The sequence below is a fragment of the Panthera pardus genome, unplaced genomic scaffold (assembly GCF_024362965.1).
Source record: "Panthera pardus isolate Hobbes unplaced genomic scaffold, ASM2436296v1 HiC_scaffold_181, whole genome shotgun sequence".
Lineage (NCBI taxonomy): Eukaryota > Metazoa > Chordata > Mammalia > Carnivora > Felidae > Panthera > Panthera pardus.
In genome coordinates this window covers 159,193-303,371 of record NW_026526745.1, presented here as the reverse complement: position 1 = coordinate 303,371, position 144,179 = coordinate 159,193, and the positions used below count along the sequence as shown (strand labels likewise).

Sequence of the window (144,179 nt, the reverse complement as noted above, 5' to 3'; positions counted from 1 at the left end):
TTTTTGCTTTCCCCTGGAAGTGGGAACATAGCTTGTTTGACTCATTCAGAGGCAAAATACAGAAGATGAGTAAATGTTGCTTTAGAGAAAAACAGCACAAGATGGAGCCTTTCTAAAATAAAGTCGCTTCTTTCCCTACTACATCTCCCTGCTATGGGATTTTTATCCTCCTCATTCTTATAGGGGGTGTTGGAGAGTGAAGGCCTCATCTTTTGTAACTTCTATAAGCTGAAAAGGATTGAGGACCATGTTTATTAGGAGGCATAAAAATCCCAACCTATCTGATTAAATGAAAGGCTCCTAATTGTACATTGTCAAGAGTAGATGAAGCTTCATTAAATGGATAGGATATTTAAATTTGGAAACCATGCAGCAAATCTGCAACCACAAAAAAAATTCCTATTGTAATGATTATTACTTGTAAAAAATAACAGTGTGGAGTAGGAGCAGAACCAAAGAAACAATATTTCCAGAAGGCTAATGGTCATGGATTAAGAAACAATATTTAAAATCAGTATATATGTTGAATGTTAACTCTTTAACTAATAGTAGTGCTAAAGTTAAAGCAGTTAGTTCAGCCACTTGTGCCAAAATATGGGGAGACATTTTTACCTGGAGCACATCCTACAGACCGACAACAGCATATCAAGCCTTTCTTATTCTTTCATGCATACAACTACTTCTATCTGTAAACCATTCAGCCTCTGGATTAGGCAGAGGTTCATCTTTAAATCAGGCCTCCTTGAATATACTTGTTTTATAGTGTCTTTACAAGAGTGAATTGGAAGAGCTTTATTGTCTTTATCACTCAGTAGAGTAACTGGGTTTAAGCCTCAACACACCCTGAGGGTTACATTAGGGGTGTCAAGGAGGAGGGCTTGTTAACTTTCGATTTTTTTTTTGAAAGAGAGAGTGAGAGTGTGAGTGGAGGAGGGCCAGAGAGAGGGAGAGAGAATTCCAGGCAGTCTACATGCTGTAAGTGCCCTATGTGGGGCTCAAACTCACAAACCATGAGATTGTGACCTGAGCCAAGATCAAGAGTTGGATGCTCAACCAACTGAGCTACCCAGGCACACTGAGGGTCTGTTACTTTAATAATCTCCCATCTGTTAGCCATTGATGTCCTTTAGCTTCTAAAACTCCTTGAACCCAATTTGAACCACATCAATGTGGAGTCATAACATCCAGATGCTGTCCCAGACCTTCGAAATGGGAGAAGATATTTGAAAATGACATGTCTGTTAGGGGTTAGTGTCCAAACTATGTAAAGAATTTATAAAACAAAACACCCAAAAAACAAATAATCCAGTTAAAAAATGGGCGATAGACATGAATAGATTTTTTTTCTAAACTCTACAGATGACTAAGGGACACATGATAAGATGCTCAACATCACTCATTATCATGGAAATAGAAATCAAAACTACACCAGTCAGAATGACTAAAATTAGCATCACAGGAAGCAACACATATTGGCAAGGATGTGGAGAAAGGAGAGCACTCTTACACTGTTGGTTGGAATAAAAAGTGTGGACACTTTTTACTGTGGACAACAGTATGGAGGTTCATGAGAAAGTTAAAAATAGAACTACCATATGATCCAGCTATTGCAATACTAGGTATTTACTCAAAGGAGACAAAAATATTGATTTGAAGGATACATGCACCCCCCCTAATGCAAAATTACCAACAATAGCCAATCTATGGAAAGATCCCTAATGTCCATTGACTGATGATGGGTAAAGAAGATGTGGTATATACATAAAATGGAATATTATGCAGCCATAAAAAAGAATGAAATCTTTCCATTTGCAAGGATGTAAATGGAGCTCGAGAGCATAATGCTAATTAATTTCAGGCATACAACATAGTCATTCAACATTTCCGTGTATCACCCAGGGCTGAATGAGTTTAGACTCTAGGATGGTATGAAACTGAAAAAAAACATGTCTGTTCTTGTGTAAGCATTAATGTGTAATGCATTAATAGGAGGGTAGCAGCTTTTAAGATCAATAACATGAGTATATATAGAGGGAATTTAAACAGACCATAGAATATTTATCCTTTATGGTCATTCTATTTAGGTGACAAACTGACTGGATGGAATGCGGATCCCTGAAAGAGAGGACACCAAAGAGTATCTGAAGAGCCAACCCCACCACCTATCTCTCTGTGATATAGTGGTATGAAAAACTTGCAAGTAGTGGCCCATATGAGGGGAATAATGACAAGATATGTTGATTGGTAGTTGAATGTGTATTATATTTGTGTCAAGCATATGATAATTGAATTTGGGAAAGTGTCTAATCCTTCAATGTAAATCTATTCACTACTTACAGATATGAATGTCTTCCCTCCCCTTATCATTGTTCACACCACAACTATTATAAATCCATTTTATAAGAAACAACGCAAATATCTAAAAGACTCCAAAACTAGTGCCAGTGAAGTAGAAGCAACTCTGGCCTTTGTATTAGCGATTTACAGCCTTAAGAGTATCATGAGTGGACAGCAAGCAAAACCATCTTTGTTTTCTGAAGTTATTCAGAAAAAGAGACTTTAAACCATACTCAACAACATTGAGTAACACTGATCTGGTTGAAGCACTTAGCATCCATTTTTTTGTGTGGTAAAATCATCAAGGCTTTTCACCAGTCTGTTAGATGATATACTGGTCAGCATCAGCCTAATCCCTCCCTCTTAATGAGTTATGGATTCTGGCAACTCTGCTAATTGGTGAATCATTAAATCTCTTCATGGAAAACTTAGTCTTGAACTGTGCTTTCTCCATGAGCAACAACACAATTATTCTTCCCACTGACATTGATATCAGAAGTTAACTCTTCATTTTAATGAACTCCTACTGAAGAGTAGTTTCAATCTTGATTGGGGGTGAAAGTTTTTTCTATTCTCTTTTTAGGTTCTTTGGCTGATATAATAATTAAATTATATTTTTGTTACCTGCATCTTTTACCCATATCTCTGGATTTTGCATTACTTCATATTTTTGTTCCATAAGGATGCTTTAGAAAACATATGGATAAACACAATATAAGGCAAACTCAATTAAAGCATTACATGAACATTTCCTAGTTGAGGTATAACCAGGAAAAGTGATCAAAAATATTACAGATGCAAGAATAAGTTCACTGATTGTACTGTCACAAACTCCAAAGATCTATGTGCCAAGAAGCAAAGAGATGCATTCTTAGATTCCAGGAGAACAGAGAACATGGGTTTCAATATTCACATGTTAGCCCATTATTTATGTTACAACAGATAGTGAGTATACTACCTCAGGTAGTTCACAGTATTTGTCGTTCAGAAACATAACATCAGGGAGCAAAGGTAAGCATTGTATGATTATATATGAAAATGAATCAATCACACACTTCCAGGACTATAGGGTGCCAGATGTGTGTTGTGATTTTCTGTAATCCCTGAAACGCTGCTGCTACACTGTCTCGTGAACTTTTTCTGGGGTGAGCTGGCACCTGGCTGCAGTGCAGGGCACCCGCAGCAGCAGGGTCCAGCAAGTGTTCCTGGGTGCAGCCAACATTTGGCCATTGCTCAGTGAGACCCTCCCACAGAGGGGAGAAATGGGTCAAAGCCACAGTCCTTCAGAAGTAAGGGGCCAGGGAAAACAGCCACATCTGAAACAAAACTCAGGAGAGAGGTACTACCTGGGGCTTGGTCACGGACAGTGAAAAGGCGGGGAGTGGACAAAAGCTGAAGACAGAGGACCAGTGCATGATTGTTGATTGGGGAGAACAGAGTTCTGATACTAGAGACTGGGTAGCTGGGTGACGCCATTTTCACCACTCCCTTGAATGCGCATATGCACCTACAGCGCCACAACAATCCACCCCAGTAGACTAGCGGCGCCATCTAGTGGAGAACTGAGCCTTTACACTAAGCTCCACCCAACTGGGCCAACCTGGCTCTTCAAGAGCACAAGTCTCACCGCCTGCTTACTTTATGGACTATAAAGCGCTTCATAGTCTGACTTCTAGGGGAAATGAAGTAATTTCAGTCATATTTCAATCGTTAGCAGATCCATCTATTCAATTTTCTTTTTTTTCTCTTTTTCACTTCTTTTTTTTCTTGAATACAGAAAGAGAAAAAATTCAGTTTTATTTTCAATTTTTATTAAAAATATTTTTCTTTAACTTTTTTACTATATTTTTTACTTTTGTGTAAATTTTTTCAAATTCTATTTTACTTCCATCATTTACTTCCATCCACCCCCCCCCCCCCCACCCAGGGGTTCGATGCAATCCCTATCAAAATAACACCAGCATTCTTCACAGAGCTAGAACAAGCAATCCTAAAATTCCTATGGAACCAGAAAAGACCCCGAATAGCCAAAGCAATCTTGAAAAACAAAACCAAAGCAGGAGGCATCACAATCCTAGACTTCAAGTTGTATTACAAAGCTGTAGTCATCAAGGCAGTATGGTCCTGGCACAAAAACAGACACTTAGATCAATGGAACAGAATAGAGAGCCCAGAAATGGTCCCAGACGTATGGCCAACTAATCTTTGACAAAGCAGGAAAGAATATCCAATGGAATAAAAACAGTCTCTCCAGCAAGTGGTGCTGGGAAAACTGGACAGCGACATGCAAAAGAATGAACGTGGACCACTTTCCTACACCAGACACAAAAATAAACTCAAAATGGATGAAAGACCTCAATGTAAGACAAGAAGCCATCCAAATCCTCAAGGAGAAAGCAGGAAAAAACCTCTTTGATCTTGCCCACAGCAACTTCTTACTCAACACGTCTCTGGAGGCAAGGGAAACAAAAGCAAAATGAACTACTGGGACCTCATCAAAATAAAACGCTTCTGCACAGCGAAGGAAACAATCAGCAAAACTAAAAGGCAACCGACAGAATGGGAGAAGATCTTTGCAAACGACATATCAGATAAAGGGTTAGTATCCAAGATCTATAAAGAACTTACCAAACTCAGCACCCAAAAAATAAATAATCCAGTGAAGAGATGGGAAAAAGACATGAATAGACACTTCTCCAAAGAAGACATCCAGATGGCCAACCGACACATGAAAAATGCTCAACTTCACTCATCATCAGGGAAATACAGATCAAAACCACAATGAGATACCACCTCACACCAGTCAGAATGGCTAACGTTAACAACTCAAGCAACAACAGATGTTGGCGAGGATGTGGAGAAAGAGGATCTCTTTGGCACTGCTGGTGGGAATGCAAACTGGTGCAGCCACACTGGAAAGCAGTATGGAGGTTCCTCAAAAAACAAAAAATAGAACTACCCTATGACCCAGCAATTGCACTACTAGGTATCTATCCAAACAATACAGGTGTGCTGTTTTGAAGGGGCACACGCACCCCAATGTTTATAGCAGCGCTATTAGCAACAGCCAAAGTGTGGAAAGAGCCCAAATGTCCACCAACAGATGAATGGATAAAGAAGATGTGGTATATATATATACATACAATGGAGTATTCCTCGGTAATCAAAAAGAATGAAATCTGGCCATTTGCAACTATGTGGATGGAACTAGAGGTTAGTACGTTAGGTGAAGTTAGAGAAAGACAAATATCATATGACTTCACTCATATGAGGAATTTAAGATACAAAAGAGATGAACTTAAGGGAAGGGAAGCAAAAATAATATAAAAACAGGGAGGGGGACAAAACATAAGAGACTCTTAAATATAGAAAACAAGCAGAGGGTGGCCGGAGGGGTTGTGGGAGTGCGGGATGGGCTAAATGGGTAAGGGGCATGAGGGAATTTACTCCTGAAATCATTGTTGCACTATATGCTAACTAACTTGGATGTAAATTAAAAAATTAATAATAACATATGTAATTTAGAAAATGAAAGTTTGACTCATTTGATTACCTAAAAATTAAAATCTTAAATGTGAAGACAAAACTCGTGTAGTTTTTTATAATTACCGGGCTTCTAATTTTTTTAATGTTCATTTATATTTGAGAGAGAGATGGGGGGAGGGGCAGAGAGAGAAGGGACAGACATTCCAAAGCAGGCTCTGTGCTGACAGCAGCAACCTCATGCAGGGTTCAAACACACTATCATGACCTGAACCAAAGTCGGACACTTCACCAACTGAGCCACAAGTTTCTATTTTAAGATGCAAAATTAATCACATCTTAAGACCTCCTTTGTTGCTCAAGACTTTCGAATTTCTGAAGGTGAAATAAAAACTATTCCATAATTATATTGCAAAACAAAAAAGGAATCCCCTTTTGCTAAGAAACTGAGGAATTCCAGCAAATGGAAAACAGATGACATGGCAAATGATGTAAAAGAGGCATATTAATATTTATTAATCACTGAGGTTTTTCAATAATGAGCTAATGACAATGAAAGATGAAAGTGTACAATTTAGTATATTTTCTTCTGAAAGTGCTTTCCTAAAATAGCTTGCGTTGCTGATAATTCTATTCTTCATTCATATCCCAGATGAACTTCAAGGGAAAATCTTTCATCTGCCTTTGGAAAATCTTGTCAAAGCTTTCATTCTGTTCAGCAGTCATATGATTTTTTTTCCAGTCTCCAGTGGTACCTGGGAGGAACAGCAGAGAAATTGCTTCACTGAATATTCAAGAAAGTGGGGGCGTCAAGCTCTAGTGTTGGGAAAAGCACCAGTTTTTGGACTTTTATTTTCCTCCCCTCTAAGACCGGGTTGCTCCTGCACATGACCATGAATCTTAACTCTCCCACTTTATAGCAAGGGGGAAAAACAAACTTATAGCAATTATGATGGAATTTAAGTAATTAGCCCTACAACTCAGCTGTCAGCCACCTGGAAAAGAAGAAAACTCCTGCAACTTGTGTACTGTCCTGTTGTAGGCTAGCATGGGCTATTGTAGTTTACAGAAGTCCTTTAAAAATTCCCCAAATCAGATATCGTTGGGCAAATATTTACTGATGAGGACATGGCTGCTCAGAGAGATTCTTTTAAATATAGCATGTTTTCATACAGTTTGGAACGGCATACGTGTAATGATTCAATCTTTAGCCTCTTTAGGTTTACAAGTCTTATTTTAAAATTATAGATGCAGAGCTGGGATGACAAATAGATATTGGTAGAAGGAAAAGCAAAGAACCCTGATTGTAAAATCACTCTGAAGTATAAAAAAATAACTAAACCAAACTGAAATACTAATGAAACTGAAAACGCAAACACAAACTGCAGGAATGGTAAAGCCAGTGTAAATTATTTTCCACTTCATAACATCTCTAAGAAAAAAGTGTGTTTATGTGCAGAAGAAACATATGGGAACGTGCTTCACTTTCACAAGGAAATTTGACTACTCCTCTGTGTCTCCTTAGCCATTTCATCTCTCATTTTCAGGTGTGTAAAAAAATGCATAAACACATAAAATTTCCTTTGTTCAAAGAAAAACCACTCTCAATAAATGAGGAAAAACTGGGCAGAACACAAGGATGGCAGTAGCGACTAATTGGCCAGTTACTGCAATATCCTCAGATGATCTGATCTTGTCAGTAGGTAAGAATTGAATCTTTTGTTCGTTTCTTTTTTCCCAATGTGTAAGAACAACCTGGGCACTGGGGCATTCTCTGGATCTTATTTAACCCAATGTGATGTTTAGTTTCCCACCAGAATGTCTCGAATCCCAAGTACAGCTTGTCTCACTCAGGAACTCATGAAAGCGAACAGTGGAGAATGGACTTGCTCCGTTCCCTGAAAGGCAGGCAGAAAACCCTGGTGCAGAAATGCCACAGACCCTGGCAGCAGAGATGGACAGAGAGTTTCAGGATTTTACTGCTGAACCTCCAGTATATGAGAAAAATCCACCTTTGTCGCTCTACATGTTCTCTCTTGTCTTTAAAATTAATTTGATTATTTTCAAGTGAAATAAATTATCCATGTTCATGAACAATATATGTACATCACAATTAATCTATAAGGCAGTTGCCCTTGCAACCATTAATATTTAACAACAATAATTTTTGGCGTTCTGGATTTTCAATGTTGATTTATTTCACCTAGAGAATCCCACTGATTTCTTTTAAAACTGTATATATTTAGCTACTGTTCAGATACTAAGATGCACATTATATTTAAACACAAATTTTTTATGGCCAGAAATCTAATCAGATTCTGGAAATCAGTATAAATATACAGAACACATATGCCATAGAAACAACCCACTGTTAAATTAAACCTAGTAACAGTCTTCCGTTTTTCGAGCTATCAAAAATGATTTCAGATTATCCAAGATAAAAAGATCAGAAAATTCTAGTGAAGTTAATTTGAAAAGCTGTTGACAGATCATTGGTTAAGTTTTTAAAAGTTAACTGTAACAATGATTTAATAGAAAGATAGAGACAAGCGACACACACAGACACACGTACACACAAACGCACACCACATTAGTACCAGGATCAATACATGGAAGCCATCATTGGACATCGCTTAAAGTTTGGTTACAGACCACCTACAAATCTCAGACTTCTGGACCTTCCTGAAAATCCTCAAAATCTGAATTTCAATGGAGTGAGGACTTGAAATTTTTATTTTCCCACACAAACCAGGATACGTCTATCTACTGATGATCGGAAACCACTGTCACAGGGAGTGTGTGTTCTTTTTCAAGTAAATCCTTTGCCTTACCTCATTTGGGGAAGGTAAAATGAGATGGGTCGATGTAAAAAGCAGTATAAATGTGTTATTCATGTAGGCAGAAGCATGTATGTATATTGTGAAATTATTAGCCCTATTAATGATCATTGTTTGCAGATTACCTATCAGAAATCTAAGTTTTCCCACTGATGAATTGAGGTTGGTACATTCATCCTCTCCCTAGTACATGATAGTTCAATAACAAGATGTGTAAAGAGGTTTTATGTTAATAAGAGAATTGAACATACTCAGGAGAATTGGTTCAGAGGAACGGTTTATAAGCCATAGTACATCCTGGCATCAGGAATCACTGGTACAAAACCTGTGCCATGAATGAGGACTTATAGTAGAATAACTCAATTTACTTCAGACCCTTGTGTCCTCTTAGATGCATTTGAGGGTAGAGTACAAACAGTGAAATTCCTACCACAAAGTGTCGACTGACTTTTCTGCTAACACTGAAAGACTAGAAAACCTGCGTAATTGTCAGGAGGTCGGCAAAACTGGTCAAATCATTGTGAATTCTTCTCCTAAGAATTCTCCTGAGTAGGCAGAATGGAGTAGGTTAGGAGAGGCCAATGCACAATGGCTAAAATTAGTTAAAAAACACAACTAAAATACATAAGTTTTATTGTTAAAGACCATAGATCTCTGGAAACAGAAAGAACTAGCTCAACTAAAATTCCAGAGTGGGAAGAGCCTTTTTTAGGTATCCTCGTGTCCTTTCCTCAGAGCATTTGCCAAGTATGGGCTCAGGTCACATTTTGAAACTAGAACAGGAGAATAAAGAACTAAAATCCACACCACTGAAGAGAAGAGCTAAAGAGAAGAGGTAAATACTCTCATTTCTAAGGGCTAAGGAGAAACACACCCCCTGGTCTCTCAGTGGAATGGGGATGAATCAGACAGATTTGAATCTTGTTACATTGAAAACTCATTTCACCCAACTCAATCCATAATTGGACACTGAATGCTAAAAGAAGAATATTAAGGATTTTTTATTTCTAGAGTAAGACAGAGCAAGTTTGAATGAGAGTACTAACACTATATATTTTCTCAAGGTAAATTTCATTTCCTCTCTTCACCTCTTGTTTTCTGTTATGAAACACCACCTACCCCATAAGCATTTTTTTTAAATAAAGGAAATAATGCATATGTAATTCTAAAGTTGGTATCTTGTTCACAGAAGGTGCCTATATACAAAACTATTTTTTTAAACAATATTTCCTTTCTGCTACCACACATAAACCTTTTTTGAGAAGATAAAAGAAGGGAGCAGAAAAGATATGTTTCTCTAAAGGCGTACATCACCTAAGCCACAGCTGTGGAATTTACGAACTCTTGGAAGAAAGGAGTTCAGAAAAGCAGGAGACAATGTAGCAGTAGTGGGCTCCTGGGGATGTGAAATCCTTTCCTAATAGAAGGATCAGGGACCTTTATAACTTTTCTTAAAAGTGCAGCATAGGAAAGAAATTATGTATGTTACTTAAGAAAGATGAACAGAGCAATGAGCAAATGGAAATAAAGGCACTGATGCAGCCAGCAACCCCGAGTTGGGCACAGACACACAAAGATACAAGTGGGTCTACAGAATCTGATGGACGGCAGCATCCACACCCCTACAGGCCTAGACTGACCGTACTATTTGCAATGAGCCAGCCTGACCACAAGAAACCCAGTGTATGCCTGAGCAGGCAAAAGTCCATGAGAAAAGGAGAGCAGTTAGAACACTTGACTCAAAAATATTCTCCTCCCAATATCTACAGATACTTTCTATGCTGGCATAGGATAATCTTCACAGGAAATGAGCAAGTTTAATGTAAGGACCAGGTGTCCTTACCAAATGACTGGAAAGAAAACACAAATAAGTGTGAGTATAAATACCTCTGAATGGGAACACTCAACTAGTGGTGATGTCAATTTTTATGTGACATTTTAGGAGTAAAGCAACACTTAGCAGAATTCCAACACAATACATCATGATTTATTGGTTTCTTAATCTATGTTAGAAATTAGGGCATAGTTATAAAAAAGAAAATTATATCGACAGAAAATATGTCATTTTACATAAGAAAATTTATGTACATACAATATTGTAGAACAAGATAATGTCTGTTTTAATCAGTAGGAAAATGATGTGAATTCAGTAAATGATTTTGGGCCATTTGGCTATCTGTTAGGAAAAAAATTGACAGGTATCTAACAACAAAAGATAGATATTAAGATTAAATAAAGAAATGACTTATGAATACATGGAAATACTTGTGATAGCAACACTCCTAGTTGGACACAAATCCTAGAAGCCATAAAATGAAAGGCTGACTCGTTTGATTACCTAAGAATTAAAATCTTAAATATGAAAAAAGACCATAAGTAGTTTTTTATAAATGACAAGGCTTCTATTTTAAGATGTCAAATCAATCACATGTTATGATCTCCTTTGTGGTTCAAGGCTTTGGAACTTCTGAACTTAAGGTAAACTATTCCATAATTATACTGCAACACAAAGAGAGGAAACCTCTTCTGATCAGAAAGTGAGGACTCCTAGCAAATTGAAACAGGCCACAGATGGCAAATGATGTAGTGTGGGCATATTAATATTTATTCATCAATGAGTTTTTTCAATAATAAGCCAGTGACAATCAAAGATGAAAGTGTACAATTCAATATATTTCCTTCTGAAAGAAGTTTCGTAAAAATATTTGTGCATTGTTAAGAAATCTATTCTTCATTCATATCCCAGATGAACTTCAAGGGAATATCTTTCATCTTCGTTTGGAAAATCATGTCAAACTTTTCATTCTGCTCAGCAGTCATGTGATTTTTCCAGTCTCCAATCGTACCTGGGAGGAACAGCAAAGAAATTGCTTCAAGGCAGATTCTGGGAGGAGGGGGCATGATGCCTTAGTGCTGGGAGAAACACCATTTTTTGGACATTCATTTTCCTCCCTAGTAAGGCCCCTGTTGCTCCTGCACATGGCAATGGCCCTTTTCTCTCCCACTTTATGGCAAGGGGAAAAGAAAACTCATCATCACAATTATGAGGTAATTTAAGGTAATTAGCTCAAGCCCTGAGCTGTCAGCTACCTGACAAAGGAGAAAACTCTTGCAACTTGTTGACTATTTTGTTTCAGGCTAACATGGGCTATTGTAGTTTACAGAAGTCCTTAAAAATTCCAAAAATCAGATATCATTAGACAAATATTTACTGATGAGGACATGGATGCTCAGAGAGATTTTTAAAATATAGCCCAAGCTCATACAGTTTGGAATGGCCCACCTGTAATTATTCCATCTGTACCCAGTGTAGGTTTACAACAATCTTACTTTAAACTTACAGACACAGAGTTGGGACGGCAAGTAGAGGTCGATAGAAGGAGAGGCAAGAAACACTGAATGTAAAATCACGCTAAAGTGTAAACAAATAAATAAACCAGCTTCAATGCTAATGAAACTGAAAACACAAACACAATTTGTGCAGGAGTGGTAGAGCCAGTACAAATGACATTACACTTCATAACATCTAAGAGAAAAGTATGTGCAGAAGAAACAAGGGAATGTGCATCATTTCCGTAAGGAAATTTGGCTTCTCCATTTTTTGTTGTCTTGGCCATTTCAGTCTCTCGTTTTTCAGGTGTGTTAAAGATGTGTAACCACAGAAAATTTTCTTTTTTCAAAGAAAACAAATGCAAGTGCCATGATGATGGCATTGGAGAAGGATTGTAGCATCTACAACATGACAGGATGCGCTGAGGGTAAAGGGAAGGGCATGTCCCCACTTCAGGTTGGCTCCAAGTTACCAGTGTTTCACATTTTTTAATTGAATGGGTGAAGATGTACAAAGTAGTTAAGTGAAGGAAATACTAATGTATTTAAGCCACTATTTATTGCGATTGGCGTAGAGGCATAAAACATTCTGATTAAGTGTAAAATTTATGTCAATTCTGTATTATCGATTTTCCAGGTACTAAGAAGATCATACATTTTAACTTAGAATAATTTATAAAATAATAAAAATATTCTAACATGTTCACATTTATCATTTATATGAAGGAATCATTCATTTAAAAATGCACTCACCAGAGGTATCATATTGAGATAAAGGAGATATTCCTATACATTTTTATGATGGAAGATTATTTTGTTACTGGGAAGGACTATTATGTATACTATACTATTATGTGTGTGTGTGTGTGTGTGTGTATGTGTGTGCGTGTGTGTGTATACTATTATATGTATACATAATAGTCCTCCCCAGTAACAAAAGAATAGTGAATATGTGTTGTTAATTCAGTCCTGGACGAGGTTCAGACTAAATCACAGAGATGGAAGAACAGCCAGTGATGGCCAACTGTGCCACCATTAATTCATCATCATGTGCCTAACCCATTGTACTGGGGGAAAATAGTCTAACACTAAATGAACATCCCTTTTGTGGTAGACATGGTGATAGGCATTGGTAGATTTCCAGGGGCCAAGGAGAAGGCCTTGCAACTTTAGGTTATTCATCCAGACACATTCTGGGACCAAATAATATAGTCTCTCGAAGAGCACCAAGAAGAAATCATGGAAAATCAACTGTGTAGGGAAGGGAACAGGGCCATAGCAGCTCCACATCGGGACAGCTTAGAAGCTACACTTCGTTATGTTTGTATCACAGTGCAAGATAGCCAAGCATTTATTGTTCAACATCACCTTTGCGAAGGAAATGACCTTTTTTTTGTATCCCAAAATAGGCCTTGAGTTTATTGTCATAATTGGCTCGTGGGTCATTCTTCATGTTTTCAAACGTGGCCTGTCTCACAACGGCATCCACGTCCTCTTCACTCAATTCTTTCCCCAAAAATTTGCATATTTTTAACACAGAGCCTCTGAGATCCTGAAACAAATCATAATATGATAAATGATGCACATTATAAGAAAGAAGACACACACAAAAGTCACAGCTAAATATCATTATGGGAGTGAAAAATGTAGGTGCTTAGGATACTTAGAAAAGTGGAGCAGGACCATGAGAAGGTTCTTGCTTATTCCTTCTTGATAAATTAATTCCTCCCTTGTCCACTGTTTTAGAGTGCATATTAGGAACACTCATATTTCATTCTATTTGTGTTAAGTGGGCAAGTATTTGGTGAATAGCTACTATATGTCAGATGCTGCCCTAAATGATGGTGCACGTGAACAGAGGCACAACAGGGAATCAGTTCTGGGAATTCAGTACAAGCACTTACTGGCAAAGAGTAATTATGTAACACAATTCAGAGAAAGTTCCTCAAAGATGAGAAATTTGTTCTGGGAATTAAACCAAAACCAGGACTTTTTTGATAGACAAACTGAAGATACAGTGTTTAAATCAAAAAAAGAGTATCTGCAAAATTGTGGTTGCATGGAAGGTGTGGGATCTCAGGTCACAGGAGTATGAGAATTTGAGTTTCTCTGGGGCTATATGGGAACAGGTCTGGAATGAGAAAGATGGGAGGTGAGCCTGTAAGCAATAGAAGGACAATCAACAAAACTAAAAGGCAACCAACAGAATGGGAAAAGATATTTGCAAATGACATATCAGACAAAGGGCTAGTATCCAAAATCTATAAAGAATTCACCAAACTCCACACCCGAAAAACAAATAATCCAGTGAAGAAATGGGCAGAAGACATGAATAGACACTTCTCTAAAGAAGACATCCAGATGGCCAACAGGCACATGAAAAGATGCTCAATACCACTCCTCATCAGGGAAATACAAATCAAAACCACACTCAGATATCACCTCACGCCAGTCAGAGTGGCCAAAATGAACAAATCAGGACACTATAGATGCTGGAGAGGATGTGGAGAAACGGGAACCCTCTTGCACTGTTGGTGGGAATGCAAACTGGTGCAGTCGCTCTGGAAAACAGTTTGGAGGTTCCTCAAAAAATTAAAAATAGACCTACCCTATGACCCAACAATAGCACTGCTAGGAATTTACCCAAGGGATACAGGAGTGCTGATACATAGGGCCACATGTACCCCAATGTTTATAGCAGCAGTTTCAACAATAGCCAAATTATGGAAAGAGCCTAAATGTCCATCAACTGACTAATGGATAAAGAAGATGTGGTTAATATATACAATGGAATACTACTTGGCAATGAGAAAGAATGAAATCTGGCCTTTTGTAGCAACGTGGATGGAACTGGCGAGTGTTACGCTAAGTGAAATAAATCATACAGAGAAAGCCAGATACCATAGGTTTTCACTCTTATGTGGATCCTGAGAAACTTAACAGAAGACCATGGGGGAGGGGAAGGGGGAAAAATTACAGAGAGGGAAGGAGGCAAACCATAAGAGACTCTTAAAAACTGAGAATAAACTGATGGGGGATGGGAGGGAGGGGAAAGTGGGTGATGGGCATTGAGGAGGGCACCTGTTGGGATGAGCACTGGGTGTTGTATGGAAACCAATTTGCCCATAAATTTCATATAAAAAGAAAAAAAGAAGGGCCATATTGTGAAGAAGATTACAAGGCCAGCCAGACACTTGAATCTCTATTTCGTAGGTGATATGCACTCAGCCAGAGAGTCTAGATTTGGTATATGCCCTATGGCAGGGGTAACAGAAGCTAGTGACAAACACGCAGCAGGTGGCAGCCTTTAGGGTCGCCAGCCTTTCAGCTCTTTCTCTTCTTTCCTGCTAAGAGATCCTGGTGGTGTCCTGGCAGCAGTGCCCAGCCACATTCCATAATGATCATTATTAATCCAACTTCCTCGTGGCAATCCCACTGTCTGCTACAAGAGATTAGTTTAGGGTGGTCACATGGCCCAATTTGGGTATTGGGTCTGAAAGAGGAAGTCAAACAGAAGTTTCTGAGAGTGAGTTTCCTCACGGAGCAAAAGTGGGAACAAAGCAAGGCAAGAATGCCACTTTTCTCCCCGTTAACACTCTGTCTGCCATGTAAGCTATCATGTGAAGACATGACTTTGGAGCTACAACTGTCCTGCTACCATGAGGGAAACATCGTCATCACACCAAATATGGTACAAAAGAAACACAGAAAACCCTGGGATATTCTTGACATGCATGAGCCAAACACCCAGCATCAGGGTAGCCTGGCTCTGGGTTTTAGTCAGTAAGCAATAAAAGTTTTCTTTTCAGGCACATGTAGTTGACTGTACTGGGAGCTGAATTCTTTCTAATCATACACAGGTATTTTCATTTAATTTTTCCTGCATGGTTTAATCATACACAATACAGACAAGATTAAAGTTCCCAAGAAATGTACCTGCAAGTGAGGAACACACATCTACAACGTTAGTGTAATTAAAAATGGAAGGAAATAGATATAACAATTCACGAAAGAGAAACCAATAATCTGACTCAAAATAATCAAATCATTCACACCAACATACATAAACAGACATCTATTGACACACAGATAAATTTTGAAAAGAAACCTCCAGTGGTAGTTCTAAATGGAAACCTGGTAAAGAAAGCATAGAAGTGATATAGGAAAAATGTCTCCTGGTACACAATCTGGGTTCTCAAATTTGATATCATCCTTTGGGTGTTCTGGGCATAAACAATCAATTCATTCAGCCAGGCTGGCTTACAGCTTCAGTGAAGTCAGTAATGTCACATTTCTCACCTTCTTCATCTCCTCATACATCAAGAAATGAATGTTGAACAGGTTTTTGTGCTCATACCAACCTTTGATGTGGTCAAACCAAAGACTTCCTGCCACTGTGGGGAGAACAGATACATCATTAAGTAAATATGTTGAACACATTGAAAAGAATCTACAGTCCTAGGAGATGCAGGAACCTTTAGTAACAAAGGAGGAAAAGGAAGTGTGCTGCTAGATTCCAGATTTCCCCTAGCATCTGGTTGTGGGAGAACCATCCAACTTCCACCAGGAAACAAACATACAGTCAAGGAGAAATTAGTCTCTTAAAAATGCATTTCATATAAATAGAAAATAATCTTGCCATGGGGTAAGAAAAACTGAAAAGGGAAAGGAGGAATGAATCCTCTCCTTACTTCTCGACTATCCCCAAAGGCACATGGAGGTATTTCTACTCTGCAAGGAGCACGAGAGGTCTCTGAAGAGTCACTTCAGCTCTGCCACAATGCATTGGACACAATCGTAAGTCTGTTCCAGATCATCACGTTTACTTCTGCAAGCTTTGTTCCTGGTCAAATAGCTGCACTGGCTCCTCAGATAAGAATGTGGTGAGCACCTGTTTTGCTCGATGGATAGAACATGCAACTCTTGACCTCAGAGTTGTGAGCCCCATTCTGGGTGTATAAATTACTTAAACAATGAATAAAAATTTACTAAAATATTTTTTAAAGGACCCTTGGGAGGAGCCCCTTGAAATATGAAGTGCAAAGCTCCAAACGTACGCTCTCACTGAGCTACTTCTCACTAAGCTAGGACAGAAATCTGTGTGCCAGTGAAATAATCTCTCCATGGTTAGATGTAATTATTCTCTGTTGGTATGACTGTAATCTTGACAATCTGTTGAGAAGGAGAGAGAGTTAGCAATATTTGTACAATGGCTGGACATGGTCACCTAAGACGACACTACCAACTGGCTTGATACGTTGATTACTGATCCCCATTCTACTCTATTTAAGCAAACTCTTTCTCTCTGCTAGAGCTTAAAAACTCACCACAGGACACCAAACTTAGTATTTTATGAAATTTTAGTTACCTTCTCCTTCTAGAAATAGATTCATGAATTCCACAAAGTTATCTGTAGCGGATGCTGTCAGTTTCTTTGAAAAGTGAAAATATGAGCACATAACATCCTTAGGGTTTCTGTATATGTAAATAACCTGGAAAGAAAGGAAGTATTCATTATATCTGATGCTTTCATAATGTCATATTTGTACCCTAATGCCCTCCAACTGAATGAAGCCTGTTAGCTTAACTTTACAGTTTCTAACCATGTCTTGTATATATTCAGCCCTCTTTGTATTTTGCATTTCTCCTCTGCAATGGCTCTCCCTTAATGATTGGGAGACTTAATTATTGGTGACTATCAATTACCTCACATGGTACCTCTTCTTACTCCCCTAGACAGAAACCAACAATATTCTCCTGTCCCTACCTCAACAAGCTAACATATGTGAAAATATCTCATAGCTATACAATTATGGCAATAGGAAAAACTTACTAAGATATTTTCAAATCATCTGTGAAAGTTTAGATTGTATTTCTCTCATCCTTCAGTGTATGGTTCACATAATTCTTATATATCTTCACAGTATAAAGCACAAGTACTTGACCCATAGTAGTTACTTCTTCAATATTTTTTGCATTGAAGGACTATGAGATTTAACTTTAAAAATGTATATTGTAACCAATCAGAAGCCATAATTTCATAAAGCAGTGAAGCAACCCAAAGACATTAAAAATACAAAGGATTGGGGTGCCTGGGTGGCTCAGTGGGTTAAGCGTCCAACTTCAGCTTAGGTATGATTTCATGGTCCATGGGTTTGAGCCCTGCATCAGGCTCTGTGCTGACAGCTTAAAGCCTGGAGTCTGCTTTGGATTCTGTGACTCCCTCTCTCTCTGCCCCTCCCCTGACTATGCTCTCTCTATACATAATAAATAGAACAAAATATATAAGGAAACTGGGAAAAGGAGTGGTTTGAAGATAAAATCAAAACTCCTTTTGGTATTGGCGCCCATATTTGGATAATACCTATATAGAGATATATTTGACATCTCTATAGATGTAGAGTTTTTAAATACTTTACATCAATCTAGAATTAAAGGGAGAAATCAACTATACATACATTGTATTTAACTTACGTGATTAGATAATCTAACTGAGGGATTAACTATAGAGGGAGAATAGGAGAAGGCCAGGCCAAAAATCTGGGAATCATCAGCTCTCAGAGGTTAGACAGAGAAGGAGAAGCCAGTAAAGAGGAAGGAGCAGCGTCTCAAAATATAATTGTATAAGTTAGAAAAGATCTCACATAACATTTCCTAAATAGTGAAAGTATCAACTTTTCTCACAAAAAGCCAAAGCCCAAGATGAGAGTGCAACAGGTTAGGTTAACTCATCATCTCGATGTAGTCATAGACTGAGTCTCCTACTTTTCCACTATGACATGCTAACCCTTCTTTATGTCCCACACAGCTGCCACTTTTCATCCCCATGGTCAATTAAAATAATGAAGAAACCTTCTTTCAGAGGACACGAAAGAAACTTCTTCTTTACTTGTGTTGTTGTTCATAAGCTTGTCACTTACCTGTGCCTTAAAAATTAATGGCAAGATGCCTGGTACCAAGCCCTGGTTTTGCACCAACCAAATTTTACCACTCTAACCATCAGACCAGAAGCATATACAGGATACAAGTCCAAACAAAATGAGAGCTCTGCTGAAATGAAATATGAAGAGAGGGAAAGGTTTTTGGGTAGAATCTCCTCTAAGTGTCCACTGAGACATTATGATACCACGAATGTGGTGTCTGGAACAGCAGGAAAAGAAAATGTTTAAAGACATAGAAAGTGATCAACTATGTCAGATGCCAGTGATAGGCCAAGTAAAGTGATCAAGAAATGATCCCCCCTTTTCAAAAACTATAATAACAAGGGACGTTGACATTCAGGATTCAGGGAAAGCGCGGAGAATGAGGCTAAACGCTTTTAAGAAGTTTATCTCAAACAGAAAATGAAAGGCAGAAAATGAAAATTGAAATGGAGCAAGACAAGTTTTATTTTACTGTTAAAAAATGCCACATGAAAACTTCATTATGGGCCAAACAGAATGATCCAATCAGCATAAGGAAATTGGTAATGAATGAAAAAAAGCAAATTATATTGCTTAAGGAAAGTCTTTGAGAGTAGAACAAGTTTCTCAACAGTGGCACCATGGACATTTCGCCAGATAACGGTCTGTGGTTGGGACTACCGTAAGCATCATGGGACATTTAACAGCATCCCAGGCCTCAACCCACTATAACTAGCAGCACCACCACCATAACCAAAAATGCCTCAAATATGCTAAATATCCTGTGGGGAATACGCAGAGCTGAGAGCTGATGATTCCCAGATGTTGGCCTGGCCTGACTCCCATTTGCGAAACAGTGGTACAGACAAAAGGGATCCAAAAAGGGATCCAGACCATGAATGGAGGGGCAGATATGTAATGAGAACAAAACTGTGTACACATCCCACCTTTTCCTCTTAAGGAGGGACAGCAGTGAGGGGAGGTTTTGCATGTGGAGGGCATCTACTATTAATGGTTTACTTGGAGTCTTTTACTGGGATAGGTAGAGCAGAATGCTGCTGAGGTTTGAGAAGATAAAGAAAGTATGAAAAGTCAGTATGGAAAGGGGGGGAAGCAAAACATTTTTAAAAAGTAAAGTGTGAGAATTGTGGCCATAAATGTAAAGAAAGACACAATTTTTAACTGTTTTGATTTTTTCTGACCACACTACCAGATTCATGAATATAGGTACTAATATAACACAATTGTGTTTCAGCAGAATTAAGGGTTGGCAACAAATCATAACAGTTGAATTAGCAAAAGAATTTAGACAAAAAGGATTTGAATTTAAAATGTAGAGTCATTGGTGGGCAAGAAGCAATTGGGGACACGCATATATATGAGAGTGAGTGTGGGGAATAGGAGTGGGGAGGGGGCTGGAGAAATGAATGTGCTGACACATCATTGAACGGAACACCTGAAAAGAGCAGGAGGAAAAGGAGACAGCACTCAGATAATAAGGTGCTTGAAGCAAAGATCCGCATTAGGGCAATTACTGGCGATCCCTTTTGTCATTCATTCAACTCTAATGCCTTCTGGACAGGGTTCTATGCACTGCAAACTCCATCTGTCTCAAGGGTTTTACACTGTGGCCAGAAACATAGACAATAAATAAACAGGTAAGTATGTATTACATCAGAAAGCAAAAACAGTCATAGACAAAGGCAGGTGCATAACACGTGGGTTGCAGAAGAGGGTTACTGAGGTTGGTGGAGGAAAAGTGGCTGGAGTTTAAATCAACCGGAGAGGCCTGGCAGGGCTAGGGTCTGGGAGGCCAGTGCAGAGCCTGATGGGTCAACCTGAAGGAGGCAATCCCACACTTGTGTGGCCCTGACAGGAAGTGCCTCCTTCATGTTGATCCTTTGAGCGCAGTTGGCCTCACTCCTATCTGGCCAGCCAGAGACAATGTACATCAACTTTGAAATAATCCCGTGAGTCAGAGGAGTGGAGGTAGAGAGGGAGAAAATGAGTCAAGAGTTGAAATTATCAGTGGGTGGAGGTGACTGATACTGGGAGAGACAGAAAAATCACTCAGTAGGTACAAATGATTCTCTCTGAGCTTCCCTCAGATTTCCAATGAACTCGGTACATTCACAGAGAAAGCGGGCAAAACAGGTTGGAAGCGTCAGAAGGAAGCGAGGAGAGCATACAGAAAAAAGAAAAAGGAATTGTTGGCAGTTTATATACACATGGTAATATAGCTAACAAATGAGAGGGTATATAATATATAATGTATATGATATTATAATATACTCTATGAAGTAAATTAAATGCACTCCTATATAGTCTCATTTTCCAATGGTTGTGTTCCATATGTGATCAGAAAACAAAGGGTGAAAGATAAAATCAGATACTGGAAGATAAGAACACAAAAGTCTGTTGAAAATTAATGCATGACAAATACCACATTTGCTAACACCTGGACGAGTGCAGCATCAATGTAATGAATAGAAATGAAATAATGAAAAAGCAGTTGTCTTTCAGCAGCCATAGTCTATTTTCCTACTTTGGCTTTTTTGTTCTTTAGCCCCCTGGGAACCAAGTAGTATGGGATGTGGGTAGTGAAGAGACGAGGAGATGGTCTTTCAGCAAAATCCACTTCTCGAGAGAAGTACTCAAGGAAGGGGATGCGTTCAACTGTTTCCAGATTCCCAATGCCTTTGCGATGTTCTTCAAAATAAATCAAGCACAATATCTGCTGAAACCAGACAGTCCCTGTAAAAGAAATAATTTTGTTTTAATGATGCGAAAATTTATCCAAAAAGTATATAGATGTGTCATCAGTTTTTTAATCAGAGGTTGTTATTATAATACGTACAAAGGTAATTTTGTCTCAATGGAATTTTTAATATATAAAGGGTGCAGTGTGGGTAAAGACAAACATACGTTGCCTTTGCTTTTCGTTATAAGGAGATTCTACATGTGAAACTCCATGGGCATTTGTCCCACAAATTTTTCTTGAGTCTTCTGTACTTTCTTCTGCTTCATATATGGGAATTTTAAACTATCTTCTATGCCTGCCTCAAGATTTCCTTCCCCAACCCCACTCCTAGGACGTTAGCTAATAGAAAAAAAAAATGGCATTTTACTGATAGAGTCACTTTCCATCTTTCCCCCGTTCCCTATGTTTCTTACTGTGCCCATGATGTCACTTCGGGAAATAGTGTTCATTATAAATCCCTAAAGGAGGCCCTGTGATCCACATGGAGACAGGAAGGAAAAGATTAGACCTTTTGCTGTAAGTGGGATGTGACAAATTCTAAGGATGACTATTTCTCCCAATTCCAATTAGAGTGGACATATGTCACAGAATACACGGGTGTACTGCCTACTCTAGATTCCTTCCACTTCATTTTGCATGCTTCATATATGGGAATATTAAGAGTTAAAACACACCTTCTGTAAGGTCATGCTTCTCATATATACAGGCAATGCTTCAAAAACCTACCCCAACAAGAAGTCACATGTCCCAGAAAGGTTCAAATCAACATCTTAAATGAGAAAGTACATTGGCCCCTCATCAATTCCCATCCTATAATTCCTTCCTGAGACCACCCTATCACCCTGCCTGTGAAGCAGCAGCATCTGGTAAGCAAGATCATTGTTAAGAATACATGCCTTGCTGTCAGGTGGTATGCACCTTGTCTGGAGCATGATGGGCATAAATCCTCCAGTGTTGCCCAGGGAAGACCAAGATCATGTGTGCTTACATGTTACCACAGCTGATGTTCAAACACAAAGAAAATTCATTGTTATGAAGCTCTAAAAGGGTTTCTTACATTCTCCAACCTTTCCCAGATAAGAAGTACTGCTTCTGCATCAGGTATCACAGCTTCAGGGGTGCCGAGGAATTACCAAACATGACCTTAATGGGTTACAAATCTGCAGAAATTTAAGACTATGAGGACTGGAAGAACGCGTTCCCCAGGCAAAATAGGCTGCATTTTTCCTGTCTTTGTCCTCTCTCCTGCTTCTGCTTCCATATCCACTCCCCTATCACAACCTATCTTTCTCGTTTTCTCTTTTCTTTCTTTCTTTCCTCCTTCCTTCCTTCCCTCCCTTCCTCCTTCCTTCCCTCCTTCCTTCCCTCCTTTCTTTCTTCTTTCTTTCTTTCTTTCTTTCTTTCTTTCTTTCTTTCTTCCATTCTTTCTTCTTCTTTCTTTCTTTCTTTCTTTCTTTCTTTCTTTCTTTCTTTCTTTCTTTCTTTCTTTCTTTCTTTCTCCTTCTTGCCTTTTTGGATGTCAGAGGTTAATGTAAGTTGATATTTATCATTTTCTGCAGTCATGCTATACTAACATCACTGATTCACTGCAGGCACTCCAAGATCTATTAATTCCTTATATTCACATTTCCTGCTTCCATTCCTACCCCTACTTCCACCACAGACAAGAAGACTTTAGGGTTTAAAGTATATTCTTTCTTGGAAGATGTTCTTTTGAAATATGTATTGTTGTATGTGCTTGATTTTTAATCCATGCACGTCATTTCTTACTGTTTGTCACTGTGAGCTGTGGTTTAACATTCCTTTACATGCTACTGCTGATCCATTGCACCTAACAGATGCTGTCTGTGTTTCAGGGTGTGCATTCATGCACTGACCTGTCTAATTTCCCCCAATGGACAGCACACCCCAAACAACACTGCCACATACACCCTCACTCATGTTGCCTATGAACCCATATGAGATATTCTTGGAGACATATACTCAGGAGCAAAATTGCCTGGTATGTCTGTATTTCAGTTGATCAGATAGTGCCAGACTGCTCCCCAGAGAATGGCTGCTTCAGTCTACTCTCCCAGCAGTATTATGCTAAAGCATGCAGATGTGTGTGTACTCCTTGGCAGCATTCAGGGTTTCTGACCTTTCTAATTGCTGTCAGTGTACTAGATATAAAGCAAGTGACTATTGTGTACCAGCTTTGTGGTTTTTTGTTGGCATTGGTGGAGAGTGGTTTCCTTCGGTAAATTTTCAGCTTATCTCTTTGGCTCTTTTTATAAGTAGATCACTGTTCTCTTCCAGTTGATCTGTATATACACCTAATATATTCTAGGTATTAATTATTTTTAATTATAGTCATTGCCAGTAGTTCCTCTCTTTTTTTTTATTTTTTATTTTATTTTTTATTTTTTAATATATGAAATTTACTGTCAAATTGGTTTCCATACAACACCCAGTGCTCATCCCAAAAGGTGCCCTCCTCAATACCCATCACCCACCCTGCCCTCCCTCCCACCCCCCATCAACCCTCAGTTTGTTCTCAGTTTTTAACAGTCTCTTATGCTTTGGCTCTCTCCCACTCTAACCTCTTTTCTTTTTTTTTTTTTCCTTCCCCTCCCCCATGGGTTTCTGTTACGTTTCTCAGGATCCACATAAGAGTGAAACCATATGGTATCTGTCTTTCTCTATATGGCTTATTTCACTTAGCATCACACTCTCCAGTTCCATCCACGTTGCTACAAAAGGCCATATTTCATTTTTTCTCATTGCCACGTAGTATTCCATTGTGTATATAAACCACAATTTCTTTATCCATTCGTCAGTTGATGGGCATTTAGGCTCTTTCCATAATTTGGCTATTGTTGAGAGTGCTGCTATAAACATTGGGGTACAAGTGCCCCTATGCATCAGTACTCCTGTATCCCTTGGATAAATTTCTAGCAGTGCTATTGCTGGGTCATAGGGTAGGTCTATTTTTAATTTTCTGAGGAACCTCCACACTGCTTTCCAGAGTGGCTGCACGAATTTGCATTCCCACCAACAGTGCAAGAGGGTTCCTGTTTCTCCACATCCTCTCCAGCATCTATAGTCTCCTGATTTCTTCATTTTGGCCACTCTGACTGGGGTGAGGTGGTATCTGAGTGTGGTTTTGATTTGTATTTCCCTGATAAGGAGCGACGTTGAACATCTTTTCATGTGCCTGTTGGCCATCCGGATGTCTTCTTTAGAGAAGTGTCTATTCATGTTTTCTGCCCATTTCTTCACTGGGTTATTTGTTTTTCGGGTGTGGAGTTTGATGAGCTCTTTATAGATTTTGGATACTAGCCCTTTGTCCGATATGTCATTTGCAAATATCTTTTCCCATTCCGTTGGTTGCCTTTTAGTTTTGTTGGTTGTTTCCTTTGCTGTGCAGAAGCTTTTTATCTTCATAAGGTCCCAGTAATTCACTTTTGCTTTTAATTCCCTGGCCTTTGGGGATGTGCCGAGTAAGAGATTGCTACTGCTGAGGGCAGAGAGGTCTTTTCCTGCTTTCTCCTCTAAGGTTTTGATGGTTTCCTGTCTCACATTCAGGTCCTTTATCCATTTTGAGTTTATTTTTGTGAATGGTGTGAGAAAGTGGTCTAGTTTCAACCTTCTGCATGTGGCTGTCCAGTTCTCCCAGCACCATTTGTTAAAGAGACTGTCTTTTTTTCCATTGGATGTTCTTTCCTGCTTTGTCAAAGATGAGTTGGCCATACGTTTGTGGGTCTAGTTCTGGGGTTTCTATTCTATTCCACTGGTCTATGTGTCTGTCTTTATGCCAATACCATGCTGTCTTGATGATTACAGCTTTGTAGTAGAGGCTAAAGTCTGGGATTGTGATGCCTCCTGCTTTGGTCTTCTTCTTCAAAATTACTTTGGCTATTCGGGGCCTTTTGTGGTTCCATATGAATTTTAGGATTGCTTGTTCTAGTTTCGAGAAGAATGCTGGTGCAATTTTGATTGGGATTGCATTGAATGTGTAGATAGCTTTGGGTAGTATTGACATTTTGACAATATTTATTCTTCCAATCCATGAGCAGGGAATGTCTTTCCATTTCTTTAAATCTTCGTCAATTATCTTCATAAGCTTTCTATAGTTTTCAGCATACAGATCTTTTACATCTTTGGTTAGATTTATTCCTAGGTATTTTATGCTTCTTGGTGCAATTGTGAATGGGATCAGTTTCTTTATTTGTCTTTCTGTTGCTTCATTGTTAGTGTATAAGAATGCAACTGATTTCTGTACATTGATTTTGTATCCTGCAACTTTGCTGAATTCATGTATCAGTTCTAGCAGACTTTTGGTGGAGTCTATCGGATTTTCCATGTATAATATCATGTCATCTGCAAAAAGGGAAAGCTTGACTTCATCTTTGCCAATTTGGATGCCTTTGATTTCCTTTTGTTGTCTGATTGCTGATGCTAGAACTTCCAGCACTATGTTAAACAACAGCGGTGAGAGTGGGCATCCCTGTCGTGTTCCTGATCTCAGGGGAAAAGCTCTCAGTTTTTCCCCGTTGAGGATGATGTTAGCTGTGGGCTTTTCATAAATGGCTTTTATGATCTTTAAGTATGTTCCTTCTATCCCGACTTTCTCAAGGGTTTTTATTAAGAAAGGGTGCTGGATTTTGTCAAAGGCCTTTTCTGCATCGATTGACAGGATCATATGGTTCTTACCTTTTCTTTTATTAATGTGATGTATCACGTTGATCGATATGCGAATGTTGAACCAGCCCTGCATCCCAGGAATGAATCCCACTTGATCATAGTGAAGAATTCTTTTTATATGCTGTTGAATTCGATTTGCTAGTATCTTATTGAGAATTTTTGCATCCATATTCATCAGGGATATTGGCCTGTAGTTCTCTTTTTTTACTGGGTCTCTGTCTGGTTTAGGAATCAAAGGAATACTGGCTTCATAGAATGAGTCTGGAAGTTTTCCTTCCCTTTCTATTTCTTGGAATAGCTTGAGAAGGATAGGTATTATCTCTGCTTTAAACGTCTGGTAGAACTCCCCTGGGAAGCCATCTGGTCCTGGACTCTTATTTGTGGGGAGATTTTTGAAAACTGATTCAATTTCTTCGTGGTTATGGGTCTGTTCAAGCTTTCTATTTCCTCCTGATTGAGTTTTGGAAGCGTGTGGGTGTTTAGGAATTTGTCCATTTCTTCCAGGTTGTCCAATTTGTTGGCATATAATTTTTCATAGTATTCCCTGATAATTGTTTGTATCTCTGAGGGATTGGTTGTAATCATTCCATTTTCATTCATGATTTTGTGTATTTGGGTCATCTCCCTTTTCTTTTTGAGAAGCCTGGCTAGAGGTTTGTCAATTTTGTTTATTTTTTCAAAAAACCAACTCTTGGTTTCGTTGATCTGCTCTACAGTTTTTTTAGATTCTATATTGTTTATTTCTGCTCTGATCTTTATGATTTCTCTTCTTCTGCTGGGTTTAGCCTGCCTTTGCTGTTCTGCTTCTATTTCCCTTAGGTGTGCTGTTAGATTTTGTATTTGGGATTTTTCTTGTTTCTTGAGATAGGCCTCGATTGCAATGTATTTTCCTCTCAGGACTGCCTTCGCTGTGTCCCAAAGCGTTTGGATTGTTGTATTTTCATTTTCGTTTGTTTCCATATATTTTTTAATTTCTTCTCTAATTGCCTGGTTGACCCAGTCATTCGTTAGTAGGGTGTTCTTTAACCTCCATGCTTTTGGAGGTTTTCCAGACTTTTTCCTGTGGTTGATTTCAAGCTTCATAGCATTGTGGTCTGAAAGTATGCATGGTATAATTTCAATTCTTGTAAACTTATGAAGGGCTGTTTTGTGACCCGGTATGTGATCTATCTTGGAGAATGTTCCATGTGCACTCGAGAAGAAAGTATATTCTGTTGTTTTGGGATGCAGAGCTCTAAATATATCTGTCAAGTCCATCTGATCCAATGTGTCATTCAGGGCCCTTGTTTCTTTATTGACCGTGTGTCTAGATGATCTATCCATTTCTGTAAGTGGGGTGTTAAAGTCCCCTGCAATGACCACATTCTTATCAATAAGGTTGCTTATGTTTATGAGTAATTGTTTTATATATTTGGGGGCTCCGGTATTCGGCGCATAGACATTTATAATTGTTAGCTCTTCCTGATGGATAGACCCTGTAATTATTAGATAATGCCCTTCTTCATCTCTTGTTACAGCCTTTAATTTAAAGTCTAGTTTGTCTGATATAAGTATGGCTACTCCAGCTTTCTTTTGGCTTCCAGTAGCATGATAAATAGTTCTCCATCCCCTCACTCTCAATCAAAAGGTGTCCTCAGATCTAAAATGAGTCTCTTGTAGACAGCAAATAGATGGGTCTTGTTTTTTTATCCATTCTGATACCCTATGTCTTTTGGTTGGCGCATTTAATCCATTTACATTCAGTGTTATTATAGAAAGATACGGGTTTAGAGTCATTGTGATGTCTGTATGTTTTATGCTTGTAGTGATGTCTCTGGTACTTTGTCTCACAGGATCCCCCTTAGGATCTCTTGTAGGGCTGGTTTAGTGGTGATGAATTCCTTCAGTTTTTGTTTGTTTGGGAAGACCTTTATCTCTCCTTCTATTCTAAATGACAGACTTGCTGGATAAAGGATTCTTGGCTGCATATTTTTTCTGTTTAGCACACTGAAGATATGGTGCCAAGCCTTTCTGGCCTGCCAAGTTTCAAAGGAGAGATCAGTCACGAGTCTTATAGGTCTCCCTTTATATGTGAGGGCACGTTTATCCCTTGCTGCTTTCAGAATTTTCTCTTTATCCTTGTATTTTGCCAGTTTCACTATGATATGTCGTGCAGAAGATCGATTCGAGTTACGTCTGAAGGGAGTTCTCTGTGCCTCTTGGATTTCAATGCCTTTTTCCTTCCCCAGTTCAGGGAAGTTCTCAGCTATAATTTGTTCAAGTACCCCTTCAGCACCTTTCCCTCTCTCTTCCTCCTCTGGGATACCAATTATGCGTATATTATTTCTTTTTAGTGTATCACTTAGTTCTCTAATTTTCCCCTCATACTCCTAGATTTTTTTATCTCTCTTTTTCTCAGCTTCCTCTTTCTCCATAACTTTATCTTCTAGTTCACCTATTCTCTCCTCTGCCTTTTCAATCCGAGCCGTCGTGGTTTCCATTTTGTTTTGCATTTCGTTTAAAGCGTTTTTCAGCTCCTCGTGACTGTTCCTTAGTCCCTTGATCTCTGTGGCAAGAGATTCTCTGCTGTCCTCTATACTGTTTTCAAGCCCAGCGATTAATTTTATGACTATTATTCTAAATTCTCTTTCTGTTATATTATTTAAATCCTTTTTGATCAGTTCATTAGCTGTTGTTATTTCCTGGAGATTCTTCTGAGGGAAATTCTTCCGTTTGGTCGTTTTGGATAGTCCCTGGAGTGGTGAGGACCTGCAGGGCACTTCCCCTGTGCTGTGGTGTATAACTGGAGTTGGTGGGCGGGGCGGCAGTCCGACCTGATGTCTGCCCCCAGCCCACTTCTGGGGCCACAGTCAGACTGGTGTGTGCCTTCTCTTCCCCTCTCCTAGGGGCAGGATTCACTGTGGGGTGGCGTGGCCCGTCTGGGCTACTTGCACACTGCCAGGCTTGTGGTGCTGGGGATCTGGCATATTAGCTGGGGTGGGTAGGCAAGGTGCACGGGGGCGGGAGGGGCAGGCTTAGCTCGCTTCTCCTTAGGTGATCCACTTCAGGAGGGCCCTGTGGCAGCGGGAGGGAGTCAGATCCGCTGCCGGAGGTTTGGCTCCGCAGAAGCACAGAGTTGGGTGTTTGCGAGGAGCGAGCAAGCAATTTCCCTGGCAGGAACTGGTTCTCTTTGGGATTTTGGCTGGGGGATGGGCGGGGGAGATGGCGCTGGCGAGCGCCTTTGTTCCCCGCCAAGCTGAGCTCTGCTATCTGGGGGCTCAGCAGTTCTCCCTCCCTTTGTCCTCCAGCCTTCCCGCTTTCTGAGCAGAGCTGTTAACTTATGACCTCCCAGACGCTAAGTCGCGCTTGCTGTCGGCACACAGTTCATCCGGCCCCTCCACTTTTGCCAGCCAGACTCGGGGGCTCTTCTTGGTCGGCGAGCCGCCCCTCCGCCCCGGCTCCCTCCTGCCAGTCCGTGGAGGGCGCACCGCCTCGCCGCCCTTCCTACCCTCTTCCGTGGGCCTCTCGTCTGCGCTTGGCTCTGGAGACTCTGTTCTGCTAATCCTCTGGCTGTTTTCTGGGTTCTTTAGGCAGGTGTAAGTGGAATCTAAGTGATCAGCAGGACGCGCGGTGAGCCTTGCGTCCTCCTACGCCGCCATCTTCAAAAGCCCAGTAGTTCCTCTCTTTCAGACCCTATTAACTTTGCCTAGGGAACTCACTGTTAAGCAAAGCCCAAACATCTTAATTTTGATGTAACTGAATTTATCAAACTTTTACCTGTATATTTTTCTTTGGACATTTGTGTAGACGCTCTTGACCACTCCTTAGTTTCAATGATTTTTCTACAATATTTTTAATAGAAATAGTTGTATAATTTTACCTTTAATATTAGTGTCTTGAATACACTTAGAGTTTACTCTTTTATGTGCTGTTCGATTCCAGGTGAACTTCCTGCATATAGTGACACAGATTTCCTGGGACCAAATATACTATCTTTTCCCCATTAATAAATGCACCTTACTTAAATTTATATTGAGTTCTTTTATACACATGGAATTGTTTTTTAGGTCTTTCCTGTTCTTCTGGGTTATTTGTTCTTGTCTAAATGCTATGATGTGCTTCCTAAGGATGGCTTTGTAAAGAATGAACAAATTAAGTATGTAGATATATGGTATAGTATAAGGTGATATGTGTTATATTATGGAGGGAAAATAAAGCAGCAAAGAAGAGTGTGAGAATTTTGAGTGAGGCTGCATTTTTAAATATGACCATCCAGAATGCCTTAATGATAATATAAGTTTAAAATAAGGACCCAAAGGAAGGGAGTAAACCATGCACATATCAGGTAGAAGAGCATCAAGGGAAAAAGATTCTGTGAGTGCAAAGAGCCAGAGATAGGAACATGTCTGTTAAATTGAGGTAGAGCAAGAGAATCAGTGTTTTCTGGGGGAAAAAAAATATTAAAAACATTTCTTTCTAACAAATATTTTAAGAATTAGTAACAATCCTTCACAGACTCTTCCAAAAATAAAAAAAGTGGGGACACTTCCCAATTCATTTTACAAGGCTAACATTACCCAGCTAAGTACCAGAAAAGGCACTAGAAGAAAAGAATGTCACAGGCCATCAGTCTTGATGAATATAGATGCAAAAAATCCCCAATAAAATATTAGCAAACTGAATTCAACAACACATTAAAAGGATCATACACCATGATCAAATACAATTCATTCCAGGGATGCAAGGATGGTTCAACATCCACAAATAGAATAGTTTGATAATGCATTAAAAAATGAAGCATAAAAACCATATTATCGTCTCCATAAATACAGAAAAAATTCAACAGAATTGAATATTGTTCATCATAAAAATTCTCAACAAAATGTAGAAGGAACATAACTCAATAGGTTAAATGCCATTTATGACAAGATCATAACTGACATCTTTCTCAATAGTAAGAATTTCAGTTTTCCATCTAAGATCATAACCAGGGCATCTAAAGTAATGACCAAGATCAGACGCTTCTCACTAGTTTTACTGGAAATCCTAGCCAGAGCACTTAGACAAGAAAGAGAAACAAAAGGCATCTAAGTTGCAGAGGAAGAAGTAAAAGTGTCTTTATTCGTAGATGATATTATATATCAAAAACCCTAAACATTTCACCAAAAATTCTGTTAGAACTAATCATTTGAATTCAGTGAACTTGCAAGATAGGAATCAGCATACAAATATAACTTGTATTTCTATAAGCTAACAATAAACTATCAGAAAGAGAAATTAAGAAAACAATCCCATTTATGATAGCATCAAAAAGGAGAAAATATATAGGAATAAATTTACCTATGGAGGTAGAAGACTTACACGTTGGATATTGTAAAGTACTGATAGAAGGAACTGAAAAAAAAAATACAAATATATAGAAAGACATTCCTGTTCATGGGTTGGAAGAACTAATATTGTTAAAATCCCATACTACACAAAGCAGTCAGCAGGTTCAATGCAACCTTTATCAAAATTATCATGACATTTTTCGCAGAAATAAAACAAATAACCATAAAATTTTTTTGCACCATATAAGACCCTGTGTAGCCAAAGCAATCTTTAGAAAATACAGCTGAGCTAAAGGCATCACATTTATTAGTTTCAAATAATATTAAAAATTTATAGTAATCAAAACATTATGGTATTGGCATAAAAACAGATGCATAGATCAGCAGAGCAAGAGAGTGAGCCCCAAATTAAACATGTATAATCAACTAATTTCTGACAAAGGAGCAAAAAATATAGGGTGGACTCTTCAATAAATGGTATTGGGAAAACTGGACTGGCATAGGAAAAGAAGACTATGAACCACTCCCTTAAACCATACACAAAGTTAACTCAAAATGGATTAAATCCTGAATGTAAGACCCGAAACAACAAAACTCCAATAAGAAAACAAGGGCAGTAGTGCCCCAAAATTCATGCTGGCAATGATATTTTGGGACATGACACCAAAAGCAAATGCAGCAAAAACAAAATAAGTAAGTGGGAGTATATCAGACTGAAAAGTTTCTGTACACCAAAGAGCCCAAACAAAATGAAAAGGCATATTGAATGGAATAAAATATTTGGAAATCATATTTCTCATAATAGGTAATATCAAACCATATAGAGAACTCATACAACACAGCAGCAAAAAACATTCCCCCCAATCCCATTAAAACACAGGTAGAGAATACCCCACATCATGGTACTAGGCACCTTCAACCCATGGTGTTTGAAGGTGAGAATGAAAGGGTCCAGGCAAGGTGTAGAGAAACTTATTAATCCAGTGATTTCCCTCTTCATTCTCAGCAGTATATCTTCTATCTATACCTGGCTATGGAAGGGACCCCCCTACTGTGGGATCAATGGGATATACCTGTGGCTCGGCCTCCCTAATGTCATTCACATTGAATGGGGATGAGGCCGGACAGTGGCTCATAGAGCTGAGTATGAGCCCTAGCTGTGGGCTAGAAATGTCCTTAATAAACATCCTTATTTTTCAAAAAATAAAAATAAAAAAATAAAACACAGGTAGAGAATGTAAATAGATGTATGTGTAGGCCCACACACACAAAATGTATGTATATATTCTACACATATATATGAGTGGTATCAAAAATAAGACCCAAAGTATTTGGGGAATGATCGTAATTAGTATAAGTTTAATTTCCTCTTTCTCAGGTACTTGGTCATTAAATACAGCTTCAAGTATGTCCCAAGAAGCTGCCTAAATGGCAAATATTCCTGTGTCCTTTCCCAGCCCACTTCAGCAACTCAGTGTTTGATAGGGTTTCGTCAATCTCTCTCCTTCTTCATTATGCCCATTTCCCTTGCCCACATGAGAAATTACTTATATCCAGTAGATTGACTATATATGCAAATAGAATATGCTCCTAAAAAAAACAGTGCTCCCATATTACAGAAATATCATTTTATTAATTGTATTAGCTGTTGGAATACAGGACTCACCAGATTTGGGGTATGTGATTATGAAGACATCATCATCTCTGATTTCAAAATCATCTAAATTTTCTAAAAATTCAAGATTAAGTTGAGTATTTGCAAAATAACATCCTTTAAGTTTGGTTAAAAATTTGTTTGTATCTTCCATATTTCTGTTGCCTGCAAAATACAGATAAATTATTTGAGAGAAATTTAGTAGAATGTTATAGTTTTCCCTTCTGTATCTTTCCTTTTTAACAAACACAAACACTGAAAACCTGTTGGCTCTGAAAGCCTGGATTCTGGGTGTGTGGAATTTGGGGAATGCCCAAGAGACTTCTATTTATGGGCTAGCTCTTGGTTTTATTTGTGCGTGCTCCATTCATGTAGGTATGGGGAAAGTAGCTTACGAGTAATTATTGTAATATTTCTAAAAACTGATGCTCTTAATCAGAAATCTTATGTATATTTGAACAGAAAATGTATATACAAATAGGATTTAAGTGGGCTTCAAAAACACTTGGCTATCAGACCAACCACATAGTCCTTTATCAGCTGGCCTTTTTTCCCCCCTGTAAATGAACTACATTCACTTGCTTAGGTCTTAGTAGGTTCATAAAAGATTTCTTTTATATAATTTCTCGGTAGTCATTATCTGTTTATAGTAATCTTGGTACCTTTGAATTTAACTTTCTTTTTTTTCTTTTTTTTAACTTGTGACATCTTTAAAGTTATTGGGGTAGTACCAGCATGAATGGTCACAGGCATGAGTCTATTCCGGGAAGCCTGAGACATTGCGTGTGAGCAATTAAATTGCCCATAATGATAATATGGACAATGGCACAAAGGAAAAGCATGAAAGAAAACATTTAAATAATGGATCGCATGTAGAAAGTACAAACCAAGACTTGTGAGTCGTCATTTAGGTACATATTTTGCCTTTCATTATTATCTGTCCCTAACTATATGGAAAAACGCATTTTGATATGAGAACTCTGGGTTTCAGTTTTCTTGGAGGTGTTGCATCCACACGACTCCTGAAACAGAATGCTACGGGCACCGGTGACAGTCACAACAAAGTTTATTACAATGAGAGGCAAGGCCGACCGATCGGGACCAACACTCTTGATAAGAGTGCGGCCCCGAACAGCCGGGATACAGAGTTTTTATAACCGATCACATCGTTTTATCATCACCTGGGAACAGAACAGAGAAACAGTTCCCAGGTGAGTTAGAAACAGTTGTCTAATGAGGTGTTTACTTTAGACTTTCTGCCTCTAAGTTGCAACCAGTGGATCTCCTTGACCCTGCCTCTGATGCTCTTTTCTTTGAACTTTTGTTTCCTTAATTGGTGAAGCCTAATTTACAAGGGTATGAGGCATAGTTTACCAGAGCAAAGCAAGGCTGTTATCTCTTAACCTTCAGTGTCAACACAAAGCTGTTATTTTTCAAGCGAAGCATTAGCTCTACACTACAATTTAACCCTTACAGAGGTACTTCCAGATGACTCGGAAGTGTCCTATTCCTAGTTCTCAAAATAGTTGATCATAGCAGTAGCTGACAAAATAAGAGCTTAGAATTGCATAATTTGAAAACAATTCCAGAAAGCCAGAGCCAAGGGTCATTATAGAAAAATGGAAATAAGCATGTTTTTTATTTTGTTAAAGTTTATTTATTTTGGAGAGAGAGAGAAAGAGAGACAGAGCGCGAGCACAGAAGGGGCAGAGAAAGACGGAGACACAGTATCCAAAGCAGGCTCCAGGCTATGATATGTCCGCACAGAGCCAATGCGGGGCTCAACTCAGGAACTGTGAGGTCATGACCTGAGCTGAAGTCTGATGCTTAACCAACTGAATCACCCAGATGCCCCCAAATAAACAACTTTAAATATATTTTCACAGTCACACTGTTACTGGAAAACCTAGGATTGGTAGCCTCTCTTTACAAAAGAGATTTACGAAAAAAACCAAATTACTTGGAATCATCAACATGAATTCATAGGCAAGAAAGAAAGTGGGGGACCAGACAGCAAAGGATGGAGAAAGACAGGAAAGATGAGTTTTCGGTCACTGGAGATATTTAAAGAGTCTCTTTGCCATCTGCAGTGTCCAAGATGAAGAACATAATTTACATCTCGATCCCCACATTGGGCTGTAATAGTAACTTGCATTATAAAGAAGCAGTGGCTCCTTAGTGCAGCCAGTTCCACATCTTGGGATTAGAAAACAACAATAAGCCTGTAACATTTTGATCTTTTCATAAAGCAAACAAGATTTTGTTGCTATCAGAGGTGGTACTCAGGGGTCAAAAGGACCAACATGAGGACTGCCAGGGCAAAGATCAGAACAAGTAAAAAAGTTTTGTACAAACGTGACTTCATGATGATGCTATTAAAATGTGGCCACACAAACCGGCAACAAATTTTTAAAGCCTTAATAGGATTCATAAGATTAAATCATGAAAATCTAATAAGCAACCAGGTAAGAATTATCCATTGTTAGTAAAAGTAGGAAGGTCGTGTTTAGAGAACATTTAAAAATATATATGCCTGACCATAAGAGACTCTTTTTTTAATTTTTTTTTAACGTTTATTTATTTTTGAGACAGAGAGAGACAGAGCATGAATGGGGGAGGGTCAGAGAGAGGGAGACACAGAATCTGAAACAGGCTCCAGGCTCTGAGCTGTCAGCACAGAGCCCGACTCGGGGCTCAAACTCACGGACCATGAAATCATGACCCGAGCCAAAGTCGGCTGCTTAACTGACTGAGCCACCCAGGTGCCCCAAGAGACTCTTAAATACAGAGAACAAACTGAGGGTTGATGGGGGTGAGGGAGAGGGGAAACTGGGTGATGGACATTGAGGAGGGCACTTGTTGGGATGAGCACTGGGTGTTGTGTGGAAGCCAATTTGACAATAAATTATGTTTTAAAAAACATTAAACCAGCATAGAATCACAAAGATAAAAAAAAATACAGGGGCGCCTGGGTGGCTCAGTAGGTTGGGCGTCCGACTTCGGCTCAGGTCATGATCTCACAGTCCGTAAGTTTGAGCCCCGCATCAGGCTCTGTGCTGACAGCTCAGGGCCTGGAGCCTGTTTCAGATTCTGTGTCTCCCTCTCTCTCTGACCCTCCCCCGTTCATGCTCTGTCTCTCTCTGTCTCAAAAATAAATACACGTAAAAAAAAATTTTTTTAAATATGCCCGGTTTGTAAATTAACATGGGGGAATAATGAGAATTACTAACAAGAATATGGAAAATACAGAGTGACTTCTAACAGTGAGATAAAAAGTTAGAAAAACTTATGTAAAAGATACAGGAATGTTGGGGAGTGAAAATTGGTCCCTTTTATCTTTTCACAAAAGTAGAATAATGGTATCTTATAATACTGGAGCCTAGGCAGGGACATTGTAAACAATGCATCTGTGTCAGAGATTGACATGGTCTGGCTATCCAACGGGTCCCCTATATCAAAGGGCTTATATGTTCCTCAGGGTCCAAATGTGTAGAGTAGGCTTTAGGGGAAGGCATATGCCCCCATCTGAGCCCAACGTGATTGCAAATTGGATGGGAAGAAAACCTGGCATGTGACATATGTAATATTACCCAGGGTAGAAAGTTGAAGCTCTTGTACAATAGATGTGGAATTATAATTAGAATGAAGGTGATTCACAGTCAGTTGAGGTTAGTTGGAACACCTGTCAATATCTAATTTTTGATGTTCAGGAGCACCAGGAAATGCACTGAAAGTAAGGGATTTGCCTTTAGCACCGGTGGCCAAACAGCAAGAAACGTTCATACCTAAAGGAAGTGGTGTAGCAATTAAAATCCTTGGGAAGTGGCAGGGAGGATGTGAATATACCTTTAAAAGTGGGGAAAACAGAGCAAAAATATCTTTTGTGGCCAAAAGATATTGCTTCTGAGGGAGCTCAAGGAAAAGGCCATAGGACACATAGGACACATGCCTTTTCCTCGAATTGGCTGTGTTAACAGGAAATAAAGTAACAAGATAAGTAGACAAAAGGGGACATATCATCGATGGACTCCTTTTCTAGGGAAGTAAACTATTTGAAAACATATGAAAAAACTTAGTGTGATCCGAAAAGGGGGTAAAAAAGAAGATAAACTAGAATGAATCTGGTATTCTGCTATCATACATACTATACATTCTACCCTCTTCTATTCTCCGTGTATTAGAATCTAGTATAAAACACTACTGTTATGGTCCATTATATCTTTGTTTTAGTGTAAAATGTTCTTGAATCTCTATATAAATATTTTGGAACCAAAACAGCTAAGTTGATTGAAAATCAATGCAAAACAATTACATAATATTTTTGCTTCAAATATATGAGCTGATATCTTATATTTATCTAGCCCAGTGTTTAGAAAGATCACCTGAGGGGCTCCTGGGTGGTTCAGTCTTGGTTTCGGGTCAGGTCATGATCTCATGGTTCGTGGTTTCAAGCCCTCCACCAGGGCTCTGCACTGACAGCCCAGCCCCTGCCTGGGATTCTCTCTTTCCCTCTTTCCCTCTTTCTCTGCCTCTCTTCTGCTCTCTCCGTCTCTCAAAATAAATAAACTTAAAAATTTTTTTTAAAAAAGAAGGAAAAAAGTCTCACCTGAGACTGTATAATTAGTACAGTTCAGACAAGTTAAGGGGAGCAGAGTTTGTGCCCAGAAATATACTGCATTAGCAGGTGGATTTTTTTGCGACAGAAGCAATACAGATCCAGCAGACCCAAATAGCTTTTTACTTTTCCTTAACTGCCTAAAAGAATTTCCACAGGTGGCCTGTACCAGGAAGAAAACTTATACCAGAGATAACTTTGTACATCATAAAGACTCAATCACATGGTTGAGGTTGAGTAAACACAAAGAATATGTGCTCTTCACATGTTCCTGTCAATCGTCTTTGTCTTCTTTGAATTCCCAATGCTTTCACCCTCTTCTCTTTAGCTCAGGATAATATATAAACCTCAGTTGTGGGACTGTATTTGACTCTTCCTGTTATATGGGGCTGCCATATGTAGGTAATTACATTTGTTTTTTTCTCCCGTTAACCTGTCTTATTTCAACTTAATTACTATATCAGCCAAAGAACATAGAAAGAAAATGGAAAAGGTTTTCACCCTCGATCAAAAATGCAACTACTCACCAATAAGAGCTTGTTGAAATGAAGACTGAACTTCTGACATCAATGCCAATGGGAAGAATAATCGTGCTGCCACTGGTTGAAAAAGACTTAGCTCAAGACTGTGTTTTCTATGAAGAGATTTAATGATTCACCAATTAGCAGATCTCCCAGAATCAACAGCTTAATCATGAGGTGGGATTAGGCTGGTAATGATGGTAAATCATCTAACAGACTGGTGAAGAGCCTTGATAACTTTACCACACAAAAAAGTGAAGGTCAAATAATTCAGCTAGCTCACTGGCACTCAGTGCTCCTGGGCAGGGTTCAAAGTATGCTTTGGAGTAACATTAAAAAACAAGGATGGATTTGTTTGCTGTCCCACTCCACAATACTCTTAAGGCTGTAGGTTACTAATACCATGGTTTCAGTTGCTTCTATTTCCCTAGTACTACTCTTAGTGTCTTTAAATCTTTGCGTTGTCTCTTATGAAATGGTATTGAGAATAGGTGTAGTGTGAACAATTAAGAAGTGGAGGGAAGAAATCCACATCTGTAAGTAGCAAATACTTTGAAGGATAAAGTGCCTTCCCAAATCCGACTATCATATGCTTGACACAAATCTAATACACGTCCAACTACCAATCAACATTTCCTGTCATTATTCCCTTCAAAGGGCCACCGTTTGCAAACTTCTCCATGCTAGTGATACCACAGAAGGAGAGATAAGTTATGGGATTGGCTCTTCGGGTAGCGTTTTATGTCTTCTTTTTCACACTCTATTCAATCGGTTTGTGGTCCAAATAGAATGGCCATAAAGGATTCTAAGGCCTATTCAAAATCCCTCTATACGTACTTGGGTTATGGACCTTAAATGCTGTTACTCTCTACTGATAATGCTTCCTCAATAACAGACATGGTTGTTCCAAGTTCCATAAAACCATAGAGTCTACACTGTCATTCAGCACCGGGACATGTATGGAAGTGTTGAATCACTGAAGTGTAAACTGGCAACTTGAATTACAACAAAAACTTAAAAATGTAAACATAACTAAACATTGAAAAAATTAAAAAAATCAACTGTCATTAGAGTTCCAGTTTCAGTATGGTGGTATTAACCACCTTTCGCCATCTTTGAAGCATCTATAAACAACACTGGATGAAAAAAAAGAAAAGCCTCAAAACTAGCTGAGGATACTAGAGAGTAAGCAAAGGCAAGCATTTGGTGGAGGAGAGACAAAATTTGAAGAAGTGGCCAGGCAGAGTGGGGATAAATTTTTCTGGGTTTTGTTTGTTGTTTTTGCCCCCTTCGTCCCTGGAAATGGCCACAATTGCAGAACAGTACAGGTGGCTCAAAATGAAGTGGATTCTTTCATCCCCAGATGGTACTGGTAAACACAGCATTTTCAGCATAATTTACTCCATTTGGCTGGAAGATGGCCATGGTGTCCTTTCATGATCAAAAGACGTATTTAAATTTAACAAAATTTACGTATTCACCAGAACAGGCAGTCTGAGGAATTTACCATGTGCTTGGCAAAGGGGACTCCATTATAAACAAAAAATTCGCATGAAATGGTAATAATATATTTGCATCATATGGTAATTCAGAATGAAATTCACATCAATCTCACTCCTCCTTTTCACAACCCTTTCAGATAAGCCTCGGCATGTGCTTCTTTTCCCCGATTTGTCATCATAAAAAATATGGAACAATTTTCAAAAAAAGAAATTCCTCTTGAAGTGGTGAGGAAGCCGAAGGGACTCGTTTAGAAAGACTCCATCATGAGCAAAGAACCATCCCCATTTGGGGCATGGTAGGCTATCACTGCATCTGGATCCCTGGGTTTAGCCTCACATCCAGACCTCTTTCTGGAGCCATTCAGAGGAACAATTTGGGTGGATTGGAATGGGGTAACTGTTACCACCAGGATGTTAAAGAACTAAAAGAAAAATTAAGTAATCCCCCTGCCCTAGAAATTCCCTTTCCTCTTTCTCCACCTTCTCCTCGTGTTCTTTCCGAATTTTAGCCATTCTGAAGGGTGTGAGGTGATATCTCATCGTAGCTTTGATTCGTAGTCCCCAATGATGAGTGATGTTGAACATCTTTCCATGTGTCCTATAGTCATTTATAGGATCAGAAAGAAAGTCTACTCATGCTTTCTGCCCATTTTTTAACAGATTATTTGGTTTTGGGATGTTTTGCTTCATAAATTCTTTACTTATTTTGGATATGACCCTTTACCCCATGTGTCATTTCCAAATATTTTCTCCCATTCTAAAGGTTACCTTTAAATTTTGTTGATTGTTTCCTTGGATGTTCAGAAGCTTTTTATCTTGATGAAGTCCCAATAATTTATTTTTGCTTTTCTTTCCCTTGCCTCAGACAACATATCTAATAAGAAGTTGCTACAGTCAATGTCATTTACAAGAGCCTTTTATCCTATACGTAGGGGAAAGAAGAGGAATCACTTTGGGTGTCCTAACCCAAAAACTGTGGCCTGTTCTCACACAGGCAATCTCTCTCTCCAAACAGATAGACCCAGTAGCAGAGGGTGGCCAGGATGTTTTCGAGTAATAGTTGCAACTGCCTTGCTAGTTGAAGAAGCTAATAAACTTACTCTGGGACGGCATCTGGATGTTATGACCCCACATCAAGTTCAAGGAGTTTTAGAGCCCTAAGGACATCAGCGGCTAAGTGGAAGGAGATTAATAAAATAACAAGCCCTTCTTCTTGGCACCCCCGATATAACCCTCAAGGTGTGTCAAGACTTCAACCCAGATACTCTATTGCCTGACAAAGACAATAAAGAACTTCTAATCCACTCTTGTAAGAACAGTATACAAGTATAGTCAAGTAGGCCTGTCTTAAAGAATAAATCTCTGTCTAATCCAGAGGCTGACTGGTTTATAGATAGAAGCAGTTGTATGCATACAGGAATAAGGAAAGCTTGATATAAAATTTATCATTGTGCAGGATGTAATCAAGGGCAAACCACCTCCTCATATTTTAGGACAAGAGGCTAAACTAACTGCTTTAATTTAAGCACTACAATTAGGCAGTTAACATTCAATATATATACTGATTCTAAATATGGTTTCTTGGGGGTGCCTGGGTGGCTCAGTCTGTTGAGCCTCTGAGTTTGGTTCAGATCACGATCTCGCAGTTTGTGGGTTCGAGCCCCACATGGGCTCTGTGCTGACAGCTTAGAGCTTGGAGCCTGCTTTGGATTCTGTGTCTCCCTCTTTCTCAGCCCCTCTCCTGCTCATGCTCTATCTCTCTCTCTCTCTCTCTCTGTCAAAAATAAATAAACATTAGGGGAGTTGGAGGGAATATGGCAGCGTAGGAGGACGCTGGGCTCACCTCGCATGCTGCTGATCACTTAGATTCCACCTACACCTGCCTAAGAACCCAGAAAACCGCCAGAGGATTACCAGAACGGAGTCTCAAGAGCCAAGCGCAGACGAGAGGCCCACGGAAGAGGGTAGGAAGGGCAGCGAGGAGGTGTGCGCTCCACGGACTGGTGGGAGGGAGCCGGGGCGGAGGGGCAGCTCGCCGGCCAAGCAGAGCCCCTGAGTCTGGCTGGCAAAAGCGGAGGTGCCTGACGGACTGTGTTCCGACAGCAAGCGCAACTTAGCATCTGGGAGGTCATAAGTTAACAGCTCTGCTCAGAAAGCGGGAAGGCTGGAGGACAAAGGGAGGGAGAGCTGCTGAGCCCCCGGACGGCAGAGCTTAGCTTGGCGGGGAACAAAGGCGCTCGCCAGCACCATCTCCCCCACCCATCCCCCAGCCAAAATCCCAAAGAGAACCAGTTCCTGCCTGGGAACTTACTTGCTCCCCACAAACACCCAACTCTGTGCTTCTGCGGAGCCAAACCTCCGGCAGCGGATCTGACTCCCTCCCGCTGCCACAGGGCCCCTCCTGAAGTGGATCACCTAAGGAGAAGCGAGCTAAGCCTGCCCCTCCTGCCCCCGTGCACCTTGCCTACCCACCCCAGCTAATACGCCAGATCCCCAGCACCACAAGCCTGGCAGTGTGCAAGTAGCCCAGACGGGCCACGCCACCCCACAGTGAATCCTGCCCCTAGGAGAGGGGAAGAGAAGGCACACACCAGTCTGACTGTGGCCCCAGAAGTGGGCTGGGGGCAGACATCAGGTCGGACTGCGGTCCCGCCCACCAACTCCAGTTATACACCACAGCACAGGGGAAGTGCCTCAGGTCCTCACCACTCCAGGGACTATCCAAAATGACCAAACGGAAGAATTTCCCTCAGAAGAATCTCCAGGAAATAACAACAGCTAATGAACTGATCAAAAAGGATTTAAATAATATAACAGAAAGAGAATTTAGAATAATAGTCATAAAATTAATCGCTGGGCTTGAAAACAGTATACAGGACAGCAGAGAATTTCTTGCCACAGAGATCAAGGGACTAAGGAACAGTCACGAGGAGCTGAAAAGCACTTTAAACGAAATGCAAAACAAAATGGAAACGATGACAGCTCGGATTGAAAAGGCAGAGGAGAGAATAGGTGAACTAGAAGATAAAGTTATGGAGAAAGAGGAAGCTGAGAGAAAGAGAGATAAAAAAATCCAGGAGTATGAGGGGAAAATTAGAGAACTAAGTGATACACTAAAAAGAAATAATATACGCATAATTGGTATCTCAGAGGAGGAAGAGAGAAGGAAAGGTGCTGAAGGGGTACTTGAAGAAATTATAGCTGAGAACTTCCCTGAACTGGGGAAGGAAAAAGGGATTGAAATCCAAGAGGCACAGAGAACTCCCTTCAGACGTAACTTGAATTGATCTTCTGCACGACATATCAAGTGAAACTGGCAAAATACAAGGATAAAGAGAAAATTCTGAAAGCAGCAAGGGATAAACGTGCCCTCACATATAAAGGGAGACCTATAAGACTCGTGACTGATCTCTCCTTTGAAACTTGGCAGGCCAGAAAGGCTTGGCATGATATCTTCAGTGTGCTAAACAGAAAAAATATGCAGCCGAGAATCCTTTATCCAGCAAGTCTGTCATTTAGAATAGAAGGAGAGATAAAGGTCTTCCCAAACAAACAAAAACTGAAGGAATTCATCACCACTAAACCAGCCCTACAAGAGATCCTAAGGGGGATCCTGTGAGACAAAGTACCAGAGACATCACTACAAGCATAAAACATACAGATATCACAATGACTCTAAACTCGTATCTTTCTATAATAACACTGAATGTAAATGGATTAAATGCGCCAACCAAAAGACATAGGGTATCAGAATGGATAAAAAAACAAGACCCATCTATTTGCTGTCTACAAGAGACTCATTTTAGATCTGAGGACACCTTTAGATTGAGAGTGTGGGGATGGAGAACTATTTATCATGCTACTGGAAGCCAAAAGAAAGCTGGAGTAGCCATACTTATATCAGACAAACTAGACTTTAAATTAAAGGCTGTAACAAGAGATGAAGAAGGGCATTATCTAATAATTACAGGGTCTATCCATCAGGAAGAGCTAACAATTATAAATGTCTATGCACCGAATACCGGAGCCCCCAAATATATAAAACAATTACTCATAAACATAAGCAACCTTATTGATAAGAATGTGGTCATTGCAGGGGACTTTAACACCCCACTTACAGAAATGGATAGATCATCTAGACACACAGTCAATAAAGAAACAAGGGCCCCGAATGACACATTGGATCAGACGGACTTGACAGATATATTTAGAACTCTGCATCTCAAAGCAACAGAATATACTTTCTTCTCGAGTGCACATGGAACATTCTCCAAGATAGATCATATACTGGGTCACAAAACAGCCCTTCATAAGTTTACAAGAATTGAAATTATACCATGAATACTTTCAGACCACAATGCTATGAAGCTTGAAATCAACCACAGGAAAAAGTCTGGAAAACCTCCAAAAGCATGGAGGTTAAAGAACACCCTACTAACGAATGAGTGGGTCAACCAGGCAATTAGAGAAGAAATTAAAAAATATATGGAAACAAACGAAAATGAAAATACAACAATCCAAACGCTTTGGGACGCAGCGAAGGCAGTCCTGAGAGGAAAATACATTGCAATCGAGGCCTATCTCAAGAAACAAGAAAAATCCCAAATACAAAATCTAACAGCACACCTAAAGGAAATGGAAGCAGAACAGCAAAGGCAGCCTAAACCCAGCAGAAGAAGAGAAATAATAAAGATCAGAGCAGAAATAAACAATAAAGAATCTAAGAAAACTGTAGAGCAGATCAACGAAACCAAGAGTTGGTTTTTTGAAAAAATAAACAAAATTGACAAACCTCTAGCCAGGCTTTTCAAAAACAAAAGGGAGATGACCCAAATAGATAAAATCATGAATGAAAATGGAATGATTACAACCAATCCCTCAGAGATACAAACAATTATCAGGGAATACTATGAAAAATTATATGCCAACAAATTGGACAACCTGGAAGAAATGGACAAATTCCTAAACACCCACATGCTTCCAAAACTCAATCAGGAGGAAATAGAAAGCTTGAACAGACCCATAACCACGAAGAAATTGAATCAGTTTTCAAAAATCTCCCCACAAATAAGAGTCCAGGACCAGATGGCTTCCCAGGGGAGTTCTACCAGACGTTTAAAGCAGAGATAATACCTATCCTTCTCAAGCTATTCCAAGAAATAGAAAGGGAAGGAAAACTTCCAGACTCATTCTACGAAGCCAGTATTATTTTGATTCCTAAACCAGACAGAGACCCAGTAAAAAAAGAGAACTACAGGCCAATATCCCTGATGAATATGGATGCAAAAATTCTCAATAAGATACTAGCAAATCGAATTCAATGGCATATAAAAAGAATTATTCACCATGATCAAGTGGGATTCATTCCTGGGATGCAGGGCTGGTTCAACATTCGCGAATCAATCAACGTGATACATCACATTAATAAAAGAAAAGGTAAGAACCATATGATCCTGTCAATCGATGCAGAAAAGGCCTTTGACAAAATCCAGCACCCTTTCTTAATAAAAACCCTTGAGAAAGTCGGGATAGAAGGAACATACTTAAAGATCATAAAAGCCATTTATGAAAAGCCCACAGCTAACATCATCCTCAACGGGGAAAAACTGAGAGCTTTTCCCCTGAGATCAGGAACACGACAGGGATGCCCACTCTCACCGCTGTTGTTTAACATAGTGCTGGAAGTTCTAGCATCAGCAATCAGACAACAAAAGGAAATCAAAGGCATCCAAATTGGCAAAGATGAAGTCAAGCTTTCCCTTTTTGCAGATGACATGATATTATACATGGAAAATCCGATAGACTCCACCAAAAGTCTGCTAGAACTGATACATGAATTCAGCAAAGTTGCAGGATACAAAATCAATGTACAGAAATCAGTTGCATTCTTATACACTAACAATGAAGCAACAGAAAGACAAATAAAGAAACTGATCCCATTCACAATTGCACCAAGAAGCATAAAATACCTAGGAATAAATCTAACCAAAGATGTAAAAGATCTGTATGCTGAAAACTATAGAAAGCTTATGAAGATAATTGACGAAGATTTAAAGAAATGGAAAGACATTCCCTGCTCATGGATTGGAAGAATAAATATTGTCAAAATGTCAATACTACCCAAAGCTATCTACACATTCAATGCAATCCCAATCAAAATTGCACCAGCATTCTTCTCGAAACTAGAACAAGCAATCCTAAAATTCATATGGAACCACAAAAGTCCCCGAATAGCCAAAGTAATTTTGAAGAAGAAGACCAAAGCAGGAGGCATCACAATCCCAGACTTTAGCCTCTACTACAAAGCTAATCATCAAGAGAGCATGGTATTGGCACAAAAACAGACACATAGACCAATGGAATAGAATAGAAACCCCAAAAATAGACCCACAAAAGTATGGCCAACTCATCTTTGACAAAGCAGGAAAGAATATCCAATGGAAAAAAGACAGTCTCTTTAACAAATGGTGCTGGGAGAACGGGACAGCAACATGCAGAAGGTTGAAACTAGACCACTTTCTCACACCATTCACAAAAATAAACTCAAAATGGATAAAGGACCTGAATGTGAGACAGGAAACCATCAAAACCTTAGAGGAGAAAGCAGGAAAAGACCTCTCTGACCTCAGCCGTAGCAATCTCTTACTCGACACATCCCCAAAGGCAAGGGAATTAAAAGCAAAAGTGAATTACTGGGACCTTATGAAGATAAAAAGCTTCTGCACAGCAAAGGAAACAACCAACAAAACTAAAAGGCAACCAACGGAATGGGAAAAGATATTTGCAAATGACATATTGGACAAAGGGCTAGTATCCAAAATTGTACAAGCATGACTTCATCATGATGCTATTAAAATGTAACCAGAAATATGATGTGAGGTGCAACAAATTTTTAAATGCCTAAGAGAATTTTTGTGATTCCCACATGAAAATTTAATCAACAACCAGGTAGTTAAGTATCAACTGTTAGTAAAGATAGGGAGGTCAGTTTAGAATACATTTAAAAATACATATGCCGGGGTTGCCTGGGTGGCTGGGCCGGTTAAGCATGGGACTCTAGATTTCAGCTCAGATCATGTTCTCACTGTTCATGAGATCCGGTGTCAAGCTGGGCTGTAAACTGACAGTGTGAGTTGGGATTCTCTCTCTCCCTGTCTCTATCTGCCCCATCCACTGCTCATGCTCTCTCTGTCTAAATATAAATAAGTCAACTTTAAAAAATAAGAAATAAAAATACGTATTTGGTTCTTAAGTTTAGATGGAGGAATGATCATTGCTAATAAAAATGTGGAAAATACAGAATGACTTCTAATGGTGAGATAAAAAGTTATGAAAGACTTGTATGAAAGATACAGGAATGTTGGGGAGTGAATGTTGGTTCCTTATCATCTTTTCACAAAGGTAGAAAAAACCAGTATCTTCTATTTTGTGTTCCTGGGGAGAAATATTGTAAAAAATGCATCTGGGTTGGAGATTCATCATGGTCTTGCTGCCCAGCGGCTCCCCTGAATCAAATGGCATACATGTTCCTTGGTGTAGACAAATGGGTAGAGAAGGCTTCAGGGGGGATGCATATGCCCTGATCTGAGCCCTACCTGACTGCACATTGGATGGGAAGCAACCGTGGCATGTGACATATGTAACATTACCCAGTGTAGAATGTTGAAGCTATTACACAACAGGTGTGCAATTAGAATGAAGGTGATACACACTCAGTCGAAGTTGACTGAAACATCTGTCAGCGTCTAATTCTTGATATGCAGGAGTACCAGGAAATACACTGCAAATAAGGGAATTTGCCTTTCTGACCAGGTGGCCAAGGAGAAAGGACTCTCATGTCTAAAGGAAGTGACATTGCAATTACAATCCCTTGGGAAATGGGGCGGAGGATGTGTATATACTTTAAAGTGGGGAAAATACATCAAAATAATCTTGTGGCCAAAAGATTTCGCTTACAAGGGAGACCAGGGAAGAAGGAGATGTGATGAAGAAGAGTCTCCGGCTGCTGGATCTTCTGTGGAGATGTGTGAACATAGTAATAACAGGACACGCTTTCTCCTCTAATTTTGCTGTGTTACCAGGAAATAAAGTAACAAAACAAGAAGACAAAAAGGGACATACCATCAATGGTCTCTTTCTAGGGAAGTAAAGTGTTTAGACCTTATGGAAAAATTTAGTGTGATCAGAAAAACTGGTACAAGGGAACCCAAACTGAACTAATCTGTCATTCAGATATTACAATACTATAAATTCTAAGCTTTTACATTCCTCTTATATTAGAACCTAGTATAAACACTAGAGTCATGATTCATTATGTGTCATTATGTTCTTAAACCTCTAAATAAATATTTTGGAACCATATAATGGCTAAGTTGATTGACAATCATAGAAAGAGAGACACAGAATATTTTTGTTGCATGTATATGAGCTGATATCTTTATATATCTAGCGTAGTGTTTAGAAAAATCACCAAAACCTGAGACTGCATAATGAATACAGTTCAGAGACGTGAAGGGGAGCAGAGTATATCACCCCTAAATGTATGGCTCTAGCAGGTAGTTGTTTTGAGCAGGAAGTAACACAGACATAGGAAACTCAGAAAGCTCTTTATCTTTTCCTTAACAGCTTAAAACAATTTTCATAGGGAGTCTGTACCAGGAAGAACGTTATTACCAGAGATATATTTTTATGTCAGTAAGACTCAACTGCATGGCAGGACACACATCTGTTTACCCAGTATGTGCTCCTCACATGTTCCTGTGAATTGTCTTCCTCCTCTTTGAATTCCTAACCCTTGTATCCCTTCTCTTTAGGGGTATACAAGCCTCAATTGTATTCCCCTTGCAGGACTGTCTCTGACTTTACCTGTCTTATGGTGCTGCCATACACAGGTAATTAAACTTGTTTTTCACCTATTAATCTGTTTTATGCCAATTTAATTACCATATCAGCCAAAGAACCTAGAAAGAGAATCCAAAAAATGTCCACCCCCAATCAAGATTGAGACCACTCACCAAAAGGAGTTCGTTAAAAAGAAGAGTTAACTTCTGGTATCAATGTCAGTGAGAAGAATAATTGTTGCTGCTGGATGGAGAGAGAAAGAGTTCAAAGGTAAGTTTCCATGAAGAGATCCAATGATTCACCAATTAGCAGAGTTGCAATAATCAGTAACTCACTCAGAATCAGTAACTGACCAGTATATCATACAACAACCTGGTGATAAGCCCTGAGGTTTTTACCACAAAAAATGGGTGTTAGATTTTAAAGAGTTACAGTGCTACTCAGTGCTGCTGAGTAGAGTTCAACGTCTACAGTAACATCAGAAAACAAAGATGAATTTGCTTGCTGCCCTACTCATGATACTCTTAAGGCTATAGATCACTAACACAATGGCCTCAGTTGCTTCTACTTCATTAGTACTACTCTTGGGGTCTTTAAATATTGCCGTTGTTTCTTAAGAAATGGTATTGAGAATAGGTTTAGTGTGAACAGTTGAGAAGTGGAGGGAAGAAATCCACATCTGTATGTAGTTAATAGATTTACTTTGCAACATTAGACACTTTCCCAAATTCTACCATCATATGCTTGACACAAATCTGATACATATCCAAATATCATTCAACACTTCCTGTTATTATTCTCCTGAAATAGGCCACCATTTGCAAACTTTTCATACCACTATATCACAGGGAGAGAGCGAGGTCCTGGGGTTGGCTCTTCAGAATCAGTTTTGTGTTCTCTTTTTCAGGGGTTCACACTCTATCCAGTCAGTTTGTGGTTAAATAGAATGGCCATAAAGGATAAATATCTAAGTTCTATTCAAATTCCCTCTATATATACTTGTGTTATTGGTCTTAAATGCTGCTACTCTTCTATTGTTAATGCTTCCTCAATAACAGAAATGATTGCTGGAAGTTCCATAATATCTTAGAGTCTAAACTCTCATTTATCACCAGATGATGTATGGAAGTGTTGAATTATTATATTGTACACCTGAAACTAATATAGCACTATATGTTATCTAACTGGAATTAAAACAAAAACTTAAAAAAATAAGTAAAAATTTAAAAGATAAATAAATCAACTCTCATTCATTTTGTGGTTCCAGTATGGTGGCATTAAACACTTTAAACCCATATTTAAAGCATTTAAAACACTGGACCAAAAAAAAGCCTCAAAACTAGCTGAGGATACCAAAGAGTAAGCAAATCAGGCATTTTGTGTAGGGGAGACAAAAGTTGAGGAAGTGGTCAGGAAGAGAGGGGATAAATTTTTATGTTTTTTGTTTGCTTTTGTTTTTGCCCCATTTGTCCCCGGAGACGGCCACAATTGCAGAACAGTAATGTTGGCTAAAAGTGCAGTAGATTTTTCATTTCCAGATGGCACTAGTAAGCGCAGCTTAATTTACTCAGTTAGGTTGAAAGAGGGCTGTAGTGTTGTTTCATGATCAAAAGAAATATTTAAATGTAACATAATGCATACTCACTTGAACAGACAGTCTGAGGAATACACACTGTGCTTGACAAAAGGGACTACATTTAAAAAAATGGTAATAATATATGTGTATCGTATGATAATACAGAATAAAATTCATATCAATATCACTCCTCCCTTTCACAACCCTTTCAGATAAGTAGGGAATGTACTTCTTTTCCCTTGTTTTTCATCATAAAATATATGGAACAATTTAAATAAAAGAAATTCCTCTTGATGTGAGGAAGCTGAAGGGATTCCATAAAGAAAGGTGCCATCATGAAGAAGGATCCATACATGCTTCTAGAATGGTATGCCATCACTGGATCTGGATCCCTGGGTTTAGCCTCACAGCTAGGCTCCTTTATAAAGACATGCAGGGGAACAATTTGGCTCCATTAGAATGGGATGACAGCTGCCACCAAGCCTTCAAAGAAATCAAAGAAAAATTAAGTACTGCTCTTGTTCTAGAACTTTGTTTTTTCCAAGTTTTTATATAAATTCCAGTTGGTTCACATACAGTGTATGTGAGTTTCACATGTAAAATTTAGTGTTTCATCAGTCACATACAACACCCTGTGCTCTCACTACTAGTGCACCCTTTAATACCCATCACCCATTTAACACATTCCCTTGCACACCTCCCCTCCAGTAAACATCAGTTTGTTCTCTATACTTAAAAGTCTGTGTCCCAGTTGGCCTCTCTCTTTTCATCCCTCTATTTTCATCTATTTTGTTTCTTAAATTCTACATATGTAGGGCACTTGGGTGGTTCAGTCAGTTAGGTGCCCAACTCTTGTTTTCAGCTCAGATCATGATCTCACTGTTTGTGAGTTCAAGCCCCATGTCTGGCTCTGCACTGAGAGTGCAGAAAAATAACTAAACACAAAAAATTAAGCTGTAAATATGTGTGAAATCATTTGGTATTTGTCTTTCTCTGATTGACTTATGTGGCTTAGCATTATGCTCTTTAGCTGTATTTACATGGTTGCAAATGGCAAAATTTCATTCGTTATTATGGCTGAGTAGTATTCTATTGTATGTCTATACATACATTCTTTATCCATTCATCAGTCAATGGACAATTGGACTATTTTCATAGATGGTTATTGTTGATAATGCTGCTATAAATAGCAGGGTGCATTTGTCCCTTCCAATCAGTACTTTTGTCTCCTTTGCATAAATACCTAGTAGTGTGATAGATCTATCATAGGGTAGTACTATTTTTAACTTTCTCCTGAACCTCCGCACTGATTTCCACAGTGGCTTTGCCACTTTTCATTCCAACCAACAGTGGAAAAGGGTTTCCCTCTCTCCTCATCCTCACAACATGTGTTGATTCCTGTGTTGTTATTTTTAGCCATTCTGACTGATGTGAGGTGACACGTCATTGTAGTTTTGATCTGCATTACCCTGATGATGAGTGATGTTGAACAACTCTTCATGTGTCAGTAGGTCATCTGTGAGGTTTAGAAAAAAGTCTATGCCTGTCTTCTGCCCTTTTTCTAACTGGATTATTTGTGTTTTTGAGTGTTGAGTTGTGTAAGTTCTTTACACATTTTGGATACTAACCATTTATCAGGTATGTCATTTGCAAATATCTTCTCTCATTGTGAAGGTTACCTTTGAATTTTGTTGATTATTTCCTTGGCTGTTCAGAAGAATTTTATCTTGATGAAGTCCCAATAGTTTATTTTTGCTCTCTTTTTTTCCTTGCCTCAGGAAAAAATAACATATCTAGCAAGAAGTTGCCTCGGTCAATGTTACTTTACCCTATACATAGGGCATAGAACAGGAATCACTTGGGTGTCCTAGCCCAAAAGCTGGGCTCTGTTCTCAGTCAAGTAGTCTCCTTCTCCAAACAGCTAGACCCAGTAGCAGAGGGTGGGTGGCCAGGATGTTTGCAAGAAAAAGCTACAACTGCCTTGCTAGTTGAAGAAGCTAATACACTTATTCTAGGACAGCATCTGGATATAATGACCCCACATGAAGTTCAATGAGTTTTAGAGGCCAAAGGACATCAATGGCTAACTGGAGGGAGATTGTGAAAATATCAGGCCATCCTCCTTGACACCCCTGATGTAACTCTTGGGGTGTGGCAAGACTTGAACCAAGCTACTCTACTGCTTGATAAAGACAATAAAGACCTTTTAGTTCACTCTTTAAGGACATTATAAAACAAGTCTACTCAAGTAGGCCTCTTTGAAAGAATAAACCTCTGTATAATCCAGAGGCTGAATGATTTACAGATAGAAGCAGTTGTATGCATGAAGAAATAAGGAAAGCTTGATATGCTCTTGTCAGTCTGTAGGATGTGATCAAGGTCAAACTGCCTCCCCATACTTTGTCACAAGAGGCTGGGCTGCTTTAATTTAACCACTATAATTAGGTAAAGAGTTAATGTTCAATATATATATATATATACTGATTCTAAATATGGCCTATTAATACTCTATGCCCATTAGCCTTCTGGAAATATTGTCTTTGTTTCTGTTCCTACTCCAACTGGCTTGTTTTTTACAAATAATAATTACAACAGGAATCTTCCTTTGCTGTAGATGCTATTGTTGCTGCGCGGCTTCCAAATCTAAATATCCTATTCCTGTGAGGAGGCCTCATATATTCTTCTAAGACCGACAACTTATAAATAGGAGACTTTCATTTAATCAGATGGGTTGGGATTTTTATGCCTCCAATAGACAGAGTCTACAACCCCTTTCAGCTTGAAGAAGTTACAGAAGATGATGCCTTCACCTCCAACCCCCTCTATAAGAATGAGGAGGATAAAAATCTCATAGCAGGGAGATGAAGTAGGGAAATGAAGGGTCTTCAGTTTAGAAAGCCTCCATCTCTATTTTTTTTCTGTTAGACCCCATTTACTCATCTTCTGTATTTTGCTCTGAATATGCCAAACGAGCCATGTTCCCACTTCCAGGGGGAAGCGAAAAAGTTTATCATTCTCTGAGTTTTGTACTAGGCCCCAAACACCTAATAACACCCAAGAAGAGCCACATCTTGAACACGTTCCAGTACATCAATTTCAAACAAACCTCAGCTGACACTGGCCGCAACATTCCTGCCTTTGGTACTTTATGCAACAATACCTACGGTTCACCTGACACTCGCCTTCGATTGATTGAATTCCTGAAAGAACGTGAGCCCTATGTCCTTTTCTAATATAAACTCCTAACCCCAAAGAAAGAGGAGACTCATTCTCCTCTCCTTTCTGAGTCTCCCAGGCACTCCAACTGTTTTCTCCGTCTGTAACTTATGCTACTCAGGAAATTCTGTTTCCACATTCTCTAGTTCAGATTGGAATTCAATCCTGCATGAAGGCAAGGGCTGGTTCTGTGGGACCTTCCACTGGGTTCTCTGACCCTGCCTGCGTCAATCTCACTTATTCCAGCACAGACCCTGATGTTCGTTGGATATTGCTAACATTTAATATTTCTAAAGTATGATTGTAGGAAAAGTCATTAATTACATTATCATACTTTATTCTCCTACCACTCAGTAAAAGGCTTCCACTCCATGACCCTGCCGTATGTGCCAAAAAGAAAAAAAAGGATTATTTTCTGTTTTCTATAACCAGTCTCTTCTTATCCTTCAATCCTCCTTTTCACTATCAAAATACATAAATAAATAAACATATGGATTAAAATTCACTTGTCTCCTCCAGTGTGAAATCACTAACTTGAGGTAAAAATAATTTTAAAATCACTGTTAGAGCTATTACTTTCCTCCCACAGATCTTCCCTCTTATTCCTCTTTCTCAAAAGGGCGTCTGACAAAGAAGCTAAGTGTCCACATGTCAGTGGAGGAAGATTCTCCCAGTCTAGCCCATGATCGGCCTTCTTGGGCATTGCAGGCCTCCACTAACACGTCTCTCATAACAGTGTAGTGTGCAGTACAGGTGTCTGTTGTCTGACATTGGCCACTCCTGCTCGTGACCATGAATCTCCTTCTGCCTAAGGTCTCAGGTTTCTGTGACCCAGAAGCCTCCTTATTGTCACCCCGGGTCTCTTCTTGTCAGTAGATTCCTTTAGTGCTTCTTCATCCTTTACAGGACGTTGCGGAGCTTCCTTTATCTTAGGAAAACAGTTCTCAGCTCCATAATTTCCCTCCCCTGTTTGGTTGTTTATTTCCCCTCTTTTTTCACAACACTCCTTCTTCAAATTGAGGAGTAATTTGCATACTAAAGATTCATGCATGTTAAGTGTGTAGATGATGGATTTTGTGAAATTTATATATGTTCCTCAATCCAGAAAGTTTACAAGTTACCTGTCAAGTAAATCTCCCATCCGTCAGAGGCAAGTATTGCTTTGATTTTCTTACTCAAATTATCTATAGTTAAACATAGTAGGTTGAGGTTCATTCATATTTTCTGTGTACCAGTGGTTCATTCCTTTTGATTACTGACTAGTATTTTTTTTTTCTATAAGCATAATACAATTTGTCCTTTTACCAGTTGATGGACACTTAAGTGGTTTCCTATTTGGGACAATTACAAATAAAGATGCTATGAGTATTCTTGTACAAGATTATTTTTGGATATACATGTTTTTAATCTCTTGCATAATATCTAGGAATAAAAGAACTAGGTCATAGAGTAAATGTATCATTCACTTCATTGTTTACATTTCTTGAATCTTACTTTACAAGAAATTTGAGTTCTCCGAAGTACTCAGACCATTTTACACTCCCAGGAGCAGTGTGAAAGATTTCCATTTGCTCCACATGCTTACCAACACTGAGACATTTTGGTGCATTTTTTAAAAAAATTTAGACATTCTAGTGCATTTAAGGTACTGCCTTGTGATTTCCTTTTTACTTAAGATAATTGTAATACCTTTATATTCCTGAGATAAAAATCTTAGACAACATGAAAAAAAACTACACGTGATTAAAAAAAACTAATATATTTCCCTAATTATAAAGAATTATATGTAACAAAATAAAATAATGTGTATGTAAATATGAAACAAACAGGTATTATACCACTACAAAGCATAATAAGTAGCCAAATCTTGCCTCTATGAGCAGAATCACCACAAATGCAACTACTACGTATGCATACAGGAGACACATTGCCTTTGTAATTCATGTATATAAAGCATTGTTATCAGCAATGTTATTTTTTTTTAATTGTAAGTGTCTTGATAAATTTCTGAACACAACAAAATAGGATAGAATCATTTTTCAAGTACATGGTAAATGCATGTAAGTGGTTATGAAAATGGCTAAAAAATTTTGAGTTGTTACACCAATTGGAATCAAGGAAACAATAAGATACTTATCCCAAATTTTCAGAGCTATGAATATCTACAGTAACATCAGAAATCTGTGCAGGATTCAGAAATGTTCTCGGGTTGGGGAACGATCATTACAACAGAAAATGTCTAGGACCCTTGGTGCCTTCCTACCCTGATGTATTGTGACAAAGAAAAATGTTCCTGCATATTTCCAGACACCACCCAGAACCAGTTCCCTGGCACCACTTGGGGTAGGTGGGCAGCCAGGGGCCCCAGCTGCACACATATTCCACCAAACTCTGCCCTCAGCCAGTTCTGCCCTAGTGCTGTTCTTTCATTGGGTCCCCAAGCTGCTTTAATTGAAATCATTTCATAAATATTTTACTTTGGGTTCTGCCAGGACACAGACTAAGATTGGCATGCGGGCTGAGAACTGCCCTCAGAAACAATGCCTGTGAGAGAGTGAAAACAGATGCTCTGGGCAGAGGGAGAAGTTGAACTGCAATGCAATAGCAACAAAACCCACAAGCGATCACACAGGGAGCTAAGGAGCTGGGCTGCCCTTCAAATTGTTTTAACTTGAAGCAGTTTTGCCGCTACAGATGCAAATGCAAATAAAATTTGTGCAACTGCAGATGAAGGAGGTGTAATCTGCACTGAAAACTGCTTTGTTTTTTTCATGGGCCAATATTTTTGATGAAATAATGGCAGAAGGAAGATGGAGGAGTATTTGTCTTCGTCCAATCAGGCTGTTAACACAAGGCTGCACAGACTGGGTGGGTTATAAACAGCAGACACTTATTTCTCATAGTTCTGAGGCTGAGAAGTCCAAGATAATGACACCAGCAGATCCGTGTCTGGAAAGAATCCCTTTCCTTCATGGTCTTCTCACTTTGACTTCATGTGGCCGAAGTGGCAAGGGAGCTCAAGGCCATTTTTGCAAGGGCACTAATCCCAATTATCACCTCTCAAAAGCCCACCTCCTAGCATCATCACCTTGGGGGTTAGGAAATCAATGTATAAGTTTCTGGGGGGAGACAAACATTCAGGCCATGGAATACACTTGCTCCTATAATTTCATAGTGTGGCAGGGGAAAAGGTAGAGTAGGAAACATGGGGAGATTAGTTGACAAAGCCCTGTGAACAACTTCAGTGGTAACGCACCAATTTGACCATGTTTATTGTCCTTTTTGAATACATTTGTCATGTTCACAAAGTTTTGTATTCCCTACCATATAGATGAGGAAATTCACAATCAGAGATTAACTGAATGATTGGAAACATTTAGTAAGAGAGCCTGTTATTCCAAGTCTCACCCTGCCAGAACCTTCTCATATATTTTCATATTACACAAGATATTAATATTCAGTGGTAAACCAGAATATTAAGTACCGATTATTAAATGTTCACTTTTCCACTTGTGTTCAAGCTCTGAGGCTGCCTCCACATGTGCTGTTTCATTATCAAAGGAGCAGCAATGTCAGAGAGAAATCCCAAGCTCCTTTCATAAAAACCACATGGGAATAGGGATACTTTCTATCTCAAAAGAATCTCATGAGATTAGTTGATGACAGCAAGGGAAAGGATGGAAAGTAATGTATATCTTTGAGAATGTGCCTAACACTTTCCTTGAATGTTATGTTCAGGGCCTTAGCATCAATATTTACCTTTTAAAGCAAACACCTTTTGTAGTAGATCCTAATGTTTTCAGGGTCTTTACACAAATAGAGATGGATTTATCTGACCTTTGAAAACAAAATTTAAATGTCAGAAGATACTTCCAAATTCATATCAAAAAGTTCTTTCAAAAACATTATCCCAAGTGTATAGGTGGAAAATATCCCAGATCCATACTTTCTAAAGAGTCAGAGTAACACAAGAATCAATCTATTAAAGATACCACCAAATCTGGATATTAATCATTTTATTTTAGTGATTATATAGCATTCAGATATGTTTGGGTTGGTATTGTCCAACCGATTGCCTATTATTTAACATCTTGGACATGTGGCACTAGGTCACATCCTAGTAATTTCCAGGCCTTTAATTGCTTTAGTGTAACTATGTGCTGGGGCCATAATATGACTTCTTTCTCTTTGTTCCCTGAGCACCTTCATATACACAAAGAAGCCTTCCCTTACCTAAAACTCCACATGGTTCCACTTCAAGGCCTTTCTCCCCAATATTCTTAGGATGGAGGCAGTGAACCATGAGAGCCTTTTGAAACTCAGGGACTATGGTAAGCGAGTGAGGCATTAAGCTTCGGTGCATAATTTAAGGAGGCAGCCAATTCAGTTATTAAGAAAAATAATATTTTAGGGGCATCTGAATGACTGAGTTAAGCCTCTGATTCTTGGTTTAGGCTCAGGTCATGATCTTGCGGTTCTTGAGTTAGAGCCCCACATCAGGCTCTGTGCTGACATCCTGCTTGGGATTCTGTCTCCCTCTCTCTTTGCTCCTCCCTCACTCTCTCTGTCTCTCTCTCAAAAATAAATAAACATTTTTAAAAATGCCATAAGAAAAAGATAAATAATATTTTAAAACCAGAAGTGAAAAATTATATTAAGGTAAAATCTATGATAAGTGAAATATCCAAAACGAAAAAAGATGTTTTTAACGTTTATTTATTTTTGAGAGAGAGAGACAGGGTTAGCAGGGGAGGAGCAGAGAGAAGGAGACACAGAATTGGAAGCAGGCTCCAGGCTCTGAGTTGTCAGCACAGAGCCCAGCGTGGGGCTGAAACCCACGAACCGTGAGATCATGACCCAAGCTCAAACTGATAGCTTACTGGACTGAGCCACCTGAAATATCCAAATTTTAAGATACAACTGATTTTTCCTTTTTCTTCAGGTGTCAAATGGATCAGTACAGCACTGTTATTTAAAATTTTAATTTCAAGTTCCTCTACAATATCCTTGAAACTTTTCCAGCATTTCTCCATTTTTATTAATGAAGGGTGCCCTAAATTGTGCATTCCCAAAGCACCTCATGCCTTTTTTTCCCCCACGTGCTTTGCCCAGACAAGGCGACATGAAACAAAAGTCTGTAAGCTTCACCTATACCTTTTTGACAGCATTCTATGTCTCTGTTACCCTCTTACCCTGACATACCCTAGAGTAGCATCAAGCTAATATCACCCCCTTTACGTATTTATATGGACTAGTACTCCATTGTACCAATTGTGGAAAACTTTCCTTACTGTGCTAGAACTCAATGGTCTCTAAAAATTACTCCCTACATCACTGGAAGTGTCTGACTCATTTTGATATATATTCGTACAATATCTACCTTTGCCGCCCAATATGTATGTTCTCTAAAGGGCAAACAATACAAGCTACTTGAGGTGGTTTACCTACTTTATGTTGCAAAACAAACAATGGGCCAGCACATAAATATTGAAAATGCACACTTTCCTTTTTCCTGGATTCCAAGAATGCATCTCTTTGCTTCTTGGCACATATATTTGGAGTTGTGACAGTATAGTCAATGAACTCATCCTTTGCATTCGTAAGAAATATTATTGATCATTCTTCCTGGTTTTACCTCAACTAGGGAATGTTCATGTAACCTTTTAAGTGAATTTGCCTTTGATCAGTATTTATCCACTTTTTTCCTAAAACATCCTTACTGGACCAAAAATATGAAGTAACACAGAATGTAGAGGCATTATTTCAAGCTGCAGATGGCAAACATATAATGCTACTACAAGAATAAACCTCAATGTTCAGAGAAGACAAATGAATGGAGGCAGAATGTAGCTTATTGTGTGCCTGGGTCTGGAGCACAAAAACAGAAATTAACTGCTCAAGGACACAAGGGACTTTGGGAAGTTGACAGACTTGTCCTAAAACTGAATTGTGGTGATGGTTGCACGCTAAATTACTAAGCATTAGTATGTCATACACTTAAAAGGGGTTAATTTTATGGTATATAAATAGTCCCTCCACAAAGCTGTCAAAAAAAGAACTTAAAGTGAGCTTATCTGATATGCAACTCAGAACATAAAACCATTGGTTACTGTTCCTATGGTCCTTATATCAAGTCAAGATTTGAAAGTAAATTACCCTCTTGACTTTTACCCCCAAATGCAGGTAGAGAGTCTACTTCAGCTCTAGATTCTCACTAACAAAAATGTGCATGATAGCCTGCAGTTCTCTTACAAACCTTTGACTTCTTAAGAGATGCTCCTTTTCTTCTATTTCCCTCCCATACGCTTCAAAGGAAGTTAAAATCAATTAATTGGATACAGGGTTGAAGAATAACTATCAATCTCATAAAAAGAAGAAGAAACTTCAGTTGGCTCTATTCTCAAGTGCAATGCGCACTCCCATCTGAAAGAAATCACCGAATATCAATAAAGAGATCAAAGCAGTGCTTTTTCTAAACACAAAGACAAGTACAATCAGAGCTGTTATATTTACTAGGCCTTTATCACTTCTCATGTTCTGTCTCCTCTTTAAAATTAATTTGTTTATTATCAGGTAGAATAAATTGTCAGTGTTCACAAACCATATAGGTACATCACAATGAATCTATAAAGTGAACACCAATGCAATCATCAATCAAGGAAAATAAATAACAATAATTCTTGGCATTCTGGGTCCACAATGTTGATTTTATTTCACTCAGACAGTGACACTGATTTATCTTTTCAAACTGCATGCATCTAGCTGCTGTTCAGATACTATAATGCACATTATATTTCATCATAAATATTTTTTATGGTTAGAAAGGTAATCTTATTCAGGAAATCAGTATCAGTATAGAGAACACATATGCCATAAAAACAACCTGTTCTTAAATTAAACTTAATAACTGTCCTCTGTAGTCTGGGGGCATCAAAACATATTTCAGAGTATCCAAAATAAAAAGATGAGAAAATTCTAAGGAAATTAATTTGAGAAGTCACCAGATCACTGATTAAATTTTTAGAAATTAACTCATGTAATAATATCATAGAAAGATAGAGACATAGTGACAGAAACACACACACACACACACACACACACACACACACACCAGATTTCCATGCAGATACATACATGGAAACCATAGATAAGTATCACTTGAAGTGTGGTTCTAGGGTGCCCACAAAGCTTTTGGGCCTTCCTGAAACTTTGCAAAATCTGAAGTTCTATGCAGTAAGGCCTTGACATCTATATTTTCACACACAAACCAGGCTTTTTACATATGCTGAATGTCCAAAAAATTGGCATTATAGTGTTGTGTATCTTATTTGAAATAAAACTTTTGCCTGAACTCAGGGATGATCATTAAAGAAAAGAAAATTTGGAGATGGATCCTTGAAAAAGGCAGTAGAAATATGTTCTTCATGTAGACAGAAACATCACTGTATATTGTGAAATAACAGCCTGTTGATCGACTGAGCTAAAATGAAAATTGTTCACTGATTACCTGGAGAAACCTCAGTTTGCCCACTGATGAATTGAAGTTGGTAATTTTATCTCTTTTCCTAGACCCCATGATAGTTCAAAAATATAATGTGTAAAAGAGCTTTTATGGTAATAAGAGAAATGGAGCACAGCAGGATTAAGTGGTTCAGCAGAATGGTTTATAAGACACAGTATTTCCAGGAATCGGGAATCATTGATACAACACCTGTGCCATCAACAATGTCTTGTACCAAGACTACTTAATATACGTCAGACCCATGTTGCCCCGCGGATATATTTGAGGGTGAAAGTACCAAGAGCGAAATTCCTAACACAAAGTGTAAGTTGACATTTCAGCTACAACTGAAACAGTAAACCACAACAACTTGTCAATATTGGCAGGAAACCACCAAAACTGGTCAAATCGTTGTGAAGACACTGGATGAGACTTCTCCTAAGTAGGATGGAGTAGGTCATAAAGGCCTATGCTCCCCTGGCTAAAATTAGTTTAAAAAACAACTAAAGTACAATTATATTTTAAACACCTTAGATCTCTGGAACCAGGAAGAACTAGGTAAACTAAAATTCCAGACAGGAAAGAGCCCTTTCTTGGTAAGCATGCAGGTTTTCTTTTCTGGGCACATTTGATAATTATGGGCTTAGGCCAGATTTTGTAACTTTGGGCAGGAGAATAAGGAACTAAAATTCATACCACTGAAGAGAAGGGCTAAATACTTTCATTTCTAAGGACTAAGGAGAAACACACCTCCCAGTCTCTCACTGGAATGGGATGAACCAGACACACTTGAGTCATGTTAAACTGAAAACTCAGTTTCAATCAAGCTTAATCCCTAACTGGAAACTAAGAGCTAAGAGAAAGGAATTAAGGATCTTTCATTTCTAGAGTCAGACAGAGCAGGTTTGGATAAGAGTGCTAACACTACCTATTTGCCCAAGGGAAATTTCACTTATTCTCAACATCTCATTTTCTCAGTTATGAAACACCACCAACTTTATAAGGATTTTGTTAATAATAAAGGAGATAATGCATATGTGATTCTAAAGTCAATATCTTGTATAAAGAAGATGTCATATAAATATATTTTTAAGCACAAGGTTTCCTTCACTCTACTACACACAAACTCTTGCTTGAGAATAAATAAGGAGCAAGGAGGACAAAAGGAAATTTTCTCTAAAGATATACATTACGCCCTAACCCCACAGCTATGGAATTATGAGAAAGGCGTTCAGAAAGGCAAGAGGTGGTAGAACAAGAGCAGGTCATGGGAGTGAGAAATCCTCTCTCAATGCAAGAATCAGGGCTTTTTATATCCTTGTTTAAAGTACTGTTTAGGGAAGCAACTGTGGACATTTCTTAAGAAAGATGAAGAGAGCAATGAGCAAAGTGAAATAAAGACACTGAGGTAGCCAGCACCCCCAAGTTGGGCACAAACACACAGAGATACATCTGTGAGTCTACAGAATCTGATCATGGCAGCATCCAAATACTACAGGCTCAGACTGACTGCATTGCTTTCACTCAGTCAGGCTTACAACCAAAAAATCCAGATGATGCTAAAGTCGGCAAAAAACCATGAGCAGCAGTCAGCAGTTGGAAAATGTAACTCAAAAATATCCTCCTCTCAATAGCTACAGATACCATCTAGGTCTGTTTAGGATAATCTTCACAGGAAATCAGCAAAGCTTATAAAAGGACCATATATCTTTACCAAAGACCCAAAAGAAAACACAAATAAATGGTGAATGTACGATACATCTGAATAGGAAGACTCGGTTAGTGGTGACGTCAGTTTTTAAATGACGTTTTAAGAGTAAATAATACTTACCAAAATTCCAACACAACTCTTCATGACAGTTTATTAATTTATGTTAGGAATTATGACATGGTAATGAAAAAGAAAAGTATACCAACAAAAAATATGTCATTTACAGAAGCCCACTCATGTGTATACAATTGTTTGAAACAAGATAATTTTAATCAGAAGGAAAATGATGGCTATTCAAGAAACAGGCCAAGAAATCCTGGGCCTGTTTTTTTGTTACCTGTTAAGAAAAATCGGTAGTTGTCTTACAGCATAAGATAAATATTTAGACTAAATACAGATATGGTTAATGAATACATGAAAATACTTGTGATAGCAACACTCTCACTCTAAGTTAGACACAAATCCTAGAAGCCATAAAATGAAAGATCGACTCATTAGATACCTAAAAATTAAAATGTAAAGTATGTAGAAAGACCATAAGTAGTTTTTTATAAATGAAAATGTTTTTTATTTTAAGAAGTCAAATCAATAACATGTTAAAATTTTTATTGCTCAAGAGCTTTGGAATTTCTAAACATAAATTAAAAACTATTACATAAAAATACTGCAAAACAAAGGAGGAATCCTCTCCTTACCTGAAATTGAGGAATCTCAGAAAATGGAAAACAGGCCACAGACGGCAAATGATGTAAAGGTGGCATATTGAGGTTTATTAATCACTGAAGTTTTTCAATAATGAGCCAATGACTGTCCAGGATGAAAGTATACAACTCAATATATTTCCTTCTGAAAGTGCTTTCTTAAAATAGTCTTGCACTGCTGAGAATTCTGTTCTTCATTCATATCTCAGATGACCTTCAAGGGAAAAATGTTGCATCTCCTTTTGGAAAATCTTATCAAACCTTTCATTCTGCTCAACAGTTATCTGATTTTTCTAGTCTCCAAAAGCACCTGGAAGGAAAAGCAAAGAAATGACTTCAACAAAGGTTCTGGGAAGAGGGGTGTGATGCATCAGTGTTGGGAGAAACACCATTTTTTGGACTTTCATTCCCCTCGCCCCATTAGGCCCCAGTTGCTCCTGCACATGGCTATGGCCCTTCACTGCCCCACCTTATGGCAAAGGGCACACAAACTCATTATGGCAATTATGATGTAATTTAAGGTAACTAGTCCCATTCCTCAGCTGTCAGCCACCTGCAAAAGAAGAAAACTCCTGCAACTTGTTTACTATTTTTTTCAAGGCTAACATGGGCTAGTTATATAACTATAGCCAACTATAACATGGGCTATAGAAGTCCTTTAAAAATTCCAAAAATCAGATGTCTTTGTGCAAGTATTTACTGGTGAAGACATGGATGGTCAGAGAGGTTTTTTTAAATATAGCCCAAGCTCATACAGTTTGGAATGGCTCACCTGTAATTATTCTATCTGACCTACTGTAGGTTACATTGGTCTTACTTTAAGCTTAGGGACACAGAGTTGTGATGACAAATAGAGGCTGATAGAAGGAGAGGCCAAAAAAAAAAAAAAAAAACAAGGAACACCGATTGTAAAATAACTGAACTGTAAACAAATAACTGAAGCAAACTGAAATAATAACAAAACCGAAGACACAAACCCAAACGGTGCAGGAGTGGTAAAGCCGGTGCAAGTAACGTTCTGTTACATGTAAGAGAAAAATACATGTCTGTGCAGAAGAAACAGGTGGGGATGTGCATCACTTCCACAAGGAAATTTAGCTTCTCCTATTTGTCTTCTTAGCCATTTGAGTCTCTCATTTTCAGGTGGGTGAAAGATGTATATGCACAGAAAATTTTCTTTTTTCAAAGAAAACAAATTGCTTGTGCAATAAAAGGGGCACTTGACAAGGGTCATAGCGTCTACAACATGATAAGGTGTGCTGAGTGTAAGGGAAGGGTATATCCCCGCTTCAGGTCGGCTCCAAGTTACCAGTGATTCATTGATTCATACTGTTAAATTGAATGGGTAAAGATATACAAAGAGATCAAGTGAAGGAGATACTAATGTAGAGAACTCTAAGTCAATATTATTGCTACTTGACATAGAGGCACAGAACCCTACGATTAAAAGCAAAACTTATGACTATAATTCTGTATTATAGATTTTCCAGCTACTAAGTTAGAATATCATAAAATACAATTTAGAAAGATTGCATAAAATAACAAAAATATTCTAACATGCTCAAATTTGTCACTAAGATAGAGGATTCATTCATTCAAAAACTCACTCACCAGAGGTAGGACATACTGAGATAAATGTGATATTCTTATACATTTTGTGATGTAAGATTCTGGTTTACTTGTGGACCCATGATAGTTCTGCCCAGTAACAAAAGAATAGTGACTACGTGTTGTTAATTCAGCCCTGGGGCATGTTTAGGATAAATCACAGAGAAGAGCTGCCAGTGATGGCCAACAGCCCACCATTACTTCATCGTCATGTGCTGAGCCAATGCTAACAGGGGGAAACAGTCTAACACTAAATGAATATCCATTTTGTGGCAGACATTGTATTAGGCGTTGTTAGAATTCCAGGGGCCATGGGGAAAGCCTTGTGATTTTAGGTTATTCATCAGATTCATTCAGGGACCAAATATTATAGTCTTTTGAATTGCACCAAGATGAAATCATGGAAAATCATTTGTCTAAAGAAGGGCACTGGGCCATGAGGGCTCCATGTTAGGAACATCAGCCAAGAAACTTAGAAGCCGTAGTTTGGTTCATTTGTAACATACCGCAGGACAGCCATTCACTGTTCAACCTCACCTTTGTGAAGAAAATGACCTTTACTTGTATCCTAAATTCAGTGCTCAGTATAATGTCATAATTTTCCAGGGGTCATACTTCATGTTGTCAAACGTGACCTGTCTCACTACAGCATCCATGTCTCTTCTCTCAGTTCGTACACCAGAAATTTACAGACTTTTAACATAAACCTCTGAGATCCTGCAAAAAATCAGAGTATGATAAATTATGCACGTTATAAGAAGACTTACACAGAAGGTGCAGCTAAATATTATTATGGGAGTGAAAATTGTAAGTGCTTAGGCTGCTTAGAAAATGGAGTTAGACCATGAGAAGTGACTTATTTATTTCCTCTTGGTAAATTAACCCTTCACTTGTCCACTGTTTTAGAGAACATTTGGGTTTATTTGAGGAACACTCATATTTCATTTTATCTGTCCTAACAGCAAGTGTTTGGGGAGTAGCTACTCTATGTCAGATATTGCCCTGTGTGATGGTACAAGTGAACTGAGGCACAATAAAGGATCAGTGCTGGGAATTCAGGACAAAGATCCATTATGGGCAGAGAGTGATTGTGTAACGGAAGTCAGAGAAAATTTCAACAAAGATGATAAATTTGTTTTGGGAATTAAAGCAAAATCAAGAATTTTCTAGATAGACAACCTGAACGTATGGGGTGTGGACAGAAGAACGAGTATTGTGGTTCCATGGAAGGTGTGAGATGTCAGGTCACAGGAGTATCAGAAGTTGAGTTTCCCCAGAGCTATATGGGAACAGGTCTCAGATGAGAAATATGGAAAATGAGGCTGGAGTCAATGGAGGGGCCACATTGTGAAGAAGGTGCAAGGCTGGCTAGATACTTGAATACCTCATAGGTAAGTGATGTGGACTCAACAAGAGAGTCTAGGCTTGGTATTAGGACCTTAAGCAGATGTAACAGCAACTACTGAGAAAAACTCAGTAGGTGGCAGCCTTTAGTCTTGCCTTTCTTACAGCTCTCTCTTTTCCACTAAGAGATCCCTGGGGGTGTTCTGGCAACAGTGCCCAGGCCCTTTATGGTAATGATTCTGATCGATTCAAGACCTTCATGGGAATCCCATTGTCCTCTATAAGTGATTAGTCTAGGGTGGTCATTTGACCCAATTTTGGCATTGAAACAGAAAGAGGAATTCAAACAGACACTTCTAAGAGTGATTTTTCTTCGAGAAAAGGTGGGAACAAAGGTAGTAAAAAAAAAAAAAAACAACTTTTGTTTCTGTTCCTGCTCTTTCTGATGTATATGTGTTCACATGAGGACATGACTTTGGAGCTACAACAACCATCCTGCTACTATCAATGGAGACACCATTGCCACACCAAATGTGATATGAAGGGAAGGCAAAATTCTAGGACGTTCTGGATATTCTTGACTGCTACAGCTAGCATCAGGATAGCTGCCTCTGGGACTCAGTCAATAGACAGTAGAAGTTCTTTTATTTTAGGCAAAAACAAAAGTTTTAGTTTCCTGTTACTGGGAACTGAATTCTTCCTAATCATATGCAGTCATTTTCATTTAATTTTTCTTGCAAGGCTTAACCATACACAATGCAAACAACATTTAAGTGTCCCAAGAGAGGCATCCCCAAGTGGTAAACATAACATCTAGAATGGCACGAGAATGAATAATACAGAAAAGAGGGTTAGTGATCCATAAAGGAGACTAATTATCTGACTCAAAACAATCAAACATATGCACGCCTGCATACATACACAGGCAATTTTTCACACACAGACAATTTTGAAAAGGAAGTTCCAGTATTAGTTGTAAAGGAAAAGCTGGTAAAAAAAAAAAAACTACAGAAATGATTTTGGAAAACATCTCCTGGTAAACTTAATCTGGGAACTCAAATTTGATGTCATCCTTTGGCTGTTCTGGGCATGAACAATCAATTTATCTGGCTAAACTGGCTTACAGCTTTGGTGAAGTCACTAACGTCATGTTTCTCACCTTCCTCACCTACTATATCACAAACTCAATGTTGAAGAGGCTTTTGTGCTCATACCAACATTTGATGTGGTCAAACCAAAGGCTTCCTAACACTTTGGGAAGAACAGATACGTTATAGGACACCTGGGTGGCTCAGTCTGTTGAGCCTCTGAGTTTGGTTCAGATCACGGTCTCGCAGTTTGTGGGTTTGAGCCCCGCATGGGCTCTGTGCTGACAGCTTAGAGCTTAAAGCCTGCTTTGGATTCTGTGTCTCCCCCTCTCTCTCTGCCCCTCCCCTGCTCACGATGTCTCTCTCTCTCTCTCTCTCTCTTTCTCTCTCTCTCTCTCTCTCTCTCTCAAAAATAAATAAACATTAAAATTAACAACAAAAAAACCCAAAACAGATACACCATTAGGTAAATATGTTGAATATGTTGAAAATTACTACAGTCTTAGAAGATGTAGGAACCTTTAATAACAAAGAAGTAAAAGGAAGTGTGCTGCTGGATTCCAGCTTTCTCCTAGCATCTGGTTATGGGAGAACCATCCAGAGTCTACCAGAAAATAATTACATGAACTCAAAGAGAAATTAGTCTCTTAAAAATGCATTTCATATAGACAGAAAATCACTTTACCATAGAGTTAGAAAAACCAAGAGGGAAAACAGAGGAAGGAATCCTCTCCATCCCTCTCCTCATGGTCTCCCCAAGCACATAGCTGCATGGAACATACAGCCTCCCAGATGAGTCACTTCAGCTCTGCACAGTGCATTAGAGACTAATATTAGTTCTCCTCTTCCAGATCATCATGTCTACTTGAGCAGGACTGGCTCCTGATCAACCAGCTATAGTGGCTCCTCAGAAAAGAATGGGGTGGGTAGATAGAGTATTCAACCCTTGATCTCAGGGTTGTCTCAGTGGATAGAGTATTCAACCCTTGATCTCAGGGTTGTGAGTTTGACACGCATGTTGGGTATACAGATTACTTCAAAAATAAGTAAAAATTCCATTAAAAAGAAGAAAAATAATAAACTTTATCAAATTGAAGCTCCCGGGAGGTGCCCCCTGCAATATGCAGTGCAAAACTCCAAACCTGTGAGCTGAACTGTGATGCTTCTCACTGAGCTTGTGGAACACTCTTTCGTGATTAAATGTAAATATTTCCTGGTGATATGACTTTGTATCCTTGAGAGTCTCCTGAGAGGGAAGCATAATTTGTAGCAATGGGAGAACAAGGTCCTCCAAGACAACACTACCACCTGGCTTGATAAGTTGGTTACTCATCCCCATTCAACTCTACTTCAGCTTCTTGTATCCTCAGCCAAATTCAATAAGCTTAAAAACTCACCAAGGTAGGGGCACCTGGGTGGCTCAGTTGGTTAAGCATCCTACTCTTGATTTCTGCTCAGGTCATGATCTCAGGGTACTTAGATCTAGCTCCAGGCTGGGTGTGGAGCCCCCTTAAAATTCTATGTTTCCCTCTCCCTCTACCACTACCTGATCCCTCTCTCCCATTCTCACTCTTGAAAAAAAAACAAAAGCAAAAACCCTCACCTCAGGACAGCAAGCATTACTTGCTTTATGTAAGTTTACTTACATTTTATTTCTAGAAAACATTTGATGAATCCCTCAAAGGTACTTGTAACTGCCAATGCCATATTCTTTGAAAAGTGAAAATATGAGCACATATGACCTTAGGATTTCTGTATACATGAGCAATTTGCAAAGAAAGAAGTATTCACTATTTTTCATGCTCTCATTTTGTCATATTTTTATCCTAATAACTTCCAATTGCATGAAGCCTGTTATTTTAACTTGATAGTTTCCTAACCATGTCTGTATACATTCAGGCTTCTTTGTGTTTTGGGTTACCCCTTTTCTGCAATGGCTCTCCCTTCATGATTGGCCTAGTGGCTGTCAATTACCTTTCAAGGTACACCTCCATGGTACCCAATCAAAATAGCTGGAAGTATGAAAAGGAAGTTGAAATGACACACAAAGCAAAGAAAGAATTGCTAGTGTTATATGTATGCATAATAATGTAGCCAAATAAAAACTGAAAGGATATGTAATATGTCATGTATATGATATTACAATATACTCTATAAAGTAAACAAAATACACACCTATATACTCTTTCATTTTTTAATGGCTGTATTACCTATATAATCAGAAAACAAAGGGAACAAGGTAAAAATCAGATACTGTAAGATAAGAACACAAATGGCTATTGAAAATTAAAGTATGTCAAATGTCACATTTGCTAACGCCTGGATGAATGCGGTGCCAATTTAATGAAACAAAATGAAATAATGAAAAAGAGCAGTTATCTTTCAGCAGCCATAATCTATTTCCTACATTGGCTTTTTTTGTTCTTCCTCTCCACTAGGAACCAAGTAATGTGGGAGGTGGGTAAAGAAGAGACAAGGAGATGGCCTTTCAACAAATCCATTTTTTGAAAATTGTACTCAACGAAGGGGATTTGATCAACTGTTTCCAGATTCCCAGTGCTTTTGTGATGTTCTTCAAAATAAATTAAGCTTAATATCTGCTGAAACCAGATGGTCCCTGTAAAGCAAAAATGTTGTTTTAATGATGCACAAATCTCTCCAAAATGTAGATAGATGTGCCATCAGTTTTTAAATGAAAGTTTGTTATTAAATAAGTATACTGGTAATTTCATCTGAATGGATTTTTAATGTATAAAAAATACAACGTGAATAAAAGACAAAATAACATTGCCATTATTTTTCTTTTCAGGAGATTCTCCATTTGAAACTCCATGGGCATTTGTCCCACAAATTTTTCTTTGACTCTTCTATCCTTTCTTCTGCTTCATACATGGGACTTCTAAATTAACTTCTATGCCTGCCTCCAGATTTCCTTCTGCAACTCCACTCCTTGGACTAAGAAAAAAAACAAAAAGCTATTCCACTGAAGGAGTCACTTTTCATCTTTCCCTTCTTCCCCATGTTTCCTACAGTGCCCATGATGTCCACATAAGGAAACTGTTTATTATAAATCCCTAACGGAGGCCCTGTGACACCTACATGGAGATAGGAAGAGAAAGATGATGCATAAACTTGGACTTTTCACCGTGAATGGGATGTGACAAATTCTTATGATGACTATTTCTCTTAATTCCTATTAGAGTGGACATTTGCCACAGAATACATGGGTGTGATTGCCTACTCCAGATTCCTTACACTTCATTTCCATGCTTCGTATATGGAACTATTAAGATAAAACACGACTTCTATAAAGGTCATGCTTCTGATCTATCCAGGCAATACTTTAAACGTAACCCAACAAGAGGTCACATGTCCCAGAAAGATTCAAACAACTTCTGAAATGAGAAAACCCACTGGCACCTCATCAATTCCCATCCTAACCTTCCATCTTAACCTTCGATCCCAATACCATTTAATCACCCATGCTAAGCAGCACCTGGTCATCAAGATCATTGTTGGGCACACTTTCCTTGCTGGCAGCTGCATGTGGCATGCACCTTATCCGGTCCTCCAAATGCTTTAATATTGGTGATTATAGTCCTCCAGTGTTGACCAGGGAAGACCAAGACCACATGTGCCTACATGTTATGACAGCTGGAGCTCAAATTCAATGAAAACTCATTGTTAGAAAGCTCTAAATGGCTTTCTTACATCCTTCCACTTTTCCCAAATATTGCTTCTGCAAGAGGTATCACTCGAAGTATCACAGGTATCACAGGTATCAAAGGTATCACAGCTGCTTCAGGGGGCAGCTGTGATAATTCAAGGGATTATCAGTCATAACACAGTTCTTGAGAGATTCAACAATATGATGCAAAAACCTCTACAGAGATTCAAAAATTCAAGTATCTGTTTTCAGTTTCTCCTCCATTCCACCTTTCACATTTTGCCCCTTCTTTCTTTTTCTTTCTTTTTTTCTCTTTCTCTCTTTCTTTCTTTCTTTCTTTCTTTCTTTCTTTCTTTCTTTCTTTCTTTTCCTTCCTTCCTTCCTTCCTTCCTTCCTTCCTTCCTTCCTTTTTCCTTTTTTTCCTTTCTCGTTTCCTTCTTTCTTGGCCTGCTTAGTGGTCAGGTGTTAGCATAATGAGATACTAAACTTTGTCTTCAGCTCATGCTACATTAACATCCCTGATTCACTGTAGGCCTTCCCTGATCTGTTTATTCCTTTTATTCTTATTTCCTGCTTCCATTCCTACCCCTGCCCCACCATACACAGGCAGGCTTTGAGGTTTAAAGTGCATTCTTTGCTGTAATGTGTTCATATGTAATACATATTGTTGTGCCTGTTTGTATTTTCAATCCATGTGCATCATTCCATTGTTTGTCTCTGCGCACTGTGGTTTAACATTCATTTATTGCTACCTCTGATCCATTTGCACCTTACAGATGCTGTGTATGTTTCAGGGTATGCATTCATGCACTGACCTGTCTACTTTCTCCAAAGGACACCCTGCCCCAAACAGCATTTCAGTGAACACCCTAGTCATGTTCCCTGTGCACCTGTATGAGATTTTGTTGGGGACTGATATTTAGGGTAGGAATTTCCTGGTATGTCTGTATTTCAGTTGTCCAGATAGTGCCACACTGCTCTCCAGAGAATGATTGCTTCAATCTACTCTCCCAGGGGTAATATGCTAATGAATGCAAATTTCTGTGCACTCCTTATTAGCATTCAGAGCTACTCACATTTCTCATTTTTGTTGGTCTAATAGATGCAAAGTAACATATCATAATTTACCAACTTTTTGTTTTTTGATGGTATTGGTGAGGGGCGGTTTTCTTCCGTAAATTAACAGCTCATTTATTTGCCTCTTTTTATACTCAGATTCCTGTCCCCTACTTTTTGATTTGTAGCTCTAATATAGTGTATATATTAATTATATTTTAATTGTAGATATTACAAATATTTTCTTTCTTTCTCTCACCTATTCACTTTGCCCAGGCAATTCTTAGTGAAGCAAAATCCAAAATCCTTAAGTTTCAGGTAATTGAATTTATCAAATGTTTTGCCTCCATTTTCTTTTTGGGACATTTGTTTAAGAAGCTCTTCACCATTCCTAAGTCACAATGATTTTCTTCTCCTTTTTCTTCTGATAAAAATAGTTGTATACTTTTGTCCTTAATGTTAGTATCTCAAATACACTTGGATTTGACTCTTGTATGTGGTCTTAGGTATCCAGTTGTGTATTCTGGATACCTATATAGTGATCCAGATTTCCCAACATTAAATATACTATCCTTTCCCCATTAATAAGTAGAATATGCTTAAATTTATATATATTGAGTCCTCTTATACACATAGAGTTGTATTTTGGGTCTTTCCTCCTACCCAGGCCAATTTTTTCCTGTGCAAATACAATACTATTTTTCTAACTATCACCTTGTAATAAATAAAGAAATTAAATATGAAAATATGTGGTATGTTTTAAGGTGATAAGTACCATATTGTGGAGAGAAATTAAAGCAGTAAAAAACAAAGAACAAACAAACAAACAAAAAACAAAAAAAAAACTTCGGAGTTCCCAGTGAAGCTGAACTTTAAAATATAATCACCTAAAATATTATCATTAGAATATAATTTGTAAATAAGAACCTACAGGAAGGAAGGGAGTAATCCATGCATATATCTGGTGGAAGAATTTTACAGGAAAAAGAATCTGTGAGTACAAATGGCCTGAGGCAGACCATGTCTGTTATATAGAAAAATAAAAGAAAACAAGTGTTACTCTGGTAAAAATTTAAAAATACTTTTTCTAATAAAAAAGAAAGAAGAATTAATATCAATCCTTCACAACCTCTTCCAAAAAAAATAGAAAAGGAGAGAAAATTTCCAAACTCATTTTACAAGGCCTCCTTTACCCTGATAAAAATCAGACAAAGACACTATAAGAAAGGAATATTACAGGCCATTATTCTTGATGCACATAGATGTAAAAAAAACCCTCAAAGTATCAGCAAACTATTGAATTCAATAATACATTGATAGGATAATATACCATTATCAAGTACTAATTATTACTGGGATACAGGAATTATTCAACACCCACATTTCAGTGTTATATAACACATTAACAAAATGAAGCATAGACACTACATTTATATCTCTATAGATGCAGAAAGAGCATTTGACAAAACTGAACATCCATTCACGATAACAAGTCTCAACAAAATGGGTATGGAAGAAAAATATATCAGCTTAAAAAATGCCATTTATGACAAGCTCAGAGCTACCAACATACCCAATGGCAAACAACTGAAAGGTTTACATCTAAAATCACAACCAGGATAAAGATGGCCATTCTCACTAGTTTTATTGGGAATCCTAGCCAGAGAAATTAGGCAAGAAAAAGAAATAAAAGGTTTTCAAATTGGAGAGGAAGAATAAATCTGTCTATTTGTAGATGATAATGATATTATATTTAGAAAGCATTAAAGACTCTACCAAAAATACTGTTAGAACTAATAAATAAATTCAGTTGTTAAGTTGTAGGATATGAAATCAGTATACAAATATAAGTTGCATTTCTGTACAATAAAAGTAAACTATCAGAAAGAGAAATTAAGAAACATCTAATTTATGACAGCATCAAAAAGTATAAAATAGGGCTGGTTTAGTGGTGATGAATTCCTTCAGTTTTTGTTTGTTTGGGAAGACCTTTATCTCTCCTTCTATTCTAAATGACAGACTTGCTGGATAAAGGATTCTTGGCTGCATATTTTTTCTGTTTAGCACACTGAAGATATCGTGCCAAGCCTTTCTGGCCTGCCAAGTTTCAAAGGAGAGATCAGTCACGAGTCTTATAGGTCTCCCTTTATATGTGAGGGCACGTTTATCCCTTGCTGCTTTCAGCATTTTCTCTTTATCCTTGTATTTTGCCAGTTTCACTATGATATGTCGTGCAGATCGATTCGAGTTACGTCTGAAGGGAGTTCTCTGTGCCTCTTGGATTTCAATGCCTTTTTCCTTCCCCAGTTCAGGGAAGTTCTCAGCTATAATTTCTTCAAGTACCCCTTCAGCACCTTTCCCTCTCTCTTCCTCCTCTGGGATACCAATTATGCGTATATTATTTCTTTTTAGTGTATCACTTAGTTCTCTAATTTTCCCCTCATACTCCTAGATTTTTTTATCTCTCTTTTTCTCAGCTTCCTCTTTCTCCATAACTTTATCTTCTAGTTCACCTATTCTCTCCTCTGCCTCTTCAATCCGAGCCGTCGTGGTTTCCATTTTGTTTTGCATTTCGTTTAAAGCGTTTTTCAGCTCCTCGTGACTGATCCTTAGTCCCTTGATCTCTGTGGCAAGAGATTCTCTGCTGTCCTGTATACTGTTTTCAAGCCCAGCGATTAATTTTATGACTATTATTCTAAATTCTCTTTCTGTTATATTATTTAAATCCTTTTTGATCAGTTCATTAGCTGTTGTTATTTCCTGGAGATTCTTCTAAGGGAAATTCTTCCGTTTGGTCATTTTGGATAGTCCCTGGAGTGGTGAGGACCTGCAGGGCACTTCCCCTGTGCTGTGGTGTATGACTGGAGTTGGTGGGCGGGACCACAGTCCGACCTGATGTCTGCCCCCAGCCCACCGCTGGGGCCACAGTCAGACTGGTGTGTGCCTTCTCTTCCCCTCTCCTAGGGGTGGGATTCACTGTGGGGTGGCGTGGCCCGTCTGGGCTACTTGCACACTGCCAGGCTTGTGGTGCTGGGGATCTGGCATATTAGCTGGGGTGGGTAGGCAAGGTGCACGGGGGCGGGAGGGGCAGGCTTAGCTCGCTTCTCCTTAGGTGATCCACTTCAGGAGGGGCCCTGTGGCAGCGGGAGGGAGTCAGATCCGCTGCCAGGTTTGGCTCCGCAGAAGCACAGAGTTGGGTGTTTGCGCGGAGCGAGCAAGTTCCCTGGCAGGAAATGGTTCTCTTTGGGATTTTGGCTGGGGGATGGGCGAGGGAGATGGCGCTGGCGAGCCCCTTTGTTCCCCGCCAAGCTGAGCTCTGCCGTCCGGGAGCTCAGCAGCTCTCCCTCCCTTTGTCCTCCAGCCTTCCCGCTTTCTGAGCAGAGCTGTTAACTTATGACCTCCCAGACGCTAAGTCGCGCTTGCTGTCGGAACACAGTTCGTCCGGCTCCTCCACTTTTGCCAGCCAGACTCGGGGGCTCTGCTTGGCCAGCGAGCCGCCCCTCCGCCCCGGGTCCCTCCTGCCAATCCGTGGAGCGCGCACCGCCTCGCCGCCCTTCCTACCCTCCTCCGTGGGCCTCTCGTCTTCGCTTGGCTCTGGAGACTCCGTTCTGCTAATCCTCTGGCCATTTTCTGGGTTCTTTAGGCAGGTGTAAGTGGAATCTAAGTGATCAGCAGGACGCGCTGTGAGCCCAGCGTCCTCCTACGCCGCCATCTTCAAAAGCCCAGTAGTTCCTCTCTTTCAGACCCTATTAACTTTGCCTAGGGAACTCACTGTTAAGCAAAGCCCAAACATCTTAATTTTGATGTAACTGAATTTATCATACTTTTACCTGTATATTTTTCTTTGGACATTTGTGTAGAAGCTCTTGACCACTCCTTAGTTACAGTGATTTTTCTACAATATTTTTAATAGAAATAGTTGTATAATTTTACCTTTAATATTAGTGTCTTGAATACACTTAGAGTTTACTCTTTTATGTGCTGTTCGATTCCAGGTGAACTTCCTGCATATAGTGACACAGATTTCCTGGGACCAAATATACTATCTTTTCCCCATTAATAAATGCACCTTACTTAAATTTATATTGAGTTCTTTTATACACATGGAATTGTTTTTTAGGTCTTTCCTGTTCTTCTGAGTTATTTGTTCTTGTCTAAATGCTATGATGTGCTTCCTAAGGATGGCTTTGTAAAGAATGAACAAATTAAGTATGTAGATATATGGTATAGTATAAGGTGATATGTGTTATATTATGGAGGGAAAATAAAGCAGCAAAGAAGAGTGTGAGAATTTTGAGTGAGGCTGCATTTTTAAATATGACCATCCAGAATGCCTTAATGATAATATAAGTTTAAAATAAGGACCCAAAGGAAGGGAGTAAACCATGCACATATCAGGTAGAAGAGCATCAAGGGAAAAAGATTCTGTGAGTGCAAAGAGCCAGAGATAGGAACATGTCTGTTAAATTGAGGTAGAGCAAGAGAATCAGTGTTTTCTGGGGGAAAAAAAATATTAAAAACATTTCTTTCTAACAAATATTTTAAGAATTAGTAACAATCCTTCACAGACTCTTCCAAAAATAAAAAAAGTGGGGACACTTCCCAATTCATTTTACAAGGCTAACATTACCCAGCTAAGTACCAGAAAAGGCACTAGAAGAAAAGAATGTCACAGGCCATCAGTCTTGATGAATATAGATGCAAAAAATCCCCAATAAAATATTAGCAAACTGAATTCAACAACACATTAAAAGGATCATACACCATGATCAAATACAATTCATTCCAGGGATGCAAGGATGGTTCAACATCCACAAATAGAATAGTTTGATAATGCATTAAAAAATGAAGCATAAAAACCATATTATCGTCTCCATAAATACAGAAAAAATTCAACAGAATTGAATATTGTTCATCATAAAAATTCTCAACAAAATGTAGAAGGAACATAACTCAATAGGTTAAATGCCATTTATGACAAGATCATAACTGACATCTTTCTCAATAGTAAGAATTTCAGTTTTCCATCTAAGATCATAACCAGGGCATCTAAAGTAATGACCAAGATCAGACGCTTCTCACTAGTTTTACTGGAAATCCTAGCCAGAGCACTTAGACAAGAAAGAGAAACAAAAGGCATCTAAGTTGCAGAGGAAGAAGTAAAAGTGTCTTTATTCGTAGATGATATTATATATCAAAAACCCTAAACATTTCACCAAAAATTCTGTTAGAACTAATCATTTGAATTCAGTGAACTTGCAAGATAGGAATCAGCATACAAATATAACTTGTATTTCTATAAGCTAACAATAAACTATCAGAAAGAGAAATTAAGAAAACAATCCCATTTATGATAGCATCAAAAAGGAGAAAATATATAGGAATAAATTTACCTATGGAGGTAGAAGACTTACACGTTGGATATTGTAAAGTACTGATAGAAGGAACTGAAAAAAAAATACAAATATATAGAAAGACATTCCTGTTCATGGGTTGGAAGAACTAATATTGTTAAAATCCCATACTACACAAAGCAGTCAGCAGATTCAATGCAACCTTTATCAAAATTATCATGACATTTTTCGCAGAAATAAAACAAATAACCATAAAATTTTTTTGCACCATATAAGACCCTGTGTAGCCAAAGCAATCTTTAGAAAATACAGCTGAGCTAAAGGCATCACATTTATTAGTTTCAAATAATATTAAAAATTTATAGTAATCAAAACATTATGGTATTGGCATAAAAACAGATGCATAGATCAGCAGAGCAAGAGAGTGAGCCCCAAATTAAACATGTATAATCAACTAATTTCTGACAAAGGAGCAAAAAATATAGGGTGGACTCTTCAATAAATGGCATTGGGAAAACTGGACTGGCATAGGAAAAGAAGACTATGAACCACTCCCTTAAACCATACACAAAGTTAACTCAAAATGGATTAAATCCTGAATGTAAGACCCGAAACAACAAAACTCCTATAAGAAAACAAGGGCAGTAGTGCCCCAAAATTCATGCTGGCAATGATATTTTGGGACATGACACCAAAAGCAAATGCAGCAAAAACAAAATAAGTAAGTGGGAGTATATCAGACTGAAAAGTTTCTGTACACCAAAGAGCCCAAACAAAATGAAAAGGCATATTGAATGGAATAAAATATTTGGAAATCATATTTCTCATAATAGGTAATATCAAACCATATAGAGAACTCATACAACACAGCAGCAAAAAACATTCCCCCCAATCCCATTAAAACACAGGTAGAGAATACCCCACATCATGGTACTAGGCACCTTCAACCCATGGTCTTTGAAGGTGAGAATGAAAGGGTCCAGGCAAGGTGTAGAGAAACTTATTAATCCAGTGATTTCCCTCTTCATTCTCAGCAGTATATCTTCTATCTATACCTGGCTATGGAAGGGACCCCCCTACTGTGGGATCAATGGGATATACCTGTGGCTCGGCCTCCCTAATGTCATTCACATTGAATGGGGATGAGGCCGGACAGTGGCTCATAGAGCTGAGTATGAGCCCTAGCTGTGGGCTAGAAATGTCCTTAATAAACATCCTTATTTTTCAAAAAATAAAAATAAAAAAATAAAACACAGGTAGAGAATGTAAATAGATGTATGTGTAGGCCCACACACACAAAATGTATGTATATATTCTACACATATATATGAGTGGTATCAAAAATAAGACCCAAAGTATTTGGGGAATGATCATAATTAGTATAAGTTCAATTTCCTCTTTCTCAGGTACTTGGTCGTTAAATACAGCTTCAAGTATGTCCCAAGAAGCTGCCTAAATGGCAAATATCCCTGTGTCCTTTCCCAGCCCACTTCAGCAACTCAGTGTTTGATAGGGTTTCATCAATCTCTCTCCTTCTTCATTATGCCCATTTCCCTTGCCCACATGAGAAATTACTTATATCCAGTAGATTGACTATATATGCAAATAGAATATGCTCCTAAAAAAAACAGTGCTCCCATATTACAGAAATATCATTTTATTAATTGTATTAGCTGTTGGAATACAGGACTCACCAGATTTGGGGTATGTGATTATGAAGACATCATCATCTCTGATTTCAAAATCATCTAAATTTTCTAAAAATTCAAGATTAAGTTGAGTATTTGCAAAATAACATCCTTTAAGTTTGGTTAAAAATTTGTTTGTATCTTCCATATTTCTGTTGCCTGCAAAATACAGATAAATTATTTGAGAGAAATTTAGTAGAATGTTATAGTTTTCCCTTCTGTATCTTTCCTTTTTAACAAACACAAACACTGAAAACCTGTTGGCTCTGAAAGCCTGGATTCTGGGTGTGTGGAATTTGGGGAATGCCCAAGAGACTTCTATTTATGGGCTAGCTCTTGGTTTTATTTGTGCGTGCTCCATTCATGCAGGTATGGGGAAAGTAGCTTACGAGTAATTATTGTAATATTTCTAAAAACTGATGCTCTTAATCAGAAATCTTATGTATATTTGAACAGAAAATGTATATACAAATAGGATTTAAGTGGGCTTCAAAAACACTTGGCTATCAGACCAACCACATAGTCCTTTATCAGCTGGCCTTTTTTCCCCCCTGTAAATGAACTACATTCACTTGCTTAGGTCTTAGTAGGTTCATAAAAGATTTCTTTTATATAATGTCTCGGTAGGCATTATCTGTTTATAGTAATCTTGGTACCTTTGAATTTAACTTTCTTTTTTTTCTTTTTTTTAACTTGTGACATCTTTAAAGTTATTGGGGTAGTACCAGCATGAATGGTCACAGGCATGAGTCTATTCCGGGAAGCCTGAGACATTGCGTGTGAGCAATTAAATTGCCCATAATGATAATATGGACAATGGCACAAAGGAAAAGCATGAAAGAAAACATTTAAATAATGGATCGCATGTAGAAAGTACAAACCAAGACTTGTGAGTCGTCATTTAGGTACATATTTTGCCTTTCATTATTATCTGTCCCTAACTATATGGAAAAACGCATTTTGATATGAGAACTCTGGGTTTCAGTTTTCTTGGAGGTGTTGCATCCACACGACTCCTGAAACAGAATGCTACGGGCACCGGTGACAGTCACAACAAAGTTTATTACAATGAGAGGCAAGGCCGACCGATCGGGACCAACACTCTTGATAAGAGTGCGGCCCCGAACAGCCGGGATACAGAGTTTTTATAACCGATCACATCGTTTTATCATCACCTGGGAACAGAACAGAGAAACAGTTCCCAGGTGAGTTAGAAACAGTTGTCTAATGAGGTGTTTACTTTAGACTTTCTGCCTCTAAGTTGCAACCAGTGGATCTCCTTGACCCTGCCTCTGATGCTCTTTTCTTTGAACTTTTGTTTCCTTAATTGGTGAAGCCTAATTTACAAGGGTATGAGGCATAGTTTACCAGAGCAAAGCAAGGCTGTTATCTCTTAACCTTCAGTGTCAACACAAAGCTGTTATTTTTCAAGCGAAGCATTAGCTCTACACTACAATTTAACCCTTACAGAGGTACTTCCAGATGACTCTGAAGTGTCCTATTCCTAGTTCTCAAAATAGTTGATCATAGCAGTAGCTGACAAAATAAGAGCTTAGAATTGCATAATTTGAAAACAATTCCAGAAAGCCAGAGCCAAGGGTCATTATAGAAAAATGGAAATAAGCATGTTTTTTATTTTGTTAAAGTTTATTTATTTTGGAGAGAGAGAGAAAGAGAGACAGAGCGCGAGCACAGAAGGGGCAGAGAAAGACGGAGACACAGTATCCAAAGCAGGCTCCAGGCTATGATATGTCCGCACAGAGCCAATGCGGGGCTCAACTCAGGAACTGTGAGGTCATGACCTGAGCTGAAGTCTGATGCTTAACCAACTGAATCACCCAGATGCCCCCAAATAAACAACTTTAAATATATTTTCACAGTCACACTGTTACTGGAAAACCTAGGATTGGTAGCCTCTCTTTACAAAAGAGATTTACGAAAAAAACCAAATTACTTGGAATCATCAACATGAATTCATAGGCAAGAAAGAAAGTGGGGGACCAGACAGCAAAGGATGGAGAAAGACAGGAAAGATGAGTTTTCGGTCACTGGAGATATTTAAAGAGTCTCTTTGCCATCTGCAGTGTCCAAGATGAAGAACATAATTTACATCTCGATCCCCACATTGGGCTGTAATAGTAACTTGCATTATAAAGAAGCAGTGGCTCCTTAGTGCAGCCAGTTCCACATCTTGGGATTAAAAATAACAATAAGCCTGTAACATTTTGATCTTTTCATAAAGCAAACAAGATTTTGTTGCTATCAGAGGTGGTACTCAGGGGTCAAAAGGACCAACATGAGGACTGCCAGGGCAAAGATCAGAACAAGTAAACAAGTTTTGTACAAACGTGACTTCATGATGATGCTATTAAAATGTGGCCACACAAACCGGCAACAAAATTTTAAAGCCTTAACAGGATTCATAAGATTAAATCATGAAAATCTAATAAGCAACCAGGTAAGAATTATCCATTGTTAGTAAAAGTAGGAAGGTCGTGTTTAGAGAACGTTTAAAAATATATATGCCTGACCATAAGAGACTCTTTTTTTTAAATTTTTTTTAACGTTTATTTATTTTTGAGACAGAGAGAGACAGAGCATGAATGGGGGAGGGTCAGAGAGAGGGAGACACAGAATCTGAAACAGGCTCCAGGCTCTGAGCTGTCAGCACAGAGCCTGACGCTGGGCTCAAACTCACGGACCATGAAATCATGACCCGAGCCAAAGTCGGCTGCTTAACTGACTGAGCCACCCAGGTGCCCCAAGAGACTCTTAAATACAGAGAACAAACTGAGGGTTGATGGGGGTGAGGGAGAGGGGAAACTGGGTGATGGACATTGAGGAGGGCACTTGTTGGGATGAGCACTGGGTGTTGTGTGGAAGCCAATTTGATAATAAATTATGTTTTAAAAAACATTAAACCAGCATAGAATCACAAAGATAAAAAAAAAAAATACAGGGGCGCCTGGGTGGCTCAGTAGGTTGGGCGTCCGACTTCGGCTCAGGTCATGATCTCACAGTCCGTAAGTTTGAGCCCCGCATCGGGCTCTGTGCTGACCGCTCAGAGCCTGGAGCCTGTTTCAGATTCTGTGTCTCCCTCTCTCTCTGACCCTCCCCCGTTCATGCTCTGTCTCTCTCTGTCTCAAAAATAAATACACGTAAAAAAATTTTTTTTTAAATATGCCTGGTTTGTAAATTAACATGGGGGAATAATGAGAATTACTAACAAGAATATGGAAAATACAGAGTGACTTCTAACAGTGAGATAAAAAGTTAGAAAAACTTATGTAAAAGATACAGGAATGTTGGGGAGTGAAAATTGGTCCCTTTTATCTTTTCACAAAAGTAGAATAATGGTATCTTATAATACTGGAGCCTAGGCAGGGACATTGTAAACAATGCATCTGTGTCAGAGATTGATCATGGTCTGGCTATCCAACGGGTCCCCTATATCAAAGGGCTTATATGTTCCTCAGGGTCCAAATGTGTAGAGTAGGCTTTAGGGGAAGGCATATGCCCCCATCTGAGCCCAACGTGATTGCAAATTGGATGGGAAGAAAACCTGGCATGTGACATATGTAATATTACCCAGGGTAGAAAGTTGAAGCTCTTGTACAATAGATGTGGAATTATAATTAGAATGAAGGTGATTCACAGTCAGTTGAGGTTAGTTGGAACACCTGTCAATATCTAATTTTTGATGTTCAGGAGCACCAGGAAATGCACTGAAAGTAAGGGATTTGCCTTTAGCACCGGTGGCCAAACAGCAAGAAACGTTCATACCTAAAGGAAGTGGTGTAGCAATTAAAATCCTTGGGAAGTGGCAGGGAGGATGTGAATATACCTTTAAAAGTGGGGAAAACAGAGCAAAAATATCTTTTGTGGCCAAAAGATATTGCTTCTGAGGGAGCTCAAGGAAAAGGCCATAGGACACATAGGACACATGCCTTTTCCTCGAATTGGCTGTGTTAACAGGAAATAAAGTAACAAGATAAGTAGACAAAAGGGGACATATCATCGATGGACTCCTTTTCTAGGGAAGTAAACTATTTGAAAACATATGAAAAAACTTAGTGTGATCCGAAAAGGGGGTAAAAAAGAAGATAAACTAGAATGAATCTGGTATTCTGCTATCATACATACTATACATTCTCCCCTCTTCTATTCTCCGTGTATTAGAATCTAGTATAAAACACTACTGTTATGGTCCATTATATCTTTGTCTTAGTGTAAAATGTTCTTGAATCTCTATATAAATATTTTGGAACCAAAACAGCTAAGTTGATTGAAAATCAATGCAAAACAATTACATAATATTTTTGCTTCAAATATATGAGCTGATAGCTTATATTTATCTAGCCCAGTGTTTAGAAAGATCACCTGAGGGGCTCCTGGGTGGTTCAGTCTTGGTTTCGGGTCAGGTCATGATCTCATGGTTCGTGGTTTCAAGCCCTCCACCAGGGCTCTGCACTGACAGCCCAGCCCCTGCCTGGGATTCTCTCTTTCCCTCTTTCCCTCTTTCTCTGCCCCTCTTCTGCTCTCTCCGTCTCTCAAAATAAATAAACTTAAAAAATTTTTTTAAAAAAGAAGGAAAAAAGTCTCACCTGAGACTGTATAATTAGTACAGTTCAGACAAGTTAAGGGGAGCAGAGTTTGTGCCCAGAAATATACTGCATTAGCAGGTGGATTTTTTTGCGACAGAAGCAATACAGATCCAGCAGACCCAAATAGCTTTTTACTTTTCCTTAACTGCCTAAAAGAATTTCCACAGGTGGCCTGTACCAGGAAGAAAACTTATACCAGAGATAACTTTGTACATCATAAAGACTCAATCACATGGTTGAGGTTGAGTAAACACAAAGAATATGTGCTCTTCACATGTTCCTGTCAATCGTCTTTGTCTTCTTTGAATTCCCAATGCTTTCACCCTCTTCTCTTTAGCTCAGGATAATATATAAACCTCAGTTGTGGGACTGTATTTGACTCTTCCTGTTATATGGGGCTGCCATATGTAGGTAATTACATTTGTTTTTTTCTCCTGTTAACCTGTCTTATTTCAACTTAATTACTATATCAGCCAAAGAACATAGAAAGAAAATGGAAAAGGTTTTCACCCTCGATCAAAAATGCAACTACTCACCAATAAGAGCTTGTTGAAATGAAGACTGAACTTCTGACATCAATGCCAATGGGAAGAATAATCGTGCTGCCACTGGTTGAAAAAGACTTAGCTCAAGACTGTGTTTTCTATGAAGAGATTTAATGATTCACCAATTAGCAGATCTCCCAGAATCAACAGCTTAATCATGAGGTGGGATTAGGCTGGTAATGATGGTAAATCATCTAACAGACTGGTGAAGAGCCTTGATAACTTTACCACACAAAAAAGTGAAGGTCAAATAATTCAGCTAGCTCACTGGCACTCAGTGCTCCTGGGCAGGGTTCAAAGTATGCTTTGGAGTAACATTAAAAAACAAGGATGGATTTGTTTGCTGTCCCACTCCACAATACTCTTAAGGCTGTAGGTTACTAATACCATGGTTTCAGTTGCTTCTATTTCCCTAGTACTACTCTTAGTGTCTTTAAATCTTTGTGTTGTCTCTTATGAAATGGTATTGAGAATAGGTGTAGTGTGAACAATTAAGAAGTGGAGGGAAGAAATCCACATCTGTAAGTAGCAAATACTTTGAAGGATAAAGTGCCTTCCCAAATCCGACTATCATATGCTTGACACAAATCTAATACACGTCCAACTACCAATCAACATTTCCTGTCATTATTCCCTTCAAAGGGCCACCGTTTGCAAACTTCTCCATGCTAGTGATACCACAGAAGGAGAGATAAGTTATGGGGTTGGCTCTTCGGGTAGCGTTTTATGTCTTCTTTTTCACACTCTATTCAATCGGTTTGTGGTCCAAATAGAATGGCCATAAAGGATTCTAAGGCCTATTCAAAATCCCTCTATACGTACTTGGGTTATGGACCTTAAATGCTGTTACTCTCTACTGATAATGCTTCCTCAATAACAGACATGGTTGTTCCAAGTTCCATAAAACCATAGAGTCTACACTGTCATTCAGCACCGGGACATGTATGGAAGTGTTGAATCACTGAAGTGTAAACTGGCAACTTGAATTACAACAAAAACTTAAAAATGTAAACATAACTAAACATTGAAAAAATTAAAAAAATCAACTGTCATTAGAGTTCCAGTTTCAGTATGGTGGTATTAACCACCTTTCGCCATCTTTGAAGCATCTATAAACAACACTGGATGAAAAAAAAGAAAAGCCTCAAAACTAGCTGAGGATACTAGAGAGTAAGCAAAGGCAAGCATTTGGTGGAGGAGAGACAAAATTTGAAGAAGTGGCCAGGCAGAGTGGGGATAAATTTTTCTGGGTTTTGTTTGTTGTTTTTGCCCCCTTCGTCCCTGGAAATGGCCACAATTGCAGAACAGTACAGGTGGCTCAAAATGAAGTGGATTCTTTCATCCCCAGATGGTACTGGTAAACACAGCATTTTCAGCATAATTTACTCCATTTGGCTGGAAGATGGCCATGGTGTCCTTTCATGATCAAAAGACGTATTTAAATTTAACAAAATTTACGTATTCACCAGAACAGGCAGTCTGAGGAATATACCATGTGCTTGGCAAAGGGGACTCCATTATAAACAAAAAATTCGCATGAAATGGTAATAATATATTTGCATCATATGGTAATTCAGAATGAAATTCACATCAATCTCACTCCTCCTTTTCACAACCCTTTCAGATAAGCCTCGGCATGTGCTTCTTTTCCCCGATTTGTCATCATAAAAAATATGGAACAATTTTCAAAAAAAGAAATTCCTCTTGAAGTGGTGAGGAAGCCGAAGGGACTCGTTTAGAAAGACTCCATCATGAGCAAAGAACCATCCCCATTTGGGGCATGGTAGGCTATCACTGCATCTGGATCCCTGGGTTTAGCCTCACATCCAGACCTCTTTCTGGAGCCATTCAGAGGAACAATTTGGGTGGATTGGAATGGGGTAACTGTTACCACCAGGATGTTAAAGAACTAAAAGAAAAATTAAGTAATCCCCCTGCCCTAGAAATTCCCTTTCCCCTTTCTCCACCTTCTCCTCGTGTTCTTTCCGAATTTTAGCCATTCTGAAGGGTGTGAGGTGATATCTCATCGTAGCTTTGATTCGTAGTCCCCAATGATGAGTGATGTTGAACATCTTTTCATGTGTCCTATAGTCATTTATAGGATCAGAAAGAAAGTCTACTCATGCTTTCTGCCCATTTTTTAACAGATTATTTGGTTTTGGGATGTTTTGCTTCATAAATTCTTTACTTATTTTGGATATGACCCTTTACCCCATGTGTCATTTCCAAATATTTTCTCCCATTCTAAAGGTTACCTTTAAATTTTGTTGATTGTTTCCTTGGATGTTCAGAAGCTTTTTATCTTGATGAAGTCCCAATAGTTTATTTTTGCTTTTCTTTCCCTTGCCTCAGACAACATATCTAATAAGAAGTTGCTACAGTCAATGTCATTTACAAGAGCCTTTTATCCTATACGTAGGGGAAAGAAGAGGAATCACTTTGGGTGTCCTAACCCAAAAACTGTGGCCTGTTCTCACACAGGCAATCTCTCTCTCCAAACAGATAGACCCAGTAGCAGAGGGTGGCCAGGATGTTTTCGAGTAATAGTTGCAACTGCCTTGCTAGTTGAAGAAGCTAATAAACTTACTCTGGGACGGCATCTGGATGTTATGACCCCACATCAAGTTCAAGGAGTTTTAGAGGCCTAAGGACATCAGTGGCTAAGTGGAAGGAGATTAATAAAATAACAAGCCCTTCTTCTTGGCACCTCTGATATAACCCTCAAGGTGTGTCAAGACTTCAACCCAGATACTCTATTGCCTGACAAAGACAATAAAGAACTTCTAATCCACTCTTGTAAGAACAGTATACAAGTATAGTCAAGTAGGCCTGTCTTAAAGAATAAATCTCTGTCTAATCCAGAGGCTGACTGGTTTATAGATAGAAGCAGTTGTATGCATACAGCAATAAGGAAAGCTTGATATAAAATTTATCATTGTGCAGGATGTAATCAAGGGCAAACCACCTCCTCATATTTTAGGACAAGAGGCTAAACTAACTGCTTTAATTTAAGCACTACGATTAGGCAGTTAACATTCAATATATATACTGATTCTAAATATGGTTTCTTGGGGTGCCTGGGTGGCTCAGTCTGTTGAGCCTCTGAGTTTGGTTCAGATCACGATCTCGCAGTTTGTGGGTTCGAGCCCCGCATGGGCTCTGTGCTGACAGCTTAGAGCTTGGAGCCTGCTTTGGATTCTGTGTCTCCCCCTCTCTCTGCCCCTCCCCTGCTCATGCTCTCTCTCTCTCTCTCTCTCTCTCTCTGTCAAAAATAAATAAACATTAAAAAAATGTTTTAAATATGGTTTCTTAAAACTCCATGCCCTTACAGCCTTCTGTAAATATTGTTCCCTTTGTTCTGTTCCCACTTCACATCGGTATTTTTTACAAATAATAATAATTACAACAGGAATCTTCCTTTTCTGTGGATGCAATTGTTGCTGCGCGGCTTCCAAATCTAAATATCCTAATTCATGTGAGGAGGCCTCATATATTCTTCCAAGCCAGACAACTTATAATGGGGAGCCCTTCATTTAATCAGATGGGTCGGGATTTTTATGCCTCCCAATAGACAGAGTCTACAACCCCTTTCAGCTTGAAGAAGTTACAGAAGATGAGGCCTTCACCCTCCAACACCCCCTATAAGAATGAGGAGGATAAAAATCCCATAGCAGGGAGATGAAGTAGGGAAACTGAAGACACTTCATTCTAGAAAGTCTCCATCTCTGCTGTTTTTCTGTTAGGTCTCATTTACTCATGTTCTGTATTTTTCCTCTGGATAAGCCAAACTATGTTCCCACTTCCAAGGGGAAACAAAGTTTATCATTCTCTGAGTTTTGTCCTAGGCCCCTAACACCTAGTAACCTCCGAGAACAGCCAGATCCTGAACACGTCCAGCACATCAACTTCAAACAAACTTCAGCTGACGCTGGCATCAACACCCCCTGCCTTTGGTACCTCATGGAACAATACCTACGGTTCACCTGACATTCGCCTTTTATCGGACCCTACACTGGATTCCTGAAGGAACACGGACCCTACACCCCTTTCCAATATAAACTCCAAACCCCCTTCCCAGTGGCCCAGGCGCTCCATCCACTATTCTTTATCTGTAACTCACACCATTTGGTAAACTCTGTTTCTACATTCTCCAGCTCATATTGAAATTCAGTCCTACATGAAGCCAAGGACCCTCTTGACTGGTCCTGCAGAATCCTCTCCTGGGCTCTCTGACCCTGCCTGCATCGATCTCACTCCATCACACGCACTGTGTTCTTTGGATATCGCTAACACTGAATATTCTTAAAGTATAACTGCAGAATAAGCCTTTAATTACCTCATTTCATTTAATTCTCCTATGACCCAGTAAATGAGTTATACTCCATGACCCTGCAGTATGTGCCAAAAAAAAAAAAGATTATCTTCTGTTTTCGATAACCAATCTCTTCTTTTTATCCTCCAATCCTCCTTCTCACTGTCAAAATACCTAAATAAATAAGCATATAGATTAAAGATCACATATCTTCTCCAGCGTGAAAACATTAACTTGAGGTAAGTCTAAACTCCCTGTTAGGACTGTTTCTTCCCTCCCAATAGATCTTCCCTTTTATTCCTCCTTCCCAAAAGGGCATGTGACACTGAAGAAGCTAGGTGTCCACATGTTGATGGAGGGAGGCTCTCCTCGTCTGGCCCATATTCTGCCTTCTTGCACATTGCAGGCCTCCACTGACACTTCTATCATTCCGTCATGGTGTCCAGCACAGGTGTCTGTCATATGACATCAGCCACTCATGCTGGTGACCACAGATCTTCCTCTACCCAAGGTCTCAGATTCCTGTTACCCAGGAGCCTCCATATTGTCACCCCATGTCTCTTCTTGTCAGTAGAATCTCTTAGAACGACCCTATGACCCAGCAATTGCACTACTAGGTATCTATCCAAATGATACAGGTGTGCTGTTTCGAAGGGGCACATGCACCCCAATGTTTATAGCAGCGCTATAGCACTCCTCATCAGGGGAGCACCATGTATCTTAACCAAACGATCCAAAAGAAAACACAAATAAATGGTGAGTGTACATTATTTCTGAATGGGTAGACTCCCTGAGTGCTGATGTCATTTTTAAATGACGTTTTAAGAGTAAAGCAGTACTGAACCTGTTTGGGAAATGGTGGAGAAGTAGGGGGACCCAAAGTTCCCTTGTCCCTCAGACACAGCAGTGTTGAGACCAAAGGACTTAGAATTCCAAGAGTCCGGCCTGCAGAGTGACAGAGATATCTCCAGGGACCAAGGGGACAACCTGGTGGGCCAGAGGTGCATGATTGCAAACTGGGAGAGATAAAACAGGTCGCGAGGCATGGATGGGAGGAATCCCCTTCTGCAGAGAGACAAAGGGAAGAGAAAGACAGGCTGGGGAAGTGTAGGACTGTATCTGGACAAGAGAAAAACCACAGACCAGGATGGAGAAAGATCCGATCTCTAACTGCAGGGCTTTCTCTGGACTGGGGTCAGCTGCTCTCTTCATGCACCTGAGTTGGAGGGGAGCCAGCCCCGGGCTCAGTAACTAGTTCAGAGGCACAGTCCACAGTGGGAGAAAGCAATCCCCTCCCTGGAGTGCTGTGGGAAGAAGGTATATAACCATTGACAGGAAAAAGACTGCCTGCACCTGCCAGTCAGAGACCAGATATGAGAGGCGCAGAGCGGCACTTCCCCCGGGGGGGAGGGGGGCGGGGGGGAGAGGGGAGGGGTTAGCGCACAGAGCAGGACCCTTTAAGACATTGGGGTTTAAATCCCAGTCGAGCACCAGGGAGGCACGGGAGTTGGGAGAATGGAACACACCACCTCATGAGTGCCTGCAGCACTGTGAGGATGGCCTGAACAGAGTGGTTTGGGACACCCAGCCTGTAGAGGAAAGACTAGGGTGTCACCATTTCTCTCCCCATCACCAACAAGGTGGGGCTTCAGGGAATGGATAGTGAGCCCACAAAGGAGGCAGGACCAGCCTACAGCAAACAACGCCTCTCCACGCCTGGTAACTGCATATCTACTAGAGTGGGATTGACAGCGACCGGACAGCCCCTTTGCCAGATGAGTGCTGCCATCGGTTCCAAGGCACCCAGTGGTTTTGTATTTCCTGATTTAATTCTTGGACAATTTTTATTATATATATATTTTTTCTTCCTTTTCTCTTTCTTATTTCTTCCCTCCTCCAGTCTAGTTATTCTGGTTGTTGGGTTGTTAAGCAGACATATTTAATCTATCCCCTTTACGCCTGTTCTATAACTCCTTCTTTATTTTCCTCTCTCTTTCTGGATTAAGCTATACAGTTTCTCTGCCTGGTCAATTTTATTTTATTTTATTTTCCCCAATCCTGTCATTTATCTCTTTCTATGGGATGAAGCCTCTTCCATCAACACCAACTCCACTCCACCCCATTGTTTTGTTGTAGCTGGTGTTCTGGGTTTTTTTTTTTTATTTGTGTCTTTGGTTTTTTGTTTTTGTTTGTATGTTTTTGTTTTTTTTGCATTTTGCTTGTTTGCTTGCTTTCCCAATGCTACTTCAACAAACAAATCAAAGCACACCTGGTGGAGGGTCCAAAACATTACTACAAGTAGGGAGATAAAGCAAACAAAGTCACAACAACAGAGAGCAGGAAACACACTCCAATAAAGATCTCCTGAAGGGCAAGGCTCTGGAAAGTGTATGAGCCCTCTTTAAGATAGTAGTGCTCACAGGTGCAAGACCCATAACAAGTTTTGAAACACATAACAGACAGAAAACCAGCCAAAATGATGAAACAGAAGAATTCTCCTCAAAAAAAATTTCAGGAAGAAATTACAGCTAAAGAATTCCTCAAAACATATATAAACAATATAATTGAACAAGAATTTAGGATAATAGTCATAAGATTAATCACTGGGCTTGAAAACGCATAGAAGACAGCAGAGAATCTACTGCTACAGAGACCAAGGAACTAAAAAATAGTCATGATGAATTACAAAATGCTGTAAATGAGGTGAAAAATAAACTAGAGGCAGTGACAATGAGGATTTAAGAGGCAGAGGGTAGAATAAGTGAAATAGAAGATAAAATTATGGAAAAAGATAGAGCTGAGAAAAAGAGAGATAAAAAATTCTCGACCATGAAGGGAGAATTAGAGAATTAAGGGTTCAAAGTGATTCAAAGAAACATAATATCCGTATCATAAGAGTTCTAGAAGAAGAGAGAGAGAAAGGGGCAAAAGGTGTACTTGAACAAATAATAGCTGAGAACTTCCCCAATCTGGGGAAGGAAATGGACATTGATATCCAGGAGGCACAGAGAACTCCCTTCAGATGTAACAGGAATTGATCTTCTGCATGACATATCATAGTGGAACTGGCAATATACAAAGATTAAGAGAGAATTCTGAGAGCAGCTAGGGATAAACAGGCTTAACCTACAAGGGTAGACACATGAGGATAGTAGCAAACCTATCTACTGAAACTTGGCATGCCAGAAAAGAATTGCAAGAAATATTCAATGTGCTGAAGAGTAAAAATATGCAACAAAGAATCCTGTATCCAGCAAACCTGTCGTTCAGAAAAGGAGAGATAAAGGTTCTCCCAGACAAACAAAAACTGAAGGAGTTCATCATCACTAAACCAGCCCAACAAGAGATCCTAAGGGAGACTCTGAGTGAAATGTTGCAAAGACCACAAAGGACCAGAGACATCACTACAAGCATGAAATGTACAGATAACACAATGACTCTAAATCCATATCTTTCAGTACTAACACTGAATGTAAATGGACTAAAGGCTCAAATCAAAAGACATAGTGTATCAGAAAGGATTAAAAAAAAGACAAGACCCATCTATTTGCTGTCTACGAGAGACCCATTTTAGACCTGAGGACATCTTTAGATTTAAAGTGAGGGGATGGAGAACCATCTATCATGCTACTGGAAGTCAAAAGAAAGCTGGAGTGTCCATACTTATTACAGGCAAAATAGATTTTAAATTAAAGGCTGTATCAACAGATGAAGAAGGGCATTATATCATAATTATGAGGTCTATCCATCAAGAAGAGTTATCAATTATAAACATTTATTCACCCAAATTGGGAGCACCAAATGTATAAAACAATCACAAACATACTTAATCTTATTGGTAAGAATGTGGTAATTGCAGGGGACTTTAATACTCCACTTACACCGATGGACAGATCATATAGGCAGAAAATCAGTAAAGAAGCAATAGCCCTGAATGATACACTGGGCCAGATGGACTTGACAGATATATACAGAGCTTTTCAGCCTAAAGCAGCAGAATACACATTCTTCACAAGTGCACAAGGAACATTCTCCAAGATAGATCACATACTGGGTCACAAAACATCCCTCAATAAATACAAAAGAATTGAGATTATACCATGCACACTTTCAGATCACAATGCTGTGAAACTTGAAGTCAACCACAGGAAAAAAGTCTGGAACACCTCCAAAAGCATGGAGGTTAAAGAACATCCTAAAGAACATGAATGGGTCAACCAGGCAATTAGAGAAGAAATTTAAAAATATATGGGAACAAATGAAAATGAAAATAAAACAATCCAAACCCTTTGGGATGCAGCAAAGGCAGTCCTAAAAGGAAAATACATTGCAGTCCAGACCTATCTCAAGAAACAAGAAAAATTCCAAATACAAAATCTAACAGCACACCTAAAGGAACTAGAAACAGAACAGAAAAGAAATCCAGAGGCCAACAGAAGAAGAGAAATAATAAAGACCAGAGCAGAAATAAACAATATAGAATGCAAAAAAAAATTTTTATTTTAAAAAAAAATTTTAAAAGCATGAGACCAATGAAACTAAGAGCTGCGTGTTTTTTTTTTTGAGAAAATAAGCAAAATTCATAAACCCCTAACCAGACTTCTCAAAAAGAAAAGAGAGACGACCCAAATATATAAAATCATGAATGAAAATGGACTTATCACATCCAATCCCTCAGAAATACAAACAATTATCAGGGAATGTCATGAAAACTTATATATCAACAACTTGACCACCTGGAAGAAATGGAAAAATTCATAGACACCCACACACTACCAAAACTCAAACAGGAAGAAATAGAAAATTTGAACAGACCCATAACTAGTGAAGAAATTGAATTAGTTATTAAAAATCTCCCAACAAATAGGAGTCCTGGGCCAGATGGCTTCCCAAGGAAATTCTAAGACATTTAAAGCAGAGTTAATACCTATCCTTCTCAAGATGTTCCAAAAAAATACAAATAGAAGGAGAGCTTCCAGACTCATTCTATGAGGCCAGCATTACCTTGATTCCCAAAACAGACGGAGACCCCACAACAAAGGAGAATTGCAGACCAATATCCCTGATGAACATGTATGCAAAAATTCTCAAAAAGATTCTAGCAAATTTAATTCAACAGCATATCAAAAGAATTATTCACCATGACCAAGTGGGATTCATTCCTGGGCAGCAGGGCTGGTTCAATAGTTGCAAATCAAACCATGTGATACATCACATTAATAAAAGAAAGGATAAGAATCATATGATCCTGCCAACAGACGCAGAAAAAGCATTTGACAAAATACAGCATCCTGTCTTAATAAAAACTCTCAAGAAAGTCGGGATACAAACAACATACTTTAACATCATAAAACCCCCATATGAAAAGCCCACAGCTAATATCATCTGCAATGGGGAAAAACTGAGAGCTTTCCCCCTGAGATCAGGAACACAGCAGGGATGTCCACTCTCACCACTGTTGTTTAACATAGTGTTGGAAGTCCTAGCCTCAGCAATCAGACAACAAAACAAAATAAAAGGCATCAAAATTGGCAAAGAAGAATTCAAACTTTCAAGTTTCACAGATGACATGATCCTCTACATAGAAAACCCAAAAGACTCCACCAAAGGTGCGAGAACTAATACATGAATTCAGCAAAGTCGCAGGGTACAAAATCAATGTACAGAAATCGGTAGCATTTCTATACACCAATAATGAAGCAACAGAAAGAGAAATCAAGAAATTAATCCCATTTACAATTGCACCAAGAGCCATAAAATAGCTAAGAATAAGCCGAACCAAAGATGTAAAAGATCTGTATGCTTAAAATTATAGAAAACTTATGAAGAAAATTGAAGAAGACACAAAGAAATGGTAAAACATTCCATGCTTGTGTATGGAATCACAAAAGACCCCCAAATAGACAAAACAATATTGAAAAAGAAAATTAAAGAGGGAAGCATCACAATCCCAGACTTTAGCCTCTACTACAAAGCTGTAATCATCAACACAGTGTGGTATTGGCACAAAAACAGACACATAGACCAATGGAATAGAATAGAGACTCCAGAATTGAACCCACAACTGTATGGACGACTCATTTTGACAAAGCAGGAAAGAGCATCCAATGGAAAAAAGACAGTCTCTTTAACAAATGGTGCTGGGAGAACTGGACAGCAACATGCAGAAGAATGAAACTAGACCACTTTCTTACACCATTCACAAAAATAAACTCAAAATGGACGAAAGACCTGAATGTGAGGCAGGAAACCATCAAAACCCTAGAGGAGAAAGCAGGCAACAACCTCCTTGACCTCAGCCACAGCAATTTCTTACTTGACACATCTCCAAAGGCAAGGGAGTTAAAAGCAAAAATGAACTATTGGGACCTCATCAAGATAAAAGTCTTCTGCACTGCAAAGGAAACAATCAACAAAACTAAAAGGCAACCGACAGAATGGGAGAAGATATTCACAAATGACATATAGGACAAAGGGTTAATATCCAAAATCTATAAAGAATTTATCAAAGTCAACACCTGAGAAACAAATACTCCAGTGAAGAAATGGGCAGAAGACATGAATAGACATTTTTCCAAAGAAGACATGCAGATGCCCAATGGCCACATGAAAAGATGCTCAACATCACTCATCAGGGAAATACAAATAAAAGCCACACTGAGATATCACCTCACACTGGACAGAGTGGCTAAAATTAACAACTCAGGAGGGCACCTGAGCAGCTCAGTCAGTTAAGCATCTGACTTCGGTTCAGGTCATGATCTCACGGTTTGTGAGTTCGAGCCCGCGTCCAGCTCTGGGCTGACAGCTCAGAGCCTGGAGCCCATTTCAGATTCTGTGTCTCCCTCCCCTCCGCTGCTTGCACTCTGTCTCTCACACTGTCTCAAAAATAAATGAAAATTAAAAAATACTCAGGAAACAACAGATGCGGGTGAGGATGAGAAGAAACGGAAACACTCTTGCACTGTTGGTGGGAATGCAAACTGGTGCAGCCAGTTTGGAAAACAGTGTGGAGATTCCTCAAAAAATTAAAAATAGAACTACCCTACGACCCAGCAATAGCACTACTAGGAATTTATCCAAAAGATACAGGAGTGCTGATGCATAGGGGCATATGCACCCCACTGTTTATAGCAGTGCTTTCAATAATAGCCAAATTATGGAAAGAGCCTAAATGTCCATCAACTGATGAATGGATAAAGAAGATGTGGTTTATGTATACAATGGAATACTACTTGCCAATGAGAAAGAATGAAATCATGCCATTTGCAACAATGTGGATGGAACTGGAAGGTATTATACTAAGTGAAATAAGTCAGTCAAGAAAGACAGATATCATATGTTTTCACTCATATGTGGAACTTGAGAAATGTAACAGAAGACTGTGGGGGAAAGGAAGGGGAAAAAATAGTTACAAACAGAGAGGGAGGGAGGCAAACCATCAGAGACTATTAAATACAGAGAACAAACTGAGGGTTGATGGGTGGGGGGGTGGGGAAGAGGGGAAAATGGGTGATGGGCATTGAGGAGGGCACTTGTTGGGATGAGCACTGGGTGTTGTATGTAAGCAATGAACCACAGGATTCTACTCCGAAAACCAAGAGCACACGGTACACGCTGTATGTTAGCCAATTTGACAATAAATTATATTAAAAACAAAAAGAGTAGGGTAATACTTAGCAAAATTCCAACACTACTCTTTATGACAGTTTATTAACTTATGTTAGAAATTATGACATGATAATGAAAAAGAAAAGTATATCATCAGAAAATATGTCATTTTGCATAAGTCAACTCATGTACATACACTTGTATAAAACAAGATTATGTCTCTTTCAATCACTAGGAAAATGGTGGCTATTAAATAAATGACCTTGGGCCAATTGGCTATCTGTTAGAAAAGTACAGGATACTGGTCTTACAGCATATATTAAGTATTCAGATTAAATAAGGATAAGCTTTATGAATACATGAAAATACTTGTCGTAGCAATATTCTAAGTTAGACACAAAACCTAGAAACCATAAAATTAAAGGTTGACTTCTTTGATTACCTAAAAATTAAAATCTTAAATATCAAGAAAGCCCATAAGTAGTTTTGCATACATTAGGAATCATCTATTTTAAGATGTCAAATCAACCACCTGTTATGACCTGCTTTTTGCTCAAGAGCTTTGGAATTTCTGAATATAAAACAAAAACCATTTCATAATCATATGCCAAATCAAAGAAAGAAATACTCTCCTGATCAGTACCTGAGGAATTCCAGCAAATGGAAAACAGGGCACAGATAGAAAATGATATAAAGGCACATATATATATTTATTAATCACTGAGGTTTGTCAATAATGAGCCAATTGTAGTCAAAGATGAAATTATACACTTCAATATATTTATTTCTGAAAGTGCTTTCTTAAAATAGTTTGCATTGCTTAAAATTCTATTCTTCATTCATATCCCAGATGAACTTCAAGGGAAAATCTTTCATTTTCCTTTGGAAAATCTTGTCAAACCTTTCATTCTGCTCAACAGTCATGTGATTTTTCCAGTCTCCAATGGTACCTGGGAGGAAAAGCAAAGAAATTGCCTCAGTGAAGATTCTGGGATGAGGGAACATGATGCCCTAGAGTTGGGAGGAACATCAGTTTTTAGTTTTTTATTTTCCTCCCCACTGAGGCCCCAGTTGCTCCTGCATATGACCATGCCCTGCCTCTCCCACCTTATGGCCAGCGAGGGGGACACAAACTCATCATGGCAATTAGGTTATAATTTAAGTAATTAGCCCAACTCCTCAGCTGTCAGCCACAGGGAAAAGGAGAAAACTCCTGCAGCTTGTTTACTATTTTGTTCCAGGTTAGCATGGGCTAGTGTTAGTTTACAGAGGTCCTTTAAAAATTCCCAAAATCAGATTTCCTTGGACAAATATTTACTGATGAGGACATGGATGCTCAGAGACATTTTTAAAATATAGCCAAGCTCATACCGTTTGGAATGGCTCACCTATAATTATTCCATCTGTACTCACTGTAGGTTTACCAAAGTCTTACTTAAACTTATAGACACAGAGTTGTGATGACAAAAGAGGCTGATAGAAGAAGAAAGAAAAGAAACACTGATTGTAAAAGCACATGGAAGTGTAAACCAATAACTGAAACAGACTGAAATACTAATGAAACTGAAAATACAAATAGTGCAGGAATGGTAAAGCTAGGGCAAATGACATTCCATTACATAAGACGTAAAAGAAAAGTACGTGTCTGGGCAGAAGAAACATAAGAAAATGTTCCTCGCTTCCACAAGGAAATTTGGCTCCTGCTATTTGTCTCCTTGGCCATTTCAGTCTCATTTGCAGGTGGGTTAAAGATGTATAAACAGAAAATTTTCTTTTTTCAAAGAAAAAATTGCAAGTACAATGATAATGGCAGCTGAGAGGAGTCATAACATCTACAACATGACAGGGTATGCCGAGAGTAACAGGAAGGGGACTCAGTTTGGCTTCGAGTTACCAGTGATTCACATTGTTGAGCTGAATGGATAAAGATCTATAAATAGATTTAGTGAAGGAAATACTCATGTAGAGAAATCAAACCAAATATTTACTGTTACTATACATGCAAGCATAGAACCCTGTGATTAAGTAGAAAATTTATGTCTAAAATTCTGTATTATAGATGTCCCATGTACTGTTAGAATATCACAAAGTATGAAGTAGAATGATTGTATAAAATAATAAAAATATTCTAACATGTTCAAATTTATCAGTTTATGAAAGTCAATTCATTTAAAAACTCACTCAGGATGACGTAAGAGATATTGACCTAATGGAGATATTTCCATACATTTTTATGACGTAAGTTTCTGGTAGTAGAGGACACATGATAGTCATGCACAATACAAGAGAACAGCAAAAGTGTGTTGTTAAATCAGTCCTGGCGGAGGTTTGGGAAAAAATAGAGATGGAAGAGCAGCCAGTGATGGCCAACAGACCCACCATTAAACTCATCATCACATGTGCTCATCCCATGTTAATGGGGGGAAAGAATCTAACAGTAAATGAACATCCCTTTTGTGGCAGACATTGTACTAGTCTTTGGTGGAATTCTAGGGGCCATGGAGAAGGCCTTATGATTTTAGATTATTAATCAGATACATTCAGGGACCATATGATATATAGTCTCTTGAAGAGCACCAAGAGGAAATCATGGAAAATCATCTGTCTACAGAAGGGCACTGGGCCATGAGAGCTCCATGTTATAAAAGTAACCCAAGAAGCTGAGAAGCTACATTTTAATCCACTCATACCATCGTGTAGGACAGCCATTCACTGTTCAACCTCACCTTTGCGAAGGAAATGACCTTTAGCTTCTAACCCATATCGGGTCTTTATTATATTCTTGTAATTTGCCCGTGGGTCATATTTCATGTTCTGAAATGTGGCCTGTCTCACAATGGCATCCATTTCCTCCTCACTCAGCTCTTTCCCCAAAAACTTGCAGACTTTTGACAGAGAACCTTTGAGATCCTATAATAAATCACAGTATGATAAATTATTCACATTATAAGAAAGACTTACACATGAGTCACAACTAAATATCATAGGTACTAAGGCTGGTTTGATAAATGGAGTTGACTAGGTATTTATCCAAGGGATACAGGTGTGCTGCTTCGAAGGGGCACATGTACCCCAATGTTTATAGCAGCGCTACTGACAATAGCCAAAGTATGGAAAGAGCCAAAATGTCCACTGGCAGATGAATGGATAAAGAAGATGTGGTATATGTATACAGTAGACCATTACTCAGCAATCAAGAAGAATGAAATCTGGCCATTTGCAACAACGTGGATCGGACTAGAGGGTATTATGCTAAGCAAAATTAGTCAGAGAAAGACAAATATCGTATGACTTCAGTCATATGTGGAATTTAAGATACAAAACAGACGAACACAAGGGAAGGGAAGCAACGATAGTATAAAAACAAGGAAAGTGACAAAACATAAGAGACTCTTAAATATAGAGAGTAAATAGAGGGTTGCTGTAAGGGGTGTTGGTGGAGGATGGACTAAATGGGCAAAGGTCATTAAGGAAAGTACTAGTTGAGATGAGCACTGGGTGTTATACATAGGGGATGAATCACTGGAATCTACTCCTGAAATCATTATTGCACAATATGCTAACTAACTAGGATGGAAATTTAAAAAGAAAAGAAAAGAAAAAGCCAATACAAAACTTGATAACATACATAATGTTGAATGAAAAAATAAAACAATTTTAGAAGAAAAGAAAAAAAAGAACTAGAGCTGACCATAAGCAGTGACTTGCTTATCTTTCTTGGTAAATTAAACTTTGACTTGTCCACCGTTTTAGAACACATTTGGGTTAATTTTAGGAACGCTCATATTTCATTTTATCTGTGGTAACTTGGCAAGTATTTGGGGAGTAGCTATTGTGTCAAACACTGCCCTGCATGATGGTGCCGGTGATCAGAGGCACAACAGGGGATCAGTGCTGGGAATTCAGTAGTAGGACCTATGGGCCGAGAGTAATTGTGTAACAGATTTCAGAGAAAGTTTCAACAAAGATGAGAAATTTGTTCTGGGGATTAAAGCAAAAACAGGAGTTTTCTAGGTAGACAAACTAAAGGTATGGAATCTAGACAAAAGAAAGAATATCTGCAACACTGTGGTTGCATGGAAGGTATGAAATATCAGGTCATAGGGTATTAGAAGTTGAGTTTCCCTGGAGCTATATCTGACAGGCTTTGGGTGAGAAAGATGGGAGATGAGGTTGGAGGCAATGGATGGCCCATATTGTGAGGAAGGTTGCAAGGCTGGCCAGATACTTGAATCTCTTATTTGGTAGGAGATATGGTCTCAACAAGACAGTCTAGTCTCGCTGTCATGATATTGGGGCAGCTGGAACCCAAACTAGTGAAAACTATTCATCGGCCCTTCATCTTGCCTGCCTTTGAACTCTTTGTCTTCTTTCTCGCTAAGAGATCCCTGGGGGGGGGGGGGGGGGTGTCCTGGCAGCAGTGCCCAGGCCCATTCTAGTAATGATCCTGATCGATCTAAGACCCTCATGGCAATCCAATTGTCCTCTACAAGACATTAGTCTGGGGTGGTCACATGACACCATTTTGGCATTGAAACAGAAAGAGGAAATGAAACAGAAACTTCTGAGAGGGATTTTCCTCATGGAGAAAAGGTGCAAACAGTGCAAGGCCAGAAAGCCCTTTTTCTCCCATTTCCCTTTATTTCTCCCATGCATGCTATCACCTAAGGACATGACTTTGGAGCTACAACAACCATTCTTCTAGTATGAGGGGAGACATCATAACCACACCAAATATGATATGAAGGAAAGTCAGAAAATGCAGGGACATTCTCTACATGTCTGAGCTGCCACACCCAGCATCAGGATGTCCTACCTCTGGAATTCAGCCAATAAGCAGTAGAACTTCTTCTGTTTTAAGCCACTTGGACTTGACTGTCCAGGAGCTGAATTCTTTCTAATCACACACAGCCATTTTCATTTAATTTTTCTTGCAATGCTTAACCATATACAATGCAGACAAGATTAAAATTTCCCAAGAGGTGCAACATAACATGTAGAATGTTACTAGATTACATAGTGCAGAAAACAGACTTAACAATCCATGAAAGAGAGACCAATAACCTGGCTCAAAATAATCAAAGATATGCATGCCCACATACATCAACAGACAATTCCTCACACAGAGACAATCTTTGAAAAGAAAGCTCCAGTATGCTTTGGAAATGAACACCTGGTAAAGAAAGCTTAGAAGTGATACTGGAAGAACGTCTCCTGGTACACTGTATCTGGGATCTCAAATTTGATATCGTCCTTTGGATGTTCTGAGCATGAACCTTAATATTCATTCGGCCAGGATGACTTACAGCTTCAGAGAAGTCACTAATGTCACATTTCTCACCTTCTTCATCTCCTCATACATCAAGAACTGAATGTTGAAGAGGCTTTTGTGCTCATACCAACCTTTGATGTGGTCAAACCAAAGGCTTCCCAACACTGTGGGGAGAACAGATACATAATTAGGTAAATATGCTGAACCCGTTGAAAATAAGATACAGTATTAGAAGATGCAGGATGCCTCAGTAACAAAGAAGGAAAAGGAAATGTGCTGCTAGATTTCAGATTTCCACTCGCGCCTGGTTGTGGAAAAACCATCCAGCTTCCACCACGAAACAATTACATGACTCAAGGAGAAATTGGTCTCTTAAAAGCGCATTTCATATAGACAGGAAATCACCTTAACATGGGGTAAGAAAAACCAAAAGGGAACAGAAGAAGGAATCCTCTGCTTCTTCCTCTCGCTGATTCCAAAGGCACATGGAGCTATTTCCCTGCTGCGTGGAACATGAGGACTTGCTGATGAGTCACTGCAGCTGGGCACAGTGCATTACAGACTAATCTGTTAACTCTGCTGTTCCAGATCATCATCCTCAGAATCAATCCTAACGATGTGAGGTTGCCTGGCTGGCCCACTGAATAGAGCATACAACGCTTGATCTCGGGGTTGTGAGTTCGAGCCCAAAGTTGGGTGTAGAGATTCATTAAAAAACAAATAAAAATATTTTTAAAAGTACTTTTTAAAGAAAAGAATGTAGAACGGAACTTTGTCAAAAAGCTGGGAGGTGCCCCCTGCAATACGCAGTGCAAAGTTCCCAACCAGTATCTAAACTGAGATGCTTCTCCCTTAGCTAGAACAGAAATCTGTGTGCTAGTGAAATATTCTTTTCATATTAGATGCACATATTTTCTGGTGGTATGACTGAAATCTTGACACTGTCCTGAGAGGGAGAGAGAACGATCAGTGTTTGCAACAGTGGCTGAACTTGGTTACCCAAGTGACCCTACCAACTAGCTTCATATGTTGATTACTGACCCATGCAACTCTTGTTCGGCATCCTCTTTCCCTCTGCCATTCACTAAGTCTAAAAACACCACAAGACACCAGACTTATTACTTAGTTTATAAAACTTTAGTTACCTTTTCCTTCTAGAAATTGTTCCATAAATTCCTCAAAGGAACTTGTAACTTGTAATGTCACATTCTTTGAAAAGTGGAAATATGAGCACATAACGTCCTTAGGGTTTCTGTATATGTAAATAATCTGCAAAGAAAGGAAGTATTCAATATTTCTGAATCTTTCATTCTGTTATATTTTTACCCTAATACCTTACAATTGGATGAAGCCTGTTAGTTGAACTTCAGTCTCCTAACCATATCATATCATGCATATATTCAGCTCTCTTTTGTATTTTGCCTTATTCCCTGCAATGCCTCTCTCTTCACAATTGGCCTAGTGACTATCAATTACTCCTCAAGACATACCTCACATGGTACCTCTTCTTAACTCCCCCAGAGAGCGACAATATTCTCTTGTTCTTACATCAACAATCAAATATATGTGAAAATGCCTTTTAGCTATAAATCATGGCAATAGGAAAAACCTACTAAAATGTTTTCAATCATCTTAGAAACTTTGGTGTGTTTTTCTTGTTTTTAATTTGGTTTTGAGAGAGAGAGAGAGACAACAAGCAGGAGAGGGGAAAATAGAACTGTTATTTTTAATTTTTTAATGTTTATTTATTTTTGAGAGAGACAGAGCATGAGCAGGGGGGAGGCAGAGAGAGAGGGAGACACAGAATCCAAAACAGGTTCCAGACTCTGAGCTGTCAACACAGAGCCCGACTCAGGGTCCCAACCCACAAACCACAAGATCATGACCTGAGCCAAAGTCAGACACATAACCAACAGAACCACCCAGGAACCCCGAGAGAGAGAGAATCTTAAGAAGCCTCCATACTCAGTGCAGAGTCCAACATGAGGCTCTATGCCAGGACCCTTGGATCATGATCTGAGCCAAAATCAAGAGTCAGATGCTCAACTGACTGAACCACCCTGGTGCACCTAGAGTGTGTTTTTTCTGATGCCCCAGTGTATGGTTTACATCGTTCTTATTTATATACCTTCACAGTGTAAAGCACAAATACTGGGCAGACAGAAGTCACCAGTTCAGTATTTTCTGTATCAAAAGAATATGGGATTCATTTTAAAAATTGTTTATTATAACCAATCAGAAGGTATAATTTCATAAAACAATTAAGCAACCCAATGATGTTAGAATACAAAATATAATCAATATCTGTCCAACCCACAATTAAATGGCTTATTCAGCATGTGTACAGAATATTCAGGGGCTCTGTATAAAACCTAAGGCTTGTATCTTCATTGTGAAATGGCATGTGTATAGTTTGTTAGTTCCTGAGAGAGGAAGCTTCCAGGTTCATTATAGGAAAGCTTTTATTCATTTTCCACCTCCCTGCACATTGCCTGCTTAAGCTAGGAGATGACCTAATAGATGTCAGCCCTGAGTGATCCCACTGCACTGGAAATAGAGTCTTTCACTCAGGGGATTTACTTGATGTTACCAAAGTGGTGGATAACATCAAATAAATATCAACAGCCGTTGATATTTCCATAAAGAAATAAGAAATCCTCCTAAATGTGAAGGAAAAAGTTCTTTTCACTCCCTTGCTATGATTCTTCATGTCTCTGGCTTTGGATTGGGGAATGGCTTCTTCTCATTAATCCATATACTTATGTAAAAGTGACATCTACACAATGGGATAGCTGAGTAACTTATGCCACATACTTGATCATACCCCTGTTAAGTAGATAATGATACAAGTTATTAATAGAGGAGTGTTTTGAAGATAAAATCAAAATTCCATTTGGATATTTGAGTTCCATATTTGGATCATAAAGTCCATAGAGATATTTGAAATCTCTATGGATATAATATAGGAAATAGTAAATAGTTTACATTAGTCTAGAATTAAAGGGAGAAATCAACTGTACATACGTTGTATTTAAAGTTATGTGATTAGATACTATAACTGGGGTATTAATTACAGAGGGAGAATACACGGGAATCCTCACTTCTCAAAGGTTAGAGGAAGAAAGGAAGAAGGAAGGAACAGTATCTCAGAATGTTATTGTATATGTTTAAAAAAAAACTCAGATTAAAAAAGACTAAGTAGAGAGGAAGATGGCGGCGTAGGAGGACGCTGGGCTCACTGCGCGTCCTGCTGATCACTTAGATTCCACTTACACCTGCCTAACTAACCCAGAAAACCACCAGAAGACTAGCAGAACGGAGTATCCGGAGCCAAGCGCAGACGAGAGGCCAACGGAAGAGGGTAGGAAGGGCGGCGAGGCGGTGCACGCTGCACGGACTGGTGGGAGGGAGCTGGGGCGGAGGAGCAGCCTGCCGGCCAAGCAGAGCCCCCGAGTCTGGCTTGCAAAAGCGGAGGGGATGGACGGAGTGTGTTCCGACAGCAACCGCGACTTAGCATCTGGGAAGTCATAAGTTAACAGCTCTGCTCAGAAAGCGGGAAGGCTGGAGGACAAAGGGAGGGAGAGTTGCTGAGCCCCGAGACGACAGAGCTATTTGGTGGAGAACAAAGGCACTCGCCAACACCATCTCCCTCGCCCATCCCCAGCCAAAATCCCAAAGGGAACCAGTCCCTTCCAGGGAACTTGCTTGCTCTGCACAAATACCCAACAATCTGCTTCTGCGGAGCCACCCCTCTGGCAGCGGGTCTGACTCCCTACCGCTGCCACTGGGCCCCTCCTGAAGTGGATCACCTAAGGAGAAGCGAGCTAAGCCTGCCCCTCCTGCCCCCATGCACCTTGCCTACCCACCCCAGCTAATATGCCAGATCCCCAGCACCACAAGCCTGGCAGTGTGCAAGTAGCCCAGATGGGCCACGCCACCCCACAGTGAATCCCGCCCCTAGGAGAGGGGAAGAGAAGGCACACACCAGTCTGCCTGTGGCCCCAGCGGTGGGCTGGGGGCAGACATCAGTGCTGACTGGGGCTCCGACCAACAACTCCAGTTATACACTACACCACAGGGGAAGTGCCCTGCAGGCCCGCACCACTCCAGGGACTATCCAAAATGACCAAACAGAAGAATTCCCCTCAGAAGAATCTCCAGGAAATAACAACAGCTAATGAACTGATCAAAAAGGATTTAAATAATATAACAGAAAGTGAATTTAGAATAATAGTCATAAAACTAATCGCTGGGCTTGAAAACAGTATAGAGGACAGCAGAGAATCTCTTGCCACAGAGATCAAGGGACTAAGGAACAGTCACGAGGAGCTGAAAAACGCTTTAAACGAAATGCAAAACAAAATGGAAACGACAACAGCTCGGATTGAAGAGGCAGAGGAGAGAATAGGTGAACTAGAAGATAAAGTTATGGAAAAAGAGGAAGCTGAGAGAAAGAGAGATAAAAAAATCCAGGAGTATGAGGGGAAAATTAGAGAACTAAGTGATACACTAAAAAGAAATAATATACGCATAATTGGTATCCCAGAGGAGGAAGAGAGAGGGAAAGGTGCTGAAGGGGTACTTGAAGAAATTATAGCTGAGAACTTTCCTGAACTGGGGAAGGAAAAAGGCATTGAAATCCAAGAGGCACAGAGAACTCCCTTCAGACGTAACTCGAATCGATCTTCTGCATGACATATCAGAGTGAAACGGGCAAAATACAAGGATAAAGAGAAAATTCTGAAAGCAGCAAGGGGTAAACGTGCCCTCACATATAAAGGGAGACCTATAAGACTCGTGACTGATCTCTCTTTTGAAACTTGGCAGGCCAGAAAGGATTGGCACGAGATCTTTAATGTGCTGAACAGGAAATATGCAGCCGAGAATCCTGTATCCAGCAAGACTGTCATTTAGAATAGAAGGAGAGATAAAGGTCTTCCCAAACAAACAAAAACTGAAGGAATTCGTCACCACTAAACCAGCCCTACAAGAGATCCTAAGGGGGATCCTGTAAGACAAAGTACCAGAGACATCACTACAAGCATAAATCATACAGACATCACAATGACTCTAAACCCGTATCTTTCTATAATAACACTGAATGTAAATGGATTAAATGTGCCAACCAAAAGACATAGGGTATCAGAATGGATAAAAAAACAAGACCCATCTATTTGCTGTCTACAAGAGACTCATTTTAGATCTGAGGACACCTTTAGATTGAGAGTGAGGGGATGGAGAACTATTTATCATGCTACTGGAAGCCAAAAGAAAGCTGGAGTAGCCATACTTATATCAGACAAACTAGACTTTAAATTAAAGGCTGTAACAAGAGATGAAGAAGGGCATTATCTAATAATTACAGGGTCTATCCATCAGGAAGAGCTAACAATTATAAATGTCTATGCGCCGAATACCGGAGCCCCCAGATATATAAAACAATTACTCATAAACATAAGCAACCTTATTGATAAGAATGCGGTCATTGCAGGGGACTTTAATATCCCACTTACAACAATGGATAGATCATCTAGACACATGGTCAATAAAGACACAAGGGCCCTGAATGACACATTGGATCAGATGGACTTGACAGATACATTTAGAACTCTGCATCCCAAAGCAACAGAATATACTTTCTTCTCGAGTGCACATGGAACATTCTCCAAGATAGATCACATACTGGGTCACAAAACAGCCTTTCATAAGTATACAAGAATTGAGATCATACCATGCATACTTTCAGACCACAGTGCGATGAAGCTTGAAATCAACCACAGGAAAAAGTCTGGAAAACCTCCAAAAGCATGGAGGTTAAAGAACACCCTACTAAAGAATGAATGGGTCAACCAGGCAATTAGAGAAGAAATTTAAAAATATATGGAAACAAATGAAAATGAAAATACAACAATCCAAATGCTTTGGGATGCAGTGAAGGCAGTCCTGAGAGGAAAATACATCGCAATCCAGGCCTATCTCAAGAAACAAGAAAAATCCCAAATACAAAATCTAACAGCACACCTAAAGGAAATAGAAGCAGAACAGCAAAGGCAGCCTAAACCCAGCAGAAGAAGAGAAATCATAAAGATCAGAGCAGAAATAAACAATATAGAATCTAAAAAAACTGTAGAGCAGATCAACGAAAGCAAGAGTTGGTTTTTTGAAAAAATAAACAAAATTGACAAACCTCTAGCCAGGCTTCTCAAAAAGAAAAGGGAGATGACCCAAATAGATAAAATCATGAATGAAAATGGAATGATTACAACCAATCCCTCAGAGATACAAACAATTATCAGGGAATACTATGAAAAATTATATGCCAACAAATTGGACAACCTGGAAGAAATGGACAAATTCCTAAACACCCACACGCTTCCAAAACTCAATCAGGAGGAAATAGAAAGCTTGAACAGACCCATAACCAGTGAAGAAATTGAATCAGTTATCAAAACTCTCCCAACAAATAAGAGTCCAGGACCAGATGGCTTCCCAGGGGAGTTCTACCAGACGTTTAAAGCAGAGATCATACCTATTCTTCTCAAGCTATTCCAAGAAATAGAAAGGGAAGGAAAACTTCCAGACTCATTCTATGAAGCCAGTATTACTTTGATTCCTAAACCAGACAGAGACCCAGTAAAAAAAGAGAACTACAGGCCAATATCCCTGATGAATATGGATGCAAAAATTCTCAATAAGATACTAGCAAATCGAATTCAACACCATATAAAAAGAATTATTCACCATGACCAAGTGGGATTCATTCCTGGGATGCAGAGCTGGTTCAACATTCGCAAATCAATCAACGTGATACATCACATTAATAAAAGAAAAGATAAGAACCATATGATCCTGTCAATCGATGCAGAAAAAACATTTGACAAAATTCAGCATCCTTTCTTAATAAAAACCCTTGAGAAAGTCGGGATAGAAGGAACATACTTAAAGATCATTAAAGCCATTTATGAAAAGCCCACAGCTAACATCATCCTCAACGGGGAAAAACTGAGAGCTTTTTCCCTGAGATCAGGAACACGACAGGGATGCCCACTCTCACCGCTGTTGTTTAACATAGTGTTGGAAGTTCTAGTATCTGCAATCAGACAACAAAAGGAAATCAAAGGCATCCAAATTGGCAAAGATGAAGTCAAGCTTTCGCTTTTTGCAGATGACATGATATTATACATGGAAAATCCGATAGACTCCACCAAAAGTCTGCTAGAACTGATACATGAATTCAGCAAAGTTGCAGGATACAAAATCAATGTACAGAAATCAGTTGCATTCTTATACACTAACAATGAAGCAACAGAAAGACAAATAAAGAAACTGATCCCATTCACAATTGCACCAAGAAGCATAAAATACCTAGGAATAACTCTAACCAAAGATGTACAAGATCTGTATGCTGAAAACTATAGAAAGCTTATGTAGGTAATTGAAGAAGATATAAAGAAATGGAAAAACATTCCCTGCTCATGGATTGGAAGAATAAATATTGTCAAAATGTCAATACTACCCAAAGCTATCTACACATTCAATGCAATCCCAATCAAAATTGCACCAGCATTCTTCTCGAAACTAGAACAAGCAATCCTAAAATTCATATGGAACCACAAAAGGCCCAGAATAGCTAAAGTAATTTTGAAGAAGACCAAACCAGGAGGCATCACAATCCCAGACTTTAGCCTCTACTACAAAGCTGTAATCATCAAGAGAGCATGGTATTGGCACAAAAGACACATAGACCAATGGAATAGAATAGAAACCCCAGAACTAGACCCACAAAAGTATGGCCAACTCATCTTTGACAAAGCAGGAAAGAATATCCAATGGAAAAAAGACAGTCTCTTTAACAAATGGTGCTGGGAGAACTGGACAGCAACATGCAGAAGGTTGAAACTAGACCACTTTCTCACACCATTCACAAAAATAAACTCAAAATGGATAAAGGACCTGAATGTGAGACAGGAAACCATCAAAACCCTAGAGGAGAAAGCAGGAAAAGACCTCTCTGACCTCAGCCGTAGCAATCTCTTACTCGACACATGCCCAAAGGCAAGGGAATTAAAAGCAAAAATGAACTACTGGGACCTTATGAAGATAAAAAGCTTCTGCACAGGAAAGGAAACAACCAACAAAACTAAAAGGCAACCAACAGAATGGGAAAAGATATTTGCAAATGACATAGCGGACAAAGGGCTAGTATCCAAAATCTATAAAGAGCTCACCAAACTCCACACCCGAAAAACAAATAACCCAGTGAAGAAATGGGCAGAAAACATGAATAGACACTTCTCTAAAGAAGACTCCGGATGGCCAACAGGCCCATGAAAAGATGCTCAACATCACTCTTCATCAGGGAAATACAAATCAAAACCACACTCAGATATCACCTCACGCCAGTCAGAGTGGACAAAATGAACAAATCAGGAGACTATAGATGCTGGAGAGGATGTGGAGAAACGGGAACCCTCTTGCACTGTTGGTGGGAATGCAAATTGGTGCAGCCACTCTGGAAAACAGTGTGGAGGTTCCTCAGAAAATTAAAAATAGACCTACCCTATGACCCAGCAATAGCACTGCTAGGAATTTACCCAAGGGATACAGGAGTACTGATGCATAGGGGCACTTGTACCCCAATGTTTATAGCAGCACTCTCAACACTAGCCAAATTATGGAAAGAGCCTAAATGTCCATCAACTGATGAATGGATAAAGAAATTGTGGTTTATATACACAATGGAGTACTACAGGGCAATGAGAAAGAACGAAATATGGCCCGTTGTAGAAACGTGGATGGAACTGGAGAGTGTTATGCTAAGTGAAATAAGCCGTACAGAGAAAGACAGATACTATATGTTTTCACTCTTATGTGGATCCTGAGAAACTTAACAGAAACCCAAGGAGGAGGGGAAGGAAAAAAAAAAAAAGAGGTTAGAGTGGGAGGGAGCCAAAGCATAAGAGACTGTTAAAAACTGAGAACAAACTGAGGGTTGATGGGGGGTGGGAGGGAGGGTAGGGTGGGTGATGGGTATTGAGGTGGGCACCTTTTGGGATGAGCACTGGGTGTTGTATGGAAATCAATTTGACAATAAATTTCATATATTGAAAAAATACCTCAAATAACATTTCCTAAATAGTAAAGTTATCAACTTTTCTCACAGAACACCAAGGCCAAGATGTGTGTACAGCAGGTTGGGTTAACTCATCATCTTGATGCTATCATGGACTTAGAGTCTCCCACTTTTCTACTCTGACTTGTTGAATCTCCTCCATGTCCCAGATGGCCACTACTTTTCATCCCCATGGTCTCTTTAAAGAGTGAAGAAACCTTCTCCAAGAAGACATGAAATTTCTGAAAGAAGAAGAAACTTCTTTACCTGTGTCATTGCTCATAAGCTTGTCACTTACCTGTATCTGAATAAATCACTGCAAGATTCCTGGTACCAAAACCAGGCTTTGGACCAACTAAATTGTACCCTCTCCCCAGCCGGGGATTAAACTATCAGGCCAAAAGCACACAGAGGATACAAACCCAAACAAAATGAGAGTTCCGCTGACATGAAATATGAGGAGAGGAATTGGTTGCTCGATAGAGTATGCTCTAAGTGTCTACTGAGACAGGCTGATACCAGAAATGTCCTATCTGGAACAGCAGGAAAAGAAAATGTTTAAAGAAGTAGAAAGTGATCAATTATGTCAGATGTCAGTAATAGGCCAAGTAAAATGATCAAGAAATAATCCCTGCTTTTTGAAAATTATAAAAAATAAGTGACATTGAGGGGTGCCTGGGTGGCTCAGTCAGTTAAGCATCCAGTCGTGATCTCACGGTTCATGAGTTGGAGCCCCACATTGGGAACTGTGTTGATAGCTCAGAGCCTGGAGCCTGTTTTGAATTTTGTGTCTCCCTCTCTCTGTCTGCCTCTCCCTGCTTGTGCTATGTCTCTTTGTCTCTCAAAAATAAACGTTAAAAAAAAAGTGACATTGACATTCAGGATTCAATGAAAGAGTGGAGAGTGAGGCTAAATACTTTTAAGTTGACCTCAAACAGTAAATGAAGGAAAGTAGCTGAAAGTGAAATGGAGAAAGACAAGTTTTGTTTTATTGTTAAAATGTGCTACATGAAAACTTGATTTGGGGTCAAACAGAATGATCCAGTTAAACAAAAGGAAATCGGTGATGAATGAAAAAATGAATGTTACATTGTTCAAGCAAAATCTTTGAGAATAGAGCAAGTCTCTCAACAGTGGCACCATGGACATTACTCTCAGAAAACTCTTTGTTGTTGGGGCTACCTTGAACATCATAAGGCATACATCAGCATCCTGGGCCTCAACCACTAACAATAACACCATCACCACTCTAACCACAAATGCTTACAAATATTGCCAATATTCTGGCAACGAAAATATCTCCCATTTGTGAAACAGTGGGATAGAGAAAGCTGATCCAAAAAGGGATTCAAACCCTTTTTGAATGGAGGGGCAGATATGTAATAAGAATAGAAAGTGTCTACACACTCCGCCTTTTCTTCTTAAGGAGGGAAGGCAGTGAGCGGAGGCTTTGGATATGGAGGGCATCTACTGGGAATGGTTTATTGGATAGCCTTTTCCGGGATAGGTGAGCAGAATGCTGTCGAGCTTTGAGAACAGAAAAAAGCATCAAAGAGTCATTTTGGGAAGGGTGGAAGCAAAATAGTTTTTAAAAAGTAAAATGTGAGAATTGTGACCACAAATGTAAAGACAAGACACACTTTTTAAGTGTTTTGGTTTTTTCATATCACACTAGGACTTTCATGAACATAGGTCCTAATATACAACAACTTTGTTTCATCAGAGTTAGGTGTTGGCAGCTGATCATAACAGAGTTGAATGGAGGAAGAGATTTTGACAAATGGGATTTGAATGTGAAATATAGAGTCATTGGTGGGTTAGGAGAAATTAAAGATATGTCTGGACATGTCTTGTATGGACAAATGTTGAGTGAGAGGGAAGAAGTGGAGGGAGAGGGGAACTGGAGACCTGAAGGTGCCGACACACCCCTGCAAGGGACACCTGAAGGGAGTAGGAGGAAAAGGAGACAGCACTCAGATAACAAGGTGCTTAAAGTCAAGATTCATGTTAGGGCAATTACTGATGATCGTTTTTATAATTTATTCAATGTACATATGCATTGCGAACTCCATCTCTCTCAAGAATTTCCATTTTGGCCAGAAACACAGACAATAAATACACAGGTAAGTATGTATTCCATCAGACAGCAAATAGTGTCATTTAAAAAAGGCAGTTTATAACACATATGTTGTCTTAGAGGGTTACTGAAGTTGGTGGAAGAAAAAGTAGCTGGAGTTGAAGTCAACCCTGAGAGACCTGGCAGGGCTAGGGGTATGGGAGGACAGTGCAGAGCCTGATGGGTCAACCTGAAGGAGGAAATCCTGCACTTGTGTGGCCCTGACAAGGAGTGCCTCCTTCATGTTGACCCTTTGGGTGCAATTTGGCTTCACTCCTGTCTGGCCAGCCAGAGACAATGCACATCAACTTTGAAATAATCCCATGAGTGACAGGAGAAGAGGTAGAAAGGAAGAAAATGAGCCAAGAGCTGAAATTATCAATAGATGGAGGTGACTGATCACTCAGTAGAGACAAATGATTTGCTCTGAACTTTCCTAGGACTTCCAATGAACTAGGTACATTTGAAGAGAAAGTGGGCAAAATAGTTTGGAAGTGTCTAAAGGAAGCAAGGAGGGCACACAGAGAAAAGAAAAAGGAATTGTTAGCAGTTTATATATACTTGGTAATACAGCTAATTAAAAAATTAAAGGATATATAATATATAATGTACATGATATTATAATACATTCTATACATTACATTAAATACACACAAATATACTCTTTTATCTTTTAATGGATGTATTACTTATATAATCAGAAAACAAAGGGTGCAAGATAAAAATCTCATACTGTAAGATAAGAACACAAATGGCTATTGAAACTTTAAGTATGTGAAATGCCACATTTGCCAACAGCTAGATGAGTGCAGTATCAGTGTAATGAAATGAAATGAAACAATAAAAAAAGAGCAGTTATTTTTCAGCAGCCATGGTCTATTTCCTACCTTTGCTTTTTTGTTCTTCAGCCCCCTTGGAACCAAGTAGTATGGGAGGTGGGTAGCGAAGAGACGAGGAGATGGTCTTTCAACAAAATCCATTTTTCGAAAGTTGTACTCGAAGAAGGGGACTCGATCAACTGTTTCCAGATTCCCAATGCCTTTGCGATGTTCTTCAAAATAAATCAAGCTTAATAACTGCTGAAACCAGCTGGTTCCTGTAAAAGAAATAATTTCATTTTCAATGATGCACAAATTTCTCTAAAATGCATAGATGTGCCATCAGGTTTTTATCAGAGCTTGGTATTATAATAAGTATACTGATAATTTCATCTGAACAGAATTTTCATATAAAAAAATGCAGAATAGATGAAAGAAAACAAATATTGCTTTTATTTTTCCTTTAAAGAAGATGCTCCATTTGAAACTCTGTGGGCATTTGTCCCACAAATTTATTTTTTGACTCTTCTGTGCTTTCTTCTGCTTCATGTATGGGACTTTTGAACTATCTTCTATGCCTGCCTCTAGATTTCCTTCCACAACCCCACTCCTAGTACATCAGGTAATAGAAGCAAAGAAATAGGAATTTTACTGAAGGAGTCACCTCCCATGTTTTTCGCCATCACCATGTTTCCTACTGTGTCCATGATGTCCACTTAAGTAAATAGTGTTCATTATAAATCCCTAAAGGAGGCCCTGTGACCCACATGGAGACAGAAAGGAAAAGATGATGCCTCAATTTGGACCTTTCACTGTAAGTGGGATGTAAAAAATTCTTATGATGATTGTTTCTCTTAATTCCTATTAGAGTGGACGTTTGTCACAGAATAAGTGGGTGTCATCCCAAGGTGGGGCCTCTGGGATAGCTCTCCTGGGCCCACAGTAGAGGCAGGGCCTGCCTATACCAAGCCACAGCCTTCCACAATAGGTCACTGCATTCTACTGGAGCGGGGATAGACACTGAGGAACCCGATGGCCCCCTCCTCCAGACCAGTGTTGCTCATTGCCTGGATTAATTCTAGGACAATTCTTGTTATATAGATATATTCTTCCTTCCTTTTCTCCTTCTTATCTCTTCCCTCCACTAGGCCGGTTACTCTGGTTGTTGGTTTGTTCAAGCAGACATTTAATCCATTCTCTTGATACTTGTTCTACACCTCCTTCTTACTTTTCTTTCCCTTTCTCTGGAATAATCACCTGCATAATTTCTGTCTGGGTAACTTTATCTTCATTTCTTTTTCCTCACTGCTTCTATATTTTCCTTTCTCTCTCTCTCTCTGGATTAAGACTTTTAGTTTCTCTTCCTGGTCAATGTTTATTTTTTTCTTTTTCCCCATCCCAGTCATTTTTCTCCTTGTATGTGCTCTTCCATCAGCACCACCTATACCCTGTTCTTGTAGCTGGTGTTTCTGTTTTCTTGCTTTGGGATTGTTTTTGTTTATTTGTTTGTTTGTTTGTTTGATGTGTTTGTGTCTTTGTGTGTTTTTGTTTTCTGTTTGTTTGTTTGCTTTCCTTTCCAGGGCTACTTCAAGGAAAAAATCAAAGCACATCTGGTGGAGGGTCGAAACATCACTGTGAGGAGGGAAATGAAATAACCAAAGTCACAATAACAGAGTGCAAGTAACACTCTCCAAAAAACACCTCCTGAAGGGCCAAGTCCTAGACAGTGTATGACCCCCCCTTTAATATAGCAGTGCTCACAGATGCTGAGCACATAACAAGATTTTCAAACTCATAAGGGACAGATAATTAGCCAAAATAATGAAATGGAGGAACTCTCCTCAAAAGAATTCCCAGGGAAAAGTGACAGCTAAAAAATTGACCAAAACAGATATAAACAATATAGCTGAACAAGAATTTAGAATAATAGTCATAAGATTAATCGCTGGGCTTGAAAAAAGCACAGAAGACAGCAGAGAATATATTGCTGCAGAGACCAAGAACTAAAAAATAGTCATGATAAATTTTAAAAAATGCTATAAATGAGGTACAAAATAAAACAGAGGTGGCCACAGCACGGGTTGAAGAGGCAAAGGGGGGAATTGGTGAATTAGAAGATAAAATTATGGAAAAAAGAGGTAGCTGAGAAGAGAGATTTAAAAAATCCAGGATCACAAGAGGAGAATTACAGAAGTAAGTGATTCAGTCAAACGTAACAATACCTGTATCATTGGAATTCCAGAAGAAAAAAAGACAGAGAAAGGGGCTGAAGGTGTATTTGAACAAATCATAGCTGAGAACTTTCCCAATCTGGGGAAGGAAACAGACATTGAAATCAAGAGGCACAGAGAACTCCCTTTAGACATAGCTTGGGTTGACCTTCTGCATGACATATAGTGAAACTGGCAAAATACAAGGATAAAGAGAGAATTCTGAAAGCAACGAGGGATGAACGGGGCTTTAACATACAAAGATAGACACATAAGGGTAGTAGCAGACCTATCTACTGAAACTTGGCAGGCCAGAAAGGAATGGCAGGAAATCTTCAATGTGATAAACAGGAAAAATATGCAGCCAAGAATCCTTTATCCACCAAGCCTATCATTCAGAGTAGAAGGAGAGAAAAAGGTTTTCCCAAACAAACAAAAACTGAAGGAATTCATCACCACTAAACCAACCCTACAAGAGACCCTATGGGTCCTCTGTGAGTGAAATGTTGCAAAGACCACAAAGGACCAGAGATATCACTACAAGCATGAAACCTACAGATAACACAATGACTTTAAATCCGTATTTTTCAATAATAACACTGAATGTAAATGGAATAAATGCTCCAATCAAAAGACATAGGGTATCAGAATGGATTAAAAAAAAAACAAGACCCATCTATTTGCTGTCTACAAGAGACCCATTTTAGACCTGAGGACACCAGATTGAAAGTGAGGGGATGGAGAACTATCTATCATGCTATTGGAAGTCAAAAGAAAGCTGGAATAACCATACTTATATCAGACAAACTAGACTTTAAATTAAAGTCTGTACCAAGAGATGAAGAAGGGCATTATATAATAACTACAAGGCCTATCCATGAGGAAGAGCTAATAATCATAACTGTCTATGCACCAAATTTGAAAACACCCAAATATATAAACCAATTACTCAGAAGCATAGTCAGTCTTATTGGTAAGAATGTGGTAATTGCAGGGGACTTTAATACTCCACTTACATGAATGGACAGATCATCTAGGCAGGAAATCAGTAAAGAAGCAATGGCCCTGAATGATACACTGGGCCAGATGGACTTGACAGATATATACAGAGCTTTTCAGCCCAAAGCATCAAAATACACATTCTTCTTGAGTGCACATAGAACATCTTCCAAGATACATCACATACTGGGTCACAAAACAGCCCTCAATAAATATAAAAGAATTGAGATCATACCATGCACACTTTCAGATCACAGTGCTATGAAATTTGAAATCAACGACAGGAAAAAGTATGGAAAACCTCCAAAAGCATGGAGGTTAAAGAACATCCTACTAAAGAACGAATGGGTCAACCAGGCAATTAGAGAAGAAATTTAAAAATATATGGAAACAAATGAAAATGAAAACACAACAATCCAAACCCTTTGGGATGCAGCAAAGGCAGTCCTAAGAGGAAAATACATTGCAGCCCAGGCCTATCTCAAGAAACAAGAAAGACCCCAAATACAAAATCTAACAGCACACCTAAAGGAACTAGAAGCAGAAGAACAAAGACATCCCAAACCCAGCAAACAAAGTCAAATAATAAAGATCAAAGCACAAATAAACAATATAGAATTCAGAAAAAAAGTAGAACAGATCAATGAAACTAAGAGTTGGTTATTTGAAAACATAAACAAAATTGATAAATCTCTAGCCAGGGTTCTCAAAAAGAAAAGAGAGAGGACCCAAATAGATAAAACCACGAATGAAAATGGATTTATTATAACCAATCCCTCAGGAATACAAGCAATCATCAGAGAATACTATGAAAAATTATATGCCAACAAACTGGACAACATGGAAGAAATGGACAAATTCCTAATACCCACACACTTCCAAAACTCAAACGGGAAGAAATAGAAAATTTAAACAGAACCATAACTAGTGAAGAAATTGAATCAGTTATCAAAAATCTCCCAAAAATTAAAAGTCCTGGACCAGGTGGCTTCCCTGGAGAATTCTACCAGACATTTAAATCAGAGTTAATACCTATCCTTTTCAAGCTGTTTCAAAAAATTGAAATGAAAGGAAAACTTCTAGATTCATGCTATGAAGCCAGCATTACTTTGATTCCCAAACCAGACAGAGACCCAACAAAAAAGGAGGATCACAGACCAATATCCCTGATCAACATGGATGCAAAAATTCTCAACAAGATACTAGCAAATTGAATTCAACAGCATATTAAAAGAATTATTCACTGTGATTGAGTGGGATTCATTCCTGGGCTGCAGGGCTGGTTCACTAGTCACAAATCAATCAATGTGATACATCACATTAATAAAAGAAAAGATAAGAACCATATGATCCTCTCAATCGATGCAGAAAAAGCATTTGACAAAATATAGCATCCTTTCTTAATAAAAACCTCAAGAAATTCAGGATAAAAGAAACATACTTAAACATCATAAAAGCCATTTATGAAAAGCCCACAGCTAATATCATCCTCAATGGGGAAAAACTGAGAGCTTTCCGCCTGAGATCAGAAACATGACAGGCATGTCATTCTCACCACTGCTGTTTAACATAGTGTTGGAAGTTCTAGCATCAGCAATCAGACAACAAAGAGAAATAAAAGGCATCAAAATTGGCAAAGAAGAAGTCAAACATTCACTTTTTGCAGACAACATGATACTGTATATGGAAAACCTGACAGACTCCACAAGTTCTCCATCTGGTAGAACTGATACATGAATTCAGCAAAGTCGGAGGGTATAAAATCATTGTACAGAAATCAGTTGCATTTTTATACACCAATAATGAAGCAGCAGAAAGAGAAATACAGAAACTGATCTCATTTACATTGCACCACAAGCCATAAAATACCTAGGAATAAATCTAACCAAAGATGTAAAAGATTTATATGCTAAAAACTATAGAAAGCTTATGAAGGAAGTTGAAGAAGACACAAAGAAATGGAAAAACATTCTGTGCTCATGGATTGAAAGAATAAATATTGTTAAAATGTCAATATGACCCAAAACAATCTTCACATTCAATGCAATCCCAATAAAAATTGTACCAGCATTCTTCTCAAAGCTAGAACAAACAATCCTAAAATTTGTATAGAACCACAAAAGAACCCGAATAACCAAAGTAATATTGAAGAAGAAAACCAAAGTGGGAGGCATCACAATTCTAGACTTAGCCTCTACTACTAAGCTGCAATCATCAAGACAGTATGGTATAGGCACAAAAACAGACACATAGACCAATGGAGTAGAATAGAGACTCCAGAATTGAACCCACAAATGTATGGACAACTCATCTTTGACAAAGCAGGAAACAGCATCCAATGGAAAAAAAGACTCTTTAACAAATGGTGCTGGGAGAACTGGACAGCAACATGCAGAAAAATGAAACTAGACCACTTTCTTACACCATACACAAAAATAAACTCAGAATGGATGAAAGACCTAAATGTGATATAGGAAACCATCAAAACCCTAGAGGAGAAAGCAGGCAACAACCTCCTTGACCTCAGCCACAGCAATTTTTTACTTGACACATCTCCAAAGGCAAGGGAGTTAAAAGCAAAAATGAACTATTGGGACCTCATCAAGATAAAAGTCTTCTGCACTACAAAGGAAACAATCAACAAAACTAAAAGGCAACTGACAGAATGGGAAAAGATATTTGGAAATGACATATAGGATAAAGTGTTAGTATCCAAAATCTATAAAGAATTTAACAAAATCATCATTCAAAAAAACAAATACTCCAGTGAAGAAATGGGCAGAAAACATGAATAGACAATTTTCCAAAGAAGTGGCCAACAGAGACATGAAACAAAGCTCAACATCACTCATCATAGGGAAATACAAATCAAAGCCACACTGAGATACCACCTCACACCGGCTAAAATGATCAAATTGAAGACTATAGATGCTGGCGAGGATGTGGAGAAACGGGAACCTTCTTGTACTGCTGGTAGGAATGCAAACTGGTGCAGCCACTCTGGAAAACAGTGTGGAGGTTCCTCAAAAAAGTAAAAATCAACTACTGTATGACCCAGAAATAGCACTACTAGGAATGTACCGAAGGGATACAGGAGTGCTGATGCATAGGGGCACATGTACCCCAATGTTTATAGAAGCACTTTCACCAATAGCCAAATTATGGAAAGAGCCTAAATGCTCATCAACTGATGAATGGATAATGAAGATGTGGTTTATGTATATACAACATGATACTACTTGGCAATGAGAAAGAATGAAATCTGGCCATTTGCAGCAACGTGGTTGGAACTGGAGGGTACTAGGCTAAGCGAAATAAGTCAGTCAGAGAAAGACAGATATCATATGTTTTCATTCATATGTCGATCTTGAGAAACATAACAGAAGACCATGGGAGAGGGGAATGGGGAAAAAAATTACAGAGAGGGAGGGAAGCAAGCCATAAGAGACTCTAAATACAGAGAAAAAAATGAGGGTTGATGGGGGATGGGGGACAGGAGAAAGTGGGTGATGGGCATTTAGGAGGGCACTTGCTGGGATGAGCCAACAACACTGGGTGTTGTATGGAAGACAATTTGACAATAAATTATATTTAAAAAAAATAATAATCCATGCTAATCAGCAGCACATGGTGAGCAAGATCACTCTTTGGCACACATGCTTTGCTGGCAGGGGCAGGTGGTATGCACCTCATTTGGTCCTCCCACTACCTTCATATTGGTGGTTGTAGTCCTCCAGTGTTGCCCAGGGAGGACCACGACCACATGTGCCTACGTATTACCACAGCTGGAGCTCAAACTCAATGAAAATCCACTGTTAGGAAGCTCTAAAAAGGTTGCTTACATACTTCCACCTTTCCCAGTTGACAGACACTGTGTCTTCAGGTGGTATCACAGCTTTGGGACGGGTACCAATCATGCCACATTTTTGCAGAGATTCAACAGTATGATGCAAAAATCTCTGCAGAGATTCAAAAGTTCAAATACCTGTGTTCAGCTTCTCTTTATCCACTCCCTCTTTCTTTCCTTCTTTCTCTTTCTTTCTTTCTTTCTTTCTCTCTCTGTCTCATTCTCTCTCTCCCCACCCCCCCCAAAAATAAATCAACGTTAATAAAATAAATTTAAAAATGCCAAGACAGGAGAATTCATCCTAAAAGATAGAACAAGAAAAGTTAATGGCCACTGATCTCACTGAGACAGATATAATATTCATGTTCCAGAATTTAAAGCAATAATTACAATGATACCAGCTGGGCATGAGAAAAACATAGAAGACAGCAGGGAATTCCTTACCACAGAGATTAAAGACCTAAAAACTTGTCAAGCAAAAATGAAAAATGCATAACCAAGATTTGAAACGAACTGATTGTAATGACTATAAGGATGGAAGAAGCAGAGGAATGAATAAGTGATAGAGAACATAAAATTATGGAAAATCCTGAAGCTGAAAAGAAGAGGGAAAGAAAAATATTAGATCATGAATGTAGACTTAGGGAATTCAGTAACTCCATAAATTATAATAATATTCATATCATAGCAGCCTCAGAGGAAGAAGAGAAGGAAAGGGGAACAAAAGGTTTATTTGAGGAAATTATAGCTGAAAACTTCCTTAACCTGGGGAAGGAAAGAGATATCCAAATCTAGGAAGAACAGAGAACTTCCATAAAAATCAGCAAAAGCAAGCCAACACCAAGACATATCATAGTTGGGGTGCCTGGGTGGCTCAGTTGGTTAAGCATCCAACTCCTTTATTTCAGTTCAAGTGATGACCTCACAGTTTGTGAGATCAAACCCGCATGGGACTCTGCACTGACAGCCCAGAGCCTGCTTGGGTTTCTCTCTCCCTCTCTCTCTCTGCCCCTCCCCAGAGCTTGTGCTCGCTCTCTCTCTCTATCTCTATCTTTCTCTCTCAAAGGAAATAAATATTTAAAAAAATTAAAAACAAATATCATAGTCAAACTTGGAAAATATAAAGAAAAATCCTAAAAGCAGCAAGACAAAAGAATTCCTTATCTTACAAGAGAAGACAAAGAAAATTAGTAGCACAGCTCTCCATAAAAACTTGGCACCCCAGAAGGGAATGGCATGATATATTCAATGTGTTGAATGGAAAAAATATGCATCCACGAATACTCTATCCAGTATTCCGAACAAAAGGAGAGATAAAGAATTTCCCAAACAGAAAGTAAACGAGTTTCTGACCACTAAACCAGAGCTGCAAGATATATTAATGGGGGATTCTTTGAGTGGGAAAGAAAGACAAAAGGCAATAAATACTAGTAAGGACCAGAGAAAATTTTCAGATACAACAGTGTAGCATGTAGTAAAATGGCACTAAATTTATATCTATCAGTAATCACTCTGAATGTAAATTGACTAAATGCTCCAGTCAAAAGAAATAGGGTGTCACACTGAATTAAAAACAACAACAGCAAAAACAAACCCATCTTTATGCTGCCTATAAGAGACTCATTTTAGACCTAAAGAAACCTGCAGATTGAAAACCATCCATTATGCAAACAGAAGTTACAAGAAAGCCAGAGTAGCAATACTTATATCAGAAAAACAAAGACTGTAAGAAGAGATGAAGAAGGGCTCTATACCATAACAAAAGGGTCTATCCAACAAAAGATCTAACAATTATAAATATTTATGCCCCCAAGTTGGAAACTCCAAAATATATAAAACAATTAATAACAGACATAAATAACACATTGATTATAATACAATAATACTAGAGGACTTTAATACCCCACTTAGATCAATGGACAGATCATCCAAGCAGAAAATCAACAAGGAAACAATAACTTTCAGTGACACACTGGAACATATGGACTTAAACAGATGCATTCAGAACATTTTATCAAAAAGCAGCAGAATCACATTCTTTTTGAGCACACATTGGACATTCTCCAATATAGATGACATACTAGGTCACAAATCAGACCTCAACAAGTACAAAAGGATTGAGATCATACCATTCATATTTTCAGACCACAATGCTATGAAACTTGAAGTCAACCATAAGAAAAAATTTTGAAAGACCACAAATACATGGAGGTCAAAGAACATCTTGCTAAAGAATCAATGGGCCAACCAGGAAATTAAGGACAAAAATTTGAGTAAGTTTATTCATTTATTTTGAGAGACAGAAGGCTCATGCATGTGTATGTGTGTGACCAAGTGGAGGAAGAGCAGAGAGAGAGGGAAAGAGAAAATCCCAAGCAGGCTCTGCACTGTCAGCACACAGCCTAATGCAGGGCTCGATCTCATGAACCATGAGAAAATGACCTAAGCTAAAATCAAGAGTTGGACGATTAACTGACTGAGCCACAAAGACACCCCAAAAAAGGAATTCTACAAATACATAGAAACAAATGAAAATGAAAGCATCATGACCCCAAAACTTTGGGATGCAGCACAAGCAGACATATGATGTAAGTACATGCACAGGTCTACTTCAAGAAGCAAGAAAAATCTCACATATGCAGCCTAAGTTTATGCCTAAAGAATCTAGAGAAAGAACAACAAATAAAGCCTAAAGCAAGCAGAAGAAAGTAAATAATAAAGATTAGAGCAGAAATAAATTATATAGAAACAAACAAAGAAACAATAAAAAACAGTAGAACTGATAATAACACCTGATTCTTTGAAAGTTAATAAAATTGATAAACCCAGATAAGTCCAGCCAGACTTATCAGAAAGAAAAGACAAAGGAATCAAATAAATAAAATCAGGAATGAGAAAGATCACAACCAACACCTCAGAAATAAAAACAATTATAAGAGAATATTATAAAAAATCATATGCCAGCAAATTGGGCAATCTGGAAGAAATGGGTAAGTTCCTAGAAACTCACAAACTACCAAAACTGAATCAGAAATAGAAAACTTGAACATACTCATTACCAACAATGAAATTGAAACAGTAACCAAAAATCTCCCAACAAACAAAAGTCCAGGCTCAGATGGCTTCACAGGGGGATTTCTACCAAACATTTATAGAAGAGTTAATACTTGTTCTTCTTTCTTTTTTTTAATATATGAAATTTACTGTCAAATTGGTTTCCATACAACACCCAGTGCTCATCCCAAAAGATGCCCTCTTCAATGCCCATCACCTACCCTTTCCTCCCTTCCACCTCACCATAAACCCTCAGTTTGTTCTCAGTTTTTAACAGTCTCTTATGCTTTGGCTCTGTCCCACTCTAATCTCATTTTTTTTCCTTCCCCTCCCCCATGGGTTTCTGTTAAGTTTCTCAGGATCCACATAAGAGTGAAAACATATGGTATCTGTCTTTCTCTGTATGGCTTATTTCACTTAGCATCACACTCTCCAGTTCCATCCACGTTGCTACAAAGGGCCATATTTCGTTCTTTCTCATTGCCATGTAGTACTCCATTGTGTATATAAACCACAATTTCTTTATCCATTCATCAGTTGATGGACATTTAGGCTTTTTCCACAATTTGGCTATTGTTGAGAATGCTGCTATAAACATTGGGGTACAAGTGCCCCTATACATCAGTACTCCTGTATCCCTTGGGTAAATTCCTAGCAGTGCTACTGCTGGGTCATAGGGTAGGTCTATTTTTAATTTAATTTTTTGAGGAACCTCCACACTGTTTTCCAGAGTGGCTGCACCAGTTTTCATTCCCACCAACAGTGCAAGAGGGTTCCCGTTTCTCCACATCCTCGCCAGCATCTATAGTCTCCTGATTTGTTCATTTTGGCCACTCTGACTGGCGTGAGGTGATATCTGAGTGTGGTTTTGATTTGTATTTCCCTGATGAGGAGTGACGTTGAGCATCTTTCATGTGCCTGTTGGCCATCTGGATGTCTTCTTTAGAGAAGTGTCAATTCATGTTTTCTGCCCATTTCTTCACTGGATTATTTGTTTTGTGGTGTGGAGCTTGGTGAGCTCTTTATAGATTTTGGATACTAGCCCTTTGTCCGATATGTCATTTGCAAATATCTTTTCCCATTCTGTCGGTTGCCTTTTAGTTTTGTTGGTTGTTTCCTTTACAGTGCAGAAGCTTTTTATCTTCATGAGGTCCCAATAGTTCATTTTTGCTTTTCATTCCCTTGCCTTTGGGGATGTGTCAAGTAAGAAATTGCTGTGGCTGAGGTCAGAGAGGTCTTTTCCTGCTTTCTCCTCTAGGGTTTTGATGGTTTCCTGTCTCACATTCAGGTCCTTTATCCATTTTGAGTTTATTTTTGTGAATGGTGTGAGAAAGTGGTCTAGTTTCATTCTTCTGCATGTTGCTGTCCAGTTCTCCCAGCACCATTTGTTAAAGAGACTGTCTTTTTTCCATTGGATATTCTTTCCTGCTTTGTCAAAGATGAGTTGGCCATACTTTTGTGGGTCTATTTTTGGGGTTTCTATTCTATTCCATTGGTCTATGTGTCTGTTTTTGTGCCAATACCATGCTCTCTTGATGATTACAGCTTTGTAGTAGAGGCTAAAGTCTGGGATTGTGATGCCTCCTGGTTTGGTCTTCTTCTTCAAAATTACTTTGGCTATTCGGGGCCTTTTGTGGTTCCATATTTTTTTTAGGATTGCTTGTTCTAGTTTCGAGAAGAATGCTGGTGCAATTTTGATTGGGATTGCATTGAATGTGTAGATAGCTTTGGGTAGTATTGGCATTTTAACAATATTTATTCTTCCAATCCATGGGCATGGAATGTTTTTCCATTTCTTTATATCTTCTTCAATTTCCATCATAAGCTTTCTATAGTTTTCAGCATACAGATCTTGTACATCTTTGGTTAGAGTTATTCCTAGGTATTTTATGGTTCTTGGTGCAATTGTGAATGGGATCAGTTTCTTTATTTGTCTTTCTGTTGCTTCATTATTAGTGTATAAGAATGCAACTGATTTCTGTACATTGATTTTGTATCCTGCGACTTTGCTGAATTCATGTATCAGTTCTAGCAGACTTTTGGTGGAGTCTATCAGATTTTCCATGTATAATATCTTGTCATCTGCAAAAAGTGAAAGCTTGACTTCATCTTTGCCAATTTGGATGCCTTTGATTTCCTTTTGTTGTCTGATTGCTGATGCTAGAACTTCCAGCACTATGTTAAACAACAGCGGTGAGAGTGGGCATCCCTGTCGTGTTCCTGATCTCAGGGAAAAATCTCTCAGTTTTTCCCCATTGAGGATGATATTAGCTGTGGGCTTTTCATAAATGGCTTTTATGATCTTTAAGTATGTTCCTTCTATCCCGACTTTCTCAAGGGTTTTTATTTAGAAAGGATGCTGAATTTTGTCAAATGTTTTTTCTGCATCTATTGACAGGATCATATGGTTCTTATCTTTTCTTTTATTAATGTGATGTATCACGTTGATTGATTTGCGAATGTTGAACCAGCCCTGCATCCCAGGAATGAATCCCACTTGATCATGGTGAAGAATTCTTTTTATATGCTGTTGAATTCGATTTGCTAGTATCTTATTGAGAATTTTTGCATCCATATTCATCAGAGATATTGGCCTGTAGTTCTCTTTTTTTACTGGGTCTCTGTCTGGTTTAGGAATCAAAGGAATACTGGCTTCATAGAATGAGTCTGGAAGTTTTCCTTCCCCTTCTATTTCTTGGAATAGCTTGAGAAGGATAGGTATTATCTCTGCTTTAAACGTCTGGTAGAACTCCCCTGGGAAGCCATCTGGTCCTGGACTCTTATTTGTTGGGAGATTTTTGATAACTGATTCAATTTCTTCGCTGGTTATGGGTCTGTTCAAGCTTTCTATTTCCTCCTGATTGAGTTTTGGAAGCGTGTGGGTGTTTAGGAATTTGTCCATTTCTTCCAGGTTGTCCAATTTGTTGGCATATAATTTTTCATAGTATTCCCTGATAATTGTTTGTATCTCTGAGGGATTGGTTGTAATCATTCCATTTTCATTCATGATTTTATCTATTTGGGTCATCTCCCTTTTCTTTTTGAGAAGCCTGGCTAGAGGTTTGTCAATTTTGTTTATTTTTTCAAAAAACCAACTCTTGGTTTCGTTGATCTGCTCTACAGTTTTTTTAGATTATATATTGTTTATTTTTGCTCTGATCTTTATGATTTCTCTTCTTCTGCTGGGTTTAGGCTGCCTTTGCTGTTCTGCTTCTATTTCCCTTAGGTGTGCTGTTAGATTTTGTATTTGGGATTTTTCTTGTTTCTTGAGATAGGCCTGGATTGCAATGTATTTTCCTCTCAGGACTGCCTTCGCTGCGTCCCAAAGCGTTTGGATTGTTGTTTTTTCATTTTAGTTTGTTTCCATATATTTTTTAATTTCTTCTCTAATTGCCTGGTTGACCCACTCATTCGTTAGTAGGGTGTTCTTTAACCTCCATGCTTTTGGAGGTTTTCCAGACTTTTTCCTGTGGTTGATTTCAAGCTTCATAGCATTGTGGTCTGAAAGTATGCATGGTATAATTTCAATTCTTGTAAACTTATGAAGGGCTGTTTTGTGACCCAGTATGTGATCTATCTTGGAGAATGTTCCATGTGCACTCGAGAAGAAAGTATATTCTGTTGTTTTGGGATGCAGAGTTCTAAATATATCTGTCAAGTCCATCTGATCCAATGTGTCATTCAGGGCCCTTGTTTCTTTATTGACCGTGTGTCTAGATGATCTATCCATTTCTGTAAGTGGGGTGTTAAAGTCCCCTGCAATGACCACATTCTTATCAATAAGGTTGCTTATGTTTATGAGTAATTGTTTTATATATCTGGGGGCTCCGGTATTTGGCGCATAGACATTTATAATTGTTAGCTCTTCCTGATGGATAGACCCTGTAATTATTAGATAATGCCCTTCTTCATCTCTTGTTACAGCCTTTAATTTAAAGTCTAGTTTGTCTGATATAAGTATGGCTACTCCAGCTTTCTTTTGGCTTCCAGTAGCATGATAAATAGTTCTCCATCCCCACACTCTCAATCTAAAGGTGTCCTCAGATCTAAAATGAGTCTCTTGTAGACAGCAAATAGATGGGTCTTGTTTTTTTATCCATTCTGATGCCCTATGTCTTTTGGTTGGCGCATTTAATCCATTTACATTCAGTGTTATTATAGAAAGATACAGGTTTAGAGTCATTGTGACGTCTGTATGTTTTATGCTTGTAGTGATGTCTCTGGTACTTTGTCTCACAGGATCCCCCTTAGGATCTCTTGTAGGGCTGGTTTAGTGGTGATGAATTCCTTCAGTTTTTGTTTGTTTGGGAAGACCTTTATCTCTCCTTCTATTCTAAATGACAGACTTGCTGGATAAAGGATTCTCGGCTGCATATTTTTTCTGTTTAGCACACTGAAGATATCGTGCCAAGCCTTTCTGGCCTGCCAAGTTTCAAAGGAGAGATCAGTCACGAGTCTTATAGGTCTCCCTTTATATGTGAGGGCACGTTTATCCCTTGCTGCTTTCAGAATTTTCTCTTTATCCTTGTATTTTGCCAGTTTCACTATGATATGTCGTGCAGAAGATCGATTCGAGTTACGTCTGAAGGGAGTTCTCTGTGCCTCTTGGATTTCAATGCCTTTTTCCTTCCCCAGTTCAGGGAAGTTCTCAGCTATAATTTCTTCAAGTACCCCTTCAGCACCTTTCCCTCTCTCTTCCTCCTCTGGGATACCAATTATGCGTATATTATTTCTTTTTAGTGTATCACTTAGTTCTCTAATTTTCCCCTCATACTCCTGGATTTTTTTATCTCTCTTTTTCTCAGCTTCCTCTTTCTCCATAACTTTATCTTCTAGTTCACCTATTCTCTCCTCTGCCTCTTCAATCCGAGCCGTCGTGGTTTCCATTTTGTTTTGCATTTCGTTTAAAGCGTTTTTCAGCTCCTCGTGACTGTTCCTTAGTCCCTTGATCTCTGTGGCAAGAGATTCTCTGCTGTCCTGTATACTGTTTTCAAGCCCAGAGATTAATTTTATGACTATTATTCTAAATTCTCTTTCTGTTATATTATTTAAATCCTTTTTGATCAGTTCATTAGCTGTTGTTATTTCCTGGAGATTCTTCTGAGGGAAATTCTTCCGTTTGGTCGTTTTGGATAGTCCCTGGAGTGGTGAGGACCTGCAGGGCACTTCCCCTGTGCTGTGGTGTATAACTGGAGTTGGTGGGGGAGGCCGCAGCCCGACCCGATGTCTGCCCCCAGCCCACCGCTGGGGCCACAGTCAGACTGGTGTGTGCCTTCTCTTCCCCTCTCCTAGGGGCAGGATTCACTGTGGGGTGGCGTGGCCCGTCTGGGCTACTTGCACACTGCCAGGCTTGTGGTGCTGGGGATCTGGCATATTAGCTGGGGTGGGTAGGCAAGGTGCACGGGGGCAGGAGGGGCAGGCTTAGCTCGCTTCTCCTTAGGTGATCCACTTCAGGAGGGGCCCTGTGGCAGCGGGAGGGAGTCAGATCCGCTGCCGGAGGTTTGGCTCCGCAGAAGCACAGAGTTGGGTGTTTTCGCGGAGCAAGCAAGTTCCCTGGCAGGAACTGGTTCTCTTTGGGATTTTGGCTGGGGGATGGGCGGGGGAGTTGGCGCTGGCGAGCGCCTTTGTTCCCCGCCAAGCTGAGCTCTGCCATCTGGGGGCTCAGCAGCTCTCCCTCCCTTTGTCCTCCAGCCTTCCCGCTTTCTGAGCAGAGCTGTTAACTTATGACCTCCCAGACGCTAAGTCGCGCTTGCTGTCGGAACACAGTTCGTCCGGCCCCTCCACTTTTGCCAGCCAGACTCGGGGGCTCTGCTTGGTCGGCGAGCCGCCCCTCTGCCCCGGCTCCCTCCTGCCAGTCCGTGGAGCGCGCACCGCCTCGCCGCCTTTCCTACCCTCCTCCGTGGGCCTCTCGTCTGCGCTTGGCTCTGGAGACTCCGTTCTGCTAATCCTCTTGCTGTTTTCTGGGTTCTTTAGGCAGGTGTAAGTGGAATCTAAGTGATCAGCAGGATGCGCGGTGAGCCCAGCATCCTCCTACACCGCCATCTTCAAAAGCCCAGTAGTTCCTCTCTTTCAGACCCTATTAACTTTGCCTAGGGAACTCACTGTTAAGCAAAGCCCAAACATCTTAATTTTGATGTAACTGAATTTATCAAACTTTTACCTGTATATTTTTCTTTGGACATTTGTGTAGACGCTCTTGACCACTCTTTAGTTACAATGATTTTTCTACAATATTTTTAATAGAAATAGTTGTATAATTTTACCTTTAATATTAGTGTCTTGAATACACTTAGAGTTTACTCTTTTATGTGCTGTTCGATTCCAGGTGAACTTCCTGCATATAGTGACACAGATTTCCTGGGACCAAATATACTATCTTTTCCCCATTAATAAATGCACCTTACTTAAATTTATATTGAGTTCTTTTATACACATGGAATTGTTTTTTAGGTCTTTCCTGTTCTTCTGGGTTATTTGTTCTTGTCTAAATGCTATGAAGTGCTTCCTAAGGATGGCTTTGTAAAGAATGAACAAATTAAGTATGTAGATATATGGTATAGTATAAGGTGATATGTGTTATATTATGGAGGGAAAATAAAGCAGCAAAGAAGACTGTGAGAATTTTGAGTGAGGCTGCATTTTTAAATATGACCATCCAGAATGCCTTAATGATAATATAAGTTCAAAATAAGGACCCAAAGAAGGGAGTAAACCATGCACATATCAGGTAGAAGAGCATCAAGGGAAAAAGATTCTGTGAGTGCAAAGAGCCAGAGATAGGAACATGTCTGTTAAATTGAGGTAGAGCAAGAGAATCAGTGTTTTCTGGGGGAAAAAAAATATTAAAAACATTTCTTTCTAACAAATATTTTAAGAATTAGTAACAATCCTTCACAGACTCTTCCAAAAATAAAAAAAGTGGGGACACTTCCCAATTCATTTTACAAGGCTAACATTACCCAGCTAAGTACCAGAAAAGACACTAGAAGAAAAGAATGTCACAGGCCATCAGTCTTGATGAATATAGATGCAAAAAATCCCCAATAAAATATTAGCAAACTGAATTCAACAACACATTAAAAGGATCATACACCATGATCAAATACAATTCATTCCAGGGATGCAAGGATGGTTCAACATCCACAAATAGAATAGTTTGATAATGCATTAAAAAATGAAGCATAAAAACCATATTATCGTCTCCATAAATACAGAAAAAATTCAACAGAATTGAATATTGTTCATCATAAAAATTCTCAACAAAATGTAGAAGGAACATAACTCAATAGGTTAAATGCCATTTATGACAAGATCATAACTGACATCTTTCTCAATAGTAAGAATTTCAGTTTTCCATCTAAGATCATAACCAGGGCATCTAAAGTAATGACCAAGATCAGACGCTTCTCACTAGTTTTACTGGAAATCCTAGCCAGAGCACTTAGACAAGAAAGAGAAACAAAAGGCATCTAAGTTGCAGAGGAAGAAGTAAAAGTGTCTTTATTCGTAGATGATATTATATATCAAAAACCCTAAACATTTCACCAAAAATTCTGTTAGAACTAATCATTTGAATTCAGTGAACTTGCAAGATAGGAATCAGCATACAAATATAACTTGTATTTCTATAAGCTAACAATAAACTATCAGAAAGAGAAATTAAGAAAACAATCCCATTTATGATAGCATCAAAAAGGAGAAAATATATAGGAATAAATTTACCTATGGAGGTAGAAGACTTACACGTTGGATATTGTAAAGTACTGATAGAAGGAACTGAAAAAAAAATACAAATATATAGAAAGACATTCCTGTTCATGGGTTGGAAGAACTAATATTGTTAAAATCCCATACTACACAAAGCAGTCAGCAGATTCAATGCAACCTTTATCAAAATTATCATGACATTTTTCGCAGAAATAAAACAAATAACCATAAAATTTTTTTGCACCATATAAGACCCTGTGTAGCCAAAGCAATCTTTAGAAAATACAGCTGAGCTAAAGGCATCACATTTATTAGTTTCAAATAATATTAAAAATTTATAGTAATCAAAACATTATGGTATTGGCATAAAAACAGATGCATAGATCAGCAGAGCAAGAGAGTGAGCCCCAAATTAAACATGTATAATCAACTAATTTCTGACAAAGGAGCAAAAAATATAGGGTGGACTCTTCAATAAATGGCATTGGGAAAACTGGACTGGCATAGGAAAAGAAGACTATGAACCACTCCCTTAAACCATACACAAAGTTAACTCAAAATGGATTAAATCCTGAATGTAAGACCCGAAACAACAAAACTCCTATAAGAAAACAAGGGCAGTAGTGCCCCAAAATTCATGCTGGCAATGATATTTTGGGACATGACACCAAAAGCAAATGCAGCAAAAACAAAATAAGTAAGTGGGAGTATATCAGACTGAAAAGTTTCTGTACACCAAAGAGCCCAAACAAAATGAAAAGGCATATTGAATGGAATAAAATATTTGGAAATCATATTTCTCATAATAGGTAATATCAAACCATATAGAGAACTCATACAACACAGCAGCAAAAAACATTCCCCCCAATCCCATTAAAACACAGGTAGAGAATACCCCACATCATGGTACTAGGCACCTTCAACCCATGGTCTTTGAAGGTGAGAATGAAAGGGTCCAGGCAAGGTGTAGAGAAACTTATTAATCCAGTGATTTCCCTCTTCATTCTCAGCAGTATATCTTCTATCTATACCTGGCTATGGAAGGGACCCCCCTACTGTGGGATCAATGGGATATACCTGTGGCTCGGCCTCCCTAATGTCATTCACATTGAATGGGGATGAGGCCGGACAGTGGCTCATAGAGCTGAGTATGAGCCCTAGCTGTGGGCTAGAAATGTCCTTAATAAACATCCTTATTTTTCAAAAAATAAAAATAAAAAAATAAAACACAGGTAGAGAATGTAAATAGATGTATGTGTAGGCCCACACACACAAAATGTATGTATATATTCTACACATATATATGAGTGGTATCAAAAATAAGACCCAAAGTATTTGGGGAATGATCATAATTAGTATAAGTTCAATTTCCTCTTTCTCAGGTACTTGGTCGTTAAATACAGCTTCAAGTATGTCCCAAGAAGCTGCCTAAATGGCAAATATCCCTGTGTCCTTTCCCAGCCCACTTCAGCAACTCAGTGTTTGATAGGGTTTCATCAATCTCTCTCCTTCTTCATTATGCCCATTTCCCTTGCCCACATGAGAAATTACTTATATCCAGTAGATTGACTATATATGCAAATAGAATATGCTCCTAAAAAAAACAGTGCTCCCATATTACAGAAATATCATTTTATTAATTGTATTAGCTGTTGGAATACAGGACTCACCAGATTTGGGGTATGTGATTATGAAGACATCATCATCTCTGATTTCAAAATCATCTAAATTTTCTAAAAATTCAAGATTAAGTTGAGTATTTCCAAAATAACATCCTTTAAATTTGGTTAAAAATTTGTTTGTATCTTCCATATTTCTGTTGCCTGCAAAATACAGATAAATTATTTGAGAGAAATTTAGTAGAATGTTATAGTTTTCCCTTCTGTATCTTTCCTTTTTAACAAACACAAACACTGAAAACCTGTTGGCTCTGAAAGCCTGGATTCTGGGTGTGTGGAATTTGGGGAATGCCCAAGAGACTTCTATTTATGGGCTAGCTCTTGGTTTTATTTGTGCGTGCTCCATTCATGTAGGTATGGGGAAAGTAGCTTACGAGTAATTATTGTAATATTTCTAAAAACTGATGCTCTTAATCAGAAATCTTATGTATATTTGAACAGAAAATGTATATACAAATAGGATTTAAGTGGGCTTCAAAAACACTTGGCTATCAGACCAACCACATAGTCCTTTATCAGCTGGCCTTTTTTCCCCCCTGTAAATGAACTACATTCACTTGCTTAGGTCTTAGTAGGTTCATAAAAGATTTCTTTTATATAATGTCTCGGTAGGCATTATCTGTTTATAGTAATCTTGGTACCTTTGAATTTAACTTTCTTTTTTTTCTTTTTTTTAACTTGTGACATCTTTAAAGTTATTGGGGTAGTACCAGCATGAATGGTCACAGGCATGAGTCTATTCCGGGAAGCCTGAGACATTGCGTGTGAGCAATTAAATTGCCCATAATGATAATATGGACAATGGCACAAAGGAAAAGCATGAAAGAAAACATTTAAATAATGGATCGCATGTAGAAAGTACAAACCAAGACTTGTGAGTCGTCATTTAGGTACATATTTTGCCTTTCATTATTATCTGTCCCTAACTATATGGAAAAACGCATTTTGATATGAGAACTCTGGGTTTCAGTTTTCTTGGAGGTGTTGCATCCACACGACTCCTGAAACAGAATGCTACGGGCACTGGTGACAGTCACAACAAAGTTTATTACAATGAGAGGCAAGGCCGACCGATCGGGACCAACACTCTTGATAAGAGTGCGGCCCCGAACAGCCGGGATACAGAGTTTTTATAACCGATCACATCGTTTTATCATCACCTGGGAACAGAACAGAGAAACAGTTCCCAGGTGAGTTAGAAACAGTTGTCTAATGAGGTGTTTACTTTAGACTTTCTGCCTCTAAGTTGCAACCAGTGGATCTCCTTGACCCTGCCTCTGATGCTCTTTTCTTTGAACTTTTGTTTCCTTAATTGGTGAAGCCTAATTTACAAGGGTATGAGGCATAGTTTACCAGAGCAAAGCAAGGCTGTTATCTCTTAACCTTCAGTGTCAACACAAAGCTGTTATTTTTCAAGCGAAGCATTAGCTCTACACTACAATTTAACCCTTACAGAGGTACTTCCAGATGACTCTGAAGTGTCCTATTCCTAGTTCTCAAAATAGTTGATCATAGCAGTAGCTGACAAAATAAGAGCTTAGAATTGCATAATTTGAAAACAATTCCAGAAAGCCAGAGCCAAGGGTCATTATAGAAAAATGGAAATAAGCATGTTTTTTATTTTGTTAAAGTTTATTTATTTTGGAGAGAGAGAGAAAGAGAGACAGAGCGCGAGCACAGAAGGGGCAGAGAAAGACGGAGACACAGTATCCAAAGCAGGCTCCAGGCTATGATATGTCCGCACAGAGCCAATGCGGGGCTCAACTCAGGAACTGTGAGGTCATGACCTGAGCTGAAGTCTGATGCTTAACCAACTGAATCACCCAGATGCCCCCAAATAAACAACTTTAAATATATTTTCACAGTCACACTGTTACTGGAAAACCTAGGATTGGTAGCCTCTCTTTACAAAAGAGATTTACGAAAAAAACCAAATTACTTGGAATCATCAACATGAATTCATAGGCAAGAAAGAAAGTGGGGGACCAGACAGCAAAGGATGGAGAAAGACAGGAAAGATGAGTTTTCGGTCACTGGAGATATTTAAAGAGTCTCTTTGCCATCTGCAGTGTCCAAGATGAAGAACATAATTTACATCTCGATCCCCACATTGGGCTGTAATAGTAACTTGCATTATAAAGAAGCAGTGGCTCCTTAGTGCAGCCAGTTCCACATCTTGGGATTAAAAAATAACAATAAGCCTGTAACATTTTGATCTTTTCATAAAGCAAACAAGATTTTGTTGCTATCAGAGGTGGTACTCAGGGGTCAAAAGGACCAACATGAGGACTGCCAGGGCAAAGATCAGAACAAGTAAACAAGTTTTGTACAAACGTGACTTCATGATGATGCTATTAAAATGTGGCCACACAAACCGGCAACAAATTTTTAAAGCCTTAATAGGATTCATAAGATTAAATCATGAAAATCTAATAAGCAACCAGGTAAGAATTATCCATTGTTAGTAAAAGTAGGAAGGTCGTGTTTAGAGAACATTTAAAAATATATATGCCTGACCATAAGAGACTCTTTTTTTTAAATTTTTTTTAACGTTTATTTATTTTTGAGACAGAGAGAGACAGAGCATGAATGGGGGAGGGTCAGAGAGAGGGAGACACAGAATCTGAAACAGGCTCCAGGCTCTGAGCTGTCAGCACAGAGCCTGACGCGGGGCTCAAGCTCACGGACCATGAAATCATGACCCGAGCCAAAGTCGGCTGCTTAACCGACTGAGCCACCCAGGCGCCCCAAGAGACTCTTAAATACAGAGAACAGACTGAGGGTTGATGGGGGTGAGGGAGAGGGGAAACTGGGTGATGGACATTGAGGAGGGCACTTGTTGGGATGAGCACTGGGTGTTGTGTGGAAGCCATTTTGACAATAAATTATGTTTTAAAAAACATTAAACCAGCATAGAATCACAAAGATAAAAAAAAAAAATACAGGGGCGCCTGGGTGGCTCAGTAGGTTGGGCGTCCGACTTCAGCTCAGGTCATGATCTCACAGTCCGTAAGTTTGAGCCCCGCATCGGGCTCTGTGCTGACAGCTCAGAGCCTGGAGCCTGTTTCAGATTCTGTGTCTCCCTCTCTCTCTGACCCTCCCCCGTTCATGCTCTGTCTCTCTCTGTCTCAAAAATAAATACACGTAAAAAAAAATTTTTTTAAATATGCCCGGTTTGTAAATTAACATGGGGGAATAATGAGAATTACTAACAAGAATATGGAAAATACAGAGTGACTTCGAACAGTGAGATAAAAAGTTAGAAAAACTTATGTAAAAGATACAGGAATGTTGGGGAGTGAAAATTGGTCCCTTTTATCTTTTCACAAAAGTAGAATAATGGTATCTTATAATACTGGAGCCTAGGCAGGGACATTGTAAACAATGCATCTGTGTCAGAGATTGATCATGGTCTGGCTATCCAACGGGTCCCCTATATCAAAGGGCTTATATGTTCCTCAGGGTCCAAATGTGTAGAGTAGGCTTTAGGGGAAGGCATATGCCCCCATCTGAGCCCAACGTGATTGCAAATTGGATGGGAAGAAAACCTGGCATGTGACATATGTAATATTACCCAGGGTAGAAAGTTGAAGCTCTTGTACAATAGATGTGGAATTATAATTAGAATGAAGGTGATTCACAGTCAGTTGAGGTTAGTTGGAACACCTGTCAATATCTAATTTTTGATGTTCAGGAGCACCAGGAAATGCACTGAAAGTAAGGGATTTGCCTTTAGCACCGGTGGCCAAACAGCAAGAAACGTTCATACCTAAAGGAAGTGGTGTAGCAATTAAAATCCTTGGGAAGTGGCAGGGAGGATGTGAATATACCTTTAAAAGTGGGGAAAACAGAGCAAAAATATCTTTTGTGGCCAAAAGATATTGCTTCTGAGGGAGCTCAAGGAAAAGGCCATAGGACACATAGGACACATGCCTTTTCCTCGAATTGGCTGTGTTAACAGGAAATAAAGTAACAAGATAAGTAGACAAAAGGGGACATATCATCGATGGACTCCTTTTCTAGGGAAGTAAACTATTTGAAAACATATGAAAAAACTTAGTGTGATCCGAAAAGGGGGTAAAAAAGAAGATAAACTAGAATGAATCTGGTATTCTGCTATCATACATACTATACATTCTACCCTCTTCTATTCTCCGTGTATTAGAATCTAGTATAAAACACTACTGTTATGGTCCATTATATCTTTGTTTTAGTGTAAAATGTTCTTGAATCTCTATATAAATATTTTGGAACCAAAACAGCTAAGTTGATTGAAAATCAATGCAAAACAATTACATAATATTTTTGCTTCAAATATATGAGCTGATATCTTATATTTATCTAGCCCAGTGTTTAGAAAGATCACCTGAGGGGCTCCTGGGTGGTTCAGTCTTGGTTTCGGGTCAGGTCATGATCTCATGGTTCGTGGTTTCAAGCCCTCCACCAGGGCTCTGCACTGACAGCCCAGCCCCTGCCTGGGATTCTCTCTTTCCCTCTTTCCCTCTTTCTCTGCCCCTCTTCTGCTCTCTCCGTCTCTCAAAATAAATAAACTTAAAAAATTTTTTTAAAAAAGAAGGAAAAAAGTCTCACCTGAGACTGTATAATTAGTACAGTTCAGACAAGTTAAGGGGAGCAGAGTTTGTGCCCAGAAATATACTGCATTAGCAGGTGGATTTTTTTGCGACAGAAGCAATACAGATCCAGCAGACCCAAATAGCTTTTTACTTTTCCTTAACTGCCTAAAAGAATTTCCACAGGTGGCCTGTACCAGGAAGAAAACTTATACCAGAGATAACTTTGTACATCATAAAGACTCAATCACATGGTTGAGGTTGAGTAAACACAAAGAATATGTGCTCTTCACATGTTCCTGTCAATCGTCTTTGTCTTCTTTGAATTCCCAATGCTTTCACCCTCTTCTCTTTAGCTCAGGATAATATATAAACCTCAGTTGTGGGACTGTATTTGACTCTTCCTGTTATATGGGGCTGCCATATGTAGGTAATTACATTTGTTTTTTTCTCCTGTTAACCTGTCTTATTTCAACTTAATTACTATATCAGCCAAAGAACATAGAAAGAAAATGGAAAAGGTTTTCACCCTCGATCAAAAATGCAACTACTCACCAATAAGAGCTTGTTGAAATGAAGACTGAACTTCTGACATCAATGCCAATGGGAAGAATAATCGTGCTGCCACTGGTTGAAAAAGACTTAGCTCAAGACTGTGTTTTCTATGAAGAGATTTAATGATTCACCAATTAGCAGATCTCCCAGAATCAACAGCTTAATCATGAGGTGGGATTAGGCTGGTAATGATGGTAAATCATCTAACAGACTGGTGAAGAGCCTTGATAACTTTACCACACAAAAAAGTGAAGGTCAAATAATTCAGCTAGCTCACTGGCACTCAGTGCTCCTGGGCAGGGTTCAAAGTATGCTTTGGAGTAACATTAAAAAACAAGGATGGATTTGTTTGCTGTCCCACTCCACAATACTCTTAAGGCTGTAGGTTACTAATACCATGGTTTCAGTTGCTTCTATTTCCCTAGTACTACTCTTAGTGTCTTTAAATCTTTGTGTTGTCTCTTATGAAATGGTATTGAGAATAGGTGTAGTGTGAACAATTAAGAAGTGGAGGGAAGAAATCCACATCTGTAAGTAGCAAATACTTTGAAGGATAAAGTGCCTTCCCAAATCCGACTATCATATGCTTGACACAAATCTAATACACGTCCAACTACCAATCAACATTTCCTGTCATTATTCCCTTCAAAGGGCCACCGTTTGCAAACTTCTCCATGCTAGTGATACCACAGAAGGAGAGATAAGTTATGGGGTTGGCTCTTCGGGTAGCGTTTTATGTCTTCTTTTTCACACTCTATTCAATCGGTTTGTGGTCCAAATAGAATGGCCATAAAGGATTCTAAGGCCTATTCAAAATCCCTCTATACGTACTTGGGTTATGGACCTTAAATGCTGTTACTCTCTACTGATAATGCTTCCTCAATAACAGACATGGTTGTTCCAAGTTCCATAAAACCATAGAGTCTACACTGTCATTCAGCACCGGGACATGTATGGAAGTGTTGAATCACTGAAGTGTAAACTGGCAACTTGAATTACAACAAAAACTTAAAAATGTAAACATAACTAAACATTGAAAAAATTAAAAAAATCAACTGTCATTAGAGTTCCAGTTTCAGTATGGTGGTATTAACCACCTTTCGCCATCTTTGAAGCATCTATAAACAACACTGGATGAAAAAAAAGAAAAGCCTCAAAACTAGCTGAGGATACTAGAGAGTAAGCAAAGGCAAGCATTTGGTGGAGGAGAGACAAAATTTGAAGAAGTGGCCAGGCAGAGTGGGGATAAATTTTTCTGGGTTTTGTTTGTTGTTTTTGCCCCCTTCGTCCCTGGAAATGGCCACAATTGCAGAACAGTACAGGTGGCTCAAAATGAAGTGGATTCTTTCATCCCCAGATGGTACTGGTAAACACAGCATTTTCAGCATAATTTACTCCATTTGGCTGGAAGATGGCCATGGTGTCCTTTCATGATCAAAAGACGTATTTAAATTTAACAAAATTTACGTATTCACCAGAACAGGCAGTCTGAGGAATATACCATGTGCTTGGCAAAGGGGACTCCATTATAAACAAAAAATTCGCATGAAATGGTAATAATATATTTGCATCATATGGTAATTCAGAATGAAATTCACATCAATCTCACTCCTCCTTTTCACAACCCTTTCAGATAAGCCTCGGCATGTGCTTCTTTTCCCCGATTTGTCATCATAAAAAATATGGAACAATTTTCAAAAAAAGAAATTCCTCTTGAAGTGGTGAGGAAGCCGAAGGGACTCGTTTAGAAAGACTCCATCATGAGCAAAGAACCATCCCCATTTGGGGCATGGTAGGCTATCACTGCATCTGGATCCCTGGGTTTAGCCTCACATCCAGACCTCTTTCTGGAGCCATTCAGAGGAACAATTTGGGTGGATTGGAATGGGGTAACTGTTACCACCAGGATGTTAAAGAACTAAAAGAAAAATTAAGTAATCCCCCTGCCCTAGAAATTCCCTTTCCCCTTTCTCCACCTTCTCCTCGTGTTCTTTCCGAATTTTAGCCATTCTGAAGGGTGTGAGGTGATATCTCATCGTAGCTTTGATTCGTAGTCCCCAATGATGAGTGATGTTGAACATCTTTTCATGTGTCCTATAGTCATTTATAGGATCAGAAAGAAAGTCTACTCATGCTTTCTGCCCATTTTTTAACAGATTATTTGGTTTTGGGATGTTTTGCTTCATAAATTCTTTACTTATTTTGGATATAACCCTTTACCCCATATGTCATTTCCAAATATTTTCTCCCATTCTAAAGGTTACCTTTAAATTTTGTTGATTGTTTCCTTGGATGTTCAGAAGCTTTTTATCTTGATGAAGACCCAATAGTTTATTTTTGCTTTTCTTTCCCTTGCCTCAGACAACATATCTAATAAGAAGTTGCTACAGTCAATGTCATTTACAAGAGCCTTTTATCCTATACGTAGGGGAAAGAAGAGGAATCACTTTGGGTGTCCTAACCCAAAAACTGTGGCCTGTTCTCACACAGGCAATCTCTCTCTCCAAACAGATAGACCCAGTAGCAGAGGGTGGCCAGGATGTTTTCGAGTAATAGTTGCAACTGCCTTGCTAGTTGAAGAAGCTAATAAACTTACTCTGGGACGGCATCTGGATGTTATGACCCCACATCAAGTTCAAGGAGTTTTAGAGGCCTAAGGACATCAGTGGCTAAGTGGAAGGAGATTAATAAAATAACAAGCCCTTCTTCTTGGCACCTCTGATATAACCCTCAAGGTGTGTCAAGACTTCAACCCAGATACTCTATTGCCTGACAAAGACAATAAAGAACTTCTAATCCACTCTTGTAAGGACAGTATACAAGTATAGTCAAGTAGGCCTGTCTTAAAGAATAAATCTCTGTCTAATCCAGAGGCTGACTGGTTTATAGATAGAAGCAGTTGTATGCATACAGCAATAAGGAAAGCTTGATATAAAATTTATCATTGTGCAGGATGTAATCAAGGGCAAACCACCTCCTCATATTTTAGGACAAGAGGCTAAACTAACTGCTTTAATTTAAGCACTACGATTAGGCAGTTAACATTCAATATATATACTGATTCTAAATATGGTTTCTTGGGGGTGCCTGGGTGGCTCAGTCTGTTGAGCCTCTGAGTTTGGTTCAGATCACGATCTCACAGTTTGTGGGTTCAAGCCCCGCATGGGCTCTGTGCTGACAGCTTAGAGCTTGGAGCCTGCTTTGGATTCTGTGTCTCCCTCTTTCTCTGCCCCTCCCCTGCTCATGCTCTATCTCTCTCTCTCTCTCTCTCTCTCTGTCAAACATAAATAAACATTAGGGGAGTTGGAGGGAAGATGGCAGCGTAGGAGGACGCTGGGCTCACCGCGCATCCTGCTGATCACTTAGATTCCACCTACACCTGCCTAAAGAACCCAGAAAACCGCCAGAGGATTACCAGAACGGAGTCTTGAGAGCCAAGCGCAGACGAGAGGCCCACGGAAGAGGGTAGGAAGGGCAGCGAGGAGGTGTGCGCTCCACGGACTGGTGGGAGGGAGCCGGGGCGGAGGGGCAGCTCGCCGGCCAAGCAGAGCCCCTGAGTCTGGCTGGCAAAAGCGGAGGTGCCTGACGGACTGTGTTCCGACAGTAAGCGCAACTTAGCATCTGGGAGGTCATAAGTTAACAGCTCTGCTCAGAAAGCGGGAAGGCTGGAGGACAAAGGGAGGGAGAGCTGCTGAGCCCCCGGACGGCAGAGCTTAGCTTGGCAGGGAACAAAGGCGCTCGCCAGCACCATCTCCCCCACCCATCCCCCAGCCAAAATCCCAAAGAGAACCAGTTCCTGCCTGGGAACTTACTTGCTCCCCACAAACACCCAACTCTGTGCTTCTGCGGAGCCAAACCTCCGGCAGCGGATCTGACTCCCTCCCGCTGCCACAGGGCCCCTCCTGAAGTGGATCACCTAAGGAGAAGCGAGCTAAGCCTGCCCCTCCTGCCCCCGTGCACCTTGCCTACCCACCCCAGCTAATACGCCAGATCCCCAGCACCACAAGCCTGGCAGTGTGCAAGTAGCCCAGACGGGCCACGCCACCCCACAGGGAATCCTGCCCCTAGGAGAGGGGAAGAGAAGGCACACACCAGTCTGACTGTGGCCCCAGCGGTGGGCTGGGGGCAGACATCGGGTCAGACTGCGGTCCCGCCCACCAACTCCAGTTATACACCACAGCACAGGGGAAGTGCCCTGCAGGTCCTCACCACTCCAGGGACTATCCAAAATGACCAAACGGAAGAATTTCCCTCAGAAGAATCTCCAGGAAATAACAACAGCTAATGAACTGATCAAAAAGGATTTAAATAATATAACAGAAAGAGAATTTAGTCATAAAATTAATCGCTGGGCTTGAAAACAGTATACATGACAGCACAGAATCTCTTGCCACAGAGATCGAGGGACTAAGGAACAGTCACAAGGAGCTGAAAAGCGCTTTAAACGAAATGCAAAACAAAATGGAAACCACGACGGCTCGGATTGAAGAGGCAGAGGAGAGAATAGGTGAACTAGAAGATAAAGTTATGGAGAAAGAGGAAGCTGAGAGAAAGAGAGATAAAAAAATCCAGGAGTATGAGGGGAAAATTAGAGAACTAAGTGATACACTAAAAAGAAATAATATACGCATAATTGGTATCCCAGAGGAGGAAGAGAGAAGGAAAGGTGCTGAAGGGGTACTTGAAGAAATTATAGCTGAGAACTTCCCTGAACTGGGGAAGGGAAAAGGGATTGAAATCCAAGAGGCACAGAGAACTCCCTTCAGACGTAACTTGAATTGATCTTCTGCACCACATATCATAGTGAAACGGGCAAAATACAAGGATAAAGAGAAAATTCTGAAAGCAGCAAGGGATAAATGTGCCCTCACATATAAAGGGAGACCTATAAGACTCATGACTGATCTCTCCTTTGAAACTTGGCAGGCCAGAAAGGCTTGGCATGATATCTTCAGTGTGCTAAACAGAAAAAATATGCAGCCGAGAATCCTTTATCCAGCAAGTCTGTCATTTAGAATAGAAGGAGAGATAAAGGTCTTCCCAAACAAACAAAAACTGAAGGAATTCATCACCACTAAACCAGCCCTACATGAGATCCTAAGGGGGATCCTGTGAGACAAAGTACCAGAGACATCGCTACAAGCATAAAACATACAGACATCACAATGACTCTAAACCCGTATCTTTCTATAATAACACTGAATGTAAATGGATTAAATGCGCCAACCAAAAGACATAGGGTATCAGAATGGATAAAAAAACAAGACCCATCTATTTGCTGTCTACAAGAGACTCATTTTAGATCTGAGGACACCTTTAGATTGAGAGTGAGGGGATGGAGAACTATTTATCATGCTACTGGAAGCCAAAAGAAAGCTGGAGTAGCCATACTTATATCAGACAAACTAGACTTTAAATTAAAGGCTGTAACAAGAGATGAAGAAGGGCATTATCTAATAATTACAGGGTCTATCCATCAGGAAGAGCTAACAATTATAAATTTCTATGCACCGAATACCGGAGCCCCCAGATATATAAAACAATTACTCATAACCATAAGCAACCTTATTGATAAGAATGTGGTCATTGCAGGGGACTTTAACACCCCACTTACAGAAATGGATAGATCATCTAGACACACAGTCAATAAAGAAACAAGGACCCTGAATGATACATTGGATCAGATGGACTTGACATATGTATTTAGAACTCTGCATCCCAAAGCAACAGAATATACTTTCTTCTCGAGTGCACATGGAACATTCTCCAAGATAGATCACATACTGGGTCACAAAACAGCCCTTCATAAGTTTACAAGAATTGAAATTATACCATGCATACTTTCAGACCACAATGCTATGAAGCTTGAAATCAACCAC

At 39.1% G+C, this 144,179-nt stretch overlaps 2 protein-coding genes and 1 pseudogene across 3 annotated transcripts; all 3 read right to left on the bottom strand.

Moving 5' to 3' along the window:
* Window positions 1-10,637: 10,637 nt before the first annotated feature.
* Window positions 10,638-38,572, bottom strand: LOC128778153 (amine sulfotransferase-like). 2 transcript variants are annotated; one of them, XM_053906487.1, is made up of 7 exons: window positions 38,442-38,572; window positions 33,312-33,464; window positions 21,435-21,643; window positions 17,356-17,479; window positions 16,287-16,381; window positions 13,356-13,539; window positions 10,638-11,503 (listed from the first exon to the last, which is right to left on the bottom strand). In XM_053906487.1, the coding sequence occupies exons 1-7, from the start codon at window positions 38,479-38,481 to the stop codon at window positions 11,382-11,384; spliced, it is 927 nt and encodes a 308-aa protein (XP_053762462.1). In that variant the 5' UTR covers window positions 38,482-38,572; the 3' UTR covers window positions 10,638-11,381. The 2 variants fall into 2 exon arrangements, with proteins under 2 accessions (XP_053762462.1, XP_053762463.1); XM_053906488.1 differs by having other exon boundaries at window positions 13,374-13,539.
* Window positions 38,573-63,531: 24,959 nt separating this feature from the next.
* Window positions 63,532-84,570, bottom strand: LOC128778154 (amine sulfotransferase-like; annotated as a pseudogene).
* A 12,548-nt stretch (window positions 84,571-97,118) lies between these two features.
* Window positions 97,119-138,434, bottom strand: LOC128778155 (amine sulfotransferase-like). Its single transcript, XM_053906492.1, has 7 exons — window positions 138,301-138,434; window positions 133,166-133,318; window positions 113,748-113,956; window positions 102,778-102,901; window positions 101,702-101,796; window positions 99,087-99,270; window positions 97,119-97,310 (listed from the first exon to the last, which is right to left on the bottom strand). Exons 1-7 carry the CDS (start codon window positions 138,338-138,340, stop codon window positions 97,189-97,191), a joined length of 927 nt encoding a protein of 308 aa, XP_053762467.1. The 5' UTR covers window positions 138,341-138,434; the 3' UTR covers window positions 97,119-97,188.
* Between the last annotated feature and the right edge of the window lie 5,745 nt (window positions 138,435-144,179).

Coding starts and splice junctions, on each gene's coding strand:
- LOC128778153 (XM_053906487.1), bottom strand. CDS start 38,481: ATGTCAGAAGTTCAGTCTTCATTTCAACAAGCTCTTATTG. Junction 17,480..21,434: donor TAAAGAACAAAAAAGCCAAA/GTAGGAAAATAG, acceptor CTTTCTTTCCAG/GTTATTTACATATACAGAAA. Junction 16,382..17,355: donor TCTATTTCTAGAAGGAGAAG/GTAACTAAAATT, acceptor TTCTCCCCACAG/TGGCAGGAAGTCTTTGGTTT.
- LOC128778155 (XM_053906492.1), bottom strand. CDS start 138,340: ATGTCAGAAGTTCAGTCTTCATTTCAACAAGCTCTTATTG. Junction 101,797..102,777: donor ACAATTTCTAGAAGGAAAAG/GTAACTAAAGTT, acceptor TTCTCCCCACAG/TGTTGGGAAGCCTTTGGTTT. Junction 97,311..99,086: donor AGGTCATTTCCTTCGCAAAG/GTGAGGTTGAAC, acceptor TTTTCCTCCCAG/GTACCATTGGAGACTGGAAA.